General features: G+C 46.6%; 17 protein-coding genes, 1 long non-coding RNA gene and 1 pseudogene across 27 annotated transcripts; 9 read left to right on the plus strand and 10 right to left on the minus strand.

Annotated features, from left to right (window-relative positions):
* Positions 1-1348: 1348 nt before the first annotated feature.
* LOC120649202 (probable acylpyruvase FAHD2, mitochondrial) lies at positions 1349-4738 on the minus strand. Of its 2 annotated transcripts, XM_039925926.1 has the most exons (9): positions 4511-4738; positions 4210-4384; positions 3415-3467; positions 2959-3021; positions 2782-2826; positions 2476-2526; positions 2268-2385; positions 2046-2181; positions 1349-1569 (listed from the first exon to the last, which is right to left on the minus strand). In XM_039925926.1, the coding sequence occupies exons 1-8, from the start codon at positions 4616-4618 to the stop codon at positions 2048-2050; spliced, it is 747 nt and encodes a 248-aa protein (XP_039781860.1). In that variant the 5' UTR covers positions 4619-4738; the 3' UTR covers positions 1349-1569; positions 2046-2047. The 2 variants fall into 2 exon arrangements, with proteins under 2 accessions (XP_039781860.1, XP_039781861.1); XM_039925927.1 differs by lacking the exon at positions 2782-2826 and having other exon boundaries at positions 4511-4716.
* A 1434-nt stretch (positions 4739-6172) lies between these two features.
* LOC120649203 (calreticulin-like) lies at positions 6173-9946 on the minus strand. Its single transcript, XM_039925929.1, has 14 exons — positions 9660-9946; positions 9044-9151; positions 8763-8955; positions 8412-8670; positions 8262-8318; positions 7967-8014; positions 7788-7874; positions 7638-7695; positions 7453-7520; positions 7281-7376; positions 7143-7190; positions 6773-6808; positions 6521-6673; positions 6173-6406 (listed from the first exon to the last, which is right to left on the minus strand). Exons 1-14 carry the CDS (start codon positions 9772-9774, stop codon positions 6395-6397), a joined length of 1338 nt encoding a protein of 445 aa, XP_039781863.1. The 5' UTR covers positions 9775-9946; the 3' UTR covers positions 6173-6394.
* A 769-nt stretch (positions 9947-10715) lies between these two features.
* LOC120649204 (huntingtin-interacting protein K-like) lies at positions 10716-13128 on the minus strand. The gene is made up of 4 exons (XM_039925930.1): positions 12856-13128; positions 11573-11628; positions 11082-11148; positions 10716-11005 (listed from the first exon to the last, which is right to left on the minus strand). The coding sequence occupies exons 1-4, from the start codon at positions 13018-13020 to the stop codon at positions 10925-10927; spliced, it is 369 nt and encodes a 122-aa protein (XP_039781864.1). The 5' UTR covers positions 13021-13128; the 3' UTR covers positions 10716-10924.
* Positions 13129-15917: 2789 nt separating this feature from the next.
* LOC120648947 lies at positions 15918-25171 on the plus strand. Its single transcript, XM_039925570.1, has 17 exons — positions 15918-16416; positions 16505-16872; positions 16958-17194; positions 18357-18566; positions 19394-19627; positions 20047-20233; positions 20524-20596; positions 21035-21179; positions 21557-21666; positions 21956-22087; positions 22159-22297; positions 22397-22531; positions 23066-23223; positions 23812-23886; positions 24016-24154; positions 24418-24684; positions 24859-25171. The coding sequence occupies exons 1-17, from the start codon at positions 16107-16109 to the stop codon at positions 25003-25005; spliced, it is 3066 nt and encodes a 1021-aa protein (XP_039781504.1). The 5' UTR covers positions 15918-16106; the 3' UTR covers positions 25006-25171.
* Positions 25172-26546: 1375 nt separating this feature from the next.
* LOC120649205 (galactokinase-like) lies at positions 26547-31849 on the plus strand. Of its 2 annotated transcripts, XM_039925932.1 has the most exons (14): positions 26547-26818; positions 26933-27105; positions 28134-28180; positions 28299-28393; positions 28487-28569; positions 28922-28990; positions 29124-29309; positions 29582-29716; positions 30324-30458; positions 30713-30783; positions 30953-31030; positions 31282-31423; positions 31522-31664; positions 31701-31849. In XM_039925932.1, the coding sequence occupies exons 1-13, from the start codon at positions 26641-26643 to the stop codon at positions 31630-31632; spliced, it is 1503 nt and encodes a 500-aa protein (XP_039781866.1). In that variant the 5' UTR covers positions 26547-26640; the 3' UTR covers positions 31633-31664; positions 31701-31849. The 2 variants fall into 2 exon arrangements, with proteins under 2 accessions (XP_039781866.1, XP_039781865.1); XM_039925931.1 differs by having other exon boundaries at positions 31522-31831.
* Positions 31850-34010: 2161 nt separating this feature from the next.
* On the plus strand, positions 34011-37850 carry LOC120649206 (probable glycerol-3-phosphate acyltransferase 3). Its single transcript, XM_039925933.1, has 2 exons — positions 34011-35221; positions 36709-37850. The coding sequence occupies exons 1-2, from the start codon at positions 34514-34516 to the stop codon at positions 37612-37614; spliced, it is 1614 nt and encodes a 537-aa protein (XP_039781867.1). The 5' UTR covers positions 34011-34513; the 3' UTR covers positions 37615-37850.
* A 688-nt stretch (positions 37851-38538) lies between these two features.
* Positions 38539-45938, minus strand: LOC120649207. Its single transcript, XM_039925934.1, has 10 exons — positions 45656-45938; positions 43667-44521; positions 42575-42704; positions 42008-42462; positions 41827-41907; positions 41631-41729; positions 40279-40437; positions 40101-40187; positions 39871-39942; positions 38539-39180 (listed from the first exon to the last, which is right to left on the minus strand). The coding sequence occupies exons 2-10, from the start codon at positions 44429-44431 to the stop codon at positions 38866-38868; spliced, it is 2163 nt and encodes a 720-aa protein (XP_039781868.1). The 5' UTR covers positions 44432-44521; positions 45656-45938; the 3' UTR covers positions 38539-38865.
* A 6521-nt stretch (positions 45939-52459) lies between these two features.
* LOC120649208 lies at positions 52460-53578 on the minus strand. Its single transcript, XM_039925935.1, has one exon. It carries the CDS (start codon positions 53302-53304, stop codon positions 52534-52536), a length of 771 nt encoding a protein of 256 aa, XP_039781869.1. The 5' UTR covers positions 53305-53578; the 3' UTR covers positions 52460-52533.
* A 2564-nt stretch (positions 53579-56142) lies between these two features.
* LOC120649211 (short-chain dehydrogenase reductase 3b-like) lies at positions 56143-57901 on the plus strand. The gene is made up of 2 exons (XM_039925939.1): positions 56143-56859; positions 56961-57901. Exons 1-2 carry the CDS (start codon positions 56846-56848, stop codon positions 57739-57741), a joined length of 795 nt encoding a protein of 264 aa, XP_039781873.1. The 5' UTR covers positions 56143-56845; the 3' UTR covers positions 57742-57901.
* Positions 57902-60910: 3009 nt separating this feature from the next.
* On the minus strand, positions 60911-62194 carry LOC120648948 (translation initiation factor IF-2-like). Its single transcript, XM_039925571.1, has one exon. It carries the CDS (start codon positions 62192-62194, stop codon positions 60911-60913), a length of 1284 nt encoding a protein of 427 aa, XP_039781505.1.
* Positions 62195-62760: 566 nt separating this feature from the next.
* Positions 62761-65801, plus strand: LOC120649210 (tRNA:m(4)X modification enzyme TRM13-like). The gene is made up of 9 exons (XM_039925938.1): positions 62761-63002; positions 63079-63153; positions 63231-63527; positions 63609-63846; positions 64352-64409; positions 64600-64686; positions 64766-64897; positions 65086-65224; positions 65475-65801. Exons 1-9 carry the CDS (start codon positions 62869-62871, stop codon positions 65695-65697), a joined length of 1383 nt encoding a protein of 460 aa, XP_039781872.1. The 5' UTR covers positions 62761-62868; the 3' UTR covers positions 65698-65801.
* A 62-nt stretch (positions 65802-65863) lies between these two features.
* On the minus strand, positions 65864-72182 carry LOC120649209 (squamosa promoter-binding-like protein 6). Its single transcript, XM_039925937.1, has 11 exons — positions 71058-72182; positions 70455-70636; positions 69602-69889; positions 69280-69509; positions 68290-68364; positions 68107-68214; positions 67922-68039; positions 67662-67803; positions 67426-67558; positions 66743-67333; positions 65864-66576 (listed from the first exon to the last, which is right to left on the minus strand). Exons 1-11 carry the CDS (start codon positions 71648-71650, stop codon positions 66139-66141), a joined length of 2898 nt encoding a protein of 965 aa, XP_039781871.1. The 5' UTR covers positions 71651-72182; the 3' UTR covers positions 65864-66138.
* A 23845-nt stretch (positions 72183-96027) lies between these two features.
* On the plus strand, positions 96028-98717 carry LOC120649212 (anti-sigma-I factor RsgI2-like). The gene is made up of 4 exons (XM_039925940.1): positions 96028-96339; positions 96508-97911; positions 98043-98076; positions 98218-98717. Exons 1-4 carry the CDS (start codon positions 96264-96266, stop codon positions 98492-98494), a joined length of 1791 nt encoding a protein of 596 aa, XP_039781874.1. The 5' UTR covers positions 96028-96263; the 3' UTR covers positions 98495-98717.
* A 220-nt stretch (positions 98718-98937) lies between these two features.
* Positions 98938-105063, minus strand: LOC120649213 (probable RNA 3'-terminal phosphate cyclase-like protein). 5 transcript variants are annotated; one of them, XM_039925944.1, is made up of 7 exons: positions 105039-105063; positions 104638-104657; positions 100996-101157; positions 100742-100917; positions 100417-100627; positions 99652-99985; positions 98938-99387 (listed from the first exon to the last, which is right to left on the minus strand). In XM_039925944.1, exons 3-6 carry the CDS (start codon positions 101131-101133, stop codon positions 99776-99778), a joined length of 735 nt encoding a protein of 244 aa, XP_039781878.1. In that variant the 5' UTR covers positions 101134-101157; positions 104638-104657; positions 105039-105063; the 3' UTR covers positions 98938-99387; positions 99652-99775. The 5 variants fall into 5 exon arrangements, with proteins under 5 accessions (XP_039781878.1, XP_039781875.1, XP_039781876.1 ...); XM_039925941.1 differs by lacking the exon at positions 105039-105063 and having other exon boundaries at positions 104638-104775; XM_039925942.1 differs by lacking the exon at positions 105039-105063 and having other exon boundaries at positions 98938-99413; positions 104638-104775.
* A 3755-nt stretch (positions 105064-108818) lies between these two features.
* On the minus strand, positions 108819-110141 carry LOC120648949 (probable RNA 3'-terminal phosphate cyclase-like protein). Its single transcript, XM_039925572.1, has 3 exons — positions 109768-110141; positions 109512-109659; positions 108819-108828 (listed from the first exon to the last, which is right to left on the minus strand). The coding sequence occupies exons 1-3, from the start codon at positions 109988-109990 to the stop codon at positions 108819-108821; spliced, it is 381 nt and encodes a 126-aa protein (XP_039781506.1). The 5' UTR covers positions 109991-110141.
* Positions 110142-113343: 3202 nt separating this feature from the next.
* On the plus strand, positions 113344-119081 carry LOC120649214 (flap endonuclease 1-B-like). Of its 4 annotated transcripts, none has more exons than XM_039925948.1 (17): positions 113344-113464; positions 113558-113674; positions 114244-114302; positions 114387-114446; positions 114529-114582; positions 114783-114831; positions 114931-114978; positions 115204-115269; positions 115758-115808; positions 115890-116009; positions 116083-116167; positions 116613-116694; positions 117703-117811; positions 117886-117942; positions 118028-118074; positions 118152-118203; positions 118680-119081. In XM_039925948.1, exons 1-17 carry the CDS (start codon positions 113453-113455, stop codon positions 118845-118847), a joined length of 1236 nt encoding a protein of 411 aa, XP_039781882.1. In that variant the 5' UTR covers positions 113344-113452; the 3' UTR covers positions 118848-119081. The 4 variants fall into 4 exon arrangements, with proteins under 4 accessions (XP_039781882.1, XP_039781881.1, XP_039781883.1 ...); XM_039925947.1 differs by having other exon boundaries at positions 113346-113464; positions 118152-118281; XM_039925949.1 differs by lacking the exons at positions 113344-113464; positions 113558-113674; positions 114244-114302 and having other exon boundaries at positions 114381-114446; positions 114915-114978; positions 118152-118281.
* A 393-nt stretch (positions 119082-119474) lies between these two features.
* On the plus strand, positions 119475-123228 carry LOC120649215 (annotated as a pseudogene).
* Positions 123229-123604: 376 nt separating this feature from the next.
* LOC120649216 lies at positions 123605-124436 on the minus strand. Its single transcript, XR_005665201.1, has 2 exons — positions 124326-124436; positions 123605-124201 (listed from the first exon to the last, which is right to left on the minus strand). It is a non-coding gene; the product is annotated as an uncharacterized LOC120649216 (long non-coding RNA).
* Positions 124437-125930: 1494 nt separating this feature from the next.
* LOC120649217 (50S ribosomal protein L18, chloroplastic-like) lies at positions 125931-127783 on the plus strand. The gene is made up of 3 exons (XM_039925951.1): positions 125931-126232; positions 126526-126687; positions 127427-127783. The coding sequence occupies exons 1-3, from the start codon at positions 126035-126037 to the stop codon at positions 127574-127576; spliced, it is 510 nt and encodes a 169-aa protein (XP_039781885.1). The 5' UTR covers positions 125931-126034; the 3' UTR covers positions 127577-127783.
* The last annotated feature ends 7808 nt before the right edge of the window (positions 127784-135591 follow it).

The raw sequence follows: 135591 nt of genomic DNA on the forward strand, positions 1-135591 counted from the left end.
AAAAGCACTCAGCATGGTCTGCAAGATAACTCTGGAGATAAGTTTTCCTTGAGGGGGAGTATTGAAAATAATGCAAAGCAATCTTCTAGTGCATTCTCCACCAGGCAAGAAGCAGAAATTTCTCATGGGAATACTCTAGAATTACTGAATTAGTAATAAATAAAATTACAAAATATTAGAATATTTGAGAATTCTCTAGAAGTGGGACACTAGTCTTAATACCATACCCCCCCTGGCCTATAAGTAGAGACCCCCTCCCTTGTCATGCATTCATCTATGAGCATGTTAGATGACAGGTGGTAGTGCTAGATAGGATAGAGTAAGAGAGAAGGGTGATTGGTAGGCTAGCCACCGAATAAGAGAGTGGTATATGCTCTTGTGTAGTAGTGGCTCTTGTGTAGTAGTGTTTTGTTGGAATAAAATCTCGTTCTTGTAAGTGTTAGTCTTCCGGTTAAACTATATAATTTCTAAATATTTAATGTATAAGTTGTTATCCATCACCCTCGGTCATCAAGGGTTTGGGTTTCATCAAAGGTTAACTTGTTACTCGGAAGCCACTTCATCTATTGGTAGGCTCTGCCACCCGGAAGTGCGAAGGTGGCTTCGCCCACTACTAGAATCCTAATATTAGCCGAGCGTACTTAAACCGTTGGCAATTACTTTAGACGCTCAGAATTTCTTAACTTGCAAACATATATTTCTAGGCTTTATATGTTCTTGACAGGTTAGCTTAATAGTAAGACCGTCCCAATTAGTGAATGCAATTCTAGTTTTTATTATACCGTTGTACACAACAAAATTGTAGAGTTTCTAGTCTACACACTAACGAAGGGGAGAATAAAACACATAAAAAATAAAAAATGATCGAAATTTCATCTTCTCTTTACTTCCGTTTGTTTACCACAATCATATGTCCACAAACTTCCTTGTACTCGATCCAAATTAGCAACTAGTAGAAGAAAAAAGTTATCTCTTTCTGGAACGGCAAGTTGAAGAACCCATCACTTTTTCGACATATCATAGACCTCACCATTAAATGCCAAATTTGGGTCGGGCTCGAGATTTGACAGATTGATTGTTTCACACATATTTGCAAGCATGTACATATTCATTATATATATGTAGAAACAAACCTTTGATGACCCAATTAACAAGTAGCAAAATGAGAAAGGCAAGTGTGTTCGCCTCCAACTCCAGGCTGGATATCTCTTAGGCTTCGATCTGACGATCTACCAGATTAAGGCGCTAGTTTGTGTGTAGACATTAACAGTGCGCAACACTCGGAAGCTGTTCCATGGTGTTGCAGCAGTTTTCTCACAGAAGTGTATGCATAATCAAAACAAGGGTATCTGCTGAAATGTTCGATCGCCGTTTATTTATTGTAGAAGATGGGAGAAAATGAGTCATTGATAGGAAAGAAAATTACATGAGGGAACAAGTTCACATATACATAGAATACAGTTTCCCCAAGTCCAACATCAATAAACCATGTCACAGAAACAAGAAGGCTCAACAACGATTTGCGATTGCTCCAAGAAAGCCTTGTGGAGGACCGCTCTATGTATTCACCTGCATACAAACAACACCCGTTAGAAATACAAAAACTACGCAACTAGACAGAGTTTGATGGCTTGACAAATACAATAAGGCATAATCTTATGATAATAAGGCATAGACTCACTGATAGCCTTACTATTTTGTTGAGATCATTATAAGTCATCCAACAAACACATCTTTTTAGCCAGAGCAACAAGAGTTCATATAATTCCTTTCTTTAACTGAGTATTTCACAACTGCTTCATGGTTAACTATATAGCTTTTCCACATTAGCCCTATATACATGTACGTCACCTGACCTCCTAGGTCAAATAGGGGTGATGCCCATTATCATCATAATGGCCTTGCTACAGTGGGACAAGAATTATGTGCCAAGATCAAATTTATCTAATATTATTTTGTCACCTCAAGAATAAAAGCATGCAACCTTACTATCTTAGGTCATTGCATTAGAAAAAACTGAAATGCTCCTAATAAATGTTGCTTACCATTACGCATTGCTAATTGCATCAGCAAAGAATGACCGATTGCGCTTCTGAACATCAAATTCAACATCAAGGAGATCAGTTATACCAGCTTTGATCTTCTGACCTACTCTAACAGGACCTACACCCTCAGGAGTGCCTGCAGAAGTGCGGAGGAACAAATGAATAACCCACAAAAAAGATTTCTGGTGAAAAACAAGCTGGACATAGAGAAAATGTCACTACCTGTTAGTATCACATCACCCTCCATTAATGTCATGATTGAACTGATATAACTGATTAGAAAAGGAATCTTGAATATCATGTCATTTGTCGATCCCTTCTGCCTTAGTTCATCATCCACCTAGATACAATTGATAGTCAATTGTACACTGTATGATATAAACTTCAGACAAAAATAAATACATTTCACATTGCAGATTTGTGCAGTTACCTTTAGCCAAAGCTCTAAATCATCAGGATTAGTGACAGCTGATTTGGGTACCTTGTTTGATGGAAAAATTGTCATGTCACTAGAATGGCATAGCCATGGAGAACATGGAAAACAACAAAGATAAGGTGTATTTGTCCACCAACTGAACTAACTAACTTTAATATGGCATTGAGGTGTAATTGTAACAAGGGAATACATATGAATAAAAAAAACTGTCCTTAGACATCCACTACAACCAATTTCATATAACATAGACATCCACTACAACCAATTTCATATAACACTCAAACAGAAATAATTGCTTACTACGGCACTAATTGGAGTGAAGGTGTCCTGTGCTTTAGCCAACGTCTGTCCAACAACAGCACTGACTAACTTTAATATGACATTGAGGTGTAATTATAACAAGGGAATACGTATATTGTCCTTAGACATCCAGTACAACCAATTTCATACAAGACTCAAACAGAAACCATTGCTTACTACTGCACTAATTGGAGTGAAGGTGTCCTGTCCTTTAGCCAAAGTCCATGGAAGACCTGCAGACTGCAAATTTCCAGTTTGCGAGTGTGATAAGAAAAACATTAAGAGATTGTGTGTCTGTTTCAGAATAAAAGGTCATGGTGGGCAATTAATGCTACAAGTTTGCAAACAAAAATATACCGAACAGAAAACATTGTGTCAAATGAAACATATTGGATGAATGAAGATACTAACTAGCTGAACTAAACAGAATCTGACTCCTTGTTATTAATTAATAGACAATATATTAAAGAGTAACTCAGGAGACTAAGATGCAAAATTGTTGATAAATTATCTTATGCAAATTGAATGCATGTATAAACATACATAACTTTCAACAACCACTAGGGATGACAGATGACAGTAAAACAACTATATAGAGCAAATAGCACAAGATTCGCAGAAGGTAGCACTCACCTTAGCAGCAGATTGAAGGTCCCTTGCTGTCATGTCCAAAGCAAGTGCATAACCTGGGAAATTCAACGATGTAAGTAGTTATCTTATATTAGTTTCTTACTGACGAGAAGGCCAAAAAAAAACTTTTCTTGAATCATAATGAAGATGGCCCTAAACTGTTTAATTTAGTGAGGACAAAACAAATATCGAGGAACCACAACAGAGACTACATATTGTAAGTTATTCATTCAAGTTCACCACTGATGAAGAAAACAGATTACAATTAATGAGGTTGTCACTCAGGCCATACCACCATACACTCCACGAATATAGAGAACATGCAACTGTACAAGAAATATACTTGAGTTCATGAGCTCTGCATTTCTATGTACCATGAAAGGTACTTTCATATTCCCGCTTCACAAAATCAGCATCAAATAAGCATGAGCTTGCCTTGTCAATTCTAACTTCCAAATTACACACTTGCACTTTCCACAAAGATTTTCAAATGAAGCTGGCACTAATAAAAGTCATGTTTTCATTGACATCATTCATGTTAAAACAATGCAGCTAGGAGAGAATTGTTCTCATCATTAATTCCAAATGTCAAATTGTTTTCAGAACCTTGACACAACCTAGATTCCTTATCGACCTTTCTGGTAGATGAAACCATTTTAATTTTTACTGCACTATGCAACCACACTAATTTTCCTCTACATATGAGAACGTAAAGCCTTATCATCATCAGTTCATCACACGAGCGTTACACTGTTAATTACATCGGGTCACTTGTTGCTGACGCATTTCACAAATTACCTCCCACGAAGTCCATAGCTGACGCCTCGGGGACATCGCGCCCGCGCCGGGAAATGACGACGGCGAGCTCGACCTCGTGGTGCAGGGACTCGAGCGGCTCGGGGATCTCGATGGCGGCGTTGGCCACGCCGGCGTGGAGGAACGACGAGGTCGGCTTCAGGAACAGAACGGGCTCCTGCAACATACGCAGCACACGGGCAGCGCCGCGAGATGCAAATCAGAGGGCGCGCGCGGGAGCCTGCGCGATCGAAGTTGGAAGCACGGGAGTGTTTTGGGATCGGATGGGAGGGGCCGCGCGGACCTTGGGGACTGGGTTGCCGAGTTCCTTGGCGTGGGCCATGTAGTTGCGGCCGACGCCGATGATCTTCGTGCTCGCCGAAAGGAGCTTCTGCGCCGCCGCAGCCGCCATGGTCGGCAGAGTGGGTGGATCGGAGGTGTCGACGAGGTGGAGGTGACGGAGAAGCAAATGGGTTCTGAACTTCTGATTCTGACTAAATGGGGCCCCTTTCGTGAGGTTACTATCCTGTTGTGGGCAGGGCTGGGCTGTTGCGTACCAAGGCCCAATATGATGAGGCCCTTCTACCTGTCATCTAGTAGGAGTATTTATTATTCTTCTCCATCGACATATGGCCACAAGTAGCTCGTGCAGCATATGTGGAGCAGTGAACTTCTGGAAACACTCATCGATCGAATGCAACTTGGCACGGTGTGTATGAGCGATAGAACGGAAAAAGGCGGCTGAACATTTGCTCTGCGTTCAGGAGACCTGATCAGAGTCGCTGTCACTATGTGGGCAGTTTGGTACGTGCTGAGGAAGGCGATTCTTGAGAACTGTTTCCAAAGTCCGTTATCTACACACTACTTCATCAATATATAGGTACATAGCTGAACTTGAGCTCATCAAACCTGAACAAGGGACACCGAGAGGGGCCAAGAAGCAGTGCCTAGGTGGATCCCTCCACCAGCGAACATGATGAAGATCAATGTGGACGCAGCAATCTCCAAGAACTTGGGCAGATCAGCGGCTGCGGCAATAGCACGGGATGGTGTTGGAACGTTTCCTCCATGGTGTTACGGACCCAGAAACAATGGAGGCAATTGCTTGCAGAGAGGGTCTTGCTCTAACAAGCGACCTTGCGTTCAGAAAGGTCCGCCCGGCTGGCCAGCGACAACGTGAATGTTGTGACAAGTTTCAAGGGTGATGGCAAAAGGAGTCTACGGACATATTGTCCAAGAGATCAAGGCCAGAACGGGTGATTTTGAACTTTTTTTAAATTTTGATTTGGTCATGAAGGTTGAGTGTCTAATATCGATGCTCATTGTTTAGCTAGAAGTTGTGTTGATTGTGAATTAGGAGGACAAATGAGGCTGTTATCACCGTCCGATGGTGTCTGTACCTCAGTATCCTTGAACAATCAGTAAAGGATGGTGACTTCCTAAAAAAAGAGTATTATCGCAAAAGAATGTGATAAAAAATACAGATAAGAAAATTCTCATGTTCCCACTGCAGGTTATCAGCAAAAAAAAAAGGATCGTTCTTGTAACTATGATCACAAAAAAAATGCAAAATTGTCCTGCGCTGTCTCCATTAACAAGTTTTCAGCATTTTACCGAGGTGAGGAGTTGCTCACGCCCTTCTATAGTTCTAGATCTTTCTCTGTGTTCTAGCCATTGTCAAAAAAAAACGACGCTATTAGCCTACTAATCTGTGCACGTCAGCGTCCGGCGATGGCATATGCACCAAACGCTCAAGGAATCAACACAATCAGTCAATTACACAAAAAGCATGTAGACTCCATTAGCTGGCTGCTAATTGCCATGAGGATAAGCTAGATCTGTGTTGTTGCGGGCAAGGAGGAATTACACGAGACCAAACAAATTGCCGGATCGGTCGGTACCCAACAACAAAAAGGGTGATGAAATCGACCAAAATGCGAATAATTAAATGGAGGCCGAGCAAAAGGATATGCAATACTGACGAAAACTTTGTTGCACGATGCACACTAAAATGGCAATTGCCAAATTTGTTTGTTTCATGCAGTAGTGTTGTACAGGGACGGACTACTCGCCATGTCGAGACGCATGACTTTCTATCCACTTCGGATGGTAACCCTACCAATGACACTCGGGCTAAAACCAGAACAGTAAACTTGACAGCCTATCTTGCGCTCTTCATCCGCACTCCCTAGAGCTCGTCCTGCACAGCCGTAAACAGGCAAGGAACGTTAAAATTAAAAGGTGAAAGCAAAGCAAAGCAAAATAAAATGAAGCGTAATGAGATAGGCCGAAGTTGGTAGGGAAGTTAACGCACATGTTTCTTCTCCTCAGCGGAAGCATCCTTGCTGCCCTCCTCTGGCTTCTCATCAGCAGCGACCTTGCCATCCTCCGATTTCGCATCAACAGAGTCCTTGGCCTCCTCTGCGGCTGTATCAGCCTTTTCATCGTCCGTGTCATCCTCATCCTCCTGACATATGCATATGAAAGTGCCATTTGGCGTTAACAAAATAATAGGCAGAATATATATGGGTAGAGACTTAGTACAAACAAATCAATCCAGACTTACATCTGCATCATTGTCATCATTAGTGCTCGCAGATTCCTGAAAAAGAGGAGCATTGGCAAGTTAACACAAGACATTGTTTAGTTCCCTTCAAAATTCCAAAACTTTACAAGATTTCCCATCACATCGAATGTCTTAACGCATGCATGAAGTATTAAATGTAGTTAAACAAAATAACTAATTACATAGTTTATCTATAATTTGCGAGACGAATCTTTTAAGCCTAATTAACTCATGGTGGGACAATAATTACCAAATACAAACGAAAGTGCTATAGTGGTTTACACCCAAAAGTTTACGCATCTAAACAGGGCCTTGATTTTGTTTCATCAGAATGGCATTGCATAAGAGATGGGTGTGTAATTCTGCATACCTCCTCGAGCCTCTTTTTCTCGGCCTCGTCAAAGGCAGCCTTCTCAGCCTGCAACAAATCATTATATTAATTGCACAATTAGACAATGTAAAGTACAAAACAGATAACCCTGTATAGAGTACAGACAAGTTGACATACATCTTTCAGCTTGGCCCAGGTCTCCTCTGCAAACTTCTTGGCGTACTCAGGGTCATCAGTGATCAGAATGTTGTCGAACAGAGTTCCTGATTTAACCTAGAGAGAGAGGATGAAAATTAGTGGCTCTCCAGAAAAAAAATAACTCACTAAATTCATGGAGTACAGCGCTAACCTGCCACAGTTCAATGCCAATGTGCTTCAAACTGTCAAAAGCATAGATGTAAGGGTCGTCCTTGTAATCTGTACACCAAGAAAAAAAATAGAATGAGCATTCTTATTAACCAGAAAATGTGAAATAGACAGCAGGTTTACCCTCAAGATGGCATTGTCGATTTTCGAAGTAAAAAACTAACATACCTGGGTTGTCAATCAAGGGAGCCTTCCACTTGCCCTTGTAGTCGGGGTTCTTGATTTTCTGAACACCACAAAATCAACCCATATCAGCAGTTGTAGCATGCTACACTGCCTCTTGCCTAGCGTAGTTAATCCACCTATACATGTTCATACCTTTTGCTTCCATGGTCCTTTGTACTCAGGGTTAGGAATGGTTGGGGCTGTCCATTCACCATCTTCTTCATCATCCCAATCCTCTGGCTGAAACAGGTAAAGAAGAATGTGAAATCGAATATCTGTTGACGATCTCATCACAGGTGATGTACATACTATGTAATAAGCAAAATATGCACCTTCTTTGCATCAGGGTCAGGAATTTCCTTGGGAATATCATCATAACCCTGAAAAGAACAATCTGAGTCAGACATCAATAGAGATAAAGATATTTGGTAAAACCAGGCTGTTTATACTACCACGATATATGCTCATATTGCGTTAAAGCTTGTGAGTTTCAGAATATGGAGGAGACAATATGACACAGACTTCCATACCAAAAGGCAAGTAAAGTGAAATTGATCAAACATAAAAAAACACAATATTGACAGAGCACTTAAAGGTCTGGCCGTCTGGCAGTAAAGGAAAATATACCTCTGGCTTCTTGTCCTCAGGATCTGGAATGTATTCTTTGTCATCCCAATCTTCTGGCTGCAACCATTAGCTGCTATATATTAGCACATATGTGAAAAGAGGGCAACCAAGTTTGTTCAGAAGAGCCAGACATCGTTCTCTAAACATCACCTTCTTGGCTTCAGGATCTTTGATCTTCTTTGGAGGAAGAATATCCCAATCATCATAGATGCTGCCAGATTGCTTCTCAGCGTTGTCAATGAGAATGCTGTATGTGGCATCAGGACGGATTATCAAAGTATACACATGTGTCAGCTGATCGGTCTCACATGGCACCTCCTTCTTGATCAAATGGTTCTTGCCGTTCTTAGTAAGGATAGCATGAACCTTCTTGGTGGCATACCCACAGATATCCGGTCCAAACATGATGCTGAAAGTGAAAATTACGGAGAACTGTGTTCTGTCAACCGGTCCAAAGATGTTATAGCTTGAATACGCAAAGAGATGGTGACCAGTCATCACCTGTATGGCGTGTCCCCACCAAATTTCTTCTGATCGACATATCCACCAAGCAATTTCACATAGCCACCACCGCAGTCGAGCTTCTGCTCGTGCTTCACCGAGAACTGCAGCACCAGTGTCTTGTCCTTGTTGCTGAACTCGGGGTACTGTGCTGAAATGGCGTAGAACCTGTAGTCTTCAGAGGTCTGGATACCTGTACCCCCAAACAGAAATATCTGTAACATGCCAGAAAGAAAGAGCAAACAGAGATCGTCAGTGACATTGTCAATTTCGGCCCTCACCTTTGTCGTCGGCATCTCCATTCCATTTGCCAGACGTGTGATTCCACTCGCCGGCCGTGCTGTCGTCCTTCTTCCAGTCGGACTTGACCCACCGGTCCACCCACCCGTCTGGTGTCCAATCACACAATTCAGATAGACAGTTCCCGTAAGACGGCGAAGGTTTAACGCCGAATCAGAAACATCAGATCGGAAACCTCGGGGCGAAATTTTGAACTCATAAACCCTAAACCTCGGGCCACAACAGGCAAACTTACCGAATTGCCAAAATACGTCTGAAAAAGATACGACTGCCACAAAACAGGCTGATCCATGCACGCGACGAAAAATCAGTGTCGAATTCAAACGAAATGCACGAGGAAACACAAGTCGTGGCCGAGGGATCAACGAGGTCCGCTCGAGATTCCTCGCGTCGAAACAAACTGCTCGCTAGCCTCCACGGACGCCAACACGCCCCAGAACAACGACGAACACCAACCCCCCCCCCCCCCCCCCCCAAAAAAAAACAGAAACGGCCGCATCGCTCCACAAACCAACGAACAACTCAACCACATTGTCTGGTTGCCTCACGAGATCCAGAAACCATGAAGAGACGGGTGAGATCCGGGTGTTAATTTACCGTCGAACTTCTCCTGGAAGTAGACCTCGCCGGCGACGACGGCGACCGATGCGAGCGCGATCAGGGCCGCGACGGCGGCCGCGGTGGGGGACGACGACCTCTCGAGGACCGCCATCGTCACCGTCGACGGCGAGCGAACGCCCACCGCTAGAACCGGAAACTTCTGGAACCTTCCACCGATTCTCCGGCCCCGAAAACCTCCTGGTGGGTAGCGACTAGCGAGCGCGAAACGCACCGCACGCTTCGCTTAATAAAGAGCGGGGACGGTAGGGTGCGGCCACCTCCGGTGAGGCCACCGGAGGGCGAGTCCTTTCTCCGACGGCTGGGGCCGGGGGAGGTGACGAGAATACGCGGCGCTTGCGTGGCCCACAACGGCTGCCCCATAGTGCTCGCAGCTACCGGGCCGCGCCAGTAGCAATGCGCCACGTGGAAAAGACGACGTGTTTCGGCGTTCCGAGACGGCGAGACGCATAGGCCAGCACCATGCGCGCCGGCGCCTCTCTTGGCGTAATCGCTCCTTGGTACTGTCTGTGAGAGCACGAGTGATAAGGGAAGAACTCTGGCCGGCCCACATGTCAGGAATAACTCTTTTAGCGAAAACTATTCCTGCGCATCGCTTATAGCAAAGATTACGCAAACAATTTTCTCTGTCAATTTACCGAGCGGCTTGTCGATCATTGCAAAATGTCCTGTGAAAACCAACAGTTCAGCCTTGATGCCCCACAACCTAGACCAGAGAGCTCAAAGAATATGTTTCAAATAGCCATACAGAAATCTAATGCAGGTTCCAGCTCCTTGATCAAGGCATTGCCATTACAGCAAGCAAACAGCCGGGCAAGCCTGTACATCCGGATGGTGCAGAAGCAATCGAGCATATGCAAGTTGCATGTTTCTTACCTTTGAAGACACTTCGCCATGACATAATGTATTGAACAGAGTGATCCCCTTTTCTGCGACCTATGAAGGCTCGGAGGTCATTTGCATCAGACACATTTCCAGCTTCTAATGTTTTCAGGTCACAATTTCTTGTGAAGCAGGATATATAATGCAGGAAAATTTTGGATGGACAGCACCAATCTTCAGACCGCAGCTTTTTGTAGAACAGAAACAAGTTCACAAACATTATGGCAGGAGAGGTTCTACATGGATGCCAAGTATGATCATTTTAATGTGACAGAAAATTCCCGAACAGGTCAAGAAAAGTACAGCTGATTTGCATGTTGGGCGGATGGAAGGAAATCATCTGAATGCTGGTAGCTCTTGTCTCAGTGCAGCAGGAATCGAACTGCAGCTACAGCATCACCTTTGTGCTCTCGGAGGGTTCTCTCTGCAATCTTCTTGTCCAACTGCATATTCACATACACTTGAGAACAGGCTTTTTCAGAACTAAATATTACTCCAATCAAAGTTTGGGATAGGCACCTCAAGCTCGTTGGCAATAATTTCAACATCGGTAGGGTTGATCTTGACAGCAGCTAATTCTTTCTCCCTGGTGAAATAGTAAATCCATGGAATTTATGTTAAAACTGTTCCCTGGCACTTTTCAGGCAATCATATATCTCCAAATGCAGAAGGTGACTTAATTGTGTACATTTCAGATGGGAGTTCATATTGTGCAAAGAAAAAAATATATAATACCAGAACTAAAGAATATCCACAGAGTGCCCAGAAATTGATGTGTCAAATACTCAAATAGCATACTGCAAAACCTAGTAGCTAGTTCAAGGTTAGGACTACATCCAGATTTTTGTCATTTAACTCAAAAAAGATCCTGCAAGGTTCATTTTCATTCTGCACTGTAGTACAGACGGTAACTAACTCTGCAAAAAGTGCAAGCGTTACAGAAGTTATGGAGGGGAAAGTATCAGAAATTTGTAAGTAGCCTAATAACAGTTGTGGTTATGTTAGCTAACCTCAGCCTCATTGCATTCCAGTCAGCCTCTTTGGATGAAGCAAGTGCTGCCATGGCCTGCAACACAAGCAAAACATATAAAGAAAACATTTACACCAGCACATTTGATATTGTTGAATCACACAGATATTTCTCTACGACTACTTCTACTTCCTTGATAATGTCTGCGACTTCAGCATTGAGTTTTCATAAAAGAATGTTTGTTGTGCCAGAAATTTTTCTCACATATGTAATCCCTTCAAGATCATCACACTGGGTGGATAAGAATCAAACAATTGTCCAAGAAAAGACATTTTGAATGCCACTTTGACTGTTCTTTTTTTTTCTCTCAAGTTCCATACACCCTCTGTAAATAAGGGACTAAATGTACATTTTGACATATTGAAGACCACTAGGGACCTTTTTTTACTAGCAGAAAGGAGAAATGATGGGAGCCTGCACGAACTCTATAGGTTGGCAGAAAACTGAATTTCATAATCGAATGTAGCAGGAAAAAAATATGGCAAGTTATATTCATATTAGTAAGATTAACTTACAAGCGATTGTAGCAGAAAAAATTATGGCAAGTTATATTCAGATTAGTAAGATTAGCTTACAACCGACTGTAGCAAACAACTACCACAAACTATATCCATATTAGTAAGATTAGCTTACAAATATCTCTTCTTGTTAAACTACACATAACCCAACCTTGACTGGCATTATGTTGCTAATTTATACATAGATATATCTTCAAAACGTAAAAATAAGGTTAGCATAGATATATATGCAAACAGAACCTCCTAAAATGTATCCCGGTACAGTCAACCTTGGAGATTTAGGGACATATTTCATATTGAGCAAATAAGAAATCAGCGTCCTACTGGTGATTGTAATCAAATCAGGAGTGAAATATCAATAGCACTAATAAGAGATTCGGCAGTGAACAGCACATTTCTTTATTTCTACTCGTCAAAGTGGATGTTTAGTTCATGTATCAGGATTCAAGCAAATTTATTTACATAGGAGCTAACTATATCAAGATTCAGGTAATTTGCTTGCAGAACTTTAGCTGAATCCAGGCATCTCCGCGAAGCAGGCAACTGCACAAAATCGAACCCTGGAAGCAATATTATACTGCCATTTATTCGTGATGATTCCACAATAAGGCCAAATCCCCCAGCACGTGGCTCTAATTTCTTACTAATGAACGAACTGATTACAAACCAATATCGGTTACTCATTAGAGATGCGGAGAACGGAATGAATTGACAGGGAGATTGGGTGATTTTGGATATTACGTACGGATTGCACACGGGAGGAGTCGAGCTGCCGGTCCTCGACGTGGTCGGTGAGCTTGTCAAGCGCCTTGCTCTGCTGCTGAAGGTCCTTTGAGTCCACCGCCGCCTCGCCCTCGGCGGCGGCGGCCCCCGCCGCCGCGGCCGCCTTCTCCTCGCCCGCCGCACCCATTGCCTTAGCTTCCCTCTCTCCGTTCGCAGCCTAAAACCCTAGTTCGGATCTCCTTTCTCCGATGACACGAGATGGTATGCGGCTTGTATTCCTCCGGTCGGGCGTTAAGATTCGTGCGGTTTGGTGGTGAAGGGCGATATACAAGGATGAGTTAATTGCATCTGTGCTATTATAACTAGGCAGGTTGGCGCGCTTTGCGCGCCTGTAGCAAAAGATTTGATGTAAAATAATAATAAAAATATATTATCGTATATTACAGTTAAAGCAATATCGTGCTGATATATTTTGGCAACGTGTTGATGTATTGAATGAAGTGTGATAGGTATAGTTGATAGATTGTCATATAATTATATTTTGCGAGTTTATGAAGTGGAATTAAAATCCAATAAGTAGTAGGGGCTAGCACGTGTAGACGTAGTGTATGAAATATGGTTATTGTTTTCATGTAAATAAATAATTAAATATATTTTGTGGGTGGATTCCAATTGAATATTATGTGGGTAACACCTAAATAACACACAGGGCCCATCCCTGTATAAATAGTACATAGAAGAATTTATTTTGTGTATGTTAGTAGATATAATTGATGGATTAGCTTACACTAATTATTAATTTTGGTAGAAAAAATGATAGGGTTAGAAATGAATGTATGATTCAATTATATTTTGCGAGTTCACAAAGTGAAAATAAAATCCAATATATAATAGAGGTAAATGTAGTATATAATTTTTTTTCATAAAAAACTAAACATTTAAACACATGGGGCCACTTTTTAATTTTTTTATTTTTAATTTCGAATTATATTTTTTTATTATGAACAGTACCCGGTGGGGCACACATGAATAATACCATTTTATTATTTTTTTATTATGAACAGTACCCCCGGCCCACATGAACAGTACATTTTATTATTTTTTAAATGATGAACAGTACCCCCGGGCCCACGTGGGCCGCAACGCATGAGCGCGCGCCAATTCCTGGCGCGTTAGTATAGTACTCAATTTCTCGAGCTCACGTATATATCATTATAATTCAGAGATATACATTACAACTCGTTTTTTACTTGAGATATATCACTTCCTTTGCGAATGCCCGAGGCAGTGCGTCGACGCTGCCCCGTGCTAAGCTTGTCGATTATCGCGGTCTTCATTTTGCAACTATGATCTACCCCCCGCGGCGGCAATCCTGCTGAAAACAGTGGAGAGAAAAAAATAGATCAGAACGAACGGGGAAGAGTGAGAACGGGCGGAAGAGAACGAATGGGCAACACCGCAACAGTGAGAAAATAGTGGAGCGTTTTGCCATTCACACTTATGATGGGACCCAAGCCCAAGCTTGTAGGTCCACCATGTCAGTAGCAAAGAGATGCAATTTGTTTTTTAGTTTTTATATGTAGAGTCCACCAAAATCATATTACCTATGTTTCCATTCCTATGTTCCAAACGCCACTTCCCACATTTTCTACGATTACCCAATCCTATATTTTGCTATTTCGTTCATACCTGGTTCCTGTATTTTTTTTCTTATTCCTTTGTTTGCAATTCTTTGTTCCAAACAGACCCCTACTGTTTTTCTTTACTCTACTACTCATAATGTTATCTTTCCTTGTACAAACAATGTGCATTCCTCCTTTTTAAACAGTGCGCTTCAAAGTTATCAACATTTGAGATGGGCACTTAAGTTGCAACAATGTAGTTTTCTCGTCAATCCTTATCAGTAAACATCACATCATTTGTTATTGACGATATGCAAAATATTTTTCTTCCTTGGTAAGTCTTGCGCAGAGAAGAAAGAACTAACGGGTGGTGGCTTGTTGTAATCACCTTGCACTAAGTACTGCATTTTTTAAAAAAAGAAGAAGAATAGACCTCTATGCAAAAGAAGCGAGAAAAAAAATGTGATTCCTCTTTTTGTTAGGTGAGAAACCACTGTGCCTTTAGGCTTTTCCCATGCACCACAAAGTTCACCTGCAACTAATAAGAAATAATAACATGTCACAAAAATGATTGGATTACGTACCAGTGGCGGAGGACAGATTGGAATTTAGGTATGGCGCGATTAGACTAATGAAGTCAATTACTACAGTATAGCATTTATGTTAATGCTAAAATAATTGACACCAACATTGAACACGTGTTGTCAGCAAAATTTGAGGTATGGCAGCCGCCATACCCTGCCCTACCGAGCGCTCCGCCACTCTTACGAAGAAATATCAATACGAGTGAGGAATCGTGGAAGATGCCTTTTTGACACAACATAATTGTGACGTTAGCAATCTATCAGGGCAAAGTAGCTCAACAAAGTTAAGGTAGTGATAAATGCAGCTTTTATTTCTAGCTTTACTACTAAACTAGAGAAACAGAGTAACCGGTCGAGTAAATTCAGGAAAAATATACTTTATGGGAAAAAGATACTTTGGGGGTAATCTGTATAAAATTATTAAACATTCCAAATAAAATCTTTTCCTATTTGACTATCCACAACCACAAGGATCACTTGATGGGAATATGTACATATTTTTTTATAGGGTTTGTATGTATGTTTAAGCGCACATCTTGACGGGAATCATTCTGGCCGAATCAAAGTATTGTAGAAAATCTGAACTCTGAATAGTTCGGCAGCACTTGTATTTTGTTTTGCAAAAGCAAACAAAAATAGGTGCTCCACCACAATATCTCGAGCACGTATGTGCAAGGCAACAGCGGCACACCGCGCTGACCGCACCATACGCTTTTGCCTCGGCGGCCGGCGGCTGCATACTTTAGCGCACGCACGATAAGAAAAGGAATTAAAAAACGTTCACCCCACCCCACCGAGCGAGGAGTCGAGGACGCGGGGGGCAGGCGCGCACCGCGTCGCACCGGACCCCGAGTCCCCGACACGGCTCGCCCCGCCTCCCCCCAATTCCATTCCTCTCCCATTCTTCTCGTACGCGGGCCGATTGCGACCTCCCCCGCCACACGCCATCACCATCGCCCTTCGCCCCCCACCGAACCCCCGCCCCCGCTCCTCCGCCTCCGCCCCAGCGCCCGCTAGTCCTCCCCGCGCCGCCTCGGGGACGCCCCGGTCGGCGATGTGGCGGGAGCATGCTGGGACCGCTCCTCAGGCTCCTCTCGGGGTGCAGCGGGGTCTGGCCCACCTCACCGGCCCCCGGCTCCGCCTCCGCCTCGGGGGAAGACTCTGAGGGCCGCGACGGCCTCCTCTGGTGGCGCGACCTCGCGCGCTGCCACGCCGGCGAAGTCTCCCTCGCCGTCGCCCAGGCCAACCAGGTGCTCGAGGACCAGTGCCGCCTCGAGTCCGCCCCGCCCCTCGGCACCGTCATCGGCGTCTTCGACGGCCACGGCGGCCCCGACGCCGCCCGCTTCGCCTGCGACAACCTCTTCCCCAACCTCCGAGGTAACCCAAACCCGAATGCAACCCATCTTCGTTTGCCCGAGCGAAGCGGATGGCGTGAGATTGTAGCCGATGCTTGATCTGCGCGCAGAGGCGTCCTCCGGCCCGCAGGGCGTGACCGCGAACGCCGTCAGGGAGGCGTTCCTGGCTACGGAGGCAGGCTTCCTCGAGCTCGTCTCGCGCCTGTGGGAAACCCAGCCGGACATCGCCACGGTCGGCACGTGCTGCCTCGTCGGCGTTGTGCACAAGAGGACCCTGTTCGTCGCCAGCCTCGGCGACTCTCGAGCTGTTCTCGGCAAGAAAGTGGGCCGCACTGGGCAGATTGCTGCGGAGCAGTTGTCCAGTGAGCACAATGCCAACCAGGAGTCCGTCAGACAGGAGCTCATGGCACAGCACCCGGATGATCCTCAGATTGTTGCCCTCAAGCATGGGGTATGGAGAGTGAGGGGCCTTATACAGGTCGGTCTTATCTGAATCCCTTGTTTTGTATTCGTTCATGAAATTGGAGACATTACATACTGTACTTATTCGGTGGGTGGTGCAGGTGTCGAGATCAATCGGTGATGTATACCTGAAACATGCCAAGTATAACACAGAGCGGATAAAACCCAAGTTCAGGCTTTCTGAATCATTCACTAGGCCAATACTGAGCGCTGATCCATCTATCATATCCCGCAATCTTCAACCAAGTGACAGTTTTATCATATTTGCATCAGATGGTTTGTGGGAACACCTAAGTAATCAGGATGCCGTTGAGATTGTTCACAACCATCAACGTGCTGTAAGATTCTGACTTTTTAGTTTCCACCACTACAGTTGTTTATGCAATTTTCATGAGGCTTTCTGTTGTTTCCTATGATGACCTTAAAATTTCCTCAAAAAGTTCAAGTCCAGAACTATTATCATCGCAGCTACATATTAACACTAAATGCTACAATCTCTTGCAGTTTTTGTTTTCCACATTGTAGCACCAATTTTACTGTACCAAAAGTTTTGGTTTGCAGCAAAAGGATTAGCAACACTAGAGAATTGTTGCTAAACCCTTGTTGAACCTATTCATAAAGCACATGGTACTAGCTTTGGATTATGATTGCATTTTCTTGTAAGCAAAGGAGAGTATAACCTTGCTGCATTAAAATCTAGGGTGCACCGTTTTGGGAGCATTGGAATGAAATTGAGTAGTCCATGATGGCCAGCATTGTTGCTATGAAACAAACAATTAATTCATTCTGGATGTTTTGCTGGTGCGCAACCTGTATTCAGTCCCCACAGTTCTGCACCTGTTATCATTCCCATATGGTTAAATGCTGGCAACACATTTCCCAGTGAGCAGTTATAGCCTTGATTGCTTTGCAGCTAGGATCACCCTATTGCTTTAAAAAGAGCATGATCACATTTTCCACTAATATAAATCATTGGGAAGTTATGGGGTAAAAAGTGAGCTGTGTCAATGTGTACTGCCCGGCCACCAGTAATGCAGCAAGGAGAACTGAGGTCATGATAGTTATTGGCTGATGGCGCAACCTGTGTGCACGGTTATTTAGACCTGCAACTAGATCATAATAAAAATGTATTACTGTCATGGAAGGAATATTAATTTTGAGTTGTTTTTAGAGTTCTGGCCTTCTGGTCTGCTGCCTCTTGATGGCTGTCATGATTTCACTCTGAGGCCATGGTTTGGATGCGTTATTGCAGCATACACCGAAATACCAAGTATGGTCACATACAATCAATAACTGACATGTTAGTTGACTCTGCTACTCTAATGCACACAATAGAAGTTTAATTTTATGTACACTAATGCAAGGATTGCTCTGATTTTACTGGCTGTCAGGCTGTTGCTTAAACTGATAAATTATGCTTACACATACAGTGAATTACTTTTGTTATTTTCCGGAACCAGAGTTGCTCTCACTATGATTGCCACAATTTTCTTTATTCAGGGAAGTGCAAGAAGACTCATCAAAGCTGCTCTCCAAGAAGCGGCACGGAAGCGTGAGATGCGTTACTCGGACCTTACAAAGATCGACAAGAAGGTCCGGAGGCATTTTCATGATGACATTACCGTCATCGTCTTATTTTTAAATTATGACCTATTAGTGAAAGGCGCTGCGCGAGGACAACCCCTCTCCATCAGATGCGCTCTAGATTATTGACAGCGAGCTATTTCATCCTCCAGCTCCTATCAGCAGCAATATCCAGAGTCCGATGACATATGGTCAACTGGTTGTGAAAAGCACACAACCTCTGGCAGCAGTTTTCTTTTCATTTTCCATTTTGCACATAAGATCTACAAGTCGCTAAATTGCCAGTTTTCCCCTCTTAAACTATGTCGGATGAAATGCGGACTCTTCAGTTTTGGAGATATATGCCTAGAGTTTGAGGGAAGGTTATAAAGGATCCTGTAACTTCTGATTGATTGATTCTCTAGTTCTTTCTGTATGTAAAAATTATAAAAGCTTGTTTCACCATAGCTCTGACGTTTCTGATAGGGACAAGGCTCTAGCCCTCCAAAAGCCACAATGTGAAGAAATTGCTTAGTTTACGCGCGTCGGGTTTGTATTCCCTATCACTGTCTCACTAATTTGTGATCTGTTCCTCCAGTGGTATTTGCCTGGTCGATGATTCACCAGATGCCATGATGTCCTGGAGTATGAATTATGAGTACTCTGATAATCAGTCCTGACGCCCGGAAATTCTGAAAAAAAAAATCAATGATTTGAGTTTGTGCAAGTGAAGGCCTGCACAATTCTCCCTAGCTCAGGTTGCTCCTAGTCTCGTCTCTCGTGTGATGAAAGCGCCATCTGATTCACAGAGAAGACTCTCGGGCCTGCGAGACGTGTATTAGGCCAAAATGGAAGCCGCGTCAGGCGGCCATCCCGCGCGAAGCGAAAACCATTCCCGCTCAAGACGACGCTTCCTCTCGTCGCTGCGCTTCACAACTCTCTCCCTTCCCGCCCTCGCTCCTCCCCTGAGCTAGGGGTCCATGGATCCCGCCGCCGCGGCCTCCGCCGACGGAGGCGCATTCCTGGAGTTCGTCGATTACGCTGTCTCCGTGCTCTCCTCGTCCGGCGACGACGGCTACGAGTCACCCGGGGACGGGCCGGCGCCGGCGCGGCCGCCGTGGGGGTGGGTGGTGGCGCAGGTGCTCAAGTCGTGCTGCGCCTACTCCAGTGGCGTCACCGCCGCCATCATCCTCTCCGACCTCTTCCAGGTTAGCTTGATTCGATTCGCTGCAGCGCTGCGCGGCGGGGACTAGCCATTCTATAAAAGTTGTTCGCTCAAGTTCGCTTACAGTGGTAATTGAATCGCCGCATCGCAATTCATGCTACCTAGTCGAGGCTACAGTCTCCGTAGGTCGCCATTTCCGTAATATGTTACGGTATTTGCTTATTTATGCTTTGCGCTCTGCTCGAACTTGAAGCAAATGTCAATGTGGGGGAAGGATTTCTCTAGAAAATTAATACAAAGGCAATAATGAACTGTCTGTCTACTTCCATAGCTTCTGGTACTGCCGAAGCAATTATATGTTCTGATTAAAAAATATGGTCCTTTGCAGTTGATGAACCAGTGACCTCGTTTGTGTTTTCTGTAGTTGGAGGCTTGGAGCTAACATTTGTCTTCTCTTGGTAGTTTTGGACAGAACAGCGTAAATCCCTAAATTCAAAGAGGAAGGTCGAGCTGACCAAACTTATAAACACGAGGAATAAGAGGAGGAGGCTTCCTAATACTGTTACAATCGATTCTATCCATGAGAAGAACTTCCTATCTCCCAAGGGTGTCCTTGAAACTGTTGTCATCGATGTGTTCGTCCTTCCTGGTATGCTTGTGCACTTATGCTATACTTCTATGCTATGAAGAAACTATATTTGTCTATCTTTTCTAGGCTAGTTGAACAATTGAGCATCGCAGAGGTTTCTATTAAACTATATGGCTGCCACCCATATTCCGTAACTTCCAAAGTCTATTCATTTGGTTTTATCAACCCATCTGATTCAACATAATTCATGATCAAACTTGCTTACAGTTTGAAGTTTGAACTTACTTTTGATGCATTATCAGTGACTTGAATTTTCTCAACTGCACCTTAGTTGTGTGTCATTGTTCTAGGTACAAACATATACATGCTTACCTTGGGAGACACGTGGAGCGCATCCACTATCGACCTATATTTACACCGAAGGTAGATCTGACTACATATTGCTTAGTTATGTTCATATTTGTTCAATTGATGTAAGTTACTAAGTTAGTGAGAGCTTGTCAGCAAATTTGAATGGACCTAGACATGGAATGCTGCAACAGTAACTATGCTATAAGAAATCTCTGTTGAATTTTGAGCACTCCGTGAATTGTTCATTGCCCTCAAATGACTACAATATGCATCTCTTCTAGTTGTAGGATAGTACAGATCTTTCTGATTTACAAAAGTTATATTATTGATCCTTCACCCTTAATAGTGTGTGTTATGTCCTCCCAAATGATCAATCAGTAATTTAGTATTGTCTGTTATTTTTTTGGAACACAATTCATGAGAGAATTTTGTTTGTTCCTTCTCTATTATTACTCTTGGTACTTGGAATGCTTGCACAGGTTCTTGTACCAACATAAAACTTTATTTCAGGTACTATGACTACATAGGACAGGATGGTATATTGAAGAAGGGTCGAGAAGTTATGCTCACAGGATGCTGTCTTCGTACAGCCATAGAGGGATCTGGCCATGCTCGTATTTTGCCCACAGAATACATGGTGATGGTACTTGATGAGGTATCCGTTCAATGCATACGTGTATAAGGCAGCACTGCTCAGAGGCTCAGAGCACATATTTTACTTGCAGTTAACTTGTTAAGTAAAGTTCCTTTGTGTTAACTGCATATTTGACCCGCACAAGCCCACAATTGGAACATAGATAATTTATTAAAAAAAATCACTTCCTCTATGTCCATTTTAGCTGTCACTGTAATTTTAAGCCTCTTGCTTCTTAAAAGAATACAGGCTTGCTATGTTATACCTGTTTCTTCTCGTTAAAAAGAATACATTGTACTTGTTTCTAGACAAACAATTTCACCTTTAGCTGTTAGAGTAGGGCATCTGTAGTGGTCAGTAAACTTTGTTTTAGTTCATGCACGTTTGTGATTATGCAGGACCAAGATGAAGATGCCATGTTACTTGCTGCACAGTTTTGCACCTACTCATTCTCATCTATAATTCTAGATGAAAGTACAAATGATGTTCCATACTCATTCTATGCAAGGTAAAGTGATATTTATGGACTTTTTGCATTATACTTACAAGCAGTCCTCTCACTTTAAGTTTTTTGTTTCCGCACAATTTGCAATATGTTTCCTCATTTTCTATGCTGTTAGGTTTGCAAAACCTGGACACAATTCTTTCCTGTTGCTTTTTTAAATATTCGCCTGTGGTTAAATACACTATCACTCGGATATAGAGTGCCGATGGTTTTTGCTGATAAACATGTGGGAATTTGGGGTTCAGTAGTCTAGTACTTTGTTGGATAGAGTTTCACCACCCTTTTCTTGCAGGATTGAAAAGATTGAGTCCCTGGAACCTTTTAGCTGTACAGAAAGAAAGCAGATTGTTCTTGTAGACAATGATGATGTGAAGATGAATTTTATTTTATGGGGAGAGCAGGTTCTACTTGCAAATCTTTTCAGGTCCATTCCACTCCATCTAAGAATTGCCCAATATTTCATTAGACTACATTAAGATAAACATTTTACTTCAGTGTAGGGAGCATGCTTGCTCTGGATAGGCCTTTCATCGCGAACTTTGTAGACAGTAATCATGAGTCTCAAGAACTGTGCCTTGAATATGGCAGTGCAACACAGGTTTACGTGGTGCCGATTGCTCAACAAGAAGAACAGGTTTGTAGGGATGCCTTGATAGTTCTTTCGGGATGTATTGATAGTTCTTTCTCCATAACTCCAACTGATCACCATGTGATATTGTGATGTCTGTGATAGGTGCCTTTTACACCTACTCAATTAAAGAGCCAAGGACCTCGACTATCGTGTCTTCCGACTGATAATGTAGCTTCACAAGTAACATTACCACGAGATTTGCATGGTTCAGTTGATTTCAGTAAATATCCATGTCGAGTATGTAACTTCACCTTCAATTCATATAAGTCTTTCTTGGAAGATAGGTTTTGCCAAATATAAGGATTCTGCTGATCCTTAAGTATGTGTTAACTACTGATTTAAATACTGATTTAAACTAGTCTGCTTGTAATAGTACTGTGGTTAGCTTAATGTACTGCTGAGTTTCAAGTATTGATCTCTTAGTAGCTAGTATATCTCATACTATAAATAGTTTGGGATAGTTCTTTCTAAATAATAACTGCGCATATTCACCATGCAGTCACTCTCTGCTTATCAATAAGTGGTGGTGACCACACGCTCACCCTTTTAATCACCTTTTCGAACATTGATACCATAAGCTCTTCAGCATGCACATGCAAATATATCTCTACCATCAATATGGTGTTGCCTTTTTATGTTCATAGTAGGTACATCGTACTTCTAGAGAATAATACCTGATCTCTCGTGCTTTCTGCACTATTTTCTTTCTGTTTATCAAGCTTTTGTTGATCATTGCTTTCTTCATGTTGTATAACATGCTTAACTTTTTAGGTATATGTAACTGATCTTCGTTATAAAATGGTGGGAGTCTGTCTGTTTGGTACCATAACTAGTGTTTGCAAAGCAAGCGCATCAGGGACTACATTTTATTTGGGGGTAGAGGACACAACAGGAGTTGTTCTGATGAAACTTATCTTTATTGGACCCTGGTACCACTTCTTGTACTAAGTGATGCCCTATTTGTTTTCTTCCCGTCCATTCTCTTATCTTCAAATGTTTGTTGTGATAATTCGCTGCGCCTTATTTGCAAGATAATCATGATTTTTTTTTTGCAATGGTTATGAAGACATGCATTAGCTGTTTGGATTAGTTTAAGCATGAGATCTTAGATTCCTAAGGTTGGTCAACATATTGAACTCAATACACTTAGGGATACTGACAGTATCAAACTGCTTATGCATATACGATCAGTATGATATCATGCTTGAAATAAAAGTTATCCAGTCTTTGACTTTCTGAGAAATGATTGTTTAAGAGTTTTACATGCAAAATCAATTTTGATTTGCAACAAGCCCAGTGATCCCCCCCCCCCCCCCACCCCCTGCATAGGCACTGATGTTGTGAAGGCACATACATTGAAGCTGTTGCGTGAGCTGCATGCTCTGATTAGATGTTTCATTTGATATCTAAATACGATCTTTTGTTGTTTCACATACTGTTGTTTCCTATGCCAACTGAACTTATACTCACCATGCACTTGAATTCTATACAGTGCATAAAAGCCTCTTTCTGTGTAGGTCATTAGGTAGAGTAGGAGTTGGACATATCGTGTACATCTCCGGTTTGGCTTGCACCATGAGTTCAAAAAATATGTAAGCAGCATATTCTTTTATGTTAACTTCTACTGTATATATGCTACAATTTGATTAGCTCGAAGAAAAATTGCTACAATGTGCGCAAAGCTCTGGTTGGTGGGCTGGTGGCTAACTTTTCATTAACAGCCCTGAAGTCTCATGGCTCGAGAAGGAGCCAGGGTCTCTGTTTGTTAACTTGAGCTTGCTACCAGCGCTGCTGAATTCGTCGTGCCTGCATAATTTAGCACCCTTGTCAGATCTTCCCCGTTTGACAAACAGAACACATGTAAGTCTTATTTATTACTATTGTGAAGCCTCTTCAATAGCTTTTTTCAAGTTTAATTGAGCTGACAACCTATTGATAACATTTAGCAAACAACTACCTGAACACCTTTAACATGTTCTGATATGTAAAAACACATTAAAAGGCTAAAAATGGTCACAATCTGTTTTATTTCATTTCCTAAGAACTCCATTGCATTCTTCAACTGTGACCAAATTCTTTTGAGTTGCTAACATCCTGTATTTGTTTGACGTCTTCATGTCTAGATATGCCGTGTTCGACTAGACCACATCGATTGCAACACCTTAAAAGTGCTATTATTCCACAACGTTTGTGGCTGTGTTGTAAATGAGCATTCTGGTGAACTTCAATGTTCTTTTTGTACGAGTGCCTGCCATAGTGGGTTTGCGCGTGGCTTTCAGTTGCACTTGACCATTGCAGACGACAGTGCAAAGGTCTTTGCTTGGTGTGTCGGGCAAACGGCCATCGAGTTCCTTCAGATATCTCCTGATGAATATCTGGAACTCCCTGAGGTACGGACTGTGAAACTTGCCTGCCGCATGTCCAAAAAAGGAAAAAAAATGCACTCGAGTTTGTCATTTCACAGAAGATTTTGTTCTGCACATCACATAGCATGGGTATGGTCGCATAACGGAAGTGCTTCACAACCTTCTCACTCATGTTTTCTTCTGCTGATAATTGATCAGGATGAACGGGCAATGTACCTGTACACTCTCCAGAACGAGAGTTTCATGGTTGCCATTGTGAACACCAGGGAGCGGGTCGATGGATGTGATGCGACTGACGAAGCTCTCCCGAATTGGGAGATCACAAGAGCCCAAAAATGCGAGTGAGTTTCTTCAGTACTAGAGGAAGGAAAAGATTCTGAGGGAAAGTTGCTGCCCATGTTTTATTTCCAAGTTTGGTTTATGTTGCAGCAGTGCTTTGTAAGTGAAGCTTAAGGAGAACGTTAGTTAACTGAAACACTCGAGAGTAATGAGCAAAAACGCCGTCCGGGAAGGTGTAGCGTTTGGTCCGGTGCACGAGCATGCGGAGGCAAGCTCTGCCGTAGTGCCACCATCCTCGCTGACCTCCACGCCGGTGAACTCCGGCCAACGACGGTGCCAGCCTTCATAGAACCTGGCGATGTAGCGCCACCAGGCACCTCGAGCAACCGCTGGCATACATGCCGTTGCTTGCCGATGCAGCCAAGAACACCATCCAGATTTCGAGGGCGAGTACAGACAGAACAGAAGCCGTCCTTGGGCTGCCATCCAGATTTTGGCCCGTTGCCAACGCCGGTGGCTCTGCGCCGCACATGTGTGAGCTGCGGAACCGAATAACGTTTTCTGAGGCTAGGAGCCCAGCTTTGGACTTGTCCAGCCCTCGTGACGATCGTGGGTCGTGGCTGAACTCTGGCGCCACTGCGTCGGCACTTTTTCCCCTTTTTTTAGAGATCAACCCCTTATTGATAACAGTTTAGGTGACGCAACCGTACGTTGACACCTCGTTCGGCTGGCTGGTGGCTGGGCTGGTGGCCGGTTTATTGTGAGAAAAAATTATAGCTAGCTGGCTGGTAGGTGGCTGGGTTGATTTGGCGTGAGAGGAAAGCACTGTTGCTAGCTGGTTGGAGCTGCCAATCTTTTCTGATGGTGCTGCCAATGCCAGCCCTGTAGGATAGCTGGATAGGAGTAGTTGGCTCCGGCGGTGTGCCGGTGTCCCCTTCCTTCCTGATGCTGGATTGGACTTTGCAGGCTTGCAGCATACAGATGGCTTCTTCATCACTCCGTGATGCGACGCTAGCGTTGGGCTGCGCTTCCGTCCACGTGTACCGCACTTTGGGATGCTTAATCAAAGCAGATTTGTTTAATCAGTCATCTTAGATGCCGCGACGCATCATCACGCCATTGACCAAAGTGGATCGAGGAGGTGCTGCGAGGAGGCGCTGAGCTTCCACGCTGTAAAAGTGGGCCTTACCAACACGCGCTGGAGTGCGATGAAATGCCTTTTACTGCCGGGGCATGTTCCAGCCCCAAAGTTTTGTGAGGTAAGTATTCCTTTGTGGAAATCATGTGCCCATGTTTCAACCCCAGAATTTGATTCCTCACTAACCGGGGTGATCATTCATCAACACAATTGACCTGGAAAGGACTGTGGGAGTGCTGATCATCATCTGATTCCTCTTCTGAAAAGGTCCAGAAATCCTACGTGGACGCTAGCCCGCCCACGTGCCACATAGCCACCTCCCACGACGTCCACTACTCCGACTCCGCCTTTTCACCGTCCGATTCGAGAACGCTCGGACGCGGGGGCACTGACCGGTGGGCCCGCAAGAGTTACAGTGAGGGCCTGAGGGGGAAGTCGCGTATAAAAACGAAGCTACTGGAAAGCTTCAAGTCGCAGTCAATCGTTCGAGACACGCCATACGACACGGATAGAGACGACAACGCCGCAGCGCGAGGACGACGACGACCACCTCCTCTGAGGCCATGGCGCAGCTGCCGTCTGGGAGCGTCGAGGCGGAGCTCGTCCCGACGCTCTCCTCGCTGGAGCCGGTCTACGGCGAGGGCTCCCAGCTCGACGAGGCGCGGCTCCGCTTCGCGCGCCTCGGGGACCGCTTCCAGGCCGTCCACGGCGCCCGCCCAGCGCTCTTCGCCCGCTCCCCAGGTCGGTGCTCGCTGCTCCCGGGTTGGTTGGACTAGGGGTCTCAGTGCGTTGAGGAGTTGAGACTGATTTGGGGATGGCGGATCGCCGCGGTTGTCTGTTTGCATGTCGCTGCAGGGAGGGTGAATCTGATCGGGGAGCACATCGACTACGAGGGCTACTCGGTGCTGCCCATGGCCATCCGCCAGGACATGATCGTCGCGATCCGGAAGGCAGACGGCGGCCAGGTGCGGGTCGCCAATGTCGACGACAAGTACCCCGTCTGCGTCTACCCGGCCGACCCCGACAAGGTACCAATGTGCTCTGCTCTGCTCGGCTCTGCTCCTTCCGGCGCAATTCGTCGGAGTTGGCGATACGATTCGTAGGGGATGCGATGCGATCGGGATTTAATTTGGGCGGTGATTGGGGGTGACAGTTGCTATCAGGGAATGTTTAGGTGAGATTCTCAAGCCGTGCGCCGAATTAATTTGCGTTCAATTGCGTGGGGGGAGAGAGGGAGGGAGGTAGGGCACGAGAATCTTGTTGCTATCTTTATGCTGCGGTGGTTATATTACTTCCGATCAATTAGCATATCGCAACAAAAAGCTCGTGATACGGGGCCTGCCGCCGATTCGGTTCCTTGCCCGTGAACTTAATAATTTGGGGATCCACGTGGGTCGCTGAACTGTGGACCCTCCTCCATGGGGACTTACAGCGACGATCTGCAGGACAGCGTAGTGGGAGTAGTGGGTTACCCTGTTTCCGCGTAGTGGGAGTAGTGGACCTGCAGGACAGCTCGAGCACCCTGCTAACGCTAACAGTTTAACTATTAAATGCCAATTTCTGGTACCATGATGCAGCATATGCTATGTACTCCCTCCATACCCAAAAAACCTGACTTTTAGGACAAGGTTTGAGTCAAACCTTGAGAATATAAATCATGAATAACTCTCAAGTTGTTGAGTTTGAAAATGTAAAAATTATATGAATAGATTTGTCTTGAAAAATACTTTTATGAAAGTATACCTATATCACTTTTTAATAAATATTTTTAGAGAAATAAGAAATCAAAGTTGTGTTTTGGAGACCGTGTCACTGTCCTAAACGTCAGGTTTTTTGGGTATGGAGGGAGTAGTTTGCTTGTTTAAAAATGTTAGTTGTGTTTTCTCCCAAGTGTATTTTCCTTTTTTTGATAACAAATTGCATTTACATCTGTCGGCTCACATGTAGTACTGAATCTGCGTGCTGTACAAAACATGACATGCCTTTTGGTGACTAATTTCTGTAATAACATTTGGCCATGATTTTAACAACACTAACTATTTTGTTTCTCGTGCAGGAAATTGACATAAAAAACCACAAATGGGGGCACTATTTCATGTGTGGGTAAGTTGCGATTTTAAATTAGTGCTGCAGAAACCTGGATATTGATAGGTTTTGCCGCTTCCCAGATAGTAAAAAGTGATTATATTATTCATATCCTCATACAATTTTACATCCACAGATACAAGGGCGTATATGAATATTGTAGATCAAAAGGGATAGATCTGGGCAAACCTGTTGCGCTTGATGTTGTTGTTGACGGCACAGTACCTCAAGGTCCAGCTCAGTGCTTTTCTTTCAAAATTAGTTTCCTTCTCTTCAGTCGATGGGCAATATCATGAGTTTCCTGTTGTTGCTACTGTTATGCAGGATCTGGTCTGTCAAGCTCTGCAGCATTTGTCTGTTCAGCAACAATTGCTATCATGGGGGTCCTTGAGAAAAACTTCCCAAAGGTGCAAAGTAATTAATTTTTGTGGTTGGCAAGAAGCCAATGCATTTTATGTCGAATGGAGATATAAGTAGCGGATGCAGTAGAAGTGAATGTCCTGTTTACAATACATCGATCAGACCAATGGAATGTGGATACCCATTACTGATTTTTTTTTTGGGGCGAAAAGGCAACAGTTTTTCTCACACACCTAAATTGATGGTGGTTGCTGCATAAGCTGATGCATAGTAGCTGGCATTGACTTGATTGCCAATCAGATGAATGTTCACCAATTATATTTTTTATGTAACAGAAAATTTCCAGTGGGCAATTTCTATTTATAGTACTCATGAAGTTATTATATTCAAATCATGCAGAAAGAAGTTGCTCAATTCACGTGTCTGTCCGAGCGCCACATTGGAACACAGTCTGGAGGTATGGATCAGGTAATACAATCCAGAACTTTCTTACTTAGGGTGTTTCTTGTATTCTTTGTAAGCCACGCCAGCCACTAAGTAAATTAAAATTCATTGCTACAATTGATCTTGTTCCTATTTAACAGCTCATTGTACTTTGCAGGCTATATCAATCATGGCCAAACCTGGATTCGCTGAGTTGATAGACTTTAACCCAATCCATGCAACTGATGTCCAACTACCTCGAGGTGGTACATTTGTTATTGCCCATTGTTTGGCAGAGTCCAAGAAAGCAGAGACAGCCGCAACAAACTACAACAACCGTGTTGTGGAGTGTCGCTTAGCAGCAGTAAGACAATCTCATACACCTTTCTGTTACTATATTTTGTCACTATACCTTGTCAATTGAACTAAACACCTTTTTTTGTTGAATACATCTTGATAATAAGTATTGCCAGAGGCCTTTTTTATTAAATGACACAAGTACTGTTGACGTAATTCAGCTTGTAAGAAATATAACTTGCTGTAATTCGACTTGAGCATGGAACTGATCGCACAAGAGAAAGTTATTCCTTGTCATTTCCATATATTTAGCTGATGTCTCTACCTTGTACCTTTCAGATTGTTCTTGCCATCAAACTAGGGATGGATGCCAAAAAAGCTGTCTCTTCTGTTACAGCGCTCTCAGATGTTGAGGGGCTATGTGTTTCTTTTGCTGGGAATGAAGGTTCATCTGACCCTGGAGTAGCTGTGAAGGTGCATATTTGTTTAAAAAGTTTTGATAAATTGTTTTTCTATGTTTATTCCTGAAGAGAGGTTTGCAGGTCTAGGTTGTTCTTTTATAATTTTAGCATCCAGTTCTGCCAATTTATCCTATTTATTTCTTGAGAACACACATGAAGACTGTGCATCATCACTCAAGAGGAAAAAAAAAGAAACAATGTTTGAGCTCAAAGGCCAATCAACCATGACCAAGCCCTGCCCTTGATGAGCCACGTGTTGGCCTGACAGTAGGCATCTCAATATCTGGGATGCAGTTAGTCACTTGGTACCGTGGGGCCTTTTAATTCGTTCCTGAGCATAAGCTTAACTTGATGGATCTGGAGTATATGAGTATTATTGGTATTCCTTCTTTGATTGGGCAGTATTTTTTTAGTGGCAGCAGAGTCTCTTTGCTAGATCTTCCTTTCCTTTTATAATTTTGATACTCCGTGATGTTACTCACCAGGATATGGTTGTTTGATGTTGGCTAAGGATAAGACAACTCGTTTTTCTTTTTGTTTAAAAGGGTCAATGCTTTGCAAATTGGAAGTGACGAATCTTCAATCTTACTGTTTACTTGTACTACTGTGCAACATTGCAGAAACTTCTGCTTGAGGAGCCATATACAGCAGAAGAAATAGAGAAAATTACAGGTGAAAGCCTGACATCTATCTTCAAGAGCTCCCAAACTTCCTTGGATGTTATAAAAGCTGCAAAGCACTACAAGCTATTTCAGGTTGATTTCTTGCCCTTAAAGTTTGCAATCTTGAAGCCATCTAAGTTTGTGCTATTCCCAGTTGAAAAAGAAAATCTGCTATTCCACGTTTGGCCTAGTGACCAAATATGGAATAACATATATGGAACAACATGTTTGTTTATGAAAACCATTGTGCATGGTCAGAGGACCCGTTTATCAATTTTGCAAACTTTGAATTGTAGTTTGGTTCAACCTTAGTGCAGACACTAATTGTAATGCTATGTTAATTTCAGCGTGCTAGTCATGTCTACTCGGAAGCAAGGCGGGTTTATGCCTTCAGGGATACTGTCTCGTCAAAGCTCAGGTGTGCTGGCCATTTGTAATCAGCTTATTTTTCTGCCCTTCTTTTCTCATCTTCTAGATATTGTGTTGATCCTCACAGGTTTACTTTGTAAATTGGTCCTAAAAATTGTGTGTTTAGCGCAAGCATTATTGTTGTGATGACGGCCTGATGCTTAATTGTCTGTGTGCAGTGAGGAAGATAAGCTTAAGAAACTCGGTGATCTTATGAACGAAAGCCATTATAGCTGCAGCGTGCTATATGAATGCAGGTATATTTTCAGTCTACTGCTTAACCTATGAGCATGTATCTGTGACCATATATAGCTACGTAAATTTGTCTGTCCATGGCGATTGTTCTACCAGATCGACTATCTGTTAACTATACAACAACTCTTGTTGTGCCATGAACAAGCTAGGTTTACTACAATACTAGATCAATCATACACTTTGAAGTTTGGACGAGTTTTTCATATACTTTGTTTGTTTATTAGCGTACTGATATATTACCCTCTGCCTGCAGCTGCCCTGAGCTGGAGGAGCTTGTGAAAATATGTAGAGACCATGGAGCCCTGGGAGCGCGTCTCACGGGAGCTGGCTGGGGCGGCTGTGCAGTCGCTCTAGTCAAAGAACCCATCGTCCCGCAGTTCATCCTCAATCTAAAGGCAAGTTACTTGGAATCTACAATCATCTGTCGCTCCAATCCCAAATACTGAAGCAGTAGTACTAAACGTCGTCTATCCATGAACCTTTGCTTTGGCAGGAAATGTTCTACAAATCAAGGATCGACCGGGGAGTGATCAAGCAAACGGATCTGGGGCTGTACGTGTTCGCGTCCAAGCCGTCGAGCGGCGCGGCCATATTCAAGTTGTAGGGGGCCGTTCCCCGTTGTACATGCATGAACCAAAAGCAGCAGCCAGGGACGAGACGCGGAATTAAATTAAATTCTTCTTGTGTGTAGTCTAGCTCCAGAGTTGTGTTCGTCCCCGGTGGACACCCGAGATATAATTGTACGTTATGTATCGAATTATCTCAGACCGTGCGTATACCAAGTCGTTCCAGTTTATATAGAATGGACCTATGTTTTTAAAGCGGTAAGGCGAGGCGAGGCAATCCACCACCGTCTTGTCGCCTAGGTGGGCTAAGGCGGGCTAAGACGAGACTTTAAGCAAGGCAAGCCGCCACCGTCTTGTCGCCTAGGCGACGTCTTAAAAACAGAGGAATGGACTGGGATAGCAATAGCATGCATTCTCGTACTCCGATCCTCTGTGTGTCTCCTTCAGCTCGTGTCTGTCACTGGGGCTGGCAGCCATGCATCTCCATCCTTCCTTCAAGTCATCCAAGTCGATTATTTATATATATGATGTCGCACCAATGCAAATAATGAATGGACTTTGGTGGCGCGCACGAGATTGAATAAAAGCCCTGGCACGGTGAGATCATCAGCCCTCGATCGTGTGGCTGCCAGGCATGCCCTGTGCACATGCATCTGTATCTGTCTCCGCGCCCGGCCACCGCCCAACGCGCACCGCTAGCTACGTGTGGCATCCTTGTCATCGAATGCTAGCTGCCTTGGGTGCGCAGCTGCAGGGGGGGTTGGTCTCCGATCTCTTTCCCCTTTGTAGCATTGAATAATGGGGGCCGGTTGGGGCTCAGGCTCGGATCAGCTCGTGTCCCTCCAGAGAGGAAGTCACCGCGCGCGCGTGCCGTGCCATACAACGACGACGACGACGGAGCTGCTCGAGCCCTCGTCTCTCCCGGCGCGTTCATCTTTATCCAATCCGCGACGACTAGCGAAACGGCCGGGATGGGCTAGCTAGCTCCGTGCTAGCTAGTAGCTAGCTCCGTGCTAGCTAGTAGCTAGCTAGGGGATGGACGCAACACGGGGGCCCGCCCCGGCGAGGCCTCTCGAAGTCTCGTCGCAATTTATGGGAGGCGCGTGCAACGTCCGTCCACACGCGCGCACGTCTGCGAAGGCCCCAAAACCGCGCGCGCGCACGTCGTTAAGCGGTGCGTCGACGACCCGGCTCAGCTCGCTCTCTCGATCATGAGCTATTAGGAAACAAGAGCCGCACCATTGTACAAATCGTTGCCGAAATAAGAAATTACCTTAAAAATTTCATATAATGCCCGCCGGCTATCTGTTAATATGTTGCCTAGCTTAAAACTGCACACTAGTCCAAAATTTAGTATCGCTTAGTATAAGATTTAAAATAGCACTAATATATTTGATACATACTAGTCCAAAATGTAGGCCGTTACGTTTGAAACCAGGGGCGGAGACAGGGGGGGCGGGCAGGGGCCTGGCCCCCCATGGTCCCCAAAGTTCCATTAGAAATTTAAATTTTGATTAAATTTGTATGGTTGGCCCCCCCTAACAATGAAAAAAACGCCTTCCTGGCTCCGCCCCTGTTTGAAACTGAATTCGACTAAAAAGCTCTATTCGTAGGACTAAGGCCCTCACCATGAAATCCGGGCGATATAGTTACAAAGTTCTCGGACTTATAACTGTGTAGCAAAATTGTGCACCGAGCTAGGTCTGAGACTGATCTAATATACATGGAGATGCTACCTACCTACATGCAGTTGCTATATATGTACATGACCGATTTAATTAAGACCCACAACCACAAGGCACTAGCTATCTTGGCCATCTTGAGTGATTGTGATTATGATTGGTCAAAATCATTAACAATGGCTTTTAATTATTGCATAACATTTTCCCTTGGTGTCATTAGTTACGGCAGGGTTACACGATCAGATACTTACTTGTAAGCTCAGTCTGTACTAGCTATTGAACAGTCCGTTCAGATGGCTGATTTTGGCTGGTTGATTCACTGCACCGGATGGTTTTTTGAGATGACTGGTTACTGTAGCATCTACTTCGAATAAAAGCTCAAGAACCCACAGCCAGCCATAACACGGCAGCACAGTAATTTCAGCCAGCGATCCGAACAGGCTGCATCTCCCGATCGAGGGACCTTTTTGTTCTCTTTACTATCCATCAAATTTGTGCCTGCTGGATACCACGTTCTTCTACACTGTTTGTGTTCTTGTTTCTGCAAAAGATCGAGCACATAGCAGGCAGCAGAATATAACGAGCGGCGAGACGATGTGTTCGTTCTGAGCTGCAACATATCCATCGGCTAATATAACTCGGTGCCCGGCATCGTCGTCGTAGGGCAGTGGAAGCGGCACCGACGAATCGACGATAAGCCGCCAGCAAGAGGTGAGGTGCGGCATCGTGGAAACCGGCGGCCGGCTGTGGAGTGGTAATCGTGTTTGTGCTCCTACCTAGCTAGGACTATATTTTTTGCACTAAGTTTTATTTATTTATAGATATCAATAAAGACGCGGTACTGTATACTGTTTGCCCGTTAACAAAAAGATTGAGCGGATTGCAAGTGTGTCCATTAAATTCTGCAAGCGTGTCCATGCCAGATTACCCATCGACGGAAGGCACTCGACGCCGGCTGCAGACCTCTCGTTTGGTTCGTATATATATTATATATATGATCTTGAGTTCAAAGACATCGCTCCAGATACATACACTTGTATATATGTAGATATTAAAAGCTTAGTTAGTTATTAGCGTATGAGAGACAATTTAGTTGGCTGCAGATGTGTATATATTAGCAGCAGATGCAGATGCCGCGTTTCCCAATCAACTGCTCCATCACATCGCCACAGCACCGCGCCTGCCAAACCCTGCTGCGGCCATTGTCGCGCGCTCGAGCGAGCTCACTGCATCAGCCATGTCCAAGGCCTTCGCCAAGTCCTGCTCCCAGATCAACAAGGCCCTCATCAGGAGGCTCAACGCCCTCGTCGTCCGCGCGCAGCCCCCGCCGGCGAGGCCGGACGGGCGCGTTGTGCCGACGACGCTGGACGCGCTCCCGGCGTGGCGCGGCGGCGGCGTCGCCGTGTGCAAGGTCGAGGGCGGCCTGCTCAGGTCCTCCTCCACCTTCCCCTACTTCATGCTCGTGGCGCTGGAGGCTGGCGGCCTCCTCAGGGGCCTCCTCCTCCTGCTGCTCTACCCGGCCCTGCGCCTGCTCGGCCACGGCCGCGCGATCAAGGCCATGGCCGTCGTGAGCTTCCTCGGGCTGAAAAGGGACGCGTTCCGGGCGGGCAGGGCGGCGCTGCCCAGGCTGCTCCTGGAGGACGTGAGCGCCGAGGTGTTCGACGCGGCGGTGGCGTCCCGCCGGCGCGCCGTGTGCGTGAGCGCCATGCCGCGGGCGATGGTGGAGCCGTTCCTGAGAGAGTACCTCGGCGTCGACGCCGTCGTGGCGCCGGAGATGAGGGAGTTGAGGGGGCGCTACCTGGGCGTCACGCAGGATGAAAGCGAGGTGCTGCGAGGGCTGGACGTGGAGAAGGTGATCGCCAGGGCGGAGAAGGGCGGTGACGACGTCGTTGGCGTTGGTGGACTCGGGTCCTCCTTTGTCCACCTCTTCCAAAACCATTGCAAGGTTTGTAGACCTAGCTCGTCCCATCAGTTTATTCCAAAATAGATTTTCATCCTATAATAGGTGCACAGTTAACCTTCGTTCTCAAATTTTCACGTGTCGATTTGACACGTGAAAATGACACTGTGCCAACAGATCGATTCACAATCGAAAGTAGACATCATATATATCGCCACAAGTTTGCGCTAAATTTGGTGGTATATATAAATATATTTGTAGAAATGATTGTCAAAGATGTAAATGCAGGTTCGATTTGTCACTTTCAAAGCTGTTTGGTCACAGATAGAAAAAGCAGGAATACATATGTACATGGTCCGTGCTTGTCTGCTTGAAATATGTATGCATCAATACGTGATTGCATGACCGACGGGGTAAAAACACAGCCTAACACGTAGCGCATAATCGTTGCCATCCCTTTTAAAAGTTATCCGTTGGTAGACGTCCATGTCGTCTCATAAATCCATGATCGTGCTATATATATATATATCTACTCCCTCTGTTCCAAATTATAAGTCTTGGAGAGTCAAAGTTTTTCAAATTTGACCAAATTTATATGACAGATAATAATATTTATGATACCAATTAAGTATCATTAGATTCTTTGTTAGCTATATTTTCATAGCGCACCTATTTGATGTCATAAATTTTTATATTTCTCTCTAGAGTTTTGGTCAAACTTTGAGATGGTTTGACTCTCCAAAATTTTTGGAATTATAATTTGGAACGGAGGGAGTAGCTAGTAGTGTATCCCTGGGAGGCTGGGAACATATTATTGGGACATGCATGTGCATGCATGTGTATCCATGTACATATTATTGGGACATGCATGCGAAACCTTTTTTTTGTTTGAGAAACACATGAAACCTTGTTTTTTTGTTTTTTTAGAAACATTTGAAACCTTTTTTTTTAACCTTAACATGAAACCTTGTTGACTCTACTGGGTGATATAAGTGATGCATGCATGCATGATGCTAAAATGTGTGTCTATCTTGTTCTACTTAAATTAATTGCTCATGTTACAGCTCACTGTTTGGTGCTATTCAGTATTACTGTTTCGGTCATGCCGTGGGCACCATCTTTTAAGCCCTGAAGTAATGACAGAGTAAAATTTGGCTAAACACTAGAACATGATTGTTGAGTGCTTTCTGCGTGACTGCTCATCTGGATGACTTGAATAAATTGAGAGTGAATTTGGTGAAACATTTGGACATGGATTCGGTCTCGGTTAAGAAGGCAATACTAGTATACAATAGTATATTAGGTAGCACCAATTGAAGTAAAATCCACCTTAATTAAATGCAAGACCAAAGAAGTATGTTCAACCTTCGTTGCACTTTGGGAAACTTTTAGCAAAATGAACAAAACATGCAGTGTGTGCAATTTTTCACTTTAGAATGTACTGCGTTCTACTCAACTTTCTTCTGGCACCTGTGCAAGTTCCTTTTAATTAATTGCTGTATGGCTACACATTGATGGAATGGTGGACGCAGGAGGTATACGTGCCGACCGAGTCGGCGCGGCGGCGATGGCACGCGCTCCCGCGGCGGCGCTACCCGAAGCCGCTCATCTTCCACGACGGCCGCATCGCGTTCCGACCGACGGCCGCCGCGACGCTCGCCATGTTCATGTGGCTGCCGCTTGGCGCGGCACTCGCCGTCGCCCGCATCGCCTCCTTCCTCATCCTCCCGTTCTCCCTCTCCGTGCCTCTCCTCGCGGCCCTCGGCATGCACACCCGCGTCATCGCCAACTCCTCCTCGGCGGCCACCAACCTCTTCGCCTGCAACCACCGCTCCCTGCTCGACCCCCTCTACGTGGCCGCGGTCGCCGGGCGCGCCGACCTCGCCGCGGCCACGTACAGCATCAGCCGCCTCTCGGAGATCCTGTCGCCGATCCCCACCTTCCGCCTCACCCGCGACCGCGCGGCGGACCGCGCCGCCATGCAGGCGAAGCTTTCCGGCGGCGGCGGGCTGGTGGTCTGCCCCGAGGGCACCACCTGCCGCGAGCCCTTCCTGCTGCGGTTCAGCCCGCTGTTCGCCGAGCTCGGCTGCGGCGTGGCGCCCGTGGCGCTGCACTCGTCGGTGGGCATGTTCCACGGCACGACGGCGGGGGGCTGGAAGGCGCTGGACCCGCTGTTCCTGCTCATGAACCCCGTGCCGGCCTACATCATGCAGTTCTTGGACACCATCGAGATCGAGTGCGACGGCGGCGGCGGGGGTCCGGAGGCGCCGTGCGCCGCGGCGAACGAGGTGCAGCGGCGGATCGCGGAGGCGCTGGGGTACACGTGCACGGGGCTGACGAGGAGGGACAAGTACCTCATGCTCGCCGGCAACGAAGGCCTCGTCGACGTCGACCACGGCGCCAAGAAGAAAACTACCGCTTCTACTACCCAGAACTAGTAGTGCGCTTAAATTAAAGGCTTCAACGAAGGATAAGAAATAAATAACAACAAAAGAGGTCATCTAAACCTTCGTTTTGTGTTGTTCTGTGTTACTCCATATGATGTGTATATACTCTCCTTTTCTTTTGAGGGGATTGATGTGTTGTGTATATACTCAAGGTAGCGTGCAAAAATCGTGTGCGTGTAAAATTTAACAGATAAACTTTAGATTAACAAAGATGTCAGTTGGATCAAGTGCTTATGCGTGCATTCAACACCTTTTTTCTTTTTTTCTTCTCGTTTTTGAGGTGAAAATAGCTAGGCATATACTATCTTCTGAATTCAACGACGGTGCCTCCCTTGTTCGGGAGTGTGGCAGCGCGCATGCGACATGGGACGTCCTCACCTGTATCGCTGATGAACTGATGACGCTGCATTCCATGTGATTTAATTATATTTTTAAGACACGCAAAAAAACTTTATTGCGATGGCTATGACTCAAATAGACATCTGGAAGCTGACCAGGAAAGCAGTCGCTGTGCTGCCTTCATTACAGCAAAGAGGGTCCTTGTTGCAGCCAGATATTCCTGTAGGCAATTTATCGGGCTAATCCCAGCCTGCAACGACTAACTACCTAGCAGTCCTGACCTAATTAAAGGCCGGCGATGGTATGTGTGGTACCTGCGAAGACTGGCCATTGACGCTGCGGCCTCATGATCACGACGTTCCAGAAAGATCATACTGGTTTTCCTGTGTCCTTGTCAATACGCTGCTCAATTCCAGTAACATTCCAGCAGAATATCACTTGTACTGAGAGCTAGTATAATGCAGCTCATGTTTTATGACCTGCAATTTATGCACCTTCCGTTCCAAATTGTAGGCTGATTTAGCAAATCTAGATGCACAGTTTTTGCTATATATCTAGATCTAGTGTATATCTATGTGCACCGAAAAAACTATATATTAGATTTGCCAAAATGATCTATGATTTGAAACAGAGGGCGTATAATCTTAATATATCTGCATGCATTTTGCATTTCAGTTGTAGCTTTTCGCAACATGTCAGAAGCAAGCTCCCAATGGTCACGGCGAAAGATTAACATTCGCCAACATTCTTCAACCGGGATTTTCAGTGGAGCTCTGAGGTCACCGATCTTCAAGTCGGGACCAACTTTTCAGAGTTGTATTCCATAATCAATTTTTTTTATTCTGTTTCCTTTTCATCTCTGCGCCCAGTTGTTATCGCCAGAACCAACCTGCTTCGCTTCACTTACCACTGTTTCTTTCCTTTCCTTTTTTTCCTACTACTACTACTACTACTACCGCCACCCTTTCCGTTGCTTCCACCACCAGGTGAAGTCGGGTCACCTTGTGCGCCGAATGTAGTTTCGAACATGCCAGAATTTACAGCGTTCTGGAACCACTCAAAGAACTCTTCCTCGTTGAGTTCTCCATCCATGTTTGCACCATTCGGGACCTTACCACCCCTCTGTGCCGAGGAGCTCCCCTTGCCACTACTCTGCTTTGCCATGCTGGCATTGACATGAAAGCTTGGCTTGTGAGTGTTTGCTGGGCATCTCATTCCCTGGAGAAGAAAACAGAAATTTTGTATTATCAAATCATGTACTCATTATTTCACTCTGCCAAAGAAGCAGAGCCACCATTATTTTTCTTTTCCCCTTTTGTCCCCTCAGCATGTTGGGCATTGTTCCAACTACAGCTATAAATACACAAACTTCGTTGCAGAAAAATTTAACGTTGTGGTTTAGCATAGAAGTTTGTGTTTAGCCTAGTCAACTAGTCTTGTATGCATTCTTCCTTGTTGTACATGTCTTTATACTCCAGATCCAGATGGAAGGTTCTATATGTATGATCTCTAAGTGTTTCATAAGGTACATGTATGCCATTGGATTAGATAAGACAGTAATGATATGGCAATCTGCACTCCCTAGTGCCTTTTTACAACTCAAGGGATATAGCCATATATGTGTATTGACTACACATCCACAATTCTAAAAAAAATTAAAGTGGAGAATAAAAAAAACACTGACAGCTCTCAATTATCAGTTACTGCTACTAGATACATGGGTTATTCAAGGGTACAGTGCCCTGGACAGACCAAAGGTTTAGGACGTATGAGACTCCAATAAGCATATTTACTAACTTGAAAGTACTTAAGACAAAAATGTAAGGAGTGATGACCCTTTTGAGCAGAATAAGAAGATTGAAAAAAAAATAATGGACAGGTATTTTCATTGAAGAAAATCTGAACCACCTGACAGTTGAACCACTCGGTGACATCAAATATGTAGCTTTCTGCGCAAACATAGGCATGAGGTAAATCTAGCTGCAAAACATAACACATCATACCATGTCAGCCACAACTTCGTTGGCAGTTCCTATGTTCTATATGTACCGTTATTAAACAGCAAATACATCATTTTCATTTCCTGAAAGAAAGCTAGTGTTATTAAACAGCAAGGTTTGGAATAATTTGGCATTTACCTTCTGCAGCATGCCAAATAAAACAGGTTGAAAGGACTGCTCAACCCATCCATCGCCATCTTTAGCTTGATGAAAATCCTTGCAGTCCTGCAGTATAAATATAATGTAATTATTTTAAGACAATTCCCAGTAGCACGGTATTGCAAATCAGCCACTATGACATGCCAAAAGAAAGCACCTGACACCATCTAGCTTGAGATTTAGCTCTTCCTGTATAAATCCAAAGATGGAAGTCGCCACACTTTTTGCAGGCTATTCTTCTTGAAAGACCATAAGGACCTTCATCGACACCTTCAGAAGGGCTGAACCCATGTTGAAAAGTACCGTTTCTTCCATTCTAGTATAATCAAAGAAATCACGCCAATCAGAACTACAATAAATTTTCCCTTTCTGAGGATGAAATAAAGCAAGAAACAAGACACTCAAAGATTGCCCATTATAAACATAGAGTATATCCACACAACGCATAGCACATAGCACAATACCTAATATGCAAGTAAAACAGATCCTTCTAAGTAGACCATGTATTTTACTGTCACTTAAAAACCTTATCTTGTATTCTTGTGTCCTTAGAATAACACAAGCATTTTATTTGAAGCATATTCACCTTCTATTTTCGTAAAAATTGACAAAATTACAGTTGCGATACCACTTTTAACTGCTAAAAGTATAAATGCAAAACTAAAAATCTGTGAGAATCCTGTTCAGTAGTATTATCTAAACTGCAATGTGTTAAACAATTAAAAGGGCGTACCCAGTGCCGTAGGCTTCCCGCAATGTGTTAAACAATTAGTGTTTCCAAAATAATACAACGCATGTGAGACTAACACCAGTCGTATAGCGAATGTGAGATTCCATTACTGATTTTCAACAGCAGATTAACAAATAAGCACAGCCCAGCAACCAAAAACTAACCCTCATTCTGTACCATAAAATTATTACAACATAGAAAACTCTCTTGCAAACTACATAGAACGATTGAACAAGCTGTTATCAACTTCCCGCCAAAACAGTCAACCTTTCTAAAGGGGCCTTTGGGGGAAACCTAAAAGTAAAGTTTTCTCCAACAAAGACACCCACAAAACAAACGAACTATAGAATTTCTGAATCAATTCAACTCTGATGGCTACTGATAACATATATGGATCATGCTTTCATATGAGCTAATTAAGGCCATAGGATGAGTCGAGTAGCAAGTCCACAAAGGGCCAAAATTAGCCAAAGATCAATTTGATAAGACAATCCATTAATCCTCTTTGTGTTACTTGGACGAACATCGAGTTATCAAACTTCCCTGGTGATCAGTACACCGAAGTATGTAAACACTCCCAAACTAGTTCATAACTTGTACAGATTTGCATAATTTTTCAGTGCGGTTAGAGTGGCTAGATTCCCTACTATAGCCATCAAACTATGGCAGGTCAGAAGCAGTTGTAGGTAGCCTCATAATTGAACTACCTCAAAGTCAAAGAACAGGAGTATAGAGAAATTTAACAAAGAATAAATGGCAATAAGGAAAACTAATAAGACCTTTTGAGAAACATTATGAAACCGTCTGAAGTAATTCATGAGCTCCTCCCTCCTCAACTCATCATCATATGTCTTTCGTTTCAAAGAATCAAGAAGAACCTATGGATTGAGTAGGAACCTCATGAATATACATGGTCTTAGTAAAGATTTATCATTATTGTATCAATGATTATCTAGACAAGGAATATATATGAACCTCATATGCATTTTGAAGCTTTTTAAATGCATCAGCAGCTTTATCATTGCCCATATTCTTATCAGGATGGACTAACATAGCCTGCCAAAAAAACACTGTTAACTAAGATTATCAAGCCGCAGCTTTAAAAACATCAGTTTAAACTGAAAAGGTAGCATGCTTTAGTATCATTTGGCATCACCTTTTTCTTGTATTCTCTCTTAAGAGATGACACATCTATGTTCTCATATCGACGGAAACCTAATGCCGAATAGTGATCAGTGCAGTTCAGTAAACGAGCCACTTCATCTTCAGAGGTCAGCTCTTTCTCAGATCCACTTGTTGAAGGATCACCAGGGTTTCGATCTGAGGCTCGAGCATATCCAGATTGAGAAGTACCATCTGCTGATGGCTTAAATTCTTCAAAGATGTTGCCTGATCTACCTGAGCTTTGCTCTGAGCTCCTTGAAGAACCAGAAGATTTCTTATCGTCTACTTTGTTCTTTAAAAATTGCACTAGAACATCACTAGAAAAAAAAGACAGGTTGAGGCTCAAAAGTAATCCAAGCCATCCAACATAGCTTCTTGCACAATACATTGAATATAAGCAGGCAACAAGGAGAGCTATCCGTTCACGTTTCAAGAAAAAGGAAGCACCTGCATTTTAGGAACAAAGGATATCACAGCTTAGGTATCTCTGCATTTATAAATTGTAAAACTTGAATAAGCTTTATCCCAAATAAATTATGAATAAGTTGTGGAATATGACCTCCAAGAACTATTACAGCACTTGTTGTCCAAAAGCTTCCATAAAACCATAAAATCACCACTGCAAGCACTGATATAAGTAGGATGGCAAAACCTAGACCAATGAAGGCAACTGCAGAAGCAGCAAGCACCTGAATAAAGAGTGTCGAAGATAAAAAAAAAAGGACGATAAGGCACAATTAGCATATCATTTCATGATTCAAACAAGAAACACCATGACAAGACCAATGAAACTTTAAAAGAAAACCAGATATAATTCACCTAGCAGAAAAGAGATTGGCCTTTAAGACAAACTTTTCATTGAAATCACATTCACTGATTTACAATCATGGAACTATACTAGCACTGATCATTATTGGGATATCTGAGAAAACAGTAGAACCAGTAAACATAGTAGGAATTGAGATGAACAAAGATGAACACATAAAATGCAGATTTATATGAACATTGTGCTGTGCATTTGATTGCAAATGATACATGTTGTATAGTGGCTAAACTCTTTTTTAGTATCTGGGAAATAACGGCCATTGATGAAGAAACACATCTTTTCCTCCACCAAAGATGCAGTATACAGTTAATTGAGAATCTTGTTAATGAGATGTTAAGAGGAAACAAAGGTAAGAGCAGGTCGGCAATTCTAAGAAATATCATGTATCCATTTATTATAAGCACATATGTTTCGCCATATCACAGAAATCACAAAACTGTGAGGCCAAATGAATGATATTATGGCTAAAAGCTTTCAAAAGACACATGAAAAGGTATCGTCTATACAACTGTTGCAACAAAGAAAAAACCCGGACTCATGCTCCAAGTGCATTGCTAGCAAGACACCACTACCAAAGTTAAGCACACATGGTTACTGCACAAGCAAGATGCCCCTTTTAAAAACTGAGGTTAATAAGCCCAATGTTATTTTGATTTCCAGTGAGAAAAACGGTATTGTAGAAAATGAAAAATGTCATCATCAACCTTGCAATATAATTTCTACATGGGTGCATTGTGCAATGACCATGAACCATCAATTAAGCTAGTACACATTTAAATTTTCAGATAATTTGAGCAGAAGGCCAAAGAAATAGCCGAAACATACCATGAATATGAGCATTTTTTTTATCCCGATCATTGCAAAAATTGACAGCATGCTGCACCAAAGTACTGCAAGGAGGGAGTTTGTCCCCAATCGTAGCAAAGAATCAAAACCCCTTACATTGCAGTCTAACCAGACCTTCAACAAGAGCAACATCAACCTTCCAGCATTAAGCATCCAGGCTCGAACTATGGGATAAACATACTCAATCTTGCTTAAGACATAGGCACGCCCTTTGTTCGCAATAGCCATGTAAGTGTTGATTGTTGGCCTTTTCCTGTCAATGAATCTTTTACCTTCTTCTACTAGATACATCATGGAAGCTCTAAAAATGGATGAAGCCATACAGGCCATGCACCTGGTCTTCTCCAAAACACTTTCTGCCAATCCAGGCAATGAAGTCTGCTCTATTGAAAAACTTTTACCGAAACCACACCGTGAGGGCTTCTTGTTACCTCTTCTGTTTTTAGCACCTCTTGATGGAAGCTCATTCTCTTCTGAACTGCTTATATCCCAATTGGTATCCATTTGTGGCTGTTTTCCCAGAGATGACATGCTATTGATTCTGTTGTTCTTTTTGCTGCTTCTTCCTTTCTTCTCGCTGCTTCCTTCAGAACCCTTAGATCTGCCTTGGACATGTGAGCTTGGGTTTCCACTATCCATGCTGCTCCTTTCTGGTGTATCTAGTATATCGCCATCAGCTGTACTTTGCCAGTTAGGTGAAGCATGATTGGGGCCACTTTTGCTTTGATTTCCTTTTCGAGCCATGATTTCACTTGAAACAAGGATAGTCGCAGCTTAGGTTGTGATATAGGAGGGCAAATACATTATTCCATCCCCCTTCAGTAAAATCAGTACCTATGGTTGCACCAAAACATACCATAAAGATGCATATGAGATCAGGATGGCTGGAAGAACTAATGAGAAGATAAAACGTATACGTCCACATTCGCTGCAACAATTTTTTAATGAGATGAGAAACAATTAGTTTTCCCAGTTATAACTTAGATATAACACTGCAAACTTTCCATGGTACGATAGAACAAAAACAAGCCCAGAATTAATGATTCTGTTATCAAGCAGGTTCCAACTGGTGAGCAAAGCTATTTGAAATCTTGCTTCTTGCAAGGTTTGTCATCTGAAATTGTAGCTTTAAATTTGATAAAAGTGTATGGTAAGAGAAGAAAATAATGACTGTCATCTTTAACATGTGCATTGATCAATTGAAGTTAGGGAGTTAAAGAAATATTTTGTGACCAGAAGGCTAGAAACACAACTATGTTCTCAGTAATTGTTCCGTGCATGTGATAGAAGAACTAGGCCGTACATGTTCAAGGTACTCTGTGCAAGTAGCTTCAGTTTGGACACTGAATGAAGCATCACATACACGCTGCTGGGAGTGGGGGTGAACAACACTGAGTGCAGCATCAGGCCAACCACTGCCCATTATCTTCTCTATCAAGCCCATACAGAGGCTGAATGCCTGGATTCAAAATTTCAGGTAACTACAACTAACACTGCTGCCTTGGGGAGTTGGATTGCTGGTCCCTAGTTAAGCGACCAGATAGTCGCTCCTACAATGCAGAACGTATCCAACTCATGAGGACTTATAGGTAGCCATGATTGAATTTGAGTCCTGCTTGATTTCTTCTCTGATGTTAGTACAGAGCTCGAGTAGAGAAGTTCTCAACTAGTGTGCATAGCTAGTCAACTAGTGTGCTGATGCTGAAGGGGGCAGATTTGCGCGCAAAATCTATTGGATGCAAACTGCACCCGCACCTTGGACACTAAAAATTCCATGGCTGTGTCAGTAATATCAATCGAAGAACAAACTAAACGAACCGAACCTGGACTGGGTTACTGGGGTTGAGCCACGCAGCATGCAATTCGGCAATAACTTAACTGAGACGAACAAAATATTCCGATTCGATCGCGAACAAATAAACTCGCAGAGCATGGGATTCCCATGCAGACGAGGTAGGGTTTACTTACCAAAACGAGAAGAAATCAATCCGCACCCGGGCGGATCCCCATTCCACTAGGGCGAGGCGGGTGAGTGGCGCTGCGCCGGCAGCGGCAGCGCGGTGGGCCTGCGGAGCAGCCAACGGAGGGCCGGCGGAGGGAGAGAGGCCGCGTCGGGAGCCTAGACTAGTAGCCTAGGGTTTGGTTTGGACTCCGGAGGCGTGCGATGGGGATGGGATTCATGAGGTTGGGAGGGGACGAACGAGGCGAGACTGCTGCTGCTGCCCTGATTCCCGCTGGCACGCCCCTCTCGAGCCCTTTACCGGTACGGTTCTCTCTCTTCGGTAACATCTTCCCCTTTTTCCTTTCTTTTTCTTCTCCTCTTGAGATTACACTTAAAAACCACCTTTTTAAATATTTTTCACATTTAATCAAACCGTCCAGTTCAGCCGCTTAACGTCACTTAAATATTTCTTTGGCGTAAGTCATATTTTAAATAGTGAACAAATTGTATGTATCTTTAATTTTGTGAGTATCTTTCATCTCCAGGCATAAAAAGTTATTTAAACAAGGTCCAGCTTAAAATTATACTCCTCTTTTATTTTTCTCCAATTTTGTAGTTCTGAATAATCTCCACGATCCTATTCCATGTCCCTTCCTTTAGTTAAATATAATTTCTAGATGCCTGAAATACAGGGTTATTTCGCACGATGATCTTAAGATATTGTAAGGTTAGCTTCCCAAATGAAATTTCATAGCATTCAGTTTAGATGAAGGTAGTGAGAGGTAAGACAGCTTGGAGCTGTGGCCTATTCCGAAATATGAAAATATTGAAACTCGAAACATACAGGTCTCAATCAGAAGCCCTCTGCTATTTCACACTCCTAACAAACTATTCTTATAGAGGGATTAAAGCATTTCTATCTTATATTAATCTAAAATAAAAAAGCCGAATGATTTCTGATTCAATAGTATTATGTGAGCGAGAATAAGTTAAAATAAATTGAAACCGGACAAACCAAAATAAGCAGAAAGTAGACAAGCCCATAGAAAAAGAAGATACACATTCCGTTGGAGTAGAAGAAACAAAATCAAGGAAGAAGAAAGGGAAATTATCCACCTTTACAATGTGAGGTCGAGCTACCCGTTTATTGCCGGGAAAATTGGTTACGTACCATTAAAAGATCAAATCTTTAGAAAATACCACTGAAAGTTTGGAGTATAGAAAACTACCATTGAAAGAGTGATCCGTTAGTGATTTCTACCATGTCTGTTAACTCAACGTTACTTGTTCTCATTTCAGCAACAAAACAGCTCCAGCCACTAAAAAAAAAAAACAAAACAAAACAGCTCCACTGGAGCTCCATTTCCAGCAACGCTTGCCCCAAATTTGCAGCACCATAGTAGGATATAACAAGATATATAAAATAACATTTGAGTAGAATATACAACATCTTCTTAGCAAGTATATATCTCAACTTGCAGCATAATATTTACATAAATTTCAGCAGTGCATAATAGAGTTGACACACTCTTACACTGTATGGCATAACAAAAGTACTAGCAACCATAGTTCCACACATTGTGCACAAAAGAGCATAGTTCACTGATCTAAGATTGTTAATTTATCTACTCAATTATGAGCCTACGATTGATCCCTCCAGGTGAGATAGCAACCATTCGTCGTGTTGTTACACCGGGGCTAGTTGGAGAGAGAGAAGACATCCTTCTAGTTGTTACGCCTGGACTTGAACGAGGCACTGGAGAGGATTCAACAACTATTTTGGATGTCTCAAGTTCTATTGTGGAGGTTTCAACAGCTTCAGATTTGTTTTTCCTACAAAGAACGCAATTGGATTAATTAGTGAAGGAACATATTGCAACATATATAAAAAAATGAAGATTGTCGGTACCCCAGGACTGGGGTACCCCCTCTTGCTGTGCCTAGGCAAGGATCTTGTAGTTATCCTTAACTACATCCAAACAGCCGAACCCCTGAGGTCCGGAATCCTGTTCTCCCAGCAGCGGTCTGGGCCGATCCTCAGTTGGGGAAGGTCCGGAGGCACCACGTGTCCCGGAAAAGGCAGGAACTCGTGCGCAAGCAGTCGGGGCTCCGGACCTCCCCGAGGAGACCGGACCCCCGCAGGGTCCCGGACCCCTCATGGGGTCCCGGACCCCCTGTATAATAACCGGACCCCTCGCTAAGGGAAGAGATCGACGCCCCGCGTCGGGGTGGTCCGGGGCCGCCACGTGTCTGCAAGACATGGCCGTTTGGGTTTCTATACCAACGTTCACCCACCATTGCATTTATTGCAGTAGGTGAACGTCTGCATTGATATGACAGAAGCTGAGGCGTTTCATTGACCAGGGGATACTATTGATCGCGTATTACCAAGGCAGTGGAGCCGCTGGCGCCGCCCATACTGCGTCTACCAGATGGATACGACGGCTCAGCTTCGCCCATTATGACGCTACATAATAGCCTCAGCAGGCCACGCCGCAAGCTACGCTACTCCAACGGGCGCCTAGTTGACGGGACAAGAAAAGACCCCCCTGAGTCAGGAGAGCAGCAGTAAAGATTCGCTACCACTGTAGCCACAGTCACGTTGGGCCCACCTGTCGGGGCATCAACGCCCTATGTATCCGCTCCCCCTTGATCTATAAAAGGGGGGGACGCCGCTAGAAAACCTCAGGCTGAGCAAGAGCCAAGGCCAGCAGAGGATAGGTTCATACACACAACCAAGAACAATACATCTCACAGTGGACGTAGGGTATTACGCTCCGGCGGCCCGAACCACTCTAAATCGTGTGTTCTTGAGTCCTTGCCCCAGCGTAGATTCAGCCTCATCGCCTAGTACTTCCCCGAGTACTCCCTCACTGGGAATAGGCGGGTGCGTTCCGCCACCCGGCTGTGGGTACCCCTAGAATCCCCACAACATTTTGGCGCCGTCCGTGGGGACGCACAGGCGCTGACTGGATCTTCAGGCTTCTGGGGCCGTGTTCATCCTCTGCAACGACGAACAAGAAGATGAAGGGAGGCAGGGCCACACTCACTCCGCCTGTCTTGGCACCGGCGCGGCAACGCCCTCGGTGCGGCGGCGCACGACAGCGACGCCTGCTGTGCGTCACCACTGCGACACCTCGGAGCCGACGTAGCGACGCACAGCGGAGGCGCCGCTGGGCGCTGTTGCCCCTACGTCGACTCAAGGTTTTCTCTCAAGCAACGGCCACATCTCCTCTGCGGTGGCATGGTGTCGGCTCAAGGCTTCCTCTCAACATGGAGCCTGGAGCCGACGGCCATCCCGGAGGAAGTGGACCGTGTCGTCCTGCCGTCTCCAGCGCCGGAGATCCACCTCAGCGTTGCTCGGCGCTGCTGCAGACAGGACCCCGCCTCCTTGTGCGGGGGCCCCTGGCGCTAGCACCAAGGACAGGCCGGCAAACGACCGCACTTCTCCACGCGTCGCACCGGTCCATATGCTGCGCAAGCGCTCTGGTTTCCATAGGCAACGGCGACGGCAGGGGGAGGGGGCCTCTTCCATTCAAAGCCAAAGAATTTGTCTCATGCCATGTAAGCATGTGACAGCTCTTAGGCAAGAAGGGGTCCCCCGAGCTCCCGAGGTGATGCTGGATGATGCGGTTCAGGCACGTCCAGGGCGCCTTCACCTCCGAAGAACACGCTGTATAGCATGCAGCCGTAGGTTACTCCTAAGAAAAGACTAAGAGAATTCCTCCTTTGTAATAGCGTGGCGTCTACGTGTGTGTCCAGAGCGGTCAAGGTCCGACCTTGTAAACCCGACCTTTGGCCCTATCACACAAACAGGCAAAAGCGGTCCGGAGCGGTGGAGGTCCGACCTCGTAATCCCGACCTCCGATGTATACCGTGACAACCACAATAATAAAGGAGACTTTCTTTCTCAGTTTTACCTAGGCTCCACCCTGATTACATCTATTCGCCTTGGTTTAACTATTCTTTCCTCTTGACCGGAGTTTCCCTTATTGCTAACAATCCAAGTTAAGTTGCTGGCTTGTGGTCAGGTGAAGACACCCCTTCTAGCTGGAAGGCGGTCCGGACCCCTAGGGACCTACTCTGGGGAAGTAGTATTTATATCCTGGGGTAGAGAAGCTCCGCGTGGCTTAGCCTGGTAATGTACCCTAAAGTTTACGTACTTCACTACCCTGTTACAAGTACTCTAGTATCCAAGACTGCTGTCTTTAGAGGTCCCGGGCTCTCTTCTAGTATAAGGCTTGGTTTCTTTGCACCTTACTATGAGGTCCGGTAACATGCTTCATCGGATTGTCAGCAAACGGTCGCTCCAAGTCCACTCCGGTGGCCCGCTCCGGCGGAGACCGCTCGCCACGGTCGCTCCAAGTCCACTCCGGTGGCCCGCTCCGGCGGAGACCGCTCGCCACGGTCGCTCCAAGTCCACTCCGGTGGCCCGCTCCGGCGGAGACCGCTCGCCACGGTCGCTCCAAGTCCACTCCGGTGGCCCGCTCCGGCGGAGACCGCTCGCCACGGTCGACAAAAGCCAGGTCCGGGAAGCGGTGCTTGCTCCCTGAGCGATCCAAAGTCTGTGTAGCCGCTTAGCTTGGTTCCATACCCTAAGCCTACACCTTCGTCGCCCCATGGAGAGCACTCTAGTACCTAAACCTAGCAACAGGCATACCGGCCTCAGGGGTCCGGGATGCCCGCTCTCTCCGTGGGCACACCAACGCAATCAACTTGCGTAGGAACTCATCACGATGGTGGCCCCACCTGCGGGTTCGTACCTCACCCGAGGTGGGCCCGGGGGCCACTGTCGGTACCCCAGGACTGGGGTACCCCCTCTTGCTGTGCCTAGGCAAGGATCTTGTAGTTATCCTTAACTACATCCAAACAGCCGGACCCCTGAGGTCCGGAATCCTGTTCTCCCAGCAGCGGTCTGGGCCGATCCTCAGTTGGGGAAGGTCCGGAGGCACCACGTGTCCCGGAAAAAGGCAGGAACTCGTGCGCAAGCAGTCGGGGCTCCGGACCTCCCCGAGGAGACCGGACCCCCTGTATAATAACCGGACCCCTCGCTAAGGGAAGAGATCGACGCCCCGCGTCGGGGTGGTCCGGGGCCGCCACGTGTCTGCAAGACATGGCCGTTTGGGTTTCTATACCAACGTTCACCCACCATTGCATTTATTGCAGTAGGTGAACGTCTGCATTGATATGACAGAAGCTGAGGCGTTTCATTGACCAGGGGATACTATTGATCGCGTATTACCAAGGCAGTGGAGCCGCTGGCGCCGCCCATACTGCGTCTACCAGATGGATACGACGGCTCAGCTTCGCCTATTATGACGCTACATAATAGCCTCAGCAGGCCACGCCGCAAGCTATGCTACTCCAACGGGCGCCTAGTTGACGGGACAAGAAAAGACCCCCCTGAGTCAGGAGAGCAGCAGTAAAGATTCGCTACCACTGTAGCCACAGTCACGTTGGGCCCACCTGTCGGGGCATCAACGCCCTATGTATCCGCTCCCCCTTGATCTATAAAAGGGGGGGGACGCCGCTAGAAAACCTCAGGCTGAGCAAGAGCCAAGGCCAGCAGAGGATAGGTTCATACACACAACCAAGAACAATACATCTCACAGTGGACGTAGGGTATTACGCTCCGGCGGCCCGAACCACTCTAAATCGTGTGTTCTTGAGTCCTTGCCCCAGCGTAGATTCAGCCTCATCGCCTAGTACTTCCCCGAGTACTCCCTCACTGGGAATAGGCGGGTGCGTTCCGCCACCCGGCTGTGGGTACCCCTAGAATCCCCACAACAAAGATATTACTGCATACCTTGGCTTTTTCCTTTTTTTTTGGACGAGGTGGTGGAAGCTCTTGCTCTAATTCAGCTTGAGTAGCGTTACAACCTTTCTCTATATGTCCAAACTGAAAGCACCTTTTGCATTGATATGGTCCTCTTTTTCCTGGCTCTCCACTAGCCTTGATTCTTTGTTTTCTTGGTCTACCAGCAGCCCTTTGCAATGGTGGAGGAATCATTTCAAATCCTAGATCAACCTTTGGCCATTTAGACTTGTCATTCATTGTAGTAATCTGAAATTGATAAGCTACCTTGATCAACCACCGGAAGGTCTTTGTAATCCTTAATCCAATTATTGAAGCATTCTGATATGTTGTTGTTAACATAATCCACTTTGCATTGTTTGGAGAATTTAGATCTGCTCCATATCAGCTTGTGATGCTTGTTTAGAAAGTCTATTGCTTTAGGACAAGAAGTTGCAATTTTCTCCATCAATGCATCATGTCTACGAGCTGTACATGCCCATGCACAAGTCCACATGTACTTCAGCACCTCACCTTTATACTTTTTTCTAAAATTAGCCATCAGGTGTCTAAAACACTCAAGGTGCTCTACCTCACCTTTGAATACTTTATTGACAGCATATGCTAATCCTTTACAAGCATCAGTGTGGATTGTTAACCCAGGTGGTAGAGTGCCAATTGATTTTTTTAGGTTGCCCATGAACCAGGCCCAATTGGCATTTGTTTCCTTCCCAAAAATCCCATATGCAACTGGATACATCCAGTTGTGTCCATCAATGGCAGTTGCTGCAGCTAATTGCCCATTGTACTTTCCAGTCAAGTGAGTAGAATCAATGCCAAAATATGGTCTACATCCAGACAAAAAACCATCAACACATGCTTTAATGCACACAAACATTCTTGAAAAGTGCATTTTTCCATTGATCTTCTTGCAATCAATCTCAACAATGCTTCCTGGGCAAATTTCTTCAAGAGCTGCTTTGAATCTCCATAACATTGTGAAGCTCTCCTCCCAAGTACCATAAATATCATCCATTGCAGATTTTTTTTCCTGACCACACTTTTAAAATATGATAATTCAATATTGTAATGTATCTCCAATCTCTTTTGTCACTTCCTGGCACCTAGAGTTGGATCCTCTTTAATAATATCTTTCACTCTTTTCGATATCCAAGTTGTCAATGCCTGATGTCCCTTCATCCTTGCTGAACTAGAACAAGTGTGATCAGCCAATTTTGAGAGTTTGACCACCATGAATGTGTTGCCACCATGAAGTTTCTTTGCAAAAACTCTCCAACCACAGTTTTCATCTCCACACCTTGCCATGTATCTTTCTTTGTCACTATGTTCAACCCTAGTCTCGAACTCATTCTTTATGGCATATGTTCTCATAGTCAAAATAAACTCTTCCTTATCTCCAAATGTGTCTCCTTCCTTAATAACTGGATTTTCTTTATCATGAATTGTGTGAGGAACAATGTAATCATCTACCATAGCAGCCTCATCATCAGGAACACATTCAATATCAAATTCTGGAATAGGTCTTGCCCTCTTTCTTTTCTGCACCTCTACTTCAATATTTTCTACTGGTTGTACATTATGAGTAGCAGAATCTACATTGTTGAAGTACCTCCACTCTTCGTCTACTCCAGTTGGCTCATCTCCATGAGGATCACAACCAACAGTCATAAAGTGTTCCTTCTCCTCCTCTTCAACCATTGGTGGTCCTGCAGTTGTTTCTCCATATTGTGGTACCGCTGCCCATTCAAATCCCCTAATTTTCATATCGTCAACAACATTCATTGCAGCATGTGTGTCCTCACCAACCATATTCACTGCAGCAGGCATCTCATTATCCTTCTCAATTCCGCCCACTATCATAAGAAATTTCACTAATTGGGACGCCCTAAGCAAGTTAAGAAGCTGACCATCTGAAGTTAACTTGCATGTCAAATGCGGCCCTGTTACAACCCAAAAATTTACCCTTTGGTTACTGCCCCAGAAATATCCTTCTCTAAAAATATCATTCTCGGGATCAATGACTGCATATTGTTCCGAATCAACAATCTAGCTTATGGTCCGACCCCGATTGTACTCTCTTTTACCATCTCTAGTGCTGAAGTATGAGTTGACATTGACCTCTACTTTACAAGCATTCTTTGGATCAATCCTACCACATGCAAGCCACAAACATATAGAACAGATATAAATTCTAGCAAAACAATTACAAATTTGAAGAATACAAAGCGGGAGAGAGGGGATTACCCTTCTGGAACTTCAGTAGCATCCATCCCTACTCAAATCCACGATTCCTTTTCCCAGCACTATAGAATCCCCAAAACCTAGGGTTTAGACAAAGCAGGAGAAAGAGATGAACAATAGAAAATAAGAGGGAGGGAGAGGTGCGCACCATGGAAGGGAGGCCTGCGGAGGTGCCGCTGCCGAAGGGCGCGCGCCGCCGGCCTGGTAATCGCTCCTCTCTGTGTGCGTGCGTGTGTCCTGTAGTCGCTCCTCTTGGGTTCGGGTGTGTGCGTGTTCCTGCTTTTGGCCTGAGGTGGGCTGCGTGAGTGGGTTGGGATGGGTTTTGGGATTTTCTTTTTCTTTTTAATCAGCAGCTAACGGAGCAGCCTTTCTGCCGTTAGCCCATGCTAGAAATCAACAACGGAGCGTACTTATCTATACTTCAAACTTTTAATGGTATTTTTCTAAACTTTGAAACTTTTAATGGTATGGACCCAATTTTCCCTTTATTGCCTAATAAGAAGATTCTGTTTTCCAGGCATCCGATGTGTACCATCACCCTTAGTCAACACACATAAAATAATGTATGGAATTTAGATCCTTTAGAAAGTACACCATGTGACTAACGGGGCCAAGGCCACGTTCATTTTTACTTCCCAAGGACCTTTGCAGTCACGGCCAATTTTGCTTTTTAGTGTGGGTTAGATTCTTTTTTTTTACAAGTGTACATCCAGATTTTCTAAATCAGACTAAAAAAATCTTATGCATTATTGTTGGGTTGTGTTTCAAAATCTGCAGCACGTCGATTTTTACAATTAACGGGCACGAGATTGTGCCCAGTTGCATTATGCAAAGAAGAGGACAGCACACGTTGATATATATGGCCGTGTTTAGATCTTTAGGGGTAAAATTTTGAAATGAAATCTTGATATTTTGGGTACTAAATAAAATATATTTGCAAAACTTTTTGCACGGATGGATTGAAAATCGCGAGATAAATCTAATGAATCTAATTAATCTATAATTAATTCATGATTAGCGGATGATTACTGTAGCATTGTTGTTGCAAATCATGGATTAAGTAAGCTCATTAAATTCGTTTCGCGATTTACAACTCATCCGTGCAAAATGTTTTGTAAATAGATTTTATTTAATAATCTATGCATGTGTCCAAATATTCAATGTGATGTTTTTGGGCGTAAAATTTATGTATCAAACAGGGCTTAACGCCAAAAAAAAACATGTGCGGCATTCAGCAGTCTACGCTGACAAGTGGAGATGCAGCTCTGATTTCTGACTTCGCAACTTCAACTCGCTTTCCAACCCTTTTTTTTCCTTTCATTTTCACGAGATAACTTTTCTGCGGTTGGATTTACACAACTTACCGTTTGGACAGCGCTAGATGCATAAGGTAAAACAACTTGTTACATAAGAGTAGCTCCATAGGCCATAGCCGATGGTTTGAGGTGGACCATGGTATGTAGTTTCTCTACCCGGTGCATAATGATTGATCAGTAGCAAAAGAAATTGGCAGATTATTCTTTTGATTTTGGGCGGTCAAAAAATTCAAAAGGGGGAGAAAGAAAGTTACTATATTCTGCTGGTAACTAGCAACAATATTTTTTCTATCATATCAAATCAGCACCAGCCACCAGCCAGCCAAATATACTTTTCTCTCACAGCAAATCAGCACCAGTCACCAGCCACCAGCCACCAGCCAGCCAAATATACTTTTCTCTCACACCAAATCAGTACCAGTCACCAGCCACGTTCAGTCGAACATAAGAATCAAGATGACCGTGGGATGAACAGCAAGCCAAGCTGGATGGGTGTCTTGGACGGACGGGCCAATGATTCATCGACTGTCGTCTGAACGCGTCGACATGTCAGTCAGCGCTGGCTGGCCGCGGCAGGAGTAAGCAGGATGCAAACAGATTCAGCTGGATTGATGCTTGAAGCTGTGAAGTAAGAATCAATTTTCATTTTTGCCTTGAATCCATGGTCTGGTCTCTGGTCCCTGAATGGAATCGAATCTTCAGTCTCACGGACCACCAGCAGAAGCAGTCAGCAGTCACTAACCTTAACCTACGTTCTTTTTTTTTGAAATTAACTTAACCTACGTTCTGAAACCAAATAAGGATTAGCTTAGCGCCAACACACTGATAACCCCTTTTTTCAGTGCTTTGATTAGAAGTGTCAAGAAAGCACTGACCCGTTTTCTTATCACACCACTGAGAATTGGAGAAGAAATCATACAATTCAGTATAAAACCGACTGATAACTCAAAAGAACGCCTGTGCTCTGAGTGCCGGTTGCCTGCCGCGATCAAGGGCGGCTGGCAGTCAGAGCAATTTTTTGATTTCACTGCTGCTCTTGACCTGAGACAGCGAAAGAGGAGATGGAGTTTAATAGCATAATGGCGCGAGATGCGATAAGAGCATTGACCATCTAGAAGCTCCAACTGCCCAGGGTGTGAAGGCAAGCAACAACAAAAATTCCTGCAAACTTTGCGCAGCAAGCTTCGCATTTGACGACGCCAACAGCATAAAGATCACAGCTTTCCTCTTGGACGATATCATTCCATAGAAAACGCAAAGCCGTTAACAATATAATGCAAGCAATCCTGAGATTTCCTCTGATCGCTTCTTTTCTTATATAAGAAATGGCGTCTTTCTAGATTTGCCCTTAAGATTGAATTTATTTTTTCTGTTTCATGTTCAGATTTCTTTCTTGTGTGGATTAGTAACACAGTGCTAGCAGTGATCAGTGCCCGGCGCAGAGGAAGCATGCCAGCCAGAGCCGAGGGAGAGTGCAATGGCTGTGTCTGCCTCAAAGGGGGCAATCACCCATGGCCTCCACATGCCTCCATCTCCTCCTTCCATCTCGGCTGCACCAGCTTTCATCGTCTTTCCAATCGATCAATTTTCGAGGAACCATGGTTGGACCATGATGGCAGTTTGTTACTCTTTCTTATTACTACTATTTTGCAGCAATCAAGAACTAGTTTATTAATCGTTTTGCGAGTGTAACAATGCTCAATCATGTCCTCTCGATTCTTTAAAAATTAGTGTTTTTATTAAAATACTGACAAGTTAACGAAATCTATAGGAAATTGCGGCCTATATAAACCCATGCTGAGTCCATCCCTGGTATAACGGGCTGACGAAGTTTAGCATCGACCATGTCCAAGCCGAGGTGAGTGTGCTGGCGGTGCTGTTTTTTTTTTTTTTGGTTCGAGTTGCGACGTGCGTGCAGCTCGTGAATTGACACCGTTGGGCTTTCGTCGTCGGCGACAGGTTGGACGGCAAGGTGGCCATCGTCACCGGCGGCGCGAGCGGCATCGGCGAGGCGGCGGCGCGGCTGTTCGCGTCGAGCGGCGCCACGGTGGTGATCGCGGACATCCAGGACGCGCTGGGCGAGGCGGTGGCCGCGTCGGCCGGGTGCACGTACATGCGGTGCGACGTGACGGACGAGGCGCAGGTGGAGGCGACGGTGGGCGCCGTGGTGGCCGCGCACGGGCGGCTGGACGTCATGCTCAGCAACGCCGGCGTGCTGCTCCCGACGGGGTCCGTGATGGACATGGACCTGGCGGAGCTGGACCGCGTGATGGCCGTCAACTTCCGCGGCGCCGCGGCGTGCGTGAAGCACGCGGCGCGCGCCATGGTGCCGCCGAACGGCGCCCGCGGCGGCGCCATCGTGTGCACGGCGAGCGTGGCGTCGCTCCAGGGCGGGTTCGGGCCGGCGTCGTACACGGCGTCCAAGCACGCGCTGCTGGGCCTGGTGCGCGCCGCGGCGGGGGAGCTCGGGCGCCACGGCGTGCGCGTCAACTGCGTGTCCCCAGGCGGCGTGGCCACGCCCATGAGCTGCGCGCTCATGGGCGTCGGGCCAGAGGAGATGGAGGCCATGACGTGTGCCCTCAACGTGCTACGCGGGAAGGTGCTGCGGGCGGAGGACGTGGCGGAGGCGGCGCTGTTCCTGGCGTCCGACCAGGCGGGGTTCATCAGCGGTCACAACCTCGTCGTCGACGGCGCCACCACCGCCGTCAACCCTGCCGTGCTGCACACCGTCGGACTGTGAACGCCGACCGTACCCTGTGTTATTTGCCGTTGTCATTGATCTGGTCCTTGTGTTTCTTTGTTCATACACCTCTGCACAATGTCATGAATGTAACAGTAATGCACACCATTGTATTGTAGAACACTAGAACTCAGTAAAACAGCTGTGTCATTTGTTTTTTTTTTGCCATGTTGTTGAAGAATCGAAGGAAACAGATCGACCTGCCGCTGGCTGGCGGCGCAACTGGGCGGATCTTCAAGTCTGAACCCGAGGCGCTGTTGGTTAGTGCGCACATGAGGCCATGATCAAGGTCAGCCGGTGGGGCACGTGCATCTGGCAAAGCTCTAATGATTCGGCAACTAGTCGTTGTGCTTGCAAATCGTAATCACTGCCGTTTGACACTTGACAGGCAGAGAGATTAGTTTAAGAGAAAATTATTTATTTGGCCCTACAAAAAGTTGGCCTTAGATTTTTGGCCCCTTTCAACTTTCATTTGCTTTCTTGACCTACTTTCAACTTTCATTTGCTTTCTTGGCCCTTCCGTCGACTCCCGTTAGTGGCTCCGTTAGCTGTCACCCGGCCCCACGAGTCAGTGTCAAGAGAGGCCCGGCCGAGCCTCCATCTCGCCCTCGCCGCACGCCGCGCCTGCCCTCCGCGCTCGGCGTCCCCATCCCTCCCTGGTGGCTGGTGCCTCGCCTGCCTCCTGCTGTGCTGCAGCCGCCGCCGCCGCACACTACCGCTGGCGCCGCTGCCTTTTTGCCACGGTGCCCCACATCTCCCGTGCGCGCCTCGCCGCCGAAAGCCGCAGTAGGGCCGCCCGCGCCGCTCGTGCGCGAGCGCCTTGGCCGCGGTCACGCCGCCTCGCCCCAGGCCAGCCCTGTCCAGAGGTAGAAGAAGGGCCTGGTTGTATGAACCACCGGCCGGCTTTTCCCCAGCCAAAACGGCATGTTGCTCACCAGGCCGCAGTGAGCCTCCATCCCTTCCAGCCGTCACACGCGCCTCCCTGGCTGCTGGCTAACAGCCCTTTTATCTCTTTCATGGCCGGCGCACAAAGTGGTGGCCGCCATTGCCGCCAGCGATTCGCGAAGCCAAGACCTCCACGGGTCGATTCCATTGACCAGTAGCACCTCCTCGATCTCGCCGAGCTCCCTGCCCTCTCACCCAAAGCCGCCGCCCGCCACAGCGCCGCCACGCGCGAGGTCGAGGCCGGGCGCGCCCAGCAGGGCGCGGTCCCTCGCGCGAGACGCGGCCGTCCAGCCGTGGGGCAGGCGGCGTCCAATCCCGGGCACCGGAGCTCTTGGGGGCGACCGGGAGCGGGCTGACGGAGAGCGCGGCGGCGGCGGCCTCATCGCGATCGGGGGACTCGGAGCCCGGGAGGACTAGGCGGAGCGTGAGGACGGGGAGGAGTACGAGGAGGAGGCTGGCGTCGGCGGCGCCGCTGCCGCGGTAGAGAGGCAATGTAGTCGTGGGGTTGAGGAGCGGCGACATCGGGATGGGGCGACGGCGCGGGGAAGAGAGAGAGAGCGCGCCGGGGGAGGGGATGCGAGGTGGAAGAAGGTCACGGATGACGTGTGGGGCCAGGGTGGCAGTAACGGAAGATCCCGACGGGAGTGGACGGAAGGGTCAAGAAAGTAAATGAAAGTTGAAAGTAGGCCAAGAAAAGCAAATGAAAGTTGAGAGGGGCCAAGAATCTAAGGCCAACTTTTTGTAGGGCCAAATAAATAATTTTCTCTTAGTTTAAGGGAGACATCACTGAAACCCCGTGATCTTGTCCAAGCAGGAACGGAGCACCAGAGTTTTGAGGGCAGCACCTGCTCCTGCTTGACGGGAAGAGGAAGAGAGGAAACAGTTACCTGCACTAGGCTGCTGAGAGTGACCAATCGCTTTGTGCAAAGAGCTGGCATCATCGACGAGCTGGTAAATCACCAATCGATCCTACTAATGCAGTCAAGTACTCAAGTTCAGAGCAGCTCAATGAACGTCTGAATATGCCCAAGAGCCCCCCAGATGACGCATTGCTGCTATTCAGATGAATCACTCACTCTGAATTGTCGCATTCTGTGCTGTGGGAAATCCTGGACAGAGAAGCTGCCACCAAAGCTTAACACTCGAGGTTGCTCTTTGTTAATTTTGTGCGTGAATGGCCTGAAAAGAAAAATCAGACTGGCCACTTCGTGCGCATCAAGTTCCAATCTTGGCTCTCAGTCGCCGGCCGGCCGGGACGAGGCTATCGCGCGTAGCTAGCCTCCCCCCCTCGAGAGCAAGGTTAACCTAACCGGTGGGAACCGGTCCGGTTTGACCGGTTACCGGTCAAACCGGTCCGGTTCCGGCCGGTACCCAACCGGCCAAAATTCAAATTTTAAATTTGAATTCAAAAAATGAAAAATTCCCAAATACTTCAAGGTGTGATGAATTTAATGGTGTCAAATTTTCTCAAAAATTCATTCATTTAGTATAGTTTGTGGGAATTTAAAGTTAAATCAAAAAAGAAAAAGAAAAAAAATGGGCCGGCCCATGAAGGCCCACCGATCAAACCGGTCAAATCGGCCGGTAAACCGGTCAAACCGGTCGGTAAACCGGTAAAACCGGCCGGTAAACCGGTTGCACGGGAGCGTTTGAATTTCAAACCGGTCAAACCGACCGGTAAACCGGTAAAACCGGCCAAACCGGCCGGTAAACCGGTCGGAACCGGTTGCACGGGAAAATTTGAATTTATTTGAATTTGGATTTGAATTCAACCGGTTTCCACCGGTTACCGGCCTAACCGGTCCGGTAAACCGGTACCGGAGGGCGGCGGTAACCGGTTTCCGGTTGGGAAATAAAACCCTGCTCGAGAGTCGATAGAATGAAAGCCTCCAGAGTGCTCAACGCACTCGAGAGGCTGTGCAAATCCGGATCTCACCGATCAGGCCTCGAGCAGAGGCGGGGCGGGGCGGGCCGGCGGCGCCGCGGCGGGACTCGCGAGTCGCGAGCAAGGGGACGACCATGTGGCCGGGCTGAAAAATATGTAAAGGGGCTTTTCTGCTAAAACGCACCAGGGGCTGAGACGAGTCTCGATCTGGACCAAATTTTAACCGCGATCCAATTTAGAGTACTTTGAAGAGTTTCGGATCCGCTAAGGCTATCTGCACTGTCATTCCTCTAAAATCATCCTTTATAAGAAATATTCTCGTCTGATCATCGAAATTTTTTACTCTACACTCAATTTTACTACACCCGTCATATTTATCATTCTCTGTACCAAACTACCCATGACCGGCCCGTCAGCCTCCCCTCTATTTTTTTGACTCCCACCGTTCCTCCCCCGTGTCTCTCTCCCTCGACTGGATCGTCTGTCCTCCGCCTCCCCTTCTTCTCTTCTCCACTGCGCCGGTGAGAAGGCCGCCGTGTCTAGGGTCAGCTTGGGCCGGCGGTGGCCGGCGAGGCCATGCACCCCCTCCCCATCCTCCCTCCGCGACGCCCCAGGTGCTGAAGATGGTGCCCCGCCGCGGACAGCTTCCTCTGCCGCCCTCGAGCTCGCTGGCCGAGCGGAGGCGCCGGCGCCGGCCCTCGATTCCTCGCCCTCCCTCCACTCCGGCGGCGCCAGCTCGTGCGCGGGCCTGGGCGTGCGTGGGCGACGTTGGCCTTGACCAGCGGCGGCCTCCAGGCTTCCTCGGCGAGCCGCACCCTCCTCCGCGCCACCCCGCACCTCCCTCTCCGCCGGCCCTTTCCATTGGCCTCCTTCTCCAGCGGCCACGGTAGCGTGTTGAGCAGGGCCGGGCGCGCTCGGCCGCGGCGGCCCCTGCTCCCTCCTCGCTCTGCGTTCCGGCTCGTGCGCGGCGGAGACGACATCCATGGCCGACGCGGCGGCGGAGGAGCAGGGGGGCAGCGAGCCGGCGGATCCGGACGGCGCCTCTCCGCCCCTCGCGCGCGCAAGCGGGGGGGAGCTGAGCTCCAGCGGCCGGAATGGCGCTCCGTCCCCCCTCTCTCTCTTGGCCAGCATGGCGCCCCTGCTCCCTTCGCAGCCAGCGGCCGCCACGCACCCCTCCGCCACGCACGGCGCAGGACGCACGGTGAAGCGGGCCGGCGCGCACCCTCCGCTCCACCGCCGGTGAACGTCTCGGCTCGGCTCCGGCTCTCGGCTCCTCCGAGCGCCGGCCGCGGCGGGGCGGACCCGCGGCCACGGTGCGCGCAAGCGGGCGCGGCGCGCGCGCGACGCCGCAGAGCGGAGCGGAGCGGCCGCGGCTGGGCGGCCCGCAGCGGTGGCCATGGCGGAGCTCGCGGCGCTCCTCGCCCGACCTCCGGCCGCCGGAGCTCCGCCGCGCACAGTAGGGCCACCGCCTTCCGGAGGTTCGCACGCGGGCCCACGAACACCACCGGCGGTCGTCCCCGGCGTCGCGCTCTGCTCCTCCTGCGGCCTTGCCGCCCTCGCGCCGGGCGGTTGGGACGCGCGCGGGCGGGCGGGCCCCGCGCCACCGGGGCGCGTAGCGGGCATCCGGTATTCCGCTCAATCCAGCGGAATCCAGCCCCTCCGCAAAGATAGCGTGAGCTATCGAGTACACCGCTGCAGCAAAAAAAGTCGATAAAGGTTTACTGAAGGAACCTTTACCGTGCACTGGTGCGGGTAGCCTAAGATTCGGAGTGGTTTGGGAGAGCTCTAGGTGGCTCCAGCTCCAATTACGATCACGACACTGTTCATCAAATCTGTTTTTCTCTCTCAACTCTCCTCTCAGATACTGTATAAGCTAGTTTTTTACTCTTCTATCTCCACGCTATAGTGACACTATAGTGTCGGAGCCGACGGAGCCCAGCCAAAGAGGACGTAATGTGTAAAGTACTTGCTCACCCTTTTCCCTAGTGCGCATCTAGGCCGTTAATGTTCAATCGCACGGTATCCGTGTAATCAGATTTGGATCGAGGTTTGTTTTGATGAACTTTATAAATACTAAGGGCTCAAATGTAAAAATAACAGCACCACTCTTTCCTTCGGGCTAATCTGAACCGTTTCTATTGGATCGTACGGTCACTATATCTCGGCGCAGACTTCCCGTTTCTAACCTGAACCCGGAACCTCTCTCCTGCCGCCCGGCGCCACTGTTCCGTTCCGTTCCGTTCCGTCCCTCTGTCCCTCTCCCTCTCCCTATCGCCACCGCGCCGCCGCCGTCAGAGATGGGCCGCGCTCCGGCGAACGGCAAGCGCTCACCGCCACCGCCACCGCCACCGCCTCCTCCTCCAGGCCGTTGCCACTTCTGGCTCCCGAACAAGCGCCGCCACTGCGCCAACTCCTCCCTCCCGTCCTCTCAGTAAGCTACTCCGACGAAGCTTCTTCGCTCGTCAGTCTAACCCTGAACCCTAACCCTGGTCCATCCTGCTCCTCAGGTACTGCGGGAACCACCTACCCGAGTCCTCCTCTGGCGCCGGCCGCCGCGTCCCGTGCCCTGTCGACCCCTCCCAGTTAGCCCACCACCACCCCACCATTTGGATTGGCTCCAGCATCGCCACTAACCCCTGCATTTTCTTCTCACACGCAGCACGGTGCTCGAGGAGAACCTGGAGGCGCACGTCGGAAAGTGTCCCCTGAAGAAGCAGATCGCCGCGCTCGCTGCGCAGCCGTACTACTCCAAGGGCATCAACTCCGGCGGGGCTGAGGCCGGCCGTGGCATCACGTCGGCGGAGAAGCGTGCAGCCGTATACAGGCTTACGGAGGATGAGTTCGGGGGTCTGCTTGGTAAGATCCGATCGGTGCACGCGGCAGCAGCCATGGCCATGCGCGAGTCGTATCTGATCACCGGTGCTTGCGACAAATGGATGGGTGGGCAGGTCGATAGGTGGGGGGAATTCGCCATTTTGGGAGTGTAAGGCTCATTCTGCTATTGGGAAGTGATTTCTGATGGTGGATTGGATTACAGGAAGGTGCCGTACCAAGAGAAGCATGTCGCGCAGCAGGCGTCCATTGTTGGGAACATGGAGGAATTTGGCTTGCTGCACAAGGGTAGCACTGAGGTGGTCGCCGGGGAGAATATGGCAGCGAGTGCTCAGGCAGTTGTGGAATTTGGAGCTGGAAGGGGGTACTTGACTCAGGTGCTGGTGGACTGTTATGGGATTAGGAATGTGTTCTTGGTTGAGAGACGGTCCTACAAGCTTAAGGTCCGTAAATCTAAACAAATTATTATGTTTTCGACATAAGATCTGTATTAGTGCCCGCTGTTGGTTACTATATTTTCCAAAATGCAGCTTAGCTTCACAAGGCCGCGATTTTTCATCATAGTTAGGCTCAATAATGATAATGATACTTTGTCTCTACTTTTTGCAAAGTGATGTATCAGTTTTTGCAACCTCTCGAATTCTTGTAGCTTTAGTGTTTTACTATACTTAATGTAGGCTGTATTTTGCAATTGAATGTTAAGACACGTTGACTTGTGTAGTTGTGTGTTGATTCTAGTGATGTGAATTTATGATTTAACTTGTTATTCTTGTCTTAATTTAATGCCTCTGCAGTTAATTTGAAGACATATCTAACATTTTGGATAATATGTTAATTTTAGAGCAAGCTTGATTGTATTATGAATTTTTTTTTGAACATTTTAGCAGCTTACTGTTATGCTAAATTTAATTTCGCCAAGACAAGTTTTTTAACCACATAAATTTCTAGGCTGATCGAAGCTTGCGTCAGAACGAAGATGCTACCTTGGAGCGATTGAGAATTGATAGTAAGGTTTCTCTTTCTTTTCTATATTTATTGGATATCAAACATAATGAATTTCGAGTGGTTTGTAAGCACCTTCGTAACTGAGTCTTTTTTGTGTGTAACTGACCTGGTTCATTTGATCATTTATATTTGTGTGGTTGTACTTTCTTAAACAAATATAATCACTGATAAACAACATAAACACAATGCAGTTGAGGATTTGAACCTGCACGGAATAGAGGCATTGAGGGGACTTAAGTATCTAGCAATTGGAAAACATCTCTGTGGACCCGCAACAGGTTGTCCAACTATTTGAAATTCGTGCATTCATTTGTGTTGAGAAAAGCTTATCTAAGAAAACTTCTCTTCCATTGTCAGATATGACCATGACTTGCTGTCTCCCTGAACAATATGATCAAACAGAAGAAAGGGTCCATGGCAAACAAAGTCTTCAGGGCCTTGCTCTAGCTACCTGCTGCCACCATCTTTGTCAGTGGAAGCATTATGCGAGTAATACTCTTTTCTAAGATTGCTAAGCATTTCAACAAAAAGAAAATGGGATGTGTCTTTCACTTTCACCTCATTTACATATAAAAGTTTGTTATTTCTTGAAAATTATAGCAATTCTGTTTGAATTGCTTGCCAAGTAATTTATTTTCTTAAACTGCTTGCCAAGTAATTTTTTCCCGTTACTGCAGATAAATCTTTCCTCTCAGGACTAAGTATTACAGAGGAAGAATTCCATGCCATGACATGGTTTAGCAGCTGGGCTGTGGACGGTGATCACAGCTCCCCAGATTCCTATGTGGAAGTTGAAGACACATCTTCCGAAATCAGGTTGGGAATCATTAAGCATAATTATCCCTTGGGTCTTGTCTGCATTTTCTATTGTCCTTAAAGATATTCTGTTCCGACCTTTAGTCTCGTCTATGCATATTTCCTGGTTATCTGAAGTTTATTTTCAGTCAACATTTAAATTACCCCAATAATCGAAGTTTTGCATTGCAAGCTCTGGAAATTTGGCTGTCAGTCATTGCAAGCTTGATATGTATTTGATGACCTTTCTTTGTGTTGGACTATGGTGCAGAGAACCAGAGAAGCCTGATTTGGAGAACATCGGAATTGAGAAGATAATCCGAAGTATGCCAACAGGGGAGAGGGCCTCTTTGGGATTCATGTGTAAAGACATCATTGATACAGGGAGGCTGTTATGGCTTAGACATAAGGGTCTAGTTGCAGATCTTGTAAGCTATGTTCCATCAAATATTTCACCGGAGAACCGTCTACTAATAGCAAAGTGTACATCTTGATGGGTCTGAACAGAAAATTCGTGTGTTTCAGCCCCCCATGAAAATGCAGATTTTGAATTGTAAAATATTGTTCCCACAAGTACAGATTTTGAGTTCCGACATCACTCCAAGAGCCAATATTATCAGTTTTCAATCTGTAACATATAATAAGGACAAAAGGTCAACATATACAAACGAGAACACGTTTTATTCTGATGGTTCACAAAAGCTCCGCAAAGAATGAGTTCTACAATACAAAAAATGGATTAATGGAATGGAAGCATGTTAGGTTGTAAATATAGTTGATATTGACGATGTGTAAGCTTACAGCAGCGACAGGATACTGCTTTAAATACAAAGGAACTTCTTCACACGGTAATTATGTTCCTTTGATCTTAGCCACCACACTAAAGCTCTCAACTTACAAACAGCAGCAAGGCTTATTTTTCATCCTAAAACTTCTTACATCGGTCCACGCTCCAACAACTCCCATCTGAATGTGGGCGCAGCATAAACCCTGGGAAAGGTGTGAAGAAGTATGCCCACACAGACACAAACCACGGCAACTCCCATCACCGTCAGCATTGCTGGCCGGTAAAGGAAGGTCCTTGCCCCAGAATTTGGATACACCCGCGCTTGTTGGGTGCAGAGGAGGCAACGTGGCACTGATGCAGACATTGGCCTGCAGATCTCGAGGCTAACATCACCAGGCTTAGCACCATCAGGTATTACAGAGCACATACTGCTTGGAACACCGAGGACAACATGGCCTTTGCCAAGATGCTTATCAATCTTCTTGTGGACAAGATTCAGGTAAGCATCATTGCCTCTCTGCCGAGCATAGTCTTCTGGGGTAAAGCCTGTTTCATCCCGTGCATTACTCCACGCACTAATTCCAACCTGAAAGGAAGTCGCAACAGACTATTAATAGGTTAAAAATAAATGTGACGTTTCATAATTCACGTATCATCACTTTACAGTTTAATTTTAAGTGTGTATGTCTGCTTTAGCCAAAATATCAAAAGAACGATAATTTACAGGTTCCAAGAACTAGAAAAGAGAATACCAGTCCAGGATCATCTGTCAGCGCATCCAACACATCCTCAGCATCACTAGTGGCAGCTGCTATATGAAGGGGGGTAATTGTTAATGGGCCCAGAGCATCAGGTCTGAATAGGTATGTCTGTGCAGTTCCCTTAGAGTTTTTATTCGGTTTGTATCTCAGCAGAAACCTAACCATTTTAACAGACTTCCTTCGGACAGCAGCGTGCAACAAATTTTCTGAAAGCACCATCTCTTCTGGAGATTGGGATCCCAGATCAACAAGGCCAATAAATAAGAAATTTAACAGCATTTCGACCACAGCACACCACTCCCGCTCCATGGCAAATATACCAAGTTTCCTGAATCTCCACATGTTAAAAGCAGCTAGAGGTGTATCCGTTTCAGCCTGTTTAGACATTCTGTTCGCTCTATGAAGAAGCCAACCCAACTCATTTAGAAACTCCAAGGCTTGGTCCCTGGCATTATCATCAACAACTGCATATTCGTCACTGGAGGACTCAAATATGCTCTCCAGCTCAGAAACCTCAGAGCATACATCCTTCTCAGCAATTATAAAGGGGAAGAAGCCATTGCTAAATCCACTATCTTCGACCTGAAATTAAAGGTGATATTCAGGGGAAATTCAAAGTTTCATAAGAAAACTGGAATCACCATATCATAAAAAAGCTATATAACAATCTGTACCTCTATAAATCCTCTTCCCCTTGAACCAGGGACGGAACAACAAAAACTGAGGCATTCGATGTCCTCAGCATCGTCTGCTACGGTATCTGTGTCTTCCTGGAATATACAACATCCTTCGTATGAACAAATTACCCTGCAAACATGAGCAGATAGAGTTAGATATAGAATAAGCTGAAGGAAACATCAAGGATTAAACTACTTCATTGATAAGTTAATCCAAATTTAAGATGAAGTACCTCGAGGAAGTACTGAGTAGATTAAAACCTTCTACTCTGAAATTTATTGTTGCGGAATAAGGTGCAGCAACTGGTCTGACACGTAAAATCTTGCAGTATTGGTGAGAACTGGGTGCCAGTGGTCTGTCCAACATAATTTGACCTGCAGCAAGATGAACGAATGAGCGTGATAATTAACAAATTTCATACACAATGAATACAGAATAAAACCTGAACATCAGCATAATTGTACAAGTGCTAAGCGCCTGGGATTGGCTCACCATTGTGCATAAAAGCTAACTGTTGTCGAACCATCACAAACACCAAGCCTGATGCCCAAAAGTTGTCAGTGGAGCTATTCAAAAGCTTGTCCAGGTGCAGGCTCATATTACCAGAAAGCTGCAGAAAAGACTGTTAATAACCAAACAAAAGAGGGGCACTATTTTGACAAAATTAAGAAGTATACCTCTCTCCATGCAGACTCAACTAGCCGAAGGTATACTGTTAGAATAATACAGCCAGGTCTAATATAGCTCTCTATATCGGTAGGGCTACTTGACAACCAACCAAGAATCTGAAAATTTAGGGTTTGAAGTGTTAGGTTCAGGATACATTTCCTTGCCCCATGCTGAGAGAATGCATAATTTACCTGTGACCGCAAAACTGGAGGTAAATCACTGGGAACTTTGTTGAAAAGCTTGAAGACAATCTTATCAGTCCGGCACTGCAAGCAGAATAATAAGAATCAGGGGTTTCACAAGAAAAAGGAGGGCACCTAAGCATAGTTAGGTGGTGCAAATCCATTATGAAATACTATGGTAAAACAAGTATCTTGGTGTATATGTGAGTGCTACCAAGATTATGGCTGTTAACATGAATTCTCTCCATGCATAAGTTTCCATAGATGTCAGAGGACTGTCCAGTTCATGTTAGACCTTTCTAGTATTAATGTGGCATTTCTGTACAGAGGAGATGCAATGAAGAGTGCCTATCTGATTAATGTATTTTGAAGAGAAACTTTCTTGGTGCATAATTTTTTTTTTACACTTCTAGATTTGGATCTTGGGAATTGAAGACTTGTTTGTGCACAGTTCTATCAAATTTCACGATACAAATCTTTTCTGCTTTAGTTCTTGACAGCGGCCAGACCTTCTAGTAAGGGTATCAAAAAATCAGGTAGGTCTAAAACTCAGAAGGCTGAAAGAGTAAAAGGTAGCAGTCATTAACTCCCTAAAGCCAAGCACGGATTCCCAAACTAGTCCTGCATGAACCAAATGTATTCGACATCTAACTCCCTCATAAATGTGTTGTTGAATTGCTGCATAGCCCCCCCCCCCCTAAATACGAATTTGATTGAAATTCTCTGTCCAATTCAAATTCCAACCTTGAATATTCGCCACCTAAGAAAGTTGATTCCTGCTAACAGTTGGATGTGCATGTATATATACTATTGACTAGTCCAATAGCATATTGGCAACTAGTGAGCTGTCAATTTCCCATTAAACATTTGCAGTAAGTCAAGATATGTTTCATCAATATATAAAACTAATACTACACAGATCGATATGTCGTACAAGAACTCACAATCTACCCTTTAGCATTCTTTATATGAAGCTGTTGCAAGGAATAACAGACAAACCTGAGCATCTCCATTTGAGCTTGACAATGATTGTGTTGATGTTGAATCTGAATTGCCACTAGTTTGTGGTGGACTTTGAGTAGAATCTTGCTGCATCCATGATGCACAATTAGGAGAATCAGCTGCCTTAAAAGCAGGTGTAGGTGAACCTTCTTGCCCATCCTCAAAGCCTTCCATATCGTTGCAAGTGTCATTCAGATCAAAATCCTTGAGCTTGCATGATGCAGGCTCTGTGGAGGCAGAGAAGAAATTTAAGCTGAAATTGTTACTCAGAAAACAAGCTCTTAAGGTTTAACAATGTACCAATGGTTCTACATCATACCTGGAGTTACCACCACAGTAGCCTTCGATTGTACTGGCACAACAGATGATGATGCCTGTCCACGATGACTACCATTCCCGAAAGGCAACTTAGAGTTAGATGGCCCTGCAGCCTCTTCTGCAGCATTAGTTGTTCCAGAGGTTCCAGCATTTGATCCATTTTGCAGGCTTTGATATGCCTCCAGGAGTTTACAGAGTTCTTTTGGCTCCAGTGATTTGGCAACAGACCCTAGGTTCTTTAAAAGAGTGGATAGCAGCTCCTGGCTGTTTGAATGCTGAACACTGTCAGCTGCAAGTACAATTCCAAGAGTCATGTATATTCCTGAATATGATCATATGAGTTGCTCTGCAGGCCTAACTATGCTCATAAGGGAGAAGTTTGGGTGCGCTAATTATCTTGGAAATGATCTTTCACAGGCAACAAGAATAGCAGTAAATAGAAATAATTTAAGGTCACACAGCTTGCAGATTCTATCATGTGTAAGATGCTAAATTGCTCAATATGATATTCTAGCACGCAGCTGCTGGAGGAACTTCCTATGAACAAACCAAGAAAATAAACATTTAATAAACCAATATATGGAACTTCCAACACACATAATACCATGTAACATCCTTATGGCCTAAACCTATTGAATTTCCATCAACATGTCAAATCTAACAAGAACTTATATACTCTTGTAAAACAGAATATGATCTCTAATCTTGTCCTAAATCTATAACAAGAAAATTCCATTAAAACACTACTAACACAACTTCATAAGACTGAAGGGAAAATAAATTATACAAGTATCAGAACCTTCATATGTAGAATAGGAAACTGTGTATGTGGTATAGCAAGTTAGCAAACTTACAGTTCAAATTAGCACAAATCCCAATAAGACTCAACAATAGATAATTGCTAACTTTGTCCTCAATTGAAGCAGTCCCACCAATTGCGATATCAGGGCGGGTTTTCCTCCTCCGTCTATTGTGGCCTGCTAAACGTCGCCGGCAACTTCGCTTCCCTTCATCAAATTCTTGAAGAAGGTGAAATCTGCACAAGAACATGTATAATAATTACAGAGAACTTGGGGGGTAAATATTATTTTAAGTATACAGTGACACCAACGCATTACTTAAGAACTTAAGTTCTAATCATGAAACTATTTAACCGCTTGGTGAATGCTCCGATCTCTAAAATTTATACTAGAAGTTTCCTTGCAAACAATTTTGACTTAAATATTGCCATTTCATTCTAAAAGTGATAAATGTGACTTTTCATTTATTTTCTTCTACAGCTGACAGATTATGGCGATTCTCAAATATCACAAGTTGGAAAACAACATCATGGTCAGAGTTTTGCACGTCTAAAATCTGTGTCTGGCTGCGCTAAATATAGCTTGAATGAGATACTCTACATTCATTCAACTATGAACAAATAATTACATGTATAGCAGCAGGACCATAAAACTAACCTACTACATTGCTGGCAGAACCTCTGGACGGTGTTCCCGACAACAGCGGTGCTGGCCTTAGCATGCATCTCACAGACCTTGTGCCGGCGGTGGTAATCCTTAGCTGCAGACAGATCAGCCCCACAGCCCTCAACCTGGCATGCGGGCCCATTTGAGCTGCCCCCTTGCACCCGGATCTTCTTTCCATTTCTGTCATCCTCGTTTACATCACTGCTCTCCATCACTCCGACACCAACAGCACTACCCCCAATTCTCAAGCTCAACGACCCGCCACCGTTCACAATCATGTCCTGATCCTCCCTATCATCATCATCAATTACCACTACCCTTTTCCTCTTATCAGAGTCGCCTCTATGGCCACCATTCCTAGCCACCTCTGCCTCGGCTTCCTCGGATGATGATGGCGAGCTGTTCAATCCTGAGCCATTCGCCGCAGCAGTTGGCACCGGCGTGGCAACAAAGCGCTCACTGTCCCAGTTCCAGTCGTTGAGGTCCCATCCAAACACCCTGTTCTCACGCCTGTTCAGGTCAAGCTCACCCAGCCCGCTGCCGTACAAGTGGCTGCTCTGCGCGCCGAGCCTGGCGGCCTCCATGTCCGCGCTCACCTGCCAAAACCCTTGATGAACCTCCGATCGCAGCTAGCCTCTCGGACTCTTTGAAGGAGAGCAGCAACCTCAGGTGCCGAGAGATCTAGTCGGCTCCCCTCCCGCTCTGGAAATCGACAAACGTGACTCCCACGCAGCCCCGGATCCACACCAGAGAAACCCACATACCCTCGGGCCTCCAGCTCCGGCAAGCAAGAATCAGAAACACCACCACCAATACGAGCTCATACGGCGCGAATCACCGAAATATTCCAGTGGAAAAAAAATACTGACGCGAATCAGAAAGACCACAAACCGAGCAAATTGGCAGCCCAGGCCGCAGCTTCGGGGACGAATCGAGCTCCGAAGCTGACGAACTGGGCAAATCCGGCGGGAGACTAGGGAATTCGGTGGGGTGGGGGGGGATGGGATTTGGTGGGAAGGCAGCAATGGAGTCGAGGTGGGGAGCAGGGGTGGAGGGGAAAGAGCAGAAAGGCAGAGATGGGATGGCATGTGTGAGTGGGGAGATGATAGATGGGGACCCGTTGCGGGGTGTGGACTAGGAGAAATAGTGCTGCCACAAATTGCACGCCGCACCCCCAGCGGCTACACGACAATTGGCAACGAGGAAAAGGGAAATTAGTGTGGTTTTTTCGGAGGTTTGATGCAATGATAAGAGGATCTAATACGTCAAGATTGGTTAGAGGCTAAAAAGTAAAGTTTGAGAACGGACTCTAAATTCCGTGTTTTGAAACTAGTAAGAAAAAGCAAGCGTTCAACTGTAGACGTATGAGATAGTAAGATGATGACCAAAGGCATTAAATTATATACGACATTTGTATGATGAGTAGTTATAACGTCAGCATTGACTATTTTTACCGATCTAAAGGTTATATGATGTCACAAGTTCACAACATATAAGTGGCTAGTATAGTTGGAAAATAATTTAACATTCGATTATCACATCTTTTTTACGAAGCTAGTAAGGAGCATGCACATAAAAAGTATGAAAAATTGGTGACTTAATCATCTTTGATACACATAATGGCCACTCGTATACCATCTAAAATTAACTTGTAAAGGTTCTGTCGGTGTCCTGACCCGGCGGTCCGGACCCAACCAGTGATGATGCTGCGTGTTCCTCGTCCTAGATGTTGATGCAAGAGGCAACACAGTAACGCACGGGTTTATCCTGGTTCCGGCCACGGGGCCGTACGTCCAGCAAGGGGGTGTGCGAGGGCACTGTATTATCTTGCACCGGAGGTGCCTGTAGTAGGGGGTACAGGCGAGGCGAGAGAGGGAGGGAAGCTCCCAAGTCTCTGCTAGAGAAGGAGTTGATTGAGGCGAGTGCCAAAATCGGGTTTCAGAAAAGCGTGTGTGCTCTGCTAGTAGTACGAAACGTTGTGTCCTACCGAATGGGCCGACCGCGACCCCCTTAAAGGAATCTCGTCTCCTCCTTTTATAGACACAAGGAGGGACGGTGTACATGCGCAGGGGATCGTGGAAGTCGTCGTCTTTTCCCCGAATCACGGGGGTGCAGTGGTCGAGCACTATGGGAAGTACATTGTGGGGCATGGCGTCGGGCGTGGCAGTCGTCCTGGGCATCGTCCTCGGCCTTGCGGAGATCGCGCCGGCGTCCTGACAGCCCCAGCAGGCGGCATGGTCGTCGCTGTAGGGTGTACCATCTTCCAGGTGTGGCGTGGCGGCGTTCCGTGGGCCCTGCAGGCCAGGGTCTTGCATATATATATGTGCGCCAGCGGTAGTGGGGCACGTGGCGGTCCCGGGCCCCCCCTGGGTGGAGTGCTAGCGCGTGCGCTAAGGGGGTCTGGGAGTCACGTGGAGGTCCCGGACCCCTCGAGGGGGGAGGTCCGGGCCTCCGGCTGCTAGTGCGGAGCATCCCTCCTTGGGGGACACGTGGCGATGCCGGATCCCTTCCCGAACAGGGGACGGGTCCGGGGCCGTTGGTGTGGTGAGGTGGAGTCCGGACAGCTGGAGTTGGCAGAATAGTAACGGGAGCTGTGCCGAGCACGTCTCGTACCGCGTCGCAGGTTCCCACAGTGTTGCCACAGTGTAGCGCATCTATGCCGATAGATGCTAATGGTAAGTGTCGGTGATTAATGACAACCGTATGCGACTAACGTGTGTTTTAAAAGAAAACTCAATGACTGGATTAGTCTCATTTGAAATATGAAAGGAGACCCCTCAATTCGAAATAATCATGCGTACCAAGGACTCAATTTAAATGATTAAGGACCTTTCTAGTCTCAAGTGTCACAAGGAGATGAAGGACACTTGATTTAGCTAGATTTTATAGTTTCTAGTTCTTAATCGTACTATTAAGAGGGGTTCATGAGTTAGTAGCTTGATCAAAATTGAGTTGGCCTTAGAAATCTTGCACACTCACTCAAAAATAGCAAAAGATGGTCAATAGAAGTTAACACAACTCTTGGAAGAAGAAATAATCAAAGTCACATTCGAATCCAAGTCAATTCAGCTGAAAACAAAGAAAAACAACAGCACCGGTTGAACCGGTGCCCTAGCGTCGGAGCATCCGATGCATGGTGGAAGGACCGATGCCCTGTCGGTCTATCTTCTCTGGAAGCATGCAGGGATCAAGTCAAAAACTCTATAGCACCGGTTGAACCGATGGTCCCAAGAAAAGCACCGGTGCATTAGATGTACTTTGTTCCAGAGAGCATGTTTTGGTGGACTTCAACTTCTTTTCAGCACCGGTTGAACCGACGCTTCAGAATCAAAGCACCGGTGCATTGGATGTACCTTGTTCCAGAACGCTTGTTTGAGTTGATCCGTGAACCTCTTCAGCACCGGTTGAACCGATGCCCCTACGGAGCATGCACCGGTGCAATGACGCAAGCGTGGACACTGTGTCTCCAACGGCTACTAATTAGACACAGAGAGACCGGTTGAACCGATGCTTATACTTTCTATCCCGTCGGTTCTTCCGGTGGTCACGGTTTTTCTGCAGAAAACTTCCAACGGCTATGTGACCTCCTCCACTCTATATAAGGGTACCCCCTGGCTCATTTCAGTTGCCTTTGACACCCTGAATACTTGAGGCCACCCTTGAGAAGAAGAGAAAGAGCTTTGAGCAAAAGAGAGAAGATCTAGTACTTTGTTTGTGCTTCAACCTTGAAGAATTCATCCTTTGCAAGTGTAGCAAGTGTACTTGAGCTAGGGCCAACTGAGTGTAGGTCAAGTGAAGGCTTAGAAGCTTGTTACTCTTGGTGATTGGCAGCACCTAGACGATCTTGGTGATTGAAGGTGTTTCTTCCGGAGCTTGCCAAGGATTGTGGGAGCCCGAAGAAGTGTGTACGTGGCTTGAGCTCTACCACGCCGGGATGGTGAACGGGGACTCTTAGTGAGCGCCCAAGTCTCGGTGACATGGGAGGTGACAAGACTCTTGGTGAGTGTCACAACGTGGATTAGGGGTGTGTGCCAACACATCGACACCACGGGAAAAAATCCGGTTGTCTCTTGCCCATTCTTTCATTTCAAGTATTTACTTTCATGCAACTTTTTATGTGCTTGACCTTAGAGATCACAACTTAGCTCTACCTTGCTTAGTTTCTTTTCTTTAGTAGCTTGTGTAGTTTGCTTAGTTAGCATGTTGGTGAATTGAGCCTTACTAGTATTGCATAGGTTAAGATTGTTTTAATTGCTTTAGAAATTTGAAAAAGGCCCAATTCATCCCCCCTCTTGGTCCATCGATCCTTACAATTGGTATCAGAGCCTCGTTGCTCATTTGGATCATTAGCCTTCACCGCCTAGAGCTATGGCCAAGGTGGGAGGTTCGCCGCCTCACTTCGAGGGCAAGAACTTTGCATATTGGAAAGTTCGTATGGCCGCATACCTTGATGCGATTGCCCCCGAAGTGTGGTTGGCAACAAAGACCGGGTTCACCGGAACTCCCACTACGGAACAATTAAAATGGAATGCAAAGGCTAGAAATGCAATTTTCGAAGCCATTAGTGAGGAAGTCTTTGCTAGAGTAAATGGCATGGCTTAGCAAGTGATATTTGGAAAGAGTTAATTGAAATTCATGAAGGCTCTACAAAAGTTCGTGAGCAAAAGTATCACTTGTTTAGAGCTAAATATGATTCCTTTAAGATGATAGCTCATGAAAATTGCAATGATATGTATTCTCGCTTGAATGTCATTGTCAAGGACATTAATGCTCTTGAAGTTTCTAAAATTGACAGTGGCTCCATCAACCGCAAGATTCTCATGCTCCTACCAAAGCCCAAATACAACATCATAAATGCTATGCTTCAAAAGGAGAATCTTGATATAATTGAAGTGGGAGAGCTTGTGGGCGAAATTCGCGCTCATGAAATGGAGATCCTTGGTATGTCCGAAGAGCCAACTACAAGCAAAACAATTGCTTTCAAAACCAATGCCAATAAGCACCGCAAGCTCAAGATGGTCAAACAAGAATCAAACTCAAGCAACAAAGAAGAAGATCATCATGAAAGCTCAAGCGATGATGAAGAAGATGGAGAACTTGCTCTCATGATGAGAAAGTTCACACGCTTGAGCGACAAGATAAACAAGAAGGGTTACAACTTTGACCTAAAAAAGAATGTTCCGGCCAAGGGAAGACGTCAAGTACAAAACATACTACAATTGTGGAGAAAAGGGTCACATCTCTCCCGATTGCCCCAAGCCGGACAAGAGAAAGAAGGATAACAAAAGCAAACATCGCCATGATTCAAGTGATGATGAAGAGAATGAAAAGAAGAACAAGAATAAGAAGCTTGGAAAGAAGAAGAGTCATGACAAGAAGACCAAGCTCTTCCCAAAGAAGAAAGGGCACACCAAGAGAAGCTTCTTAGTGGAAAAACAAGAATGGGTGACCGATGTCTCATCAAGCGAAGATTCAAGTAAACAAGAATCGCCCTCACCAATGAAGAACCACCACTACCTCCGCCTCCCATGTGCCTCATGGCAAAAGGTAACACAAAGGTATGTGAGGTAGATAGTGAAGATGATAGTGATGAAGAGCTTGACCCTTATGAATTCACTAACCTCATTAATGAGTATACATCCGTCATCAAGAGGGAAAATGGCAAAGTCAAGATTCTTGAGAGCACTCATGCCAAGTTAGAGTTTGCCCACTCCGACTTGCTTGGTAAGAACAATGACTTGCTCAAAAAGCACAATGAGTCACTTGTACTTGCTAAGCAAGTTGAAGAGAGCCACAAAAAGCTTAAACAAGAGCATAGGGAGTTGGCTCACAAATATCAAGAACTTGAATTTGCCTATGAAGCAATTGACCCAAGTCTTGAGAACTTTGTCAATGAAACTATTGAAAAGGTCAATGCTTCTACTTCATGTGATGACCTACTCATTAATGCAAATACCACTAATATTGTGCCCGAGCTTGCTCCTTCTAGGGAAAAGGAATTGATGGATCAAGTGGCAAGCCTCAAGAATAGTGTGGAGAAGCTCTCAAGAGGAGAATACATCCATAAGGAAATTCTCTTCAATAATGCTCGTGACTATGGCAAGAGAGGTCTTGGTTCATTTCCGGATCCAAATCAAGGCACTACTCCTTCTCCGGAGATCAAGACTAGCTTCATCAAGGAAGTTGGTTCATATTGCCAATATTGCCAAGTCACCGGGCACCACACTAGGGAGTGCACCTTACCATCACGCCCTCTTCGCACTTTACCTAAGAATTACTCATCAATGTTTCAAAATAACCATTTTCTCTTGAGTAAAGTGAAGGGCAAGGTGAAGGCCAAATTCATTGGCAAAATTGCTAAGGAGTCAAAGAAGAAGCTCCCCAAGCAACTTTGGGTCCCAAAAGCTCTTGTCACACATGTGCAAGGCCCAAAGCTTGTTTGGGTTCCAAAAACTCAAAAGTGAATTCTCATGTGTGTAGGTGAACTACAAAGCCGGTGGAAAACATTGGGTACTTGATAGCGGTTGCTCTCAACACATGACCGGCAATGATAGCATGTTCACATCTCTTGAAGACCCCGGCGATCATGAACATGTCACCTATGGTGATAACTCAAGGGGAAAAGTTTTAGGTTTGGGTAGAATAGCAATCTCTAAAGATTTATCTATTTCTAATGTCTTGTTTGTTGAAGCACTTAGTTTTAATCTCATTTCTATTGCTCAATTATGTGATCTTGGACTAACGTGTGTCTTTGACAAGAATGGTGTTGTAGTAACTCTTGAAGAAGACAAGTCATTGGTATTCACGGGGTTTAGGCATGGCAACATTTATTTGATGGATTTCTCTTCAAAGCAAACAAGCTCTATGACATGCCTCTTCACCAAGTCGTCTCTTGGGTGGCTTTGGCATAGAAGAATTGCTCATATTGGCATGAGCAACCTCAAGAAAGCCCACAAGAGAGGGATGATCACCGGCTTGAAGGATGTCACATTTGACAAGAATAAACTATGTAAAGCATGTCAAGCCGGAAAGTAAGTTGCAACACATCATCCCATCAAGACGATGTTGTCTACCTCCAAGCCGCTCGAGCTACTACACATGGATCTCTTTGGTCCAACTACATACAAGAGCATTGGTGGTAACCTCTATTGCCTAGTAATTGTTAATGATTTTTCACGCTATACTTGGGTCATGTTCCTAGGTGATAAGGGTGAAACTCCGGAAGTCTTCAAGACATTTGCAAGAAGAGCTCAAAGGGAGTACAACTCCCCAATTGTGAAGATCCGGAGTGACAACGGCACCGAGTTCAAAAATATGAAGATTGAAGAATGGTGCGATGAAGAGGGCATCAAGCATGAGTTCTCCGCCACCTACACGACTCAACAAAATGGAGTGGTGGAAAGAAAGAACAAGACACTAATCACTCTAGCAAGAGCAATGTTGGATGATTATGGCACGTCCGAGAAGTTTTGGGCGGAAGCAATCAATACGGCGTGTCATGCATCCAACCGAGTGTATCCCCACCGACTCCTCAAGAAAACTCCATATGAGCTCATCACCGGGAAGAAACCAAATATATCCTACTTTCGAGTCTTTGGTTGCAAATGCTTCATCTATAAGAAGAAAATGCTTGGTAAGTTTGAAAGTAGATGTGATGAGGGTTTATTTCTTGGTTATGCATCAAACTTCAAAGCATATAGAGTATTCAATCAAACCTCCGGGTTAGTTGAAGAAACATGTGATGTGGAGTTTGATGAATCTAATGGCTCCCAAGAGGAGGTTGTTGGCTATGAAAATGTAGGTGATGAGGAGATTGATGAAGCTTTGAAGAAGATGTCCATAGGGGATATAAAGCCGGAAGAGGTACATGAAGGCAATGATCAAGGGGGAGGACCTTCCTCATCTACACCAAGCACCTCTACGGCACCCTAAGTGGATGAAGATCAAGAAAAAGATGATCCACAACCTCAAGAAAATGTGCCAACGCCAACACCCCAAGTCCAAGAACAATAAGTGCAAAATGTTCCACCACAAGCACAAGTCACTCATGATCCACCCCAACAAGCATCCACGCAAGTACCGCTAGTGAAGCATGGTCGCATCTCCAAGGATAATCCAATTGGTCAAATCATTGGTAGTCATTTTAAGGGAGTAAAAACTCGCTCTAAGCATGCTTCATTTTGCGAATATTACTCGTTTGTTTCTTGTATTGAACCCACTAGTATAGAGGAGGCACTTGAGTACTCGGATTGGGTGATGGCCATGCAAGAAGAATTGAACAACTTCACCCGCAATGAAGTTTGGGTTCTCGAAGCTCCTTCTAAAGACAAGAACATCATTGGCACTAAGTGGGTATTTCGGAACAAGCAAGATGAACATGGGGTGGTGATACGCAACAAAGCAAGACTTGTGGCAAAAGGTTTTTCTCAAGTTGAAGGTTTGGATTTTGGTGAAACTTTTGCTCCGGTCACAAGACTTGAAGCTATCCGCATCCTTCTTACTTACTCTTCACATCACAATATTAAGTTATATCAAATGGATGTGAAAAGTGCATTCTTAAATGGTGTTATTAACGAACTTGTTTATGTTGAGCAACCTCCCGGGTTTGAAGATCCGAGGAATCCTAACCATGTTTATAGGTTGCACAATGCACTCTATGGGCTCAAACAAGCTCCAAGGGCTTGGTATGGGAGGCTTCGTGACTTCCTAATCATGCAAGGCTTCAAGATCGGGAGGGTGGACACCACATTGTTCACAAAAGACGTCAACGGGGTCTTTTCATTTGTCAAATTTATATTGACGATATTATCTTTGGCTCAACTAATGATTCACTATGCCATGAGTTTGCTACCATGATGTCTAGGGAATTCGAGATGTCCATGATTGGCGAATTGACCTTCTTCCTTGGTTTTCAAGTCAAACAATTGAAGGAAGGGACATTCATCCATCAAGAAAAGTATACTAAAGATATCTTGAAGAAGTTCAAGATGGATGAGTGCAAGCCGATCAAGACTCCCATGGCAACCAATGGGCATCTCGACTTGGATGTGGACGGTAAATCGGTTGATCAATCCCTCTATCACTCTATGATAGGGTCATTGCTTTACCTTACCGCATCTAGGCCCGATATAATGTTTAGTGTGTGCTTGTGTGCCCGCTTTCAAGCAAACCCAAAGGAATCACACCTCTCGGTTGTGAATAGGATCCTTCGGTATCTCAAGCACACCCCAAGCATAGGCTTGTGGTACCCCAAAGGCGCTAGCTTAGATCTCTTGGGATACTCGGATTCGGATTTTGCCGGAAGCCATATGGATCGCAAGAGTACCTCCGGGGGTTGCCACTTGCTTAGGCGTTCTCTAGTTTCTTGGTCAAGTAAGAAGCAAAATTCCGTGGCTTTGTCCACCGTAGAAGCGGAATATATAACGACCGGTGCATGTTGTGCCCAAATCCTATATATGAAGCAAACCATTTTGGACTTTGGTGTGAAACTAGATAGGATTCCACTCCTTTTGTGACAATGAAAGTGCCGTAAAAATTGCCAAAAATCCGGTTCAACACTCTCGCACAAAGCACATTGATATTCGCCATCACTTCTTGCGTGATCACGAAGCAAAAAGAGACATATCACTTCAAGGTGTGAGATCCGAGGAGCAATTGGCGGATATTTTCACAAAACCTTTAGACGAGAGTACTTTTGTTAGGCTAAGGAATGAGCTTAATGTATTAGATGCGGCAAACGTCATGTAAGTTGCCTTGTCATATAGAAAAATGCATACATAAAGGACACTTGTCTAACCTTGTCAAGATAGTGATGAACATGGGTCTTGCATGAGCCGGTGGTCTTCGTTTCGCTCATGGCATGAAGAATGGTTCATCATGAAGAAGCTTGCCAAGGGTTCAAACTTGACAAGATAGATTTAATTTTTGTGCAATGCATGTGCTTGTCATATAGAATGCATCCATGCTTAAATTCTAGCTTTGCATTGGCATTGCATCACGTTAGTAGCATCACAAGGGAGCAAATCACACTTCGAGAAAGATATTCATGCTAAATATGATATATCATCTCTACAAGGGTGATAAGATCAATGTTGCGCTTTCATGCCTATTGAGTCACGTCCTATCGAACTTAAAGTTTCAATCTCTAAGTTCATAAGCAAAGTGGCTCGTACATTTGGTTTTTGTGTTTAAACCTCGCTTGGTTCTTAATTTGCCTATGTTTATATAAAAGCTTGCCAGCACTTAGTTTGAGTGTTTGAGGGGTGAGGTTGTCTCTCGAAAATGGTCCAAATTGAGTGTTTATGGCTTTGGTTTTGAAAATTTGGATCAGAAGTAGAGTTTGTAGTTCATCAGAAATTTTCCTTAACCACCGGTTAAACCGACGCCCTGTTTTTACCATCATCGGTTCAACCGGTGCTTAAGTCTTCGTGGCTCGGTTTCTGCATCGTCTCTGGAACAACCTCCGACCGTTACACCGATGGCCACCGGTGCATCCGATGGTTGGCGGATGAACCGACGCCTCAGCATCGGTTCAACCGGTGCTACTGCGTGGAGTTTTGGCCCATGCAGCGTCTCTGGACCTTACTCCTGCCGTTGCACCGACGCCCATCGGATGTTCCGATGCCTCAGTGGCGGTTCTTCCGGTGCCCCTGTTGACCACGTTTTTCTTCTCAAACACATCTGGTCAAACTCAAACTGGTGAATACACCGATGCTTTTTCCTCTGAACCATCGGAACTTCCGGTGCCTTAGGGTTGGCGGGCCCACTCGTCCTGTTTAACTTAACCCTTTTGCGGGCCCCGCGTGTCAGTCTCACGCTCACTTCCTTCTTCCTCGTGAACCACCGCCCGCGCCCTCGCTCCGCCGCCGCGCGCCCACACACCGCCGCTGCTCCACACGCTCTGTCCCTGCGCCGCCGCACCGCCGCCGCTCGCGCACAGCTCCACCGCGCCCGCGGCCACTCCACTGCGCCTGCTCCGCCTGCGCCATGCCCTCGCCGCGCCTGTGTCACCCGCGCTCCGCCTGTTCCTCGCCGCGCCGCCGCTCACCACCGCCGCCAACGGACTTTCTACTCGCGTAGCCCCTCCTGCTCCACTCCTTTGGAGGTTCCACCGAGTTTCGAGCCCTGTTTTGAGTTCCCTGCACCTTTGGTTCGAGCGGGCTCAAGGTGTTCGAGAATTTGCTCCAAAGGGATTTCTTCGATTTTTGTCGAGTTCTCTTCTCTGATCCTCCAGGGTATGATCTTCACACTTCCTTGGCATGTGTCATGTTTTCTTTTTCATATCTTTTACACATGACCACATATGAACTTTGCCTCTCACCCACACACCTAGGCTTCTAACTTGATGAGATCTATATTAGTGTGTTCTTTCAGAGGTTACCCACTAGAATTCACGTCATAGGCTCAATTCAAATCCATGTTTTGCTTCTATGATAGATGGCTGGTGACAAGAAGGACAAGAGCAAGATGGTTGTGCAGAAAAAGAAGAAGCGCACCCGTGAGGACCGCAAGCGAGAGCAGGCTGAGGCAGTTGCAGATACTGCAGACAGGCAGGGATCACTTCAGATGAGGGATCCTCAGACTCAGGGGGAGCCACAGTAGCAGTTACGTCGCTCAGGACGTACTCAGACAGCTCAGACCACACCTGAGTCCCGCTCTCGTCCACGGACTCGAGGTGGTGGCACTCAGAGGGGAGCAGGTCATGCACAGCAGCAGCACACCGGCAGTGGCACTCAGACAGGAGGTCAGGACAGTGGTGAGGAGCTGCCCGAGGTTGAGTTATTTGATCTCAGGGGCATTCCAGGACCTAGGGTCAAGAGATTGAGATATGTGACCCCGGAGCAGTGGTTTCCCGAGCAGAGGGATATTGAAGTTGACCGTCGCTTTCACACTCTGCTCCAGGAGTCTTTTTACCACGCCTACTGCCAGTTGGATAACAAGATAAGTGAGCACAAGATGCTCCACTGGGTGGCTATGCGTGTGGCAGCAGGAGGGATTCCAGTGCTTCCTCTCTTCGAGAGATATGATGGATTGCCTGCTCTACTCAGTGAGAGGTCCAGATACATTCGAGAGTGTGTTCGAGTCTTCTACGCCACTCTGTTTATTGAGGAGGACCGGCAGTTTATTGACTTCATGTTCCAGGAGAGGCACTATCGTTTGACCCGAGCACGACTGACTACCCTGCTTGGAGTTCAGATTGCCGAGGAGCCACACTTCGTGCACTATCAGGCTTATGGCAGCACGGTGGCTCCTCATCGTCCTCATGAGTCTCACGTCCCATCTGACGAGGAGATCAGCGTTCTTTTTGAGCAGCCTTTCCTGCCTGGCACATCGAGGACCCCGGACAGACTAACTCACGTAGCTCACTCATTACATCTAGTTTTGAGGAAGAGTCTGTTGTTCCGGATTGGATACAATGAGGGGATCACAGCTTTGCAGCAGTGGCTTCTACTATATATCATGACAGGACGAGATTTTGACCTCGTCGACTTCTTTATCTGCGAGCTAGAGGACGTGATTCTGGATGGGATGGCAGTTCACCGTCGCCATCCTTTTGCTCATTGGATCTGCTGGATACTTGCTCAGCTCAGTCAGAATGAGCATATGGATGAGCTGGAGCAGTCGAGGACACACTTCAGTTTTTACTCACCTGCTACTCCTCGAGACGGTCGTCGTGGCTCGAGAGGCCAGCGCAGGGCACAGCGGATACTTGATGAGCGTGTCTTGGATGAGAGCAGAGTTGCAGATGATCCGACAGCAGCCGAGGACGCTTCACTAGCAGCAGCAGAGGCCCAGCTCCCACACTACCTGGTCACAGACTCAGAGGACTCGGAGGATGACGAGGATTTCATACCCACAGTTACCGTCCCTCGAGGAGCTCATGACGTTGAGGCAGGATCCTCTGGTGCAGCCCGCACCCCTGCTCCTCCGGTTACCACTGCTCAGTTCACTCAGCCCGATGCACTCGCTACTATTCTTCAGAGGCTATCTGACCAGCAGGACCGATTTGCTGCAGCTCAACTGAGTATGCAAGCCGAACAGGCTCGCCAGCAGGAGGACCAGACTCTAGTGCTTGAGGGGATTTGGCAGCAGCAGGAGGCTATGAGGTTACAGCTTCAGCAGCAGTCCCAGATCCAGCAGCAGATGTTCACTTTCTTCTCGGGATGCTTCGGTCAGCTGTACCGTCACACTGGACTGCCTGAGCCTCAGCTCCCTACACCCCAGCAGCTCCAGTTCGACCCCACTGCTCCCGCTCCACCTGTTGGCGGTTTTGTGCAGACACCCTTGGCGTCATTCCCGATGTCACCCCTTCTCCGGACCGGGTTGTTTGCCAGTCCTGCTCATACTTCCACTGCTGCTCCGGCTCCTGCTCCTCAGCCTAGTGTTTGGACTGCCGAGCAACGTGCAGAGTTCCTTAGGCAGCAGCAGATCCTACACCAGCTCCAGCACCCCTCGGCTCAGTCACTCACGTTTGACTCACCTTCTCAGCCTGAGGTGCTCCGTCCGTCCGTCGTGCACCCTACTCAGCCAGACCTGACTCCCGTCACGTCTGCTCCTCCGACGGACTCCATGGTCGTCGCCGAGCCAGCTACTACCGCTACTCCAGCTACTTCTGCTGCTCCGACGACTCCGGTCGAGCAGAAGTCCTCTTCGGTCGACGACGACTGGACGGACGACGACGCCGACGACTCCGCCGCTCAGTTCTCCACCGGACCGAGTCTGAAGACCCCGCCTTCTCCAGCTCAAGATTAGATCGCCTTCCTTTTTGGTGCTTTGTTGCCAAAGGGGAGATAGATAGGGGGAGTAGAGATAGGGGGAGCTTGGTGGTTTGTGGCGTGATTGGATCTTCACGGTTTTTGTGTATGGACATGTCATTTGGATATTGTGTATGCTCTGTGTTGACATGTCCCTACATGTGCTTTATTTCGAGTAATGCATGCCTGTTTATCGCTTTCAATTTTATATCTTGTGTTTCTCTACTTTGTGTTGTCATCAATCACCAAAAAGGGGGAGATTGTAGCGCATCTAGGCCGATAGATGCTAATGGTAAGTTTCGGTGATTAATGACAACCGTATGCGACTAACGTGTGTTTTAAAGGAAAACTCAATGACTGGATTAGTCTCATATGAAATATGAAATGAGACCCCTCAATTAGAAACAATCATGCGTACCAAGGACTCAATTTAAATGATTAAGGACCTTTCTAGTCTCAAGATCCACCCGGCCCTCTCCTTGCCGCCCGGCCCTCGTCGCGCCGGTTGTCCGCCGTTCGCCGCCCTCCCCGCTCGCCCACCCCCTCGGCGCGGATCCGAGCTGCGCCACCCTCCTAGCTGTCCCTCGCCGGCGGAGACACGAGGCACGGCGCGGTGGTGGGGTGGAGGTGCATGGCGCGGCGCGGTGGCGGAACCACGGCACACAGAAGCCGGCATGGCGAGGGGCGGAGCTCGCGGCGGCGGCGGATCCAGTAGCCCGCCGCTTGCTCGCCCTCCTCCGCCTTCTCCGCCGGCAGATCGAGCTGGCTCGGGGGAGGTGGAGGCCAGCGCGGCGTGGAACTGGCTCGGGAGAGAAATAGGAGCTAGGGATAGGTCACACAAGATCTGGCCACACCAAATCCAGGTGGAGATAGGCTAAATAATTGGAAAAGTGATTTTATTGTCAATTTAACCCTTTGATCCAAACACCTCTTTAGTTAGAATTAGTCATGAGCTAGAAACTAACTCTAACTTCTAACTCAGTTAGAGTATCCAAATAGGGCCACTGATAGGAGATTACCCATTGGAGTAGTAGAATTGTACAAGTAGAACTGAACCAAGCAGCACCTGGCGGGGCGCGTTCTCAAAAAAAAAAAAACTGAACCAAGCAGCACCTGGGCTGGGCTGGCCACTGCCCACTATTGAGCACCATGGGTTTCAGTGCAGAGAGAGACAAGCGATCCGCGTGTCCCGTTACTGACTGGTGGGCCACAGAGAGCTATGGGTCCATGCGCCTGTGGCCCACGCCCCGCTGTTGGGCGCACGGAATCGGAGAAGGCTGTCAGGCTGTCCTTTCTCCTTCAGTGCTCTACTCTTTTCTCCGCAACCGCAATTGCTCCGCTATCCTTCATTGCTTTTTTTTTCTGCAATTCACTGGTGGGCCACACCCCACAGGTCAGTCACTCACAGGGTTAACGGTTTCACTGCGTTTCACATCTCCCCCTGATTTTAGATCATGTTTGGATTGGATTCGGAATGCAATGATTTTATATCATTAAATTCTTGTGAAATTATGGATTGTAAAAACACTTGCCACGGTCGAAATCGTTGCGCACACAGAAAACACTTGAGGCACAAATGACAAATTGCATCTGCTTGCTGGTGCCCAGTTTAATTTGGTGCTGTTTCGATGGGTCCTAGATCACGCACAAAAGCATCTCACTAATGCCTCGCAAGGAACCAAAAAAAGGCCAGCGGGATACTCCCGTGACAGCTACCAATCAGAAGCCATTGGCCGCCGTTCTGCGGTCAGCCGTTGCATACGCCTGGAGCTTGGCCTGTGAATCTCCAGGCTTGTCGTCAGGGAAATAAGCTCTTTCTGTTGCTCTTGCTACATTTTTTGTGAACATATCTGACCACGTATTTCATTAAAAAAAGTAATATGATTATTACAAATCTTAATAGACAGAAACTATTAAAGTGGACACAGAGTACCACCAAGCAAGTGGTGGACGACTATATATAACCACAAAGGCACAAACAACAACAGCAAGAACACCAATGGAGGAAACAAACCCAGACTCACAAATCTAGCCAAACCGCACAACTGAACTTGCTAAAAAAAACTATATCACCAAAAGTATGAAGATCTTCCACATAAATAAGGTGGCAAAATATCCACTCGACCAACCAACAATGACAGCAAAGCATCCGCACGAACTGATGTCTAATTCTCATCACATGATTGCATGCTTAATCCCGTCTCGTGTGGTTAGCTAGCTAGGTTAGCGCTGCCAGCGGTTGTTGCCGGTTCGTCGCGAGCTCTGTTTTATTTTTCCTTAAAAAAAGTGTTAGTCGGCGCCGGAGAGGACAGCGTATCAGGGAGCGCTGGGGGAGATCCGTGATTCCAGGCTCCAGCGTCTCTGTCTCAAGCCACGGCGGCCGGATGATTGCGCTCTCTCTCTCTCTCTCTCTCTCTCTCTCTCTCTCTCTCTCTCTCTCTCTGCTACAGTGCTGCTGCTGCATCCTGCGCGGCTGCGTGCTCCGTGTCGAATCACATCAGATCATCATCATTAGTCGTATGATTGGCTGGTGTACAGGGCGGTGGTATGCGATGCTGCACTTCTCGTATTATATGGAGTACTACATGTATTGTTAATTCAGGAAATGGAATGGAAGCTCATCGCTGGGCCGGGGAATGCATGCTCCCCGGCCATGTTCAGAGAAAGGCCAACAATCGTGCGTGCTTGTTTTACTGCCATATATATGCATGCATGTAAATAAACGTGCATACATGTTGTTTTCTCAGTGAATATTATATTTCGAAACGACAACTCTGGATTCAGCTGTTTGGTCCGCTGCCACCGTGGCTTGCTACATTTCTTAAAGATCTACTGTGTTCCACTTCCACACGTCATGCATAGACTCACTTTATTTTGACAGTAATTTGTTTCGCACATCGTCTTAATTAGGCACATAGCTAGTTTGACAAATTCATAAAGAGGTACGGCGTAGAAAGTGTCTGAATTGTGGGCATCAACTAAACATCCATCGATTCAACCCCGGCCCGTACGTGCAGTAATACAAATGCAGAAGGACGTATACGACGACGACTAAATTGTGGCCTGATTGCACGTACGTACGCTCTCCACTCTCCATCCGTTGCCGGCCGGCGGCGGTTATTTTTTCCTTACGGGAGAAACTAGCTATAGCCTATACTGCTGTAGCTAGCTAGGACGACGTACGGGTATCGTCGGAGCTGGACCACGCAAATTAACACAATGCGTGGGCGTACATGGTCTAACACCACAGACGCGAGGTATCGGAGGGCGACAGATGATCATGAGCGGCGCGCGATCCCGACCGCCGATGAGCATCCGCACGGTGGCGATCGGCCGGCCGATGACTCGACGGCGACGGAGAGAGAGAGCAGAACAGCAGCAGCATTGTGACGGAACCGCCAAATTAAAACTCTAATTAAGCGTAATGACCGTCATTTGAACACATCAGACTCATTAGCTTAACGGCTTAATTTGGCGATCCTTTCGCAACCCACGTCCCGATCGAAACATCACCGAAATTCCCACACGAAGGTGGGCGCAGATGGTACAAGCACGACATAAATTTGAAAATATAACTATTATACATAGGACTTCACCTTAAGTTTTACAAACCAAGTTTGAATAACTACATAATTTACAAACTTCACATTTCTGAAATCCGGGTCCAACTAAAGGAAAGGGCCTATAATTACCACAAGTGTGCCTAGGGAGATCCCTAACTAACCATCTGGCTCCACAACCTCCCAACCCTCAGCGTCCCGACGGATGAACTTGGCGCAGCAGGGGCAGAAGTCTATGTCTGTGTTTCCTGAAATAATGTTGGCAACAAACCCTGAGTATTCTAATACTCAGCAAGGCTTACCCGACCAGTGGGTATACTAGCCCACATATCTAGACATACAAGACTTTTGGCTGGTGGTTATTTTGCAGAAAGAAGGCAACTAAAGTAATTCCTTACTTTCATTATTTTAGCTTCAGGTTCTATATAAATTAACTCTTATCTGATTTTTTTTGCAAAGACCTACTATAGCAATCATGGTGATGCAAGCAAAATAATTCAATGAGCTCAATATTTTATATAGACATACCTAATTCACATCCTACATTTTTGCTACGGTGTGACAAAGAGACCAAGGCCCTCATAACCGCGAGACACGGCGAATCGATCCGATTTAACCTTGCAAGGTGGACCTAACCAACACGGCACGTATTTGCCCCGTCGGACTATACATACCAACCATTCCCCTCCCCGCCTCGAACTACAGGACCGCCCCACCATCATATGGTCAGCCGAGCTCAACATGAGACCACCAAAAGTAATACGTACACCCCCATTTCTCTGCGACTACTCGACTACCCCAGGAGGTGAGATGGAGTCCTGTACTTTCGAAGCAAGGCAGTACTAGGCTTACCGGTTTCGACTACCTCCTACTCCCGGCATGCGGTTAGTACAATTCAATCCCCGATCAGTACTGCCACAACGACCGGTCCTTAATCGACACAGACGGGGCTAAGACACCCAGGAACCCTGTCCTGCTGCCATACCTATCCATCATCCCCGCCCGGTCTCACATTTCCATATCCTTTTCAAAACAATTCTCAAATACTGAATTATATAAAGATAATAATGTATCTCGCGAGTAACCGGAAATTACTCGGCTCCAAACATCCTACATCTCGCGAGTGCAGGAGACCACTCGTCTTCTACCGGTAACATTAAGCTTAGCACAACTATCGTCCTATATATGCTAGTATAACTCAGGGAATCCTATGAATCATGCAACTAGGATTCCAAACAATTCCTGAACTTAATGCACAAGTAGTAGAAACATACATAGGTGTCTTAATTTAAAATACTAGGATGTGCACCGGGGCTTGCCTTGCGCCTGCTGCTCAACACGGGGGTCAGACGGGACTTGAGCCGGGTGCTCACACCTCTCTTCTTGGGCTTGCGTCGTCTGCTCTTGTGGTGCCGCGATCACCTCAAAGATGGCGCCCTCAGAAGCGGATGCTACACGTATGCATATGAAATAAATGAGTGCAGCCCAAAAATATAACTAGTTTACTTTAACTGAAATACCCTGCGGACTGTCCGCGCCCAAGTGGCGGACTGTCCGCCGTACTATCCTACCAACCCGTCAGAGGCAACAACGTCTCTGGAACTCTTTCCCATTCTACCTGCGGACTGTCCGACCACCCCCGGCGGACCGTCCGCAGTTCAAGTACTCAACCCACCAGAGACGAAAACGTCTCTGGACAATTTCCTAGACTCCACTGCGGACTGTCCGCGCCCAAGTGGCGGACCGTCCGCAGTTCACCCCTGCGAACCCCCAGAGACGACATCGTCTCTGGAACAAATTTGAGCCTCAACGGCGGACCGTCCGCTCCCCGATAGCGGACTGTCCGCAGTCAATCTTGCAAAAACAACCAGAGGCAACATCGTCTCTGGACAAAACTAACCTGACCGGCGGACCGTCCGCGCCTCCCAGGCGGACCGTCCGCGATAACTACTTTCTGACCCACGCCCTAGGCGGCAACAAGGGCGGCGGCGACGGCGGAGGCCGTGCTCCGGCGCCGGCGACACGCCATGGAAGGGGAAAAAGGCTGTGAAGCATAAGGGACTCACCACGAATCCATTCCCGCGGTCGGTTCGAGTGGAGGACGACCGGAGAGGCGGATCGGCGGTGGAGCAAGCTTCAAGCACCTCCAATGGTGTCCGGCGGTGGCGGGAGCGATTCTGGCCGTAAGAAGCCGGTGTAGGGGTTTGGGAAGGTGGAGGAGGTGCCGAGGAATGTTCCCACGCAAGGAATCAAGGTTTGGTGGACGGAGGAGGGAGATCGAAGTAAGGGGCGACGATGGCGTGGGAGCTCGAGCTCCGCTCGGCTCTGGAAGGAAAGAGGAAGAAGAGAGGATTGACGAGTGGGTCCCACGCCATCCAGATAAATATCTGGGCGACACCTCGCGGACAGTCCGCCGTCACCTCGCGGACTGTCCGCGTGGCGGTTGTTACAAGCATGCAGCTGATGGTCCGTTTCTTCGTTGTTGAGTTGCTTTCCTTGCTAGCATAGCTCGGGACGTACGACGACGGTCCATCGATCATCGTCGTTCTTGCGGACTTTTAATCCCCAGTGCGGTGTGTACGTGCGCCGATGAATATCAGCAGCGACACCAACCAATTGTTGAGCGCGATCCGTGCCCACTAGATCGAACAAGATAGCTAGCAGGCAGGCAGGCAGGCATTCTTTTTTTTCCCCATGGACCCGTCCATTCATCCCGGAGCTAGATAGATAGATATATGCCATTCGCGTACAATAATGTAACGCACGGGCATATGTCTCCCTTCACTTTCTGGAGGTTGAAGGTGTCGTTTTTTTTCTCTTCTTCTTTGGAGCGGATGCTGCTGGTTGATGTGTCGTCTGTCGAAGAAGAACGACCAAAAACCAAAGAGTGGTGTGGTGTTTGGGCGGACCCAGTTGCGCCGGAGGCCTGACCATCCATCCTTCTTGGCCCAGGGGCTGGAAACTCGATGCGTCCTGAGGCGCCACGCCATGGCTCATCATCAACATCGAGCCCATCTGCTTAGCTAGATCCACCACGGCATTCTTTTCCATTATCTAAAAAAAAGGAAAAAGCTACCAGGCAACCGGTCGCTCCGGAGGATGAAAGCGCGACCGGTCCAGCCCATCCCCGCGCGATCACACAGTCACATCTTAAGACCCACGCGCGGCCTTAACTCCTCGGCGAGTGTACAACGCGTTTGCAGCCCAGCAACCCACATGTTAGATTGTATAACAGCCCACGTACTAGATCATACTTTTTAAAAAAAATTAATGTGGCTTGCATGCACATCCCAGTAATGCCATGGCTGCACGTGCAGCACGCTTACAAGGAAATGAACTTTGTACCTAAAAAATGTTTTATCTATTTTATAGTACTTCTGTTTTCAAAACCGGTCGCACCAATGTGTTCTACGTGACGAGACGAACGAAACTAGACCCCAGTTGCATATGTTTTAACGATGTTTATACTAGTAGCAACTTATGTGATGACTTACTCTCGATCTGTAGCAATTTATGTGTAAATCAGCTCAGTATAGTAACAACTTATGTGCATAACAATTTTTATTTTGTGTCAACTTATATGTTCGAATTTGATAGATTTTATTTGCAGTAACTTATATCTTATACGCCCGACAACTAATATGTATAATAGATTTTTTTTGGCAACTTTTGTTTAAATGTGTGACAACTTTATTTTTATAATAATTTGTATATAAACTTATGTGTATGACAACTTAATTCTTTTTTACTACTTATGTGTATATTTTATGTTTGTGACAACTTATGTATATGAAAGATTCTATTTTGTGACAACTTATGCTTATAACAAATTATGTTTTTGTAGCAACCTTTATCTTACATTTGTGGCAATTTATATATAAATATTGTAGCAACTCCTTCAATAATATCAAACTCAAATTTGCGTATAAATTGCTACTAGTGCAAAACACCTTCGAAATATATACAAGTGAGATCTAATTTTGTTCATCTTATCACGTAGAATACAATGGTGCAATCAGTATTAAAAACGGAGATCATATGAAGAAGATAAAATATTTATTTGAAGAAGTTGCATGTTAGAAAAAAGAATCTGAACTTGACCTCTCATCATACTGTAGTCTGAAAGTGACATTTATTAGTGCGACGGGGAGGCATTCGTTAAATCCGAAAGAAAGGAGGGGTCACGCGCTTTGCGGTTTGGATCATGCTGCAGGGTCGCGCAGTCCCCTGTAGGGCGACTGGTCGCGGCTTAACACGGTCCAAAAAAAAAAGCTAGATCCACCACGGCATTGTTTATGTGCTTTCCTTCCCTACTGGTAGCCTGCGACGGCCCATCGTTCTTCTGGGCTTCTGACACGAACACACGGCCCTTTTTCCATCAGATTCAGGCTTTGTCAATCTCAAAAAAAAAATCAGATTCAGGCTTTGTTTAGTTGTCTTCAAAATTTGAAAACTTTACAAGATTTTCCATCACATCGAATGTTTCAACACATGCATGAAGTATTAAATATGGCGAAACAAAATAACTAATTATATAGTTTGTCTATAATTTGCGAGATGAATCTTTTAAGTCTAATTAACTTATGACGGGATAATAGCTATCAAATACAAATAAAAGTGATACAGTACTTTATATCCAAAAAGTTTATACATATTCATATTGATCCCAAGCGAATGTTCGACGATCCGATCCGATGCCTCCTTCCTGTCGTGCTCGTGCAGCAGCGTGCGTGCACATAAACAAACAAACAAATTAAAGCGGCTCGATCTATCGCCGCCGTCAGCCGGCCGGCCAGCCGCCTTATTAGCTTTGTGGCGAGAGCGAAGGATCCGAGTCGGATCGACGTGTGCCTTTAATTATTTTCCCGCTGCATGGCCGTCGGCTCGCCGTTGTTTAATACTCCCATGGCCATGGCCCAGCAAGCACACACTTGCGCCCGGCGGCCTTAGCTGCTAAGCAAAGCGATCAGCCAATGCAATCCCCCAGCTGGCTTGGGTGCTCTTCTCCCGGCGGCTTCACCGTGTGCCAAATCTATCCCGCTTTATCGATGCACACAAGTCAGCAGCAGCTACCCTCGTCGATCGACACAATGTAGTAGGGCAGGGTCATATCAAATTCGCATGCCATCGATCATTGGTTGTTGCTTTGGATTTGCATTAGGTGTTAACAGCTGCTGCTACTTGCATGCTTTGCTTCGCAATACTGAAATACGCACATACAACATCATCTTTACCTTTATCTCATCTATAAAAGCAGCACATCATCTCAGCAATGTCACCACAAATTGACCAGGCCTTGTTTAGTTCTCCGTCAAAAACTTTACACATCAATATTTGGACACATGCATGGTATATTAAATGTAGACAAAAAAATCGGCTTTCACAGATTGTATGTAATTTCTTTTGAGCATAATTAGTCTGTGATTAGACAATAAATTGCTACAGCAAACATGTGCTAATGACGGATTAATTAGTCTTGATAAATTTATCTCGTAGTTTACAGACGAGTTCTGTAATTAGTTTTGTTATTAGTCTATATTTAATACTTCAAATGCAAAAAGATTCTATTTCAAAAACTTTACCCAGAGGAACTAAACAAGGCTGAAGTTTCAGAGAAACATCTGGGGGCTAAGGACTGCAATTCTACAGACGAGCCTCCTCTACAGTAGTGCAGAGGAACTGTTTCCGTATTCTACTAGTATTTGTATACACATACAGAATCAGTTTGATGGAAGACGACAAGATACATAAAGCAGATGCCCACGATCGATTTGATTACGATTAGTAATCAGATCCAGCTTTAATCTGCTTCAACTTGTTCATACGCTCATGACGACGCACCTAATGCTCCATAAAACTAAAGCGGTTTAATAAAGCACTAATGTTTCCCCTTGTCAAAAAGAATAAGCGCAAACCTCATCACCTCCTTCGTTTAACTTCTACAAAATGCAGCAGATATTATTAACGACCTATTTTTGGGTCAATAGTCTTAGAGACTTAAGGCAATCACATCAAAAAGTGTGTAACGGTAGCACAATAAGAGTCATTTTGTTTTCTTCATTCATGACCATTGGTACACATAAAAAGAAAGGAAAAGAAAAATTATGGTTTTTCACTGATGGAAAGTAGTCATAGATTACCATGGAATGTGAGTGCTGTCATCTAGTGTGGCCATTGGGCTCGGATGACATTCTTTACACTTGACTCTTGACATTTCATTGCTACTTTCTATTACTAAAAGGAGCATACCAACCTCTTATCTGACCTTTGTAGAAAGAGGATCAACAAGATAGCTCTAGCTCGGGTCAAGAGTGATCTATGAGATGGCAGTCAAACGTGGCAAAAGATGTTACATGATGTATCAATTCCAGACACCAGCCTGAAACCGATCGATCCCTCTCGCTACGATCCTTTCTCTTCATGTCTGCCTTTTCGATCTTTTCCTCCTGGCCAATGATGGTGCAGGCAAAGTAAGCCAAGCCCTGCAAATCTGGCCCGTTTTCCTCCTCAAATTGATGCGTCGCTGAACCAATCATACAGTTTAACTTTTCCCCAGATTTTTCTCCACCCTGATAAAAGATTAGTTCTTTTTTAAACATGCTAAAGATTTAAGTTCATGTGTATTCAGATGGAGATAATAGCGTATATAAACTAGCAGAAAACTAGTAATTCTTTCTGGCTTTTATGGGGACGAGGAAGTACCGGAATATATTCTTGTGACATGTACAGATTCCCATTGCCTCACCCTTCAAGGGCAAGCCGTGCCACCATGTCAGCATCGTTCTGCGCTGTAACCGTTTGAATACATGTGTGTGATAGCAACATAGCTAAGGATTCTGCAGCGAGCTGCTCAGTGCTCACATACTTGCCCCTTTACCCAAATGGTTCCAGAGCCCTGACAAGGATCTTTGAAACGCACATGGCATGAGCAACCAAGGGCAGCCTTTTGGAGGGCATGCTTGCTGCCCACTGCCCCAGTTGGTCCAAAAGCTCGGCGTCCCAATGTTTTCATAGTACAGTTTTTTTTTCTTCTAAAAAGGCAAGTCTAATGACTGGGCAAAACCCTGTCAGACAATAAGAAGACTATCTGACACTGTGATCATGCTGTGCAGCAATTTATGGCCTACGCGGATCAATGGAAAACTTGTGCAGGACCATATGTAATGGTCATCAGAGAAAGCCGCTTTACTACTGAACCGAAGCTTTTTGTCCAACAAAAAAAGAAAAGAGAAAATGAAACAAAATGTGATTGTAGTTGAACCTCGTGTGCAGTTAATTCACACTCAACGACTTGTATGCGCATGCTTTTCTTCTGAATACCAAAAAAAAAAAAAGAATGGCATCTCTGGCTCTCAAGTCTCAACCTTCTGCCTTCAGAAGCAAGTCTCATGACTCATGAGGCAGCAGAATAGGATGTCATCAGTGCAGATCAATAACAAATTGCAAAAACTTTTGCACCTTAAATATGTGGAGAGCACTCAGAGTGTTCTACAGCTAAAGTAAAATGTCCAAGTCCCGAATAAGATGAACACAGGGGGAAAAAAATATTGCACACAGTTTGGTGCAGTTCTCTAACTCCAGACATTTTCTCTGCATGGAAAAGGATGTATGCACTGTACTGCTTGTTGTTTTGCCTGTTCCAAAGTGAAAAAGGAGCATGCCTTGCATATCTAATACAATTGTTATCCTCTTTGCCACTTTGGCCCTATTGCTTATGCTTTCCACTTTGTGTCACACAACCTTTGCTCCCTTGTACTTAAATTGCATTGCTCCTTTCTCCTACCCTCCCTTCCCCACTGTCCATTTGGCCATCTCCAGCTCATATCCCTCATCAGAGGCTGCTCAGCTCAGCCACACCCTTGCCAAGATCTCTCACTTCTTCAATGGCTGCTACTTGCCCTCTAGCTCTCACATTCTTCTTCTTCTGTTGCATCCTCTTTGAGACAATCAGCTGTTCAGGTCAGTAACCCTTTTCCTTTCTGAATCTTTCTTTTATTATAAAGCTTTTATCTGTCCGCGACTTATGCGGCTACTGATCAGCATAATGCTGTTCCATTGATGCAATTGGTATACGCTTGATGAGATTTTACCTTCCCTGAAGCAAATTCTCTCTTTTTCCCCTTTCAGGAGCATTTGTGGAATTATCGTATGATTCAACAAAGGTCAAGATACTGTCCAGCTCGGTGATCACTGAGTACAGAGTCGTGGTCACTGAGAAGCAGCACGCCTACCTCTTCTTGAAGCCGTTTGAGTGCAGTCGGAAACCATGCAGGCCAGAGCATCTTGCCGGCTCATTTGTTAATGAAGTTCTTGATCCCAATCGGCACCTCAACGTCAGCAACATCATCGTCATGGCCAAGGAGAGGCAGCTCGGCGCACTGCGCCGCACCTTACAGTCAATTCACGCTCATCTCCGCGCCGTCGGATTGGGGAAGAGCGTCAAGGTCTCGCCGGAGCTCTTGCAATCTTCCATACGGATCATGGCCAATAATCGTGCCCAGAAGAAACAATGGGGAAAGGTCATGGAGTTTGTCAGGAGGTCAGGCTCGTTTGTTCAGCTGGAGATTGAAGCAAACAGCGAGCATACCGTAGATGTGGAGATCCAAGAGGCCGTCGCTGATGTCGCCGCTCTGTTGGGCGCCGACGCCGGCGTCGTGCTCCACCTCAAGAGCCGTGCGGCTCCAAGCGCGGAGGCAATGACCAATCTGGTCGGCGTGATCACCCGAGAGAAGAGATTGTTGGGTGTTCTGGTGGACGTGTCGTCTCCTCGGCGCGAGCTCGGCGAGGCAAGAGCCACGGCGCACGACGAGTTCTCGCCGGTAACCAACCCGGCGGCGATGCCTGTAGCCAACCCGGTGACCGTGCCCGCCACGAACCCGGTGTCGAATCCGATGTCCCCCGGATTCGTCACCGTGCCGTCGACCAACCCGGGCAACGGGTTCTCGACGAGCCCCAACCTCCCGCCGCTGTACCCCGAGCCGAAGACGCCGGTCACCATGCCGGACCCGACGACGATGCCGCCAGCAACGGTTCCCACCCCCTTCACCAGCCCGGTCACTGCGCCGACCATGCCGGGCCCGGTCACCAACCCTGCAGCCCCCGTGTCGAACCCGGCGACGACGCCGACGACGCAGTTCCCGGGGACGTCGCCGGTCACGAACCCGGTGACCACGTACCCGTACCCGCAGCAGGGCGGCGGCGCGGGCGCGGGCGGCATGCCGGCGACGCCGGTGTACCAGCCGCCGGCGACAATGCCAGGCACGGCGCAGCCGGGCGCGCCCGCCGTGGGGGGGCAGACGTGGTGCGTCGCCAAGACGGGGCTGACGGACCTCGAGCTGCAGAACGGGATCGACTACGCGTGCGGCATCGGGCAAGCCGACTGCTCGGCCCTCCAGCCCATGGGCGCCTGCTACAACCCCAACACCCTGCAGGCGCACGCCTCCTACGCCTTCAACAGCTACTTCCAGAGGAACCCGTCGCCGACGAGCTGCGACTTCGGAGGCGCCGGCATGCTCGTCAACGTCAACCCAAGTGAGTTTTTCTTTCTTCTTTTTTTTGATCAAATTAAAAGTGTGTTTTTCATGCTTTGCAATCACTAAAAACTCTTGAATTACTGGCATATCTAACACTATCATTTACCTGCCTTGTGAATCTTATTCCAGGTTCAGGAACTTGCATGTACCAGACATCAGCAGGGTAAGTGCGAACTCAATTTCTTTCTGCCATCATCGCAACTTTACAATCATGTCACCCATGCCACAGATGCAGTGTGCAATGAGCAAGCGACATGTTCTGAGTTCTGACTTCATCCTCGGCTCCTCGCTGCAATCTGTGCAGTTTTGGCGCCGGTTACAGTCCGGGAGCGACAGGCACCGCGCCCACCGGTTACACCCCGGGGATGTCGGGCGCCGTGCCCGGCAGTTACAGCCCGGGGTGGACAGGGGGATCCGGCTCGACGGTGCTGAACGCCAACAACCCCGGCGGGAACTCCATGTACGGCGGCTCCGACAACCCGACGGGCTTGACCGCCGGCACGGCGCCCCTGTCCTGCTGCGGCTGGGTCCTCTGCCTCATCTGGATGGTCACCTTTGCATTCGTCAAGGAGAAAGTGTAGCTGCTGAAACTGTTACGAGCGCTGTTGTTTTTCAGTTGTGTACACTGTACAGACGAGTGAATTCATCATAGGGGAGAAGAAGGCTAGATGTTTTTGTGTGTGTGTGTGTGTGTGTTACTGTGTTTGTACACGGGCTGAGCTGAATCTGAATCCGAATTATGCTTGGCCGTACATGTTGTAGGTGAACATACAGCATAGAGTTCCTTGATGTGGTGCATGATTATGATCGTTGTCGCTTGATGCTTTTCATGCTTCATCATGTCCATGGCACTGCACGTTGACCGATGGACCTTTTGATCAGACAAGGAGTTGCCTGTAACTATATTGTTCCTGCTGAAACCTGACAAAGTCAACTAAGCTTTTTCTTGAGATTGTCCCCCCGCGTCTCACTCGTAAGCTCTGCTGGAGTTGGGCTGAGCTGAACCTAAACCTGACCCCGAATCTGAATCTGAATGGTGCTTCGCCATGCATGGAGTAGGTGAGCTTAGAGTCCTTCTCCATGGACCAGTCGATGCTTTTAATATGTTTCATGATAGATAGATGATACTACACACAGGGCACAGGACTTCACAATGCTACAACTACAAGAATGGCCAGTTGCTACTGAATTAACGCCCCAATAACGGTTTGTTCCTGTTCCCAAGCGCACTGGAGGAAGGATGCGACATGGCCGGTGATGGTGTTGCACTGTTGCAGACGCGTAGCTCAACACCAGAAGGGAGCCCGGGATGGTTGCACGGCGATGTTGTAGTAGAGGAGTCCTTCGCCCCAAGACGATGCGGTAGTCGCAGAGCCTGTTGCAGGAGGCTGCCACGAGGAGAGCAGGGTCGAAACCGCCGCCGTTGGCCGTGGCGCGGTACAACCATCCCGTGGCCGTTGTTCCAAGATGGTGCCTACAGTGCCACAGGACACTGGAAACCTGAGGGCAGGCAGTGAAATCAAACCAAATGCGGATGCTAAAACAAACATTTTGCCTCCAGGCGTTTGCATATTTTTCATTCGTGTCAGCAGGTAAAGCCGTTTGCATATTTTTCATTCGTGTCAGCAGGTAAAGCAATGAGATACAGAAATATGTTACGCATGCATCAGAAAAATATATTCTACTACCACCAGCTGAGATATCAAAATGACATCAGAGAGTAGGGCATGTCATGCACCTCAGAACAAAAATTCAGCAGGAGTAGCCAAGGAAGCTCCTTGCTGTTTCGCAACTACAAACAGGATCTCACGGTAGTCTCTTGCTGTGTCTTCAATCCTTGACGAGATTCATAATCCTGTTGCTTATGAAACCTTCCGAGCAGTATTATTCACTCCCCCACCAACACATTTTAAAGTAACAGTGTTCGAATTGGGATCAGGCTTGATAACAAACATGACGTTAAGAAAATCCCTGATGTTTCGAAGTGTTTCTATACCATGCGGAGTCAACTGTCCAACACAAAACTTTGATACATCGGCTGGGCATAAAGCACACAGGATAAATAGGAGGCCCTGCAAGTATTTACAAAAGAAATGTAATGTCACTAAACAAAAACTTCTGTAAATTACTCATGCATGAAAAATGACCATGATAAACAAAGGTTAATTAAGGACAGGTAGACATGGCCTCGGACATAAATGTACAGCACTGTCAGTTCAAGAGAGGACAACAGTTTGTAAAACACAGTAGATTGTTCAAGTACGTTTTGTATATCCAGTTATCTACGGGCCATATAGAACATGAGCAGATGGTCTGCTTTGCTAGACATAAAAGGCCACAACAACAAATAAATGCTGCATAACCCCGTCCAAGCTTCATTGACCACATAAAAAAAATTGGGGGATCATCAAGCATAACAGAAGTGTGCATAATAAAAGTTATCAGAGAGGCATAGCCTCATTAAACGTTAGAGCAATGAGAAAGATTGTATAAAAACCTAGACCTGATGTGTAGAGTCAATAACCCCTCCTTGAGCCACCTCTTCTAGTAGCACTGATGCAGCTTGAACACCAAGATCCTCTGGAGACATCAGCTCTGGCTTCTCAGATTCTTCGTTTATTTCATCAACACTAGGATAACTCACAGTTGCATCTACAGAGAACAGGCAGCCTGTTGTGGTCTCAGCAACTAACGATACACCATAGCCTGGTGACCTGCCACATGTTGAACAGAAGTTAAAAATAACTGGCAAATTGCTGAGTCACAAGAGATAACAGGAAAGACCAAAAGAGTGCAGTTAGCAACATTCTAACAGATTGGAAAAATACCTCCCACCAGAAGCACCAGATCTATGATCAGTGAATATATGAACGTCAGGAATGAAGCGATTAAAGATTCCACGTGCAGCATAGATAATGTGGCTTTCAATCTGTGGAGATAGTCTAGTAGAGAATGAAACACCCCTTATCCTCTTCACCATACCTTCATCAACCCAGTTTACAGCCTGTGAAGGTAATTAGCATCAGATGTCCATGTGAGTAACATTGGCATATAAGCAATGAGAAATCAAAATGAAACGCACCGTTAGTGTGCTATTTATATTGGGAACTCGGAGAAACACTTCACCACCACCAAGGGGAGGAGATCCTCGGCTATCAATCTTTAGCTCCAAACCCTCCAAAGGAACACCAAAATGCTTGAGCATATGCCAGGTTGTCATCCGGAAAGTATCCACAGAAGGGTCCTGTAACACCCCTGTGTTAATTGTAACGCTAATTGCGTGTTTAATCGCTGTTTAGAGATAAGCGATGTCATTAGCTGGTTAATGACCGTCGTTAGTACTCAACCCTAATCGAACTTTGAGCGCATTTTTCTCCCTAATCCGAGCTCCAAATCAACTTTCACCCAAAAGCAAAGTTGTAGATCTTCTCTTCCTCTACAACTTTTATTTTGGCCAAATTTCAAGTTCCTATATCAAATTTTGAGATTCGGACGGTCAAACGCGAGTCAAAATTCAGTCAAACTGATTACTGTGCTGCTCCTGTGCTGCACTGTGCGCGCCCCGACGCCCATACCGGCGACCGGCACAGCGCCGGCGACCACCACGCGTCGCGACCACCGGCAAACCTCGCCCTCTGTGCGTGCCTTATCCGTTCGCGAGCTCTGGAGGCTTCTCGTCCTCATCCCCTTCTCCTTCCTCGCGTTCACGTCGAGCTGAGCTCGAGCAGAGGTGCCGTCGCTCGCCACGCCGGCCACCTCTTGCCACCCCGCCTCAATCCCTCGTGCCCCAAGCCGCGCAACCTCGTCCCGCAACTCCTCCACCCATCCCCGAGCTCGATTGAGCCCAAACCCGACCGGATCGAGCTCCAAACCGCCGGCCGCCATAGCCGTTCCCGCCGAGCTCCGCCCCCTCCGTCGAACTCCCTTCTCCGGCCGTCCTCCGCCTGATTCGAGCCCGTGGTGAGCTTCCCCGCAAGCCCCTCCTGCTCACCGGCCCTTTTTCCCCTCGTTTCCGCGGCCGCCGGCGTTAGAACGCCGCCGCGCCACCCTGCCCGTGTGCGCTGCCGCCATGCCCACGCGCGCGCCCTGTGCCCCTGCCCCGCGCGCACTCCTGCTCCCCGGCGCCCTGGCCACGCTTCGGCCATGCCTCGCCGCCGGCCGGCCACCACCGGCGGGCAAGGCAGCGCCGCCGAGCGCCCGCCTAGCCGCGCGCCGGCCCTGGCCACGGCGGGGCAGACCAGCGCCAAGAGCAGGGGAGGGCGCTGGGAGCTGGGCTCCCACTGGCATGTGGGGCCCGGCTGTCAGCCCCCTTTTTTTGTTTTGTTTTAGTTTCCAGAAATTATTATTTCGGCTGAAAACTTTAAAAATGTGTAGAAAAATATAGAAAAATGCAAAAAATACAAACTAAATTTTGTTGGGTTGCTTAGACCAAGATATTCAGAGGAAAAATACGCATGCTTGTGAAATGTCACTTTTGCCTCTGCTAAAATTTTGGGTTATGTTTAAGCTAGTTTATTTAATACCGGTTGTTCCGTTGCTCTAAAAATTATGAAATTTATTCAGTAGATTACTCTTTGTATGTGTAGTTCACTGAAAAAATTTCAGGTGCATAGCCTATGTGCATGTTTGTGGATCTAATATTGCTTGATTTCCATTCTAGGGCTAAAAGAAATACTTTTCTATATCAATAAATGTTGGTAATTTATTTATGCACTCCTTATCAGTAGTTTTTCATGATAGAAAAGTTGTGCTACCAGATCCTTGTGGCATGTTAAGTTTTGATCTTTAATTAGTTCCTAGCTTCAGTATTTATCCTTTATTCTTGTGGTTAGTTAATTTTAAATCCGTAGTTTTATATTTTCCTTGTGCTCTAGATGTGCGATTAGTCGTCCTAAGTAGTTTAGTAGCTGTTGTTTTGAAGGAAACACTTCAGGCTAAAAGGCATTAGAACCAAAGACTGCACATCAGTTCTAAACTATTTCTGTCGTAACCATAGTTGTGAGGTTGCTCCGTAAATGCTTTTAGAGTTTGGTCCGTGCCTCTCATTGTGTGTTGCATTGCATTGCATCTTTTCATGAGTCTCATGCATGGCATATTTTATTCGTGTAGACGCTGAAACCGAAGTCGCCTACGAGCTGATTGCCGAGCCGATCCAGGAGCCGCAAGCGGGAGAGCAGTAGGAGGGCGCAGTCGAGCCCACTTCCGAAGAAGTCGCTAACCCCGCTGATCTACAAGGCAAGCCCCGAAGCATAACCTTTACTTTTAGTATTCCATGTTTATCTATGTAATTGTGCATTTACGTCTATAGGAATTATATGAAACCCTAGTTTGCATATTTCTATAGGTACCTATGAGTTTCTACTAGCTTGTAGGTGGCGTTAGAAATGCTTTGCTAAGTAGGAATGCGATAGCAGCCGAGTGATATCCGGTCACTCGCGAGAGATAGGGCTATGCTACTTGTTCAAGTTCTCGAGTATAAACCCGGAAAGAAAGAAAAGTGGAGACCGGACGGAGACAAGTTGAAGTAAGGATTTGGAATGAATGGAAAGTAAGTCTCCGTCTGTGTCGGTTGAGGACCGTACCGTTGTTGGCACATTGATCGAGGCTTGAACAGTACTGACCACATGCCGGGAGTAGGAGGTAGTCGAAACCGGTAAGTTAATTACCTGAATTGCAACGATACTTTGAATCGCGACCTGCTATTCTGGGAGTGGGATGATGGCGGGTGTTGGAATGTATGTCGCCTCCGGGTTCTCCGGTAGTTCGCCGTGAGGGGCCCTTCACCCGGGTTTTGGCAGGCGTGATTCAGACGTCAGGGTGACGAAGGGAACAGTTGACGTGTGTGGCCCGACGGGGTTTTCACGTGTCGTGTGAGTTAGGTCCACCTTGCAAGGTTAAATCGGATCGATTCGCCGTCTCTCTCGGATAAGAGAACCTTGATCTCTCTGTCACATCGTAGTAAAGGATGGACGTGAGAAGGAAATGAAACAGTTGATTGTGTTTACTGAAGGATAACCTGATCCACCATGTGTGCTCTAGTTACTTAGGTGAATTTAATTAATACTTGATATACTAAATGGGGCTAAAATATTGAAAGTAAGGATTCACTGCTAGCAGACTTTCAGCAAAAGAACTCCAGAGCCAAAAAACTTGCATGTCTAGTTAATGGGCTAAGTATACCCATAGTCGGGTAAGCCTTGCTGAGTATTAGTAGACTCAGGGTTGTTGTTGTAACCCTCCTGAGCAGGTTGTGTCCCCGCTAACTTCGAGGAGGTATGTGCGTCCTGGATTGGACAACCGCTTCCTCCTGGGTGGACCGTCGAGTGGGCCCCGTCTTCCCCGTGAAGATCGGGCAGGTTGGCATCACATCGGTGGGCAGGATGTGGAGCTCACCTTGTATCATCGTCGTGGTTACCGTATTGTATTTCGAACTCGGTTTTTAAACTTTCGCTGTGTATTTGAACTCTGTCGTTTGTATTCAAACCTTTTATGTAAAACTCGTGTTGTAAATTAATTTGAGATTTTCTGTATGCTTGTATCACCTGTGCCCGTCTTCGTGCGAGACTTCAGTGCAAATGTGATCCTGGAGTACAGTAGTTTAATCGGGAATTACCCGATGGATTGCCGGATTACACCGTTTTAAGTGCGTGGAAACTTGATTATTCATTAAGATGATAGTTAGCGCACTTAAGGCAGTTTAATTTGGACGGATCTGCTACAGGTCCTTTGTACCATTAGTGATTCCTAAAATCAGGGCAGCAAATTCAAACTGTGAAACAATAGAAGGTATATCCATTTTTTAACCAAAGATAAGTCATGATGTTTGATATAGTGGTACTGGCTAGTTTTTTGTTTTTTTATGATTGACGGCATTAAGAGGGTCATCCCCAAGTGCCAAAAAGAACTAGCACGAGTAACTCAACCAACAACCTGACAACTTTATTATCCAGAACCAATTAATTCGACCAATTTAACGAAATCCCAACCCAAAAACTTCCATTTCCATGAGCTGCAACCACGAGGAAATCATCCGAAAAGAAATTTCCCTCCGTAACCAAATTCCTTGGAGCACTCCATTTGGCCCAACACTTTGTAAAACAGTAGCACAAACAAGCGAAGCCTCACCTTTGAGCCGAATCGATATGGGCGCTGTCGGTACCCCAGAACTGGGGTACCCCCTCTTACGGTGTCTAGGCAAGAGCCTTGTGGTTATTCTTGACTACGACCAAACAGCCGGACCCCTGCGGTCCGGAACCCTGTTCACCCGACAACGACCCCGGGCCCGTCCCCCGGCTGGGAAAGGTCTGGGAGCACCACGTGTTCCGGAAGAAGCATGCGCTCAGCCCGAACAGCCGGGGGCTCCGGACCTCTCGTGGAGGCCCGGACCCCCGCGGAGTCCCGGACTCCCCATGGGTCCCGGACCCCCGGTATAGTAACCGGACCCCTCACTAAGGGAAGGGGTTGACACCCCGCCTCGGGGGGGTCCGGAGCTGCCACGTGTCTGCAAGCACAAGACACGTATGTAGGGCTGCTTGGTCTCCATACTAAGGATCACCTACCACTACATTCATTGTGGTAGGTGAACGCCCGCATTGATATAGCAGAGGCCGAGGCGAGTCTTTGACCAGGGGACACTATTGATCGCGTATTACCAAGACGTGTAGTGGAGCCGCTGGCGCCGCCCACGCCGCGCCTGTCAGTCTGCCATGACAGATGGACACGACGGTTCGGCTTCGCCCATTATGACGCCTACATAATAGCCTCAACAGGCCACGCCGCAAGCTACGTTTCCCCAACGGGCACCTAGCTGACAGGACAAGAGAAGACCTCCCTGAGGCAGAGCGCCAGCAGGGCATGGAAGGATATCAGAGAAAAGATTCACAACTATTGTAGACATTTAAGTACTCTGCGCAGTATGCTACATAGTCACGTTGGGCCCACTTGTCGGGGCCTCAACGACCAATGTATCCGCACCCCTTGATCTATAAAAGGGAGGGCGCCCGCTAGAAGGGGGCTCAGGCTGAGAAAAGGCCAAGCCCGGCAGAGGATAGGTTGATACACAACCAAGAACAATACTTTTCCCAGTGGATGTAGGGTATTACGCTCCGGCGGCCTGAACCACTCTAGATAGTGAGTTCATGTGTGCTTGCCTCCGTCCTAGATTAGCCTAACCGCCTGGCACTTCCCCGAGTCCTCCCTCACCGGGAATAGGCGGGTGCGCTCCGCCACCCGGCCGTGGGTACCCTAAAAATCCCACGACATTTGGTGCCGTCCGTGGGGATGATGCAAGCGTTGGCTAGATCTCCAAGCTTTCGAGGCTGAGCTCATCCTCTGCGACAGCAGCGAGAAGATGAAGAGAGGCATGGTGGCACCTACGCCGCATGTCACAACGCTGAGGCACCAGCGCCCTCGGTGCGGTGGTGCACGGCAAAGGCGCCTGCTGTGCGTCGCCACTGCGACACCCCAGAGCCGGCACGGTGGCGCACAGCGGAGGCACCGCTGCGCGCTGCAGCCCCTCCATCGACTCAAGGTTTTCTCTCAAGCAACGGCCACGCTTCCTCTGCGGTGGCATGGCGTCGGCTCAAGACTTTCTCTCAACATGGAGCCTGGAGCCAACGGCCATCCCGGAGGAAGTTGGCCGTGTCGTCGTGTCGTCGCCAGCACCACCCGAGGTGCTTGGTGCTGCTGCAGACAGGGCCCCGCCACCAGGCGCGGGGGCCCCTGGCGCTAGCACCAAGGACAAGCCGGCGAACGACCGCACCTCTCCGCGCTTCATACCGGTCCTTCTGCTGCGCAAGGGCGTCGAACTGGCTTCAGCTCACTATGAGCGGCCATCAGGCCGGCTTCCGTCGGCAGCTGGCGACGGCAGGGGGCCTCACCCCTTCAAAGCCAAAGAGTTTGTCTCATGCTACCTAAGCATATGACAGCTCTTAGGCAAGGAGTGGTCCCCCGAGCTCCCGAGGTGATGCTGGATGATGCTGTACAAGCACGTCCAGGGTGCCATCGCCCCAACGACTCAGAAGAGCCCCCAAGATGGCAGCTCCACTACGGCCAGCAACGTGCTCGCCTTACGGGGCGACGGCTGTAGGTTATCACTAAGATAGGATTGAGTGTGTTTCTCCTTTGTAATGATTTGGTGCCTACGTGTGGTCCAGAGCGGTAAAGGTCCGCCCTTGTAAACCCGACCTCTGGCTTCATCGCACAAACAGGCGACACCAGCAAGTGGTCCAGAGCGGTAGAGGTCCGCCCTCGTAATCCCGGCCTCTGATGTACACCACGAGTCAACCAATAAAGGAGATTTGCTTCTTCAGTCCTATCTTTACTTTAAACCTAATAGCACTTGTTCGTTCAACCTGCATGATTCCTTCTCCCGCACAGAGTTTTTCTCTTTTAGCTGCTAACAATCCAAATTGAGTTGCTGGCTTGTGGTCAGGTGGGGACACCCCTTCTAGCTGGAAGGCAGTTCGGACCCCTAAGGACCTGCTTCGGAGAAGTAGTACTCGTATCCTGGGGTAGAGAAGCTCCGCGTAACTTAGCCCGGTAATGTACCCTAAGTTTACGTACTTCACTACCCTGCTACAAGTACTCTAGTATCCGAGACTGCTGTCTTTAGAGGTCCCGGGCTCTCTTCTAGTATAAGGCTTGGCTTCTTGCACCTTACTATATGGTCCGGTGACGTAATTCATGGGATCGTCAGCAACGTCTCAAGTCCACTCCGGTGGCCCGCTCCGGCGGAGACCGCTCGCCACGGTCGTCTCAAAGTCCACTCCGGTGGCCCGCTCCGGCGGAGACCGCTCGCCACGGTCGTCTCAAGTCCACTCCGGTGGCCCGCTCCGGCGGAGACCGCTCGCCACGGTCGTCTCAAAGTCCACTTCGGTGGCCCGCTCCGGCGGAGACCGCTCGCCACGGTCGTCTCAAAGTCCACTCCGGTGGCCCGCTCCGGCGGGGACCGCTCGCCACGGTCGTCTCAAAGTCCACTCCGGTGGCCCGCTCCGGCGGAGACCGCTCGCCACGGTCGTCTAAAGTCCACTCCGGTGGCCCGCTCCGGCGGGGACCGCTCGCCACGGTCGTGTCAAGTCCACTCCGGTGGCCCGCTCCGGCGGGGACCGCTCGCCACGGTCGTCTCAAGTCCACTCCGGTGGCCCGCTCCAGCGGAGACCGCTCGCCACGGTCGTCTCAAGTCCACTCCGGTGGCCCGCTCCGGCGGAGACCGCTCGCCACGGTCGCCAAGAGCCGGGTCCGGGAAGTGGTGCTTGCTCCCTGAGCGATCTGAAGTCTGTGTAGCTGCTTAGCTTGGTTCCGCACCCTAAGCCTACACCTTCGTCGCCCTGTGGAGAGCACTCTAGTACCTGAACCTGGCAACCGGTGTGCCGGCCTCAGGGGTCCGGAGCGCCCGCTCTCTGCATGAGCACACCGACGCAATCAAGTTTGCGTGGAAACACATCACGATAGTAGGCCCCACCCGCAGGTTCGTACTTCTCCTGAGGTGGGCCCGGGGGACACTGTCGGTACCCCAGAACTGGGGTACCCCCTCTTACGGTGTCTAGGCAAGAGCCTTATGGTTATCCTTGACTACGACCAAACAGTCGGACTCCTGCGGTCCGGAACCCTGTTCACCCGACAACGGCCCCGGGCCCGTCCCCCGGCTGGGAAAGGTCTGGGAGCACCACGTGTTCTGGAAGAAGCATGTGCTCAGCCCGAACAGCCGGGGGCTCCGGACCTCTCGTGGAGGCCCGGACCCCCGCGGAGTCCCAGACCCCCCATGGGGTCCCGGACCCCCGGTATAGTAACCGGACCCCTCACTAAGGGAAGGGGTTGACACCCCGCCTCGGGGGGGTCCGGAGCTGCCACGTGTCTGCAAGCACAAGACACGTATGTAGGGCCGCTTGGTCTCCATACTAAGGATCACCTACCACTACATTCATTGTGGTAGGTGAACGTCCGCATTGATATAGCAGAGGCCGAGGCGAGTCTTTGATCAGGGGACACTATTGATCGCGTATTACCAAGACGTGTAGTGGAGCCGCTGGCGCCGCCCACGCCGCGCCTGTCAGTCTGCCATGACAGATGGACACGACGGTTCGGCTTCACCCATTATGACGCCTACATAATAGCCTCAACAGGCCACGCCGCAAGCTACGTTTCTCCAACGGGCACCTAGCTGACAGGACAAGAGAAGACCTCCCTGAGGCAGAGCGCCAGCAGGGCATGGAAGGATATCAGAGAAAAGATTCACAACTATTGTAGACATTTAAGTACTCTGCGCAGTATGCTACATAGTCACGTTGGGCCCACTTGTCGGGGCCTCAACGACCAATGTATCCGCACCCCTTGATCTATAAAAGGGAGGGCGCCCGCTAGAAGGGGGCTCAGGCTGAGAAAAGGCCAAGCCCTAGTAGAGGATAGGTTGATACACAACCAAGAACAATACTTCTCCCAGTGGATGTAGGGTATTACGCTCCGGCGGCCTGAACCACTCTAGATAGTGAGTTCATGTGTGCTTGCCTCCGTCCTAGATTAGCCTAACCGCCTGGCACTTTCCCGAGTCCTCCCTCACCGGGAATAGGCGGGTGCGCTCCGCCACCCGGCCGTGGGTACCCTAAAAATCCCACGACAGGCGCCTTCGCGAAGAGGCCGAGCAGTATAAGCGGCTCGAGGAAGTAGCCGATCCCCCGGTGCACCCCGCAGTCGTGCTCAAGGCCCTTCACGCCTTGAATGACCCCCGGCATGTACTTCAGCTTCGTTCCTGCAATCACATACAAGCACCATAGGCCCGTAAATACCCGCACCCCTTAGCATAACCCTAAGGTGGCCACGCACGGCACAAGCGAAGCTCGCGGGAGCAAGGCCATGCCTGTCTCGTTGATGTCGATGGTGTGGCGGTCGGAGATCTTGTCCAGGAGGCGTAGGAGGGAGACCTCGTACGGGCGGAGCCCCGGCGCGGCGTCCCCGGAGCGGATGTCATCGATGGTGACGCCGGTGGAGATGAGCGTCGCCAGCACCAGCCGCTGCCGGAGGTGGCGGCTGCCGGAGAGACGCCGGGTCTTGTCTCGCCCCATATCAACGCCGGCCTTCATTCTCCTCGCGGGCGGTTGGGGCGGTCGCCCGGCGGAGAGGAGGCGGAGGCGCGGAGGGGTTAGGGTTTTAGCGCGCGCCGACGACGGCGAGGCTGGTACTCGGGTGGTGGGTGGCCGTACCTTGGGGAATTGGGGGTGAGAACGGCGGAGGAGGCTGACGTGCGGGGTTGGCTATGGCGTGGATTAGTGGGCCAATTCTGTAGTCTCCTGGGCCTGAAAGTAATGGCCCATGTAGCCCAGGATCCCATACTAGACCAATGTCCAATTGTGTGCAACAAAACGCCAGGAAATTCGTGGCGCTAACCTTATCTCTCTGTCTCCATCCAAATCCCCAACTAATAGGGCTACTAGCTTAAGAATAATGTATGCTCGCTGCAAGCACATATTCTTGCACGAGCTTGGACAGACAGTATTGCTTTCACATTAGCATCTCTACATTGACCTCGCGATCGAACGGGACAGGCGTAGAAGCACGCTCGCTGGCGTAGGCAGGATTGAGCGTAGAGGAGGCACTCTTGTTCTTATTCCTTCTTCTGTCTGCTTCCATCTCCCCTTCATTCTTCTTCCTTCTCAAATTCGTAGATAGGGCTTAGGAGAGCTCCATGAGATTCCCGACGGTAGGAGGGGTTCGAGCCTCAACCACCGCTGGATCAGTCGCTGGCTCCCTGCACAAGGCACCTTCTGTTCTTTACAGAACTGCAAATGCAGTGTGTGTGAGGGTCAACTTATCCCACATGCATAAGTTAATTTGATTTATAAAACGCATATATTGTTGAATAATAATCCTTAGATACACATGCTATAAATAAAATCATTTTATATACCATTCGAAAGTAAAAAAAGAGGTCTCTATTATATATATATAAATGGAAAGGAGGTCGTCTCGCAAAAAAGGAAAAGAAAGAAAAAGAGGTTATACGTAGATGGGCCAGAAATCAGAAACGAAAGGATGGACGCCCATTGAAAAGGCCGTAAGCAGCACAGCCCAGCAACCTATCTCAAAAAGGCGGTTTTTTTATTTTTTTTATTTTTTATTTCTGTTTTTTACAAAAAATATATTTTCGATTTGGAAATTTACAGAAATATACCCCGGCGGCCGGGCGGCCGGGACCTGGCCGCCCGGCAGCCGGGCGGTAGGGGTTAATCTGCAAAAAAAATATAACAAAAAATTACAAACAGGTCTCTAAACCCTAAACCCTAAACCGGTCGCCCGGCTGCGGGGTGGCCGGCCCCCCAGGCCGCCCGGCTGCGGGGCGGTCGGCCTTATTTTTTGCAATTTAGCCTTTTTCGCGAAATAACTTCACATATGTTCACATTTTTGTAACTTTTTGCAGAAATAGACCCTGGGTTCGGCGCTGTAATATGTGGCGCTGAGATAACACGTCTTGGCGCCACAGATCACGACGCCGAGGTGCCACGCACGCACAAGCAATATAGTGAATACTGCGGAGAAGGCTCAATGCAGTTTGGTACGTGGGGGTACGGCTACTAGGACTACCTAGTGCTAGTCACATGCTGCATCGTTGTGTTTGTTGTGTTTTTCTAAATTAACTAAGCCATGTTAGTTTAGTTCAGAATCTGTTTACCATAGTTGCAACGGGTTCTGCCATGCCACTGCATGTCTAATGTGTGTTTCATTAACGTTGTATTATGATGTAATGCATATGGTTTATATTGTGTAATGCAATTTTTAGTTCTTAATTCTTACCGTTATATTTGATGTGTGATTCACAATATTCTAGTCTCCTGAAAATTTCCGACAATATTAAAGGCAAGTTCGAAGATTCACTATATTGCTTGTGCGTGCGTGGCACCTCGGCGCCGTGATCTGTGGCGCCAAGACGTGTTATCTCGACGCCACATATTACAGCGCCGACCCCCAGGGTCTATTTCTGCAAAAAGTTACAAAAAGATGAACATATGTGAAATTATTTCGCGAAAAAAGCTAAATTGCAAAAAATAAGGCCGGCCGCCCCGCAGCCGGGCGACCGGTCCCTAAGGACCTGTCTGCAATTTTTTGTTGTATTTTTTTTGTAGATTAACCCCTGCCGCCCAGCTGCCGGGCGGGCAGGTCCCGGCCGCCCGTCTGCCGGGCGGCCGGGGTATATTTCTGTAAATTTCCAAATCGAAAATATATTTTTGTAAAAAACAGAAATAAAAATATAAAAATAAAAAACCGCTCTCAAAAAACAAAGAAAACCATAGCCCAATCCACTGGTTTTATCCGCTTCCCGATTTCACTACTGTCCCGGCTCCCGACTCCCGAGGCGGGAAACCACGGCCTTGTTTGGTTTGGCACTGGGGCTTCCTACCAGGAATCCTATCTATCTTCTGGAAGAAAGTTTCTTAAGTATCTTCCACTTTAAGATGCATGCACATAGCTAAGCTAACGGACTAGATGCGAGCGTTGGCAAACCAGGATGACATGGTCTAGCGTAGGTGTGGTGGACCAGCAACTGTTGGGCCGGACCTGGGAGGGAGCGGGTGGATAGATGGGAAGTCGCAGGAAATTGATTAGCTCACACGAGATTTGTTTTCCAAATTTAAACTTCTTTATCTCTCTAACGCCTCATTTATTTTCAAATCTGATTCAACCATCATCTTTCTTAGAAATTTTCTAACAAATTGAGATCTGACATGATTACATATTTTTCTGTTTTTTAGTTTCAACATTTTAGATATACTATTTCAACATTTTAGATATACTATTTCAACATTACTATATAAAATGTTGTGGCAGTTTATCTGATATGTTGAACAAGATCTAAAGCAATGTTGAATAAAGTATTCTGAAATGTTGAAATAATATATACTAGCTCAACATTTACTCATGTTTTCTTTTGGTTCAAAAAGGAAAATTGGGAGTTACCAGCTTCAAGTACAACCGGAGCAAAAAAAAGAAACAAATAACAAAAGGTGGTGCAGTACTACCCACGGTAGTACTGTGCTCCGCTTCGTTGCTACTGTGCTTGTGTTGTTTATGGGCTGTTATGGACCTACTAATATACACGTTGGGCTTTTGTTGGATTATAGATACACAATCTAATCATTTTCCACAAGATGAATAGGAACCCCCGCTTCCTACTGCACACAAGTCTAGAAAAAAATTTCATATACATAGAGTATTAAATGAAATCTATTTATAAAAAATTTTCAGAAATAAATATATTTTTTCGTGACGAATCTAATGACGGCAATTAATCAATTATACTATAGTAATACTATAATAATCATCCTCTAATCGGTCAAAAAGTCTTATTAGATTATTCAAATTCCTAGTAAAAAACTCTAAAATTAATTTTGTAAATTGATTTATTTAATACTATAATTAACGGTCAAAATTTTCTAGCCCTAATACAAACAACCAAACAGCGCCCACGAGTTAGGGGATTCCGGATTCGCCGCCGCCCGGCCGCGTTTTGGTTCCCCTTCCTCGCCGGCTCGCCGCCGGTCACCGCCGCCATGGGAATCAAGGTACCATCCTCCAGAGATTTGCTGGTTCACCGCCCCAATCCGGCCTTCGGCCTCTCGGTGTAACAGCTTCTCCGTGTTCGTGGCGCGCTATAGGGCTTGACGAAGCTGCTGGCGGAGCACGCTTCGAGGGCCGCGGTGCAGCGGAGGGTGGAGGACTACCGCGGCCGCGTCATCGCCGTCGACGCCAGCCTCAGCATCTACCAGTTCCTCGTGAGTCGTCGCGCCCGCCCCCTCTATTTATTCGCCCCCTTCGCTTCAGTTTCCTCGCAAGTCGTAGCCGCGTTTGGGTACAGCGCTACTCGCTACAGATTTCTAGCAGCCCGATTGGATTTCTCCGATGATGTGACTTGGGGAGTTTTCCCGGTTTCGAATTTGGTGCGAATGTGTGATAGTACTTCTGTGGATGTGGATGTTGCTGTTGTGTATTTGTGGGTAGCGCAATCTGTTTGGAAATTCATGCACTGTGTCGGTTCATTGGGGTTATGTGGGAGCACGATGGCACAGTATCCAAAAATTTTTTAGGGCGGCTACGTTCTGGTAGATTTGGCATATGCTGTATTTTTTGAATGCGTACAAACACTGATTCTTCAGTTTCAGAGGCTAATACCGTTGCCAGAATTTCAATTTACAAAATCACTGCCCACTTTTGTTCTCTCTATATCCAATGCTATTAGCATGCGCAGGCATTTGTGTATCTAACTTTTATTTGGTCAATTTACCATCGTGGGTTTCTCTAGTTGTCATGCGATTCACAGCAAATGTTTTGTCAATTTCTGCAGATTGTGGTTGGAAGGAAAGGGTCAGAGCTTCTGACCAATGAGTCTAGTGAAGTCACGAGGCAAGAAATATCGCTTGCCCTGTTTATGGTCTGGTCATTATCAGTTCAGCTTATTTGACATTTTTATCTCTGCAAATTGTGTAGTCATCTGCAGGGTATGTTGAACCGGACAGTAAGAATGCTAGAAGCAGGGATAAAGCCTGTGTAAGCTTCATGCATTCCTGTGGTCCTTGTCAATTCTTTGCAGTTAGCTTACTTTTGCTGACTCTGCTGAGATTTATGCTAGTTTTGTTTTTGATGGCGAGCCACCTGAAATGAAGAAAAAGGAGCTTGCAAAAAGGTATGCAGCAATTTTTTCTTTGCTCATTTTCACTCATCACTATTAAATCTCGACACATGCTTTTCCAATCGAGATTGGGGTGGAAGGTGTGGTTGGCACCCCATTGTGAGCGCCTAGTTTCTTCTTAATGAAAAAACACCTCGTTCCTCCTTGGTTGGATCTTGTTTTTACAGGCTTTTGCAATGTTCACTATTATTTAGGTCCTTAAAGAGGAATGATGCTACAAAAGATCTTAATAGAGCTATTGAGGTTAGTTGCTCCTCAACATAGTTTCTAGAGCTTCCTTGCTGTCTATGCTTATCTTTCTCATTGTTTTTGCTGGATTTCTGAAGTGCACTTGCATTACAGATTGGGGATGAGGATTTAGTTGAAAAATTTAGCAAAAGAACTGTCAAGGTAATGATTGTCCTGTTTTAGGAAATACGCAATAAAGGATTTTTATTTGAAGAGTGTCCTTGAATTTATATCAGATGAGACAGCCTTCTGGTCTCGCATCAATATGTCATTTGAGTTTCCTCCAAGAAAGCAGTTTAAAGCAGTTTGAGGAGTGCTCGTAAGAATTTTTATTAAATTGTGGAGTGGTTCTGAGCATGTACTGTAATTTATGCCTTCCCTTCCCAGGTCACAAAAAAGCACAATGATGATTGTAAGAGGCTGTTAAGATTGATGGGTGTCCCTGTAGTTGAGGTACCATTATTACTTTTGTCCAGCTGTTGGTTAAGTTTGTTTTTCTTTGCTTTTCTGCACAGACCAACTACAGATTAATGTGTTCTTCCAGTGCCACGGAGGGTCAGTAGAATATCGAGAATCTCTTGAACTTAAAGAATGCACTAGTCTATCTTATAGATGATTTAGCTTGAAAATAAGATGTCTGTTTGGTATTGATCTAAGCTTATTCTTCTGTTAAGGTTGGGTTTGACTATAACAAATGGGGCACTGATACACATTGCACATGTGAATATCTTTGGCTATCAGTAGCTGCTCCTATGCGGTATAGATGTTAGCACTACAGAGAAAAACTCATATTTGGTTGTCTTATGGGGCGCGCACGGTTCTTCTGTCTGGTCAACATGTTGTACTATGATTTGATGGCAATGATGCAAGCATGTTACCTGGCCTTTGTGATGTACTTTTATTGGTAATGAATATTTAAGATTTGCCAACCACTTCTGCAGGCACCAGGTGAGGCTGAAGCACAGTGTGCAGCTCTTTGTGAAAATCACCAGGTATATCTAGTCAATAGCTTTACGAAATCCTGTATTTTAGCATAATTGAATTTTATTTTCATTCTGAGCTGTGAGTGCCAGGTCTATGCTGTAGCTTCAGAGGACATGGACTCTCTGACTTTTGGTGCTCGAAGGTTTCTTCGTCACTTAACTGACCTTGGTTATAAGAAATCTCCTGTGACAGAATTTGAAGTGTCAAAGGTAGCTTCACACTTATTTTCTTTATGTTCTTTTATTCTTTTGAGTATCTTGGTGTCTCTTTACGATTTTCCAGGTTTTGGAGGAACTTGGACTCTCAATGGATCAGTTCATTGACTTGTGTATCCTTAGTGGATGTGATTACTGCGAGAATATTAAAGGTGTTTTTACCCCGTTCTATGTTTTCATACAGTATGTATTAGATTAAGCCCATAGTATGATTCAATAATTCAAGCTTCACTGAAGAGATTGTACTACTCTGAAAATTTTAAAGTTAGTTCCCTTGATTAGTTGCTCTAGTTTCTTATCAGCTCAGTTCATGGGGCCTTTGACATATACTGTCCAAAATTTAGCAGCAAAAACTTATCCAAAAAAAGCAGCAGAAACTGTGGAAACCAAATGCCCTAGGTTTTAGGTTCAATTGTCTTTTCTGTATTTTCCTTCTGTTGACTAGATCCTGAATAGATGTCACTTGAAGCTCTGTTTCAGAGTACTTTTGCTCTAGGCTGGATAGTTTGGTGCCGTATGTAATCTACAATCTTGAGCAATCTTTAAACCAACAACATTCATGGCTACTCATTAACTGTCATATTCTTCTCTTCATAGGTATTGGGGGACAAAGAGCCCTGAAACTCATTCGACAGCATGGTTGCATTGAAGAAGTTGTGCAAAATCTTAAACAGACGAGGTATGTTTTGATGAGATAGCCATTGTCTTATTTACATCTGCATTATGCAGTCATGTGCTTGCTCAAATCCTCTCTGCTGAGTTGTATTGCCACAAAAGTACACGTTTTCTGAACTCCATGAAATGACATTGTGTGCAATGGGATGTTACACATGCCTTCTATAGTTCTATGTGTGCCTTGTGAGTGTTAATGGGGTTGCAGATTATTTGGATTGTTGATTTTTTTGTAATCCACAATTTTTCAAATAATACTAACCTGAGTAGAATATCCAAATTTTATTATGTTGCTGTGTTATACCCTGCACACCTGGTGTTTTTTCAAATTACACGACGGACATGTCCCCTGTTGCCTCTATGACCATACCACCCACTCTGTGCCCTAGACAACTTATTGTGCCATGCTGCACTCTCCTTTTGCTTCACCATGCTGTTTATGCTATGTGCTTCTGCTAAGAGGCACCACATCATTAACCCATTATGTGGTCATGCCATTCTTATGTCACCATTCTTTCTTCTGCTGCTATTCTCTAGCACTACCTACTGGTTTGGCTACTGCTGTCGGGATGCCGCTCTTGCACCCACCTTCTGGTGTTTCTGCTGCATCTATTTATAGACACACTTCACAGACCAATGAAGACGAAAGGCGTCTTCAGTAGCATGGTGCAACTATGGAGAAAGTCTGCAGTTTGAAACAGCCATAGCTGCTAAGTCCTCAAGTGGTTGCAGATTTTATTTATGTCTGAGAATTGTTTGATTTTCAGTCTGACCAGTCCTTGATGAGTGCCTGAAGTGCTCCACTGTATGTTAAAAAAAATAATGTCAATGATTCATGATTTGTTATTATTTTTAGCTTCTTTGGTACACTGTTTATACATAAGAAATGAAAAAAAAATGCATGTAGGAGGGACTCATGAGTTGGTTCTGCTCGCATGGTTTTCCTTATTTATCATTATTGCCTTAATAATCTTGAAATGCTGGATCTGACTGTATGTTCTTTTCTCTTCTGTAGATTCAATGTTCCAGAAGACTGGCCTTACCAGGAAGTTCGGACATTGTTTAAAGAACCTAATGTTTGTACAGAAATTCCAGATTTCATGTGGACCTCGCCTGACTCACAGGTTTTCATTGATAGACCACACTACACTGCTCCTATTGTTTCACAAGCTAAGAGTGCTTTTCTTTCTGTGTTCAGGGCCTTATGGATTTCTTGTCAACTGAAAACAGTTTCAGTCCTGATAGGGTAGCAAAGGCATGTGTTATTATTCTTTATTTCACTTCTAAATTCTTGTTTAATTTTCCTAACACCAAATGATCGATTCCATGGAATTCATTAGGCGGTAGAAAAGATTACTGTTGCAAGGGATAAATATTCCCCAGGAAGGTGAGCTGCAATCTGTCTGTTATTTCATGGAGAATCATCCATGCATATCTGATATGCTATTTTCCTGTTCGAGCCAGATTGAAGCTTTTGACACCAGTTTCTAGCTTACCGGGATCTTATACTGAGAAGGTGCAGATCTTAAACAGCATGACTTTAGTCTTCATCATTTGCTCGTCTTTCCTGTGCCGTAGCCACAGATTCACATTGGTATTGCACAAGGACATGATTTGCATATCATTGTGTAACTTTGATTGCCAGAGTTCACTTAATACATACTGTGACACTATGCATAGCTGTTGTCTCTTAAAAAGTGTCTGCCCTTGCAATAGAAAATTTATATTTCGATCGAGTATCTTCAATGTGTTTTTTTTACTGAGCTAAATTTTGAATTTAGAGAGAGTTCTCCAATAAAACACACATCTTCTCATCTCTCTTACATCCCATATTCCATTCTACTGGGTAAGCAGCTACTGCATTATTGCTTGTGTTCTCTACCGCTTGCTGTGATTTGAAAAAATTTTAGTGTATTTTGTAAAATTCTGAAAACCGAGAAAGGATGCAACACTGATCCATTTCTAACCCATTCATATTGAACTGAATAACAGGAACCCACATGCATACTAGGCTCTCCAGGACAAGGTCTGAAGATCAGGTCTGCCCCACAAGTGTGCAATAGTTCAAGTTCTGGCCTCAGATATGCTAGCTCAAAACCATTTATGCTGGGCATGCAATCAGGATTCCATGGAAGACCTTATGCTTTCTCTTCCCTCTAAATATCTAGCTGCTCTGGTTTACAAGAGCTGATTGGTTGAAGCTGTAACTGCAGCTCATGAAGGATGGATGCTCACTTAAAATATGTTAATCGCATGGTACTATTGTAATCTTTCCTTTTGTACTGTAACCTAGCTAGTGAACTGCTGCAGTTCTTCTCAAATCTAATGCTGATTGCTGCTACACCACTTGATCTTTCCTTTCTGCCCTTCAAGTATTTGACCACCTTTTGGTTATATCCTGAGATATTGGTAAAGGTGTTTCTTCCAGCCCATGGTGAGAGGAGAAACATTCAGAAGTTGCTTGACTTTAAAGTGATTGCGTTGTATGAATTGTGTAATTATTTCATTATCCAAACTTATTCAAATTGTAAATTATTATTTTTTATGATCCGTAGAGGATGCACAGTAGTATGAAATGCTCATAATATCCAAGGAGTTGAAAAGTACCCGCTCTGCAAGAAGATTGGAACATTCCTCTGATGTTGGTTGTTCCAATTGAGTTATCATTGGACTGCACAAACTATGCAAGATGAATGTGCTAACCTGGATTCTTGGAAGTATCCAATTTACCATACCTTTCTATTGTTCTTATTCTCTGCCATCCTCTGACTTTCAACAGAGGCTGCTAGATAAACAACATGACTTGGAATGGCATCAAGTACTTCCAAGTGGACCTATTCCTCAACTATGCCAAATTCCAGGATATTTGAAGAAGATGCTGTAATATTCTTTGATCCTTCCAATTGTTGCAATATATTCTCATGCCACTTCTGTAGGAAGCTGCCATGCTGTTCTGACTTCTGAGGATATGCGGGGCCTTCAAGCTTGAACACTACCCCTGCTTTCTTCTGTGAAAGGAAAGAGGCATCCTTGCCCTGATGGAAAGCTGCAGATGAATTGGCTTTTGGGTTCAAATGCTGAATCTTATGCCATCAATCTACTAAGGCTGCTGCACATCTGTTCTGCACGTGGAGAACCTTGGGCTGCTATAAGTAGAGCACCAGAACCGCCTGCTTCAACACCAATCAGCAGCAGCCTTCAATCCTTGGCATTTTGGAGGTAAACTCATTGTCCACTGTTCTCTTTTCCTCTCCTCTGTTATTTTATCCTTCTACAGTTCCACTTTTTGAAATGCATTCCACCTTATCCCTGCTAATAACTTAAAGTACTAGAGTTGGCATTCTTTGGTGATCATGAACTGAGCTGTACGCCTGTACGTTCATCAACTCCTAGTGTTAATTTGAGAAGTAACTTTGATGTTGCATCTATAAAGCACACCAGGTCACCAGCCCATGGAAAACCAGTGCACCTGCATCTAGAACGTGACAATCTTCACTCCTGCAGACAACACCAACTGCTTCATAGCTGAGCTGATATTCCCCTGCACAGACTAATCGTCACTCTTCAGTCAGCCAGCCAGCCTTAATATTTAGGTAATATCAGAATATTCTGTTTCTTGGGTAGTAACAATGGTGAGCTGTGATCAACAATGCCTTTGTGAGATGTTATATTTTTTTGTGTTGAACCTGCAAGGACCAACTTTCTTCACGTGCTGTTTTTGTTTTATCTAGCATGCTAGAGAATCTGCTTGAACTTATCTCCTTAGGGTCATATTAATGTGAATAGTTATTATTTTTCCAATTCTCCCTGAAAAATGGTCAATTAATTTAGCAAACTTCTTTGCGAACTTCTTTGCAGTTTTTGACTATTGAGGATGGAAGCAGTTCTTGAAAGACCAAAGTACGAGTGCTTGCTGTTTGGTAAGTTCCCTTCAAAAAATATAAATACTGAGAGATTGTTGCTGCATTTATTTCTTCATTTTGTTTCATAATTAATAAATGAATTTTCTATTTCATTTTCAGATCTAGATGATACTTTGTATCCCTTCAGTGTGGGCATCAATCTTTCTTGTCGCAAAAATATAGAAGGTGAGTTAAGACAGTACTCATTTTTCATGGCTTCATGCTTTATAAAGTATTTGTTGTCCACAAATGTTGAAGAGCCTGCAATTTTGAAATTTTTGCCACCAGATTTCATGCGGCACCATCTGCTAATTGAAGAAAGCCAAATTGCTAAAATGTGCCTGGACCTGTACAAGGAATATGGCACCACAATGGCTGGCCTTAAGGTAACAACTCATATTTCGTTAGTTCATTGAGTAATGAGTATTTACAAAAAGAGTAAAATACACCAGAGGTCCATCAACTTGTGAGAGGGTGTCACTTAGGTCCATCAACTTTGAAATTGCATTTTTGGGTCCATAAACTTGTAATTTGTGTCACTTAAGTCCACAAACTGTGAAATTCCATTTCTAGATCCATAAACTTGTAATTTGTGTCACCTAGGTCCACACCCCTCCACCTAGCCTTCATGTATTGATATCGCACCTACATAAATCTACACGATGCCCACACATTACTGGGTTTTGCCAGAAGGGTGAAATTTGAGCTCCGATTTTGAATCAAGAGCATATGGAGAGGAGATAGGATGGATGGGAGATTTATTTCGGATGTTATTGACATGTATTAGGATTTAAAGGGGAGCTTACAGACTTTCATTAGTGAACTCGGAAGCTTAGATCTAGATATGACCCTGTAATATGGGTGGAAAGGATGGGGTGATAGCTTGGGAAAGATGGAGGATGTCACAAGAGACTCAACAACATGTGTACCGTGCTAGGGGATATTATGTTCTCCGTGGTGCGGGTAGCCGGATATAGTGGCGCCAGAAGTTGTGGTGAAAAATATTGTGCCGACGTTAGAGCTGGGTCAATCTAGAGTGGTTCTCGGTGAGTGGTTGAAAGATATACATGGACAGCCAGGCGACCTTTGTGGGTGCGTCTATGGCCACACGACTGGTCATGGATAAAATTTCTGGACCTAAAAATACACTTTTGGAGTTTATGGACCTAACTGGTACAAATTATAAGTTTATGGACCCAAAAATTCATTTTCAGAGTTTATGGACTTATATTTCAAAGTTTATGGACCTAAGTGACATAAATTACAAGTTGATGGACCTAAAAATGTATTTTTAGAGTTCGTGGACCTAAATGACACATCCTTACAAGTTGGTGGACCTCTAGTGCATTTTACTCTTACAAAAATTACAATGACCTGTCCTACATTTCCTTCCCCCTTCTAATCACACCATCGCTATTCTCTGCAGGCATTAGGCTATGAGTTTGACAATGATGAGTTTCATGCAAATGTTCATGGTACCTTATCACAATCTGAGGCCCGACCCTGTTTTGAGGACCCTCCTACTTTCGATTCCACAGAGAAAAATAGTATGCGAAGTCCCCAGTTTTTCTATTTTCTTGTTGAAACTCTGAATTGGCATGCTTGAAAAAAAATGATTATGAGAGCATTTTATTTTACCAACCTAAATTTGGTTGCCTCAGGTATTCACAAACTCTGACAAAGCTCACGCAGAGGAGGCTCTGCACAGGCTGGGTTTACAGGGTTGCTTTGATGGTGTGATATGCTTTGAGACACTCAATCCTTGCAATGGTTTAAGCGAGTCCCAGAATTGCATGGTGTTCAAGGATGAAACATCTGCCGACTTGGTTGATCTGAACGAATCAGATGGGTTCAGACCCAAATCGCCCATCCTCTGCAAGCCCTCCATTGAAGCCATGGAAGCTGCAATTAGGATTGCAAATATTGATCCCAAGAAGACAGTAAGAATTATCCTCTCTGAAACACGACCAAGAACACGTTCAAACAAGAAGCAAGGAATACCACAGTGGAAACTTACCTTCTATATATTTTTCAGATCTTTTTTGATGACAGCACTCGGAACATAGCTTCAGGAAAGGCTGCAGGCTTCCATACTGTGATTGTAAGACTTGTACATGGTCCAGATTCCACATTAACCACCATTCATGTTCGAAGGGAAAGACCTAATTACAAAACTTTCTGAATTTTGCAGGTTGGCAGGTCGACACTTGTTCCCGGGGCTGACCATGCTCTGGAGAGCATTCATAACATCAAGGAAGCTTTGCCCGAGATATGGGATGGTCAGGATCGGTCTGAATCCGATGTTGTTCTTGCTCCCAGCTCTGTCGGAACTGCGGTGGTTGCTTGAATGCGGCACTGTGTGGGCTATCCATTCTGTAATACCATTAGAGTGGAGCACTTTGTACTTTGTTTGAGTTTGGATAGTGGATGCAGAAGATGCGTCCTAGCATCATTGATGAAGAAATTGCAATCATAGTTCCAACTATTAATGGTATCAGTTAGAGCAGTGTGAGCTGAAGTTGCTGAACATGCATATGCAGTAATTCTGCAGATGCTATTGGCATTCTCGGTGTACCATTCTCTGCACCGAGGTATGAAGTTTGTCCCTCAGAATAAACAAATAAGTGACAGTACTCTAATATGCTATTTAGCTTCTGTTTTTCCCCTAGGACCCGTTCTGGGATTTTTTTTTTGCCCCTCAGGCCCAGGCTTATTTTTAATGGTAGCCTGGTACCGGTAGTATAGACTACGATCGTTTTATACTATATAAAAAAAAGAGACTGCGATCGTTTAGAATGCTAAAAAATGCATCTTTTCAATATTGGTTACTAGTAAGGTGTCCGTGCTAACGCCACGGCTAAATTTTAGATGTACACCAAACAACATATTAGATCACAGTTATCATATTTCACAAACAAATTAATGATGACTTGTACAAGCAGACATAAAACTGGTTTGTTCTTCATATATATGGACAGAGCAGCCATTAGAATAAATATATTACACATTTTTGGATATTTAGCAAAGTTGAGGCCTAATTGTTCACACAGGCAATGAAAGTATTTCCTCTTGAGGCCTTGATACAGCACTGGATGTAGCTCAGAAACTTACGTCAACAAATTTGACGCAAATTTCGGATCAGTAACGATGGTGCAGATTAGTGTTATGCAGAAAAATGACTGAGTAATTAGTGCCATAGCATTCCTCTAGAAAATTACATACAATCTGAAGTCCACTTCAACACTTAAACAAGAGGCACGTCGGCAGGTACCCTTACCTCAAAAGGCTCGGCTCACCACATATTTGTCGATTCAAAATACAAAACCTACAGTCAAATAGAGATCTTTCTTACTGAAAGTGCCGAGGTACAGATCCTTGTTTCCAACAACTCCGCCAATCCGAGACTGGCATCTTGATCAAATTACCAAATCATTCGTGGAGGTACTGAGCAAGCGGAGAAAAATCATTTTTTTTAAAAACAGCCATCACATTGCATATTTGTCAAACCTGGCAAGGTGACGACCTTTTTGAGATTGACGATGTTCTAGTGATGCGGCTTCTCATCTCCAGACCAGTCATAGTTAAGAACTCAGATCCCTTCTAGCACTCTAGCTGCAATGAGTTGTAACACAAAACGGCACAGATTTATGAGATTTGCAACAGCTATATCTTAAAACTCCTAATAACACATTGAAAATGGTATAGTATTTGTAGCTGAGTAGCTGGCTAACCATACCTTAGAAAGATAGAGTGATATTAAGCATCTCCCATGTAAGTTCCAAATTGATCCTGACCTGTAGAGAATCCAAAAGGTAAGAAGATAATTAGAGAATGCAATATGAAAATGTATTAACTGGACTGAAATGATATCATGCTCTAGCAATCTCATGAGCAAACAAACCTTGAAATTAACCTTGATAATTGAAGCATATGTTTTTAGTCCCTCCTATTTTCTACTGGTGGGATATGGCAACAAGCTGAAACATTCACTTTAATTCGAATACTCAAAGAAAATGTAGCTATAACTCTATTAAACTTAATATTTATAGATTGATCTCATGTAAAGTTTTCTGAAGTTAAGCAGAACAATATTTCACTAAGCACATCTTGTGTTCAAAGTAACCATCCTCCAAAGTTGTTTTTTCAAGGCTCCATCAATAAATGGGAAACTTAAAACCTGATGCATTACCATTACAAATGCAGCAATTATGCTACGGTTTATAGCAGCATGGATTCATGAATCAAATGGCAATCCGGATATGTTAAACAATTGAAACTAATATAGTAATTATATGAAAAGAAAAAGAGCGAGCAATAGGTGGAATTTCTGTATTACCTGATGAAGGCAGCCTCTGCACGCAACCTGACGGCTTTCTAGCATAAAGAACGGAGAGGCCGCAAACCCATCATCAGTGGCAGCAGCGCAAGCACCAGGAGGCACGGCGGGCAGCATCGTCGATGGGAGCCCAAGCGGATCAGGCCGGCTGCCCTCATGCCTGGCTGCTGGTCGCCGGCGTCGCCTCCGGGATGGGGACCTCTCGAATTCCAGCAAGGCATTGTGGACGCACACGCCGCACCGTAGGCCGTCCGGCCCGCACGCTGGGCGCGGAGCCTTCCCCCGCCCCTGACGGCGGCGTGGCCGCTCCGCACGCCGCACGCCCCATGGGGTTGCGGCGGACCCGGAGGCCGAAGGCGCGCGCGTCAGGGTGGAGGGCGCAGCCAGCGCGGTTGAGGTCCCCTGCGGCCGAAGCGGAGGTGGCCGGGTTGACCGCGGCCTCACGTCGGCCGAAGCGGAGGCGGCCAGGTTCACCGCGGCGGCGGACAGAGGCGGCAGCCAGCGCGCGTCGCCTCACCCGCGCCCAAGCGGCGGCGGCCGGGATTCCGGCGGCAGCTTGAGGACGCAGCAGGCGCGGTAGACGGCGGCCCGCGAGTCACGGCCGGTGCTTTGCAGTTCGCGGGCGTCGCGCGGGAGGAAGCCCGAAATTTGGTGAAAAATCAGTGCGGGAGAGGAGATGCTGGGTTCGAACCCTGGCCCATGTGTGCGGGAGAGGGGGGTGGAGTGGAACCGCGCGTTACGTTACGTTGAAGCCGAAGGATGATCCATATAATATTGGCTGTTGGATCAGTTTGATGCTGAGTAAGTAGTATTTACAGCCATCGATTTTTACAGAGTGTAGTTTCTGGGTACATTTTTGTTGGTGCAATGCATACTGGACGTCTCAGCGGGGGACGATTTCGTGTGTGGACCGAGCGTATTTCGATCCTTCTTTAGGGGATTGATTAGCTTTTTGTTCTGTTATGAAATAACTAAAAAATAAGGGCCCCTTTTATAATTTGGTCAGACTTTTAAACACTGCGCAGCGGATAGGATAAGGCCGTAACCAAAGACGCCGTTGTGCGGGAGACGAAGAGGGAAAGTGAAGAGCAGCGTCGGACTAGTGAGCCATGCTCGCCTCGCCGGCGCTCACCGGCGCCCACTCCTTCGCGGCGTCCGTGCCCGGCAGCCTCAGCATACCCCTACCTTCCGTCCCCGCGCCCTTGCCCACGCCGGCGCGGCGCGCAGTGCTGTCCGTCGTCGCCAAGGTCAAGGTGCCCACGCCCCAGGACGACCGCATCGCCCGCCATGTCCGCCTCCGGAAGAAGGTAAGAAATCTGCACGAGAGCCAATTTAGCCTCATGCTCCTCCTTTCTCCTTAGGAATGTGGATGCCAATGCGCACGAATTCTGATGAGGACGTTTTCACTCTGCATTCGATTAGGCGAGTGGTGGGTGGGGGCAATGCCGTTCCTCCGACCTATTCGACGAAATGATTCTATTCGTGCGGTAGCCTAGGAATCTACCAGCTATAGAGTTGACGAATTGACTGCAACTACACGAGTCTTCCTGGAGTTTCAAGAATCTATGTACCTGTCAGTCTCTTACACACTTCTTTCCAGGTGAGTGGCACCACGGAGAGGCCGAGACTGAGTGTTTTCCGCTCAAACAAGCATTTGTATGCTCAAGTCATTGATGATACAAAGCAATGCACTTTGGCTTCAGCTTCAACCATGCACAAATCCCTCTCCAAGGAATTGGAATACTCCGCTGGACCAACGATTGTAAGTTATTAGTACCTTTTTATTTTCCTTGAGAACTCTGATCTTGATTGAAATGTCAATACCATTCCAAATACTGTAACAAATAGTGCTCATTGCCTGAAGCATTCTGTTTTGGTGCTTGTTTGTTCCATAGGTTGCATAATATGGGGAAGAGTACTATAGAGAAAATGCATGCTCCTTGCACTTGTAATGAAAACCAGATGATACATTTATCCAGTACTCCTAAGGACTAAGGAGTTCAATGTGCAATTAATTGTCTATGACCCAATCAAATGTATATACTTTGTTTGGGTACTGAAATGGCATTGCGATTTCAGATTACATAGACTGAGATACTTTAAATGCGCCACTTATTTCTACTAGATTGTACAATAAGTACATACATGCATTCCCTATTTCTCACAAGAACAGACATGGCCTTATGTATGTGTTGTCCGATCATTGTCCAAACTGATGTTGCGGTGAAAGTAAAACATTATACCAGAGTAGATGAGGTGAACAGACAGTGCATTTGTGGCGCTGCAGTATTTGCTTATATACACAAACAGTCATGGTCAATTTAATAAACACAGTCAAGTCCTACGTTCGATTTCTCTCTTTTCTTAAGAATCAATGAGATTTTAGGACAGCATGTTGACAGCAAGATCACAATGGCATGTACTGTACATAGGCTGAAATATGTTTTTGCATTTATTTGTTGGGGTTTGTTTGTGACAGGCGTTTGATGTTCGGTTTGCAGGAGGTAGCACAAAAGATTGGTGAAGTGATTGCCAAGTCTTGCCTGGAGAAAGGAATTACCAAAGTTGTCTTCGACCGAGGTGGTTTCCTCTACCACGGCCGCATAAAAGCTCTTGCTGATGCTGCTAGAGAGCACGGGCTTGAGTTCTGAATATTTACCTCAAATGTTTGTTCATATTTCAATGATCACCTGTAATCTTCTCTTTTCACCCCCTCTATGTTGAACAGAGTTTGTAGTCACCTGCCTTGTTTTGCAGAGTGCAGACTGGGCCAAACTTTGATCGCATCAGATTTTTGTTCCAGTCTTTGCATTCAAAAGCTTCTCAACACGATATTATGAATCACCCAGTATTCATGCTCTCTGGTCCACACCATATTCATTCATGTTATTGATCCTTTGGATCCAAATTCTAAGTACAGGGAACTGTAACAGGAAGACGATGGCGAACATGGAATATCTTCTACTCTCTTGAGGTGCCATGTCGGTTCTGTTACAGCGATACTCCTCGAGGAGTCGGTCACTATACTGTATGAAGAGTGCAATCTGATGTGTTCTGTCTTGTGCATGATATATTGGTATTGCTACCTCTTAGAAATATACGTGCAATGAAGAATACACTGATAGGCCACCTACAGGATTAGTCGCTCTTGGGCTACTGCTCAAAGCGTCACCTGGTACGTGTATGACAGTGTGGTTATGCTCCTATCTTTACTGTCATTTTTCCTGTTCTTCATCAACTAATTTATTATAAAACATATTTGTCATGGTTGAACTCCGCCTATGCTGACTGGAAGACTCTCTCTCCTGAGTCGTCTCAACATAGCCGGTCCCAAGCCCGGGTAAAGGAGGAGGGTTGCGTTAGGTTTTGGCAAACCAGCATAAAAAATGCCACTCTAATGGATATGAAACCTACAAGAAACTCGTTGGGGCGTAACCCTCTTAGCGACGCGCTACATCGGAACCCGGGTGTGGTGATAAATGGGCAAGGGCCGGGTCGCCATCCCCCCAAGGGCGCGTCGTATCATGACCTGGGTACGATGATAAGTGAGCAAGGGTCGGGTCGTCACCTGAATGGCGCGCTACATCTACGCCCGGGTGTAGTGAAAAATGAGCAAGGGTCTTCGCACTTCCCTCGACGGGTGCGAAGGGTAAGGAAGCTAGCCGAGCCAACTAGGTTTCGTATAGGTAGCTGGAACGTAGGGTCCCTAACGGGTAAGTTGCGAGAGCTAGTTGATGTAGCAATTAGGAGGCGTGTAAATATTCTATGCGTTCAAGAGACTAAATGGAAGGGCCAGAAGGCGAAGGAGGTTGAGGATACTGGCTTCAAGCTTTGGTACACGGGAGCAACTCCGGGTAGGAATGGTGTAGGCATCTTGATTGATAGGAGCCTTAAGGATGGAGTCGTAGAGGTTAGAAGGCAAGGCGACCGGATTATCCTAATCCGGTTGGTAGTTGGAGATTCGGTTTTGAATGTGATCAGTGCATATGCCCCTCAGGTAGGCCTTAGTGAGAGCACCAAGATGCAGTTCTGGGAAGATCTAGATAGCATGGTTAGTACCGTGCCTACCAGCGAGAAACTCTTCATAGGAGGAGATCTCAACGGTCATGTGGGTGCGACTAATGTAGGGTTCGAGCGAGTGCACGGGGGTTTTGGGTATGGTAGCAGGAGTCAAGAGGGGGAGGATGTGTTGAACTTCGCGTTAGCCTACGACTTGTTGATAGCGAATACCGTGTTTAAGAAGAGGGAATCCCATCTTGTGACGTTTCGTAGTGGACAACACTCGAGCCAGATCGACTTTATCCTTACTAGGAGGGAGGATAGACGTGATTGCTTAGATTGTAAGGTGATACCTGGGGAGTGTGTTGTCCCTCAACACAAGCTTGTGGTGGCGGACTTTCGTCTTCGGGTACGTGCCCACCGGGACAAATGTACCAAGATTGCGAGAACAAAGTGGTGGAAGCTTAGAGGGGAAGCGGCACAAGCGTTTAAGGAAAGGATGCTAGGTGAGGGGCCTTGGGAAGAAGGAGAAGACGCAGATGACATGTGGCTAAAGATGGCAACATGTGTTCGGAAGGTGGCCTCAGAGGTGTTTGGCGTGAGTAAGGGAGACAAACAGGAGGGGAAAGACACCTGGTGGTGGAACGACGAGGTGCAAAGGGCTATTAAGGAGAAGAAGGAGTGTTTCAAGCGTCTCCATCTTGACAAGAGTGCAGCCAATATCGAGGGCTATAAATTAGCGAAGAGGGTTGCAAAGCGAGCTGTGAGTGTAGCAAAAGGTAAGGCGTATGATGACCTGTATCAGCGGCTAGGCACGAAAGAAGGGGAAAAGGACATTTATAGGATGGCTAGGATCCGCGAGCGGAAGACAAGGGACATCAACCAAATCAAATGCATTAAGGATGGGACAGATCGACTGCTAGTGAAGGATGATGAGATCATGGATAGATGGAGAGAGTACTTCGACAAGTTGTTTAATGGGGAGAGTGAGAGCCCTACCCTTGAGTTAGATGACTCTTTTGACGATACCAACAGACGTTTTGTGAGGAGAATTCAGGAGGTAGAGATCGGGGAGGCTTTGAAGAGGATGAAGAGAGGTAAAGCGTTGGGTCCTGATGGTATTCCCATTGAGGTGTGGAGATGCCTAGGAGATAGAGCAATAGTTTGGTTAACTAAGCTTTTTAATCTCATTTTTCGGTCAAACAAGATGCCGGAAGAATGGAGGAGAAGTATATTAGTACCTATCTTCAAAAACAAGGGCGATGTTCAAAGTTGTACTAACTACCGTGGGATTAAGCTGATGAGCCATACGATGAAGCTTTGGGAGAGGGTCATCGAGCATCGCCTAAGAAGAGGGACAAGTGTGACCCAAAACCAATTTGGGTTCATGCCTGGAAGGTCAACCATGGAGGCGATTTTCTTAATACGACAATTGATGGAGAGATATAGGGAGCAGAAGAAGGACTTGCACATGGTCTTCATTGACCTTGAGAAGGCATATGACAAAGTACCGAGAAATGTCATGTGGTGGGCTTTGGAGAAGCACAAAGTCCCAACCAAGTACATTACCCTCATTAAGGATATGTACAAAGATGCGACGACGTTTGTCCGGACATGTGATGGCAACACCACTGACTTTCCTATTAACATAGGCCTACACCAGGGGTCAGCATTGAGCCCTTATTTATTTGCTTTAGTGATGGATGAGATCACAAGGGATATACAAGGTGAGATCCCTTGGTGTATGCTCTTTGCTGATGATGTGGTGCTAGTTGACGAGAGTAGGGCAGGGGTTAATAGGAAATTAGAGCTGTGGAGACGCACGTTAGAGTCGAAAGGGTTCAGACTTAGTAGGACCAAGACCGAGTACATGATGTGCGATTTCAGCGCGACTAGGCATGAGGGGGGAGACGTTAGTCTAGATGGGCAAGTGGTGGTCCAGAAGGATACGTTTCGGTATTTAGGATCGGTGTTACAAAAGGATGGCGACATTGATGAAGATGTTAGGCATAGAATTTCAGCTGGCTGGTTGAAATGGCGGCAAGCTTCTGGCATCCTTTGTGACAAGAGGGTGCCACAAAAGCTAAAAGGCAAATTCTATAGGACAGCAATTCGTCCGGCGATATTATACGGTGCTGAATGTTGGCCTACAAAAAGACGACATGTGCAGCAACTGAGTGTAGCAGAGATGCGGATGTTGCGGTGGTTTTGCGGGCACACAAGGAGGGATAGAGTCCGGAACGAAGTTATTCAGGATAGGGTCGGGGTGGCACCAATTGAGGAGAAACTTACTCAGCATCGGCTGAGATGGTTTGGACATGTCCAACGAAGGCCTCCTGAGGCGCCGGTGCATAATGGGATCCTTGAGCTAGTCGATAATGTAAAGAGGGGTAGAGGTAGACCTAAACTGACGTGGGATGAGTCGGTTAAGAGAGACCTTAAGGATCGGAACATCTCTAAAGAGATAGCTTTGGATAGGAGCGCTTGGAGACTAGCTATCAATGTGCCTGAACCTTGAACTTATTTCTTTCGGGTTTCATCTCTAGCCTACCCCAACTTGCTTGGGAAAAAAAGCTATGTTGTTGTTGTTGTATTTGTCATGGTTGCCTATATCTTTCTCAGTTAATGCCTGCCTACTCACGTGAAAGGGATATATTGGGAATGCAATAATTTACAGGCCTCGTGTGTCGTGATGATCTAAGAAATTGTCTTTTAGGAAAGATCTGAGAAATCGTCGCACGGATATTTTTTTTGGAATAGTATTGGGCTACAGTTGGTATGGTTGGCGGGTGTGTGTAGTTCGTATAGTGATTTCTACCCCTTGATGGTCGATTAGTATTTCTTTGCAAGATACTTACTACCTCCGTTTTTTTAATATATGTTATTTAGAACAAGTAAATTAGTTCATTTTTAAACTAATGTGCTTGTTCTGAACATTTTATATTTAAGAATGAAGGTAGTAAATATTTTTTTTACCTATAGCATTTGAACCGATTCTGATCCGACAAGGCCTTAAATCATTTTTATTACGGTTTTATTATCTATGGAAAATGCTGAGATTTTACTGATTTATCAGCCAAAGATTATTTTAATTCCGTGTGTTGTTTGTCAGATTATCGAGAAGATTGTTTTGGAGGAAGAAAGAGTGAGGTTGGAAAGTAATCAATTTTCGCCAAGTTCATTTAAACATTCAGTCGACGGTTTTAGTTTTCTCGTGCTGTCTTGTTCAGTAGATTTGTGATACTTTTGTGGTCTCATTCGGTTTTGTCGTGGTGTGCGAACCCACAGCCGGGTGGCGTAGTGCACCCGCCAAAATCCAGAGGGTGAGTACTCGGGGGTTAGCTAGGATTAGCCCAATCTCGGTGGAAGAACACGATGAACACAGCAGGTTTTGAGTGGTTCGGGCCGCCGGAGCGTAATACCCTACGTCCACTATGTGTTGTATTGCTTGCGCTCTCAAGAGGTTGAGAATGGGATTGTTCGGAGTGAATCCGAGTTTGTGTTGTGTCTGTGTGAACCCGTGTTCTAGCGGGTGTTCTCCCTTTTATATGTTCAAGGGGAGCACGTACACTGAGCGGGGCCCCGACAGGTGGGCCCGGCGATATATTTGATATTGTACACAGCGGATCCTTAAATGCTACCGATCCAGAGATCTTGTCGTCGGCTTCCGTGCGTAGCTTCTGACCAGGGATGGTCTTGAGCTGTCTTGTCGGAGTAGAGTCTAGCCTCTGCAGCCGCGCGTCGAGGTCATGATGAAGCACCGAACTACTGACTCAGTCCACTGTAGCAGCGTGCACTGTTGCTCCAGTCAGTAGCTGGTCATCATGACTCGTCGCCCATGCGCGCGGCGCTGAGTCTTTAATGCTTGCCTTGGTAACTGACGAGCCACCTCGGTAACTGGCGATCCACAGTATGGACTGACAAAAGCTGCCCCGTGCCCAGCGGCAACAGAGCACGCCTCAACCACTCGCACTTAATGCGGGTGGGTGAGGGAGCTTCTAGCGGAAGGCTTGCGCCCGCGCCCGCGTCTGCGTGACACGTGGCGGCTCCGGACCCCCCCCCCCGAGCAGCTAGCTGAGCCGAGAGCTCACGGGGGTCCGGATAGGCACGTTGAGGTCCCGGACCCATCTGCGGGAGTCCGGATGGCATGCGGAGGTTCCGGACCCACCTGCGGGGGTCCGGGTCCGCGGCCACAGGTGCTGAACATTTCCACCTCTGGGACACGTGGTGACACCGGACCCATCCCCGAGTGGGAAGCGGGTCCGGGACCGTTGGTCTGGTGAGATGGAGTCGGACCCTAGGGGTCCGGCTGCTCAGCTCCTTAGGGCGTAGTTACGGATAACTACGCGAGTCTTGGCGCAGTAGGAGTGGGTACCCCAGTTGCAGGGTACCGACATAGGCCCCCGGGCCCGCCTTGGGAGAGGCAACAAACCCGCAAGTGGGGCCACTACTGTGAGCAATTTGGCAGCATCTGGCGCCCAGTGGTGCGCGCCGCAAGGGTCTTGTCCTGCGTCGTCCATCCTTTGGGTCACCTGCTGCATCATCACATTTGGACCTGCACATGACTCAAGGTAGATGCTTAGTAGCGTGCCCACGGATCCCAAATCCTGTTGGCTGTGATCCTTTGAGATAGACAGCTAGGCTCAGTGAACGGAGCTCAAGGGGCCGGCCTTTAGGTTAAGAGAAAGTCCGGACCTCTAGGTTCCCAGTCCTAGGTACTACGGCACTCATTCACAGGAGGTGGTGCGTGCAGGCTTAGGGTACGGAATCAGGCTAAGCGGCTACACGGCTCCGGTCCTCCCCGGAGAATGAGTGCGCTTCCCAGAACCTGCATGTTCCCAGGGGTCCGAACCCCTCTCTTCCATGAGGGTTCTCGAGCTAAGTCACTAGCTAGCCAACTCAATTCGGACCACAATCACCGCACAAGAGTAAGAAGCCACGTGGGGTTTAGCGCAAACAGAATGCGTAGATTGAAATTGGAATGTAACATCCTTAGAGGCGAACTGAGAATAAACTTTTCCTTTATAACTAGATGTACATGAGATGTGTGATGTAAGTCAGAACACGGGTTTATGAGGCCGGAGCTGTCCGGACCTCCGGGCCCCCAGTCTTAGGTACTACGGTACTCGCCCTAGGGAGGTAGAGCATGCAGGCTTAGGGTACGGAACCAGGCTAAGCGGCTACACGGCTCCGGACCTCCCCGGAGGATGAGTACGCTTCCCTGAACCTGGTTCGCAGAGGTCCGGACCCCTCCACGGGGGAGGCTCACCGGACTGGGCCACACGGAAGTACTACTTAGTTACAAAGGAAAATGTTTTATTCCCTGCTGGGCCTCTAAAGGTAGGACTTACAGAGATGTAGTCGGGGGTGCGACCGGAGTCGGCTTAACGTCGGAGAGAGCCACCAGAGTCGGCTTAGTGCGACCGGAGTGGACTTTCCGCCGGAGCGGGCTTGGTGCGACAGGAGTCGGCTTTCCGCCGGAGCGGGCTTGGTGCGACCGGAGTCGGCTTTCCGCCAGAGCAGGCTTCCTCACATGAGTGAGGTATGCTGCGAGCTGGGATTTGTCGCTCCGCCGCTTGCAGCTTGTGAGGGGGCCCTTGACGGGTGCCCTGACTCTCGCCGACGTGCAGCGCGCGCCGCTGCCGACGGTGGCTGCTCCACGGGCACGGTTGCCCTTGGCGCAGGAATGCGAGAGGCGCGTGGCGCAGATGACGCCACACCCTCCGTCATCTCTACGTCGTCGTGGTGGTGGGAGTGCTCAGCCACCCAAACCATGGAGATGAGCAAGAGATGAGCTAAAACTAGCTAAAGCTCCCCCTACCTGGCGCGTCAAATGTCGTGGTGTGCAAACCCACAGCCGGGTGGCGTAGTGCACCTGCAAAAAACCCAGAGGGTGAGTACTCGGGGGTTAGTTAGGATTAGCCCAATCTCGGTGGAAGAACACGATGAACACAGCAGGTTTTGAGTGGTTCGGGCCGCCGGAGCGTAATACCCTACGTCCACTGTGTGTTGTATTCTTTGCGCTCTCAAGAGGTTGAGACGGGATTGTTCGGAGTGATTTCAAGCTTGTGTTGTGTCTGTGTGAACCCGTGTTCTAGCGGGCGTGCTCTCCCTTTTATATGTCCAAGGGGAGCACGTACACTGAGCGGGGCCCCGACAGGTGGGCCCGGTGATATATTTGATATTGTACACAGCGGAGCCTTAAATGCTACAGATCCGGAGATCTTGTCGTCGGCTTCCGTGCGTAGCTTCTGACCAGGGATGGTCTTGAGCTGTCTTGTCGGAGTAGAGTCTAGCCTCTGCAGCCGCGCGTCGAGGTCATGATGAAGCGCCGAACTACTGATTCAGTCCACTGTAGCAGTGTGCACTGTTGCTCCAGTCAGTAGCTGGTCATCATGACTCGTCGCCCATGCGCGCGGCGCTGAGTCTTTAATGCTTGCCTTGGTAACTGACGAGCCGCCTCGGTAACTGGCGATCCACAGTGTGGACTGACAAAAAGCTGCCTCGTGCCCAGCGGCAGCAGAGCACGCCTCAACCACTCGCACTTAATGCGGGTGGGTGAGGGAGCTTCTAGCGGAAGGCGTGCACCCGCGCCCGCGTCTGCGTGACACGTGGCGGCTCCGGACCCCCCGAGCAGCTAGCTGAGCCCAGAGCTCACGGGGTCCGG

This window comes from Panicum virgatum, chromosome 9K (assembly GCF_016808335.1).
Source record: "Panicum virgatum strain AP13 chromosome 9K, P.virgatum_v5, whole genome shotgun sequence".
Taxonomy (NCBI): domain Eukaryota; kingdom Viridiplantae; phylum Streptophyta; class Magnoliopsida; order Poales; family Poaceae; genus Panicum; species Panicum virgatum.

Coding starts and splice junctions, on each gene's coding strand:
- LOC120648948 (XM_039925571.1), bottom strand. CDS start 62,194: ATGCCCGCTACGCGCCCCGGTGGCGCGGGGCCCGCCCGCCCGCGCGCG.
- LOC120649210 (XM_039925938.1), top strand. CDS start 62,869: ATGGGCCGCGCTCCGGCGAACGGCAAGCGCTCACCGCCACCGCCACCG. Junction 63,847..64,351: donor GACGGTCCTACAAGCTTAAG/GTCCGTAAATCT, acceptor ATAAATTTCTAG/GCTGATCGAAGCTTGCGTCA. Junction 65,225..65,474: donor GACACATCTTCCGAAATCAG/GTTGGGAATCAT, acceptor ACTATGGTGCAG/AGAACCAGAGAAGCCTGATT.
- LOC120649204 (XM_039925930.1), bottom strand. CDS start 13,020: ATGGGTGCGGCGGGCGAGGAGAAGGCGGCCGCGGCGGCGGGGGCCGCC. Junction 11,629..12,855: donor ACTCCTCCCGTGTGCAATCC/GTACGTAATATC, acceptor CTTGTGTTGCAG/GCCATGGCAGCACTTGCTTC. Junction 11,149..11,572: donor TGGAATGCAATGAGGCTGAG/GTTAGCTAACAT, acceptor CTATTTCACCAG/GGAGAAAGAATTAGCTGCTG.
- LOC120649213 (XM_039925941.1), bottom strand. CDS start 104,709: ATGGATATACCTTCTATTGTTTCACAGTTTGAATTTGCTGCCCTGATT. Junction 100,628..100,741: donor TCTGGTGCTTCTGGTGGGAG/GTATTTTTCCAA, acceptor AACATGTGGCAG/GTCACCAGGCTATGGTGTAT. Junction 99,986..100,416: donor TTATTGACTCTACACATCAG/GTCTAGGTTTTT, acceptor AAATACTTGCAG/GGCCTCCTATTTATCCTGTG.
- LOC120649206 (XM_039925933.1), top strand. CDS start 34,514: ATGTCCAAGGCCTTCGCCAAGTCCTGCTCCCAGATCAACAAGGCCCTC. Junction 35,222..36,708: donor TCTTCCAAAACCATTGCAAG/GTTTGTAGACCT, acceptor TGGTGGACGCAG/GAGGTATACGTGCCGACCGA.
- LOC120648949 (XM_039925572.1), bottom strand. CDS start 109,990: ATGAAGGCCGGCGTTGATATGGGGCGAGACAAGACCCGGCGTCTCTCC. Junction 109,660..109,767: donor CATCGACATCAACGAGACAG/GCATGGCCTTGC, acceptor ATGTGATTGCAG/GAACGAAGCTGAAGTACATG.
- LOC120649203 (XM_039925929.1), bottom strand. CDS start 9,774: ATGGCGGTCCTCGAGAGGTCGTCGTCCCCCACCGCGGCCGCCGTCGCG. Junction 8,319..8,411: donor AAGATCCTGAAGCCAAGAAG/GTGATGTTTAGA, acceptor TAATGGTTGCAG/CCAGAAGATTGGGATGACAA. Junction 7,521..7,637: donor TCCCTTGATTGACAACCCAG/GTATGTTAGTTT, acceptor CTTGGTGTACAG/ATTACAAGGACGACCCTTAC.
- LOC120649209 (XM_039925937.1), bottom strand. CDS start 71,650: ATGGAGGCCGCCAGGCTCGGCGCGCAGAGCAGCCACTTGTACGGCAGC. Junction 68,040..68,106: donor TTGAGTCTGCATGGAGAGAG/GTATACTTCTTA, acceptor TCTTTTCTGCAG/CTTTCTGGTAATATGAGCCT. Junction 66,577..66,742: donor TGACAGATGATCCTGGACTG/GTATTCTCTTTT, acceptor ACTTCCTTTCAG/GTTGGAATTAGTGCGTGGAG.
- LOC120649208 (XM_039925935.1), bottom strand. CDS start 53,304: ATGATAGTGGGCGGAATTGAGAAGGATAATGAGATGCCTGCTGCAGTG.
- LOC120649212 (XM_039925940.1), top strand. CDS start 96,264: ATGGCTGCTACTTGCCCTCTAGCTCTCACATTCTTCTTCTTCTGTTGC. Junction 96,340..96,507: donor TGAGACAATCAGCTGTTCAG/GTCAGTAACCCT, acceptor TTCCCCTTTCAG/GAGCATTTGTGGAATTATCG. Junction 97,912..98,042: donor GCTCGTCAACGTCAACCCAA/GTGAGTTTTTCT, acceptor ATCTTATTCCAG/GTTCAGGAACTTGCATGTAC.
- LOC120649202 (XM_039925926.1), bottom strand. CDS start 4,618: ATGGCGGCTGCGGCGGCGCAGAAGCTCCTTTCGGCGAGCACGAAGATC. Junction 2,527..2,781: donor TCACTCCAATTAGTGCCGTA/GTAAGCAATTAT, acceptor CCATCAAACAAG/GTACCCAAATCAGCTGTCAC. Junction 2,182..2,267: donor GGGTGATGTGATACTAACAG/GTAGTGACATTT, acceptor GCACTTCTGCAG/GCACTCCTGAGGGTGTAGGT.
- LOC120649217 (XM_039925951.1), top strand. CDS start 126,035: ATGCTCGCCTCGCCGGCGCTCACCGGCGCCCACTCCTTCGCGGCGTCC. Junction 126,233..126,525: donor ATGTCCGCCTCCGGAAGAAG/GTAAGAAATCTG, acceptor ACTTCTTTCCAG/GTGAGTGGCACCACGGAGAG. Junction 126,688..127,426: donor ACTCCGCTGGACCAACGATT/GTAAGTTATTAG, acceptor TTCGGTTTGCAG/GAGGTAGCACAAAAGATTGG.
- LOC120648947 (XM_039925570.1), top strand. CDS start 16,107: ATGCTGGGACCGCTCCTCAGGCTCCTCTCGGGGTGCAGCGGGGTCTGG. Junction 18,567..19,393: donor TCAGATGCGCTCTAGATTAT/TGACAGCGAGCT, acceptor CCCCTGAGCTAG/GGGTCCATGGATCCCGCCGC. Junction 22,088..22,158: donor CTACTTGCAAATCTTTTCAG/GTCCATTCCACT, acceptor ATTTTACTTCAG/TGTAGGGAGCATGCTTGCTC.
- LOC120649207 (XM_039925934.1), bottom strand. CDS start 44,431: ATGGCTCGAAAAGGAAATCAAAGCAAAAGTGGCCCCAATCATGCTTCA. Junction 42,705..43,666: donor AAAAAATGCTCATATTCATG/GTATGTTTCGGC, acceptor CTCTTTATTCAG/GTGCTTGCTGCTTCTGCAGT. Junction 40,188..40,278: donor CTCAAGCTAGATGGTGTCAG/GTGCTTTCTTTT, acceptor TTTATACTGCAG/GACTGCAAGGATTTTCATCA.
- LOC120649205 (XM_039925932.1), top strand. CDS start 26,641: ATGGCGCAGCTGCCGTCTGGGAGCGTCGAGGCGGAGCTCGTCCCGACG. Junction 28,991..29,123: donor AGTCTGGAGGTATGGATCAG/GTAATACAATCC, acceptor TGTACTTTGCAG/GCTATATCAATCATGGCCAA. Junction 30,459..30,712: donor AGCACTACAAGCTATTTCAG/GTTGATTTCTTG, acceptor TGTTAATTTCAG/CGTGCTAGTCATGTCTACTC.
- LOC120649214 (XM_039925947.1), top strand. Junction 114,447..114,528: donor GAAGCAGGGATAAAGCCTGT/GTAAGCTTCATG, acceptor GATTTATGCTAG/TTTTGTTTTTGATGGCGAGC. Junction 117,943..118,027: donor GTCCTGATAGGGTAGCAAAG/GCATGTGTTATT, acceptor GGAATTCATTAG/GCGGTAGAAAAGATTACTGT.